The sequence below is a fragment of the Coloeus monedula genome (genome assembly GCF_965178545.1).
Source record: "Coloeus monedula genome assembly, chromosome: 4".
Classification (NCBI taxonomy): Eukaryota; Metazoa; Chordata; class Aves; order Passeriformes; family Corvidae; genus Coloeus; species Coloeus monedula.
This window is the reverse complement of record NC_138784.1, coordinates 20,678,607-20,822,785: the sequence shown is the minus strand read 5'-3', so window position 1 is coordinate 20,822,785 and position 144,179 is coordinate 20,678,607. Positions and strand designations below refer to the sequence as shown.

The 144,179-nt window shown below is 37.9% G+C and overlaps 1 protein-coding gene across 1 annotated transcript; it reads left to right on the top strand.

Annotated features, from left to right (window-relative positions):
- Positions 1-95,540: 95,540 nt before the first annotated feature.
- IGF1 (insulin like growth factor 1) lies at positions 95,541-142,029 on the top strand (the record flags this gene model as incomplete). The annotated part of the gene is made up of 4 exons (XM_082280487.1): positions 95,541-95,603; positions 99,867-100,023; positions 134,994-135,175; positions 141,970-142,029. The coding sequence occupies 4 exons, from the start codon at positions 95,541-95,543 to the stop codon at positions 142,027-142,029; spliced, it is 462 nt and encodes a 153-aa protein (XP_082136613.1).
- Between the last annotated feature and the right edge of the window lie 2,150 nt (positions 142,030-144,179).

The following is a 144,179-nucleotide window of genomic DNA, read 5'->3' as shown; positions in this document are numbered from 1 at the left end:
TTTCTCATCATTATAAAAGAGACTAGCAGAAGGAATGTTATTCACATAATGTGACTGCTAACATTAGCAAACTTTAAATTTAGTAAAGGTGGAAAGAGCATTTATTTTCTATGGAAATCTTGTTCTTGGTTCAGAGAAGGCTAAAGGCAGCATGGGGGCTGCTAAAAACACACAGAGTGTAAGGTGTTGTCTTATAGAGAAGTTACTTTTTATCTCTGTGTTATCTGCTTTTGTGTCTTATTCATGGACTAAATATGCTATCCTGATTCACATTTGTGATAAGAACATTGCTCAAATGCTATGAAGAGTAGTTTTTCTCAGCTCATAATGGATAACAGGCAGCATCAGAACCAGAGGTAACAAAACTTCTACCTGAGATCCTTCAATAATGTCTGTGCATACAACCTTTCAGTTAGAAAAGATTTAATGAATTCAAATTCTTTTTTTTTAATGCTTCATTCAAGTGTCATCATTAGTAGATTTTCCCAAGAAGAAAGGCTTTATTGAAATCACAGTGATTTTTTTTTCACCTTACTTAATTCCAAGCTAGTGACTATCTAGTTCAGCATTAAGCACAGTACTCAGATTCTATGAGGAAAGCAATGCAAATATTTGCAGTGAGATTTGAATCAGGACCGTTTTCTCTTAAGAGGTTTTTTCTTTTCCAGGCTTTTGCTCTATATAAGTGGCCAATATATCATTGTTTGCAGATCCTTATCTAACGCCGTGAAGTTTTAGCAAACACATTTTCAGTCCACAGGAAGGATTATTATCTCACATTTCACCATGACAAAAAGGCTCTCACATACTTCTGAAGATGACAACTATCTACTGCTGGAAGAACAAGCATTTGTGAGCTCTAGCTCTACCAAAACTACTGATTTACTGCATTCCTGTAGCCTTGTCGTTTTACAGGCACTGTAGGCTGATGGTGTATCATTAAGGAGAACTCTTGGATTGTATTTAGTTTAGACCTTAGCATTTTGTCTCCTTTGCTTGGGTGGACCTGTCTGAAATCAAAATTCTTGAGAGTAAAACTCCAAGGAACATGAGAAGCCATGAGTTTTCTGGGAGGATCAACATGAGTCCCTGAGGATTAAATGTAAATGTCAAAAAAAAAAAAAAAAAAAAAAAAAAAAAAAAAAAAAAAAAAAAAGCTAAAAAAGCTTAGCAAATGGTTTGGTGGAGAAGACTACAAATGTCTGGTAAGTATCTTGGTACTATACCATTTGAGGTAGCTACTGGATTTCTGCCAAGCTTTGAAAGCGAAATGAACCTAGAGTACAGCAGGTTTAAAATATTTTGAATCTGTGCCATCAATCTGGAACTTGAGCAGTATTACTCAATTTTCCATACTTTCTTTCTGAACCTGGCTGCACAGTAAGAAAATTTGAAGTGGTTTTCTATAAACCTGGGTGGCTTCATGTTTTTTTATATAGAAACCATCTGAAGTGTTGTTTTCCCTAGGTTTTGACCCCAAACCAGGCAAAAGTTGGTCATTTCAGCTGAATTTCCTTTTGAGGTTTTGGATTTCTTCCAACCTTAAGCTCTCATTCAGGCTGTAGAAGGTTCATATGTGCCTTCTTTGTGAACCTGCTGGGTTTACTCATCTCGCACAGTCAGAACTCAGAGGTTCTACTAAGAGATGAAGGGGAAAGATTTACAAGGAACAAACAGACCAAGCCTGTAGTCCCTCAACATAAACAGCTTCCATCAATTTTGTGGAGAGAACCATACATGGAGCAGATCTAATCACCCCACCCCTTTGTCAGGAAGGGCGATGTCACGGGATGAGGACTCAGAGTTCAATTCCGGTCTCTGATGCAGATTTCCCCTAAAGTTTTGCACAAATCAGCCAAGGTAGAAATCCAGGTCACATGGAAATGAATGACAAAACTCTTAGTGACATGAGGGCAGGATTTCATCTTAGTCTACTTGCATTGGAGCTCTTGATCTTCCACCTGAAGCCCTTTATTTCATCCTTTTCTTTTTGTCCCAGCCATTTGTGCTATAAACTAAGTATGAGTGTCTGCACAATATCTAGAATCGGCAGGAGCTGATCTCAGGTGGGGCCTCTCAGTATTCCTGTCATGCAGATGACAGACAGTAATAAATGAGAAGCACGTGCACTTGACCTGAATGGAAACAGATGGAGAATACGAGGCCAGAGGATTTCACTTGTCAAGATCACAGCACCGCGCTCCATTGTTAAACTCTCCAATGTCCTGCAAACATGCAGGATCTTCCTGTAGACTCTCCTTGCTAACAGAGCAAAGCGACACTTCTGGCACACCAGAAGATTGTATTCATTGTCAGGGTATTCACATTAAAAGCTGTTTGTAATCAGTAATTTCTTTTGGCTGACTGGATGGATCTAGGTACAAAGGCACAATTTACGCAAGCCATTAAAACAATACCATTTTTAAATACATTAATTATAACTTTATAAAGCATTTTTCATCAACATGTGGACTTTAACTAATGCTAGCAGGAAGTGAAGAATGACCTGAAAACTGTGTACATACTTCCAGATCTAGTTGTACCTAACATCCAAGTATCTCCATCCGCTCATCTGCCAGTTTGCAAGTTCAGCATTTTCACATATCCCACTAGATTCATGTTGCTTCTGGACTGCATGTTCTGCCTACAGCAGCATAATTCACTACATTTGCTTTCATGAGCACAGCCATTACAGAGGATGATAAACAAGTGACACTGTCCCCTCCCATGTCTGATACTCTGTCCTAGTGCTTGTAAGCACAGAAAAGACCTCACATGTACACCTTTACAAATACAGCACTGATATTTTCTTCAGGGTAGGCAATGGTTTCAGCATATCCAGATACAGCTCTAGCTTCAGTTTGGTTCCCCTCCCCACCCAAGATTTATACAGGCACTTCTAGTTTTGTAGTTTCCCATACTTCCATTGCCTGGAGATGCTTCTACTCTTTTGTGTGTATCTTGTCTCTTCCTTTTCACGTGTTTCTTCCAGAAGCTTTCTGACTCTTTACCTTTTCTATCTAAAGGAAGGTGACCTTGTTCTAAGCTAAGGAGCAACTGCATCCTCTCTTTTAAAGAGAGGAAACAATGCACTCTTTGGCTGCATCCATGCTAGTAAACTAAATGTACTAAGGAATGTTCCCTGGCCCACAGCAACATCTGGCACAGAACAGGCTGCCTCAATCCCATTCACGTCCTTTACCTGCCAAACTGGGGCGAGTGCATCCAAACTGCCTACTGGGAGCTGCCCTTGGCATGCAGTAACTCCTGAGCAATATTTGGGAATCATCTAGGACAGTGCTATCTGACTTGGGTCTGAGTGTTGCCAGCATCCATGCTAAAAATGTAGTGGCAAAAAGTGGTCTTCAGCTCTCAGGAACATTCCCTGGCATTGTTTAATTTGCTAGAGTCAGTCTAGCCTCGATTCCTGTGCTGTTAGCTAAGCACACACAATTGACACTATGCACAGTCATATCCTTCTAGTTTTTGCACACCAAATCCTCTAGTAATAGGGATGGCTATCACACCAGCAAAGCCAGAGATACAAGAGCATGGACAGGGAGAGAAAGATCACATTGTCTGCAGTGGAATAAACAAACAACAGAGAAAAAAAAAAGTGGGGAAAAAAAAAAAGAATTGTTTCTTTGTATGCCTTTCACCCCAAAATACTCCTCCTCACAATTCATTGTTATATTTCTCTGAGCTCCTGACACCTTTCACATCTCCATGTGTTTTCTGCAGCCCCTACCACTTCCTCTGTGAGCTTTTTTCTTCCCTTCACACCTACTCAAACTATTATTTCTGAATCAAATTTGACACACATTTCTCAAATCATTATTTTTCTTTCCAATGTTAAGTTTCTCTGCTTTAAATTCTCCTCTCCTACATATTTTTCCTCCTTCCTCAAAACTACCAAATGCTCTTCTGTTTGATTCAGTTACTCCTTTGAATTGTTTTCTTTCATACACTTGGTCCTATATTGTTTAAAATCTAGAATAATTCTTGGACTTCTTCCTAATCTCACAGTTACTCGTTGCCTTCTCTTGACATATTTTTCCTGCACCCATCCTTTAAAATTCAGGGTGCCACAACAAATCTTTCCTGTTTCTTTCATAATCATAACCCAGTTCCATTGTTTCTTGTCTCTGTGTCCCTTGACTCTTCTCCCAGGCTTTCTACTACCCATTCTCAAATAAAAACAACAGTAAGGGGGAACACCTAGGTTATTCACAGCCAAGGGGTGTGGAATAGAGTTCTTACACCAATGCCAGTGGGTTCCACCATGGTGGGAGCATAGTACTGGTTCTTGCAAACCAGCAGGATAGAAAACTTGGTAAACCTTGAGATTTTGCAGTGAGACCTCAGGGAGAGCCTGACACTTCCACAGCCTGACACCTATTTTCACCCAAGACCAGCAGTTATTTGCTGTCCTTCTTTGGGGGTCTGCTTCAGATGTTCAATTAGCATTCATGTTTCATTTGTGTTCAGTCTGTGGCTTATGCTGGTTGATTGTGCTCCCAGAAGCACTGACTTCTCTGACTGATATTTCACATTAACTGAGGTCCAGGGTCAGTAAAATATTTAAGCTTTCCTCTAAAGATATCTCTGTTCAGCAGTGAGAACAGCTGCGCAGAGAGACCTAAGGTGCCTCAGGCAGGAGTCCATCTGCAGCAGACTGAAGCTCAGCACAGACAAAATGTCTAAGCATCCACCTGGGTCCTTGTGCTTGTTTTGCAGCCTTGACTCCTGGTGTCAAACCCAGGCATTTCTAAGGAGCCCAGGCTTATCTAGATGGAAATTCAACCATTCCTATGAGTGCATTGTGAGTTTTGAAGAAAATACAGAGCAAGCCTATAGCTCTCCAGTCTTTGCTGCACGGTGGCAAAGTTATCAGTCAAGTTTCAAGTGGTAATTGACAGCATCTGCCAACCTTGGAAAGCTCACACACAAAATGGAGGTCCACAAGCAATCCCAGAAGTCCCACATTTGTTGCGCACAGTAACTAAGTTCTAGCAGGAATAACTGGTGCTATGCTATGGCCTGCAATCTACAGAAAACAGAATAATCTGATGGCCTGGAAAAAACATTTTGACATTGCTTGTTCATATGTGGCTTGAACGATGAAGCTTTCGTCAAATTTTAAATTAAATTTCAATTTTTGAGCCCATTCTTTTTCTTTGGACACCATTAATTTTATTCAGCAGAAAATCTAATCTGCGAATTTTCAAAGCTGTCTCTATTTGTTACATTAAAGTCTTTTCAAAGCTGAGAAATAAACAAACAAAACCCCCTATGAAACAAAGAAAGAAAATCTTAAAGAAAATTTCAGGAGTGAGTAGTCCCTCAACATTAGTCTTTACATCGCATTCAGAGGCAAAAGAAAGAAGGGTGCAGGGAGGAAGGAAAAAAAATATTAATAGAAGCACAAAATCCTTGTTTCCAATTAAAAAAAAAGAAAATTTAGAAGAAACTGAAAGCTTTTCCTGAAAGTTCTGGTTTTGGAAAAAAGCCATTTTATATTGAAATATTTTACTCCAAGTATTTTTTCCGTCAGCTCTAGATTAAACTGTTCAAGTTGAACTTTTGCTTCATTAGCTGTTTAGCAGTTTCAGGGCAAATCAACAAGACACAGACAAGTCTTAGTAAACTTCCCAAGTATTCTTTTGTGGTCTAAACAGCTTAACATTTTTTTCTTTGTAGGATTTTCCCCTCCTCTCAACTTTAAGAGCACTTCATAGATTTCATGTGATCTCTCTTGGTCTTTGGGCTCTCAGAAAAAAATTTGTTGAAACTATGTGATAGAAAATTGGGGATTTGGCAAGGGAAACAAACAAAACCAACAATTTTGCACAAGGATACTTGCTTTCTGTAGGGGATTTTTTGTGTTGTCTTTAAAAAAATATTTTAGAAATGCATCCAATTTTTCTGGCTGAGATCTTTAAAGGAAAAGAATTTCCAACAGAGCTACTTAAATTATTTCAATGGTGAGTTCTTCATAACCTTTATAAGTTAAAGAATGTGTATCGGCAATGACAATTCCTGCCATAAGACATGCTTTCTTATTCTTACAAGTCACAGAGTCCCCCAGAGATCTACTGAACACCCTTCATTTCAGCTTAACTGGGGGAGGGTTCTCAGTCGTGCTACAACTCCAGGCATGTACAGTTACAGCTGCTGGCTTAGCACAGACCATGGTTTCTTTGCAAAATAAATGACTTCTGTTGCTGGTAGTGATAAAAGCACACAATGCAGGGGTGAGCGATTCTGAGAGATCGTAACTGACTCGGAGCAAACCCACTCGAGATAAAGTGAAACACGACTTTCAGAATCATGCAGGTTATACAAACTATTGACTGCATACTCTGCCAGTCTTCTGTTACATTCACTTTGTCTTGCACTTGCTCTCTACTGTCATTAAAAATTGTGCCAAAGAGAATTTCCAAGGAACCTGGGGATCTGGGGACTGTGTGCATTCTGAGGAATTTCAGGGTGGAGATAAATAATTTACTTATCAGGGCCTACATAACTACCTTATGCTTGACTGGTTGTTCTTACAGAAGTGGTCCTCTACAAGGATGGAGGGGCCGGGGGGGAGGGGTAAACCTATTTCTCTATTTCCTCACTTTCTTCCCCCTCAGCCCCAACTCACTGTGATTTTGTGTTTATTTATTCTTCTCATACTAGGAAATTTTTGCCCAGAGTTGGATATCACTGTAATACCACTGTAAACTCAGTCTTTCTTCCCAGGTTTTAGACCAACCACAGCCAGGTACTAGTGAACAGACCAAAGCATGAGTCTTCTCCCTCAGAAAAAGTTACAAACCCCTGCTTTTTTTTCAGATACACAAAAGTTTAAAGAAGTGAGACTTATGTGCCTTTCTTACCTTATCTTCTCATTACAAACACCAAATGCTTATGATCTCTCCCACTTGCTTAAAGCTTCTTTGGGACCATAGCAACCCCGTGATATACTTCAGTACCCAACATGCAAAAGTCCTTGTGCCTGTGAGAGAGACTTTCTCTCAAAATTTGTATTCTCTCTTTTATCAGGGGCATGGAGTTGCTGAGTTCCATGTTTCTGACTTCTTTGCTTGTAGCTAGAAACCTTTTCTGGCTCCCTACCCAGCCAGCCAGCACTTATTCTCTCAACAGTAATAATCACATCCAAATTAGATTTGCTGTTAAACAACATTGCATTTCTTTCAGAAACAGGAAAAATGAAAACATGCATAGGAAAGCCTTTATTCTTATTCACAGCAACAGGATGTGGGGTTACTGTGTGTCATGCAAGCATACGGTGCAAAAGGTGAATATTTGTTGAGAACCTTTGCTGTTGAGATCAGACTGTAGAAACTGCATTTTATCCGTAAGAGTTTGAGCATTCCTACTGGTAATGACTATTTGCTTCAATTTACACAAAAATTTTATTTTGGGCTGACTACAAGTACTTATTTATTTTGGGTTCAACCACTGAACCTTCCCCCTCCAGGCCAAGTAACATTTAAGAAAAAAGGTAACAACTTCTATAATCCTGATCCAGAATGTACATCCTAGGTCAGAGTTTTGCTCTGCTTCATCCTACTAAATTAAGGAGTCCCTGATCCTTTCTTCCTTTTTATACCAAACCACTTTTGCCCTGAAAAACGCAGGCCTACCCAGTGAATCGGATAAGAGAATTTGGGTCAGTCTTTGCTGTAGACACTTCTGACAAAAGAGCTTCTGTTACTAAAGCAAGCTCTAGGCAGTGGAAGAAGAGAGGGATTCTGTACAATAACCTTTTCTAATGTACTTCTCTAAGTATCTACTCTCAAACCCAAACCAAAGAACATTACGAAGCCACCATGTGGTTCTGATGACTTCTTCTCAAAAATGCCCCAGCATAAACTAACCAAACCAAGAACTAGAAACAGTATAAAAAAAGATGACAAGAAGTATGAAAAGTGTGGCGTAGCCTATGTTTGAGGAGAAATCTAGACCTCTTCAGCCTTGAAAAAGACAAATGGGAGGTAAAGACATGCAAGAGCTTTTATAAAGTCACTGTTCTCACTGTTCATAATGAAAAAACAAGACGCCATCAAAAGAGTCTTAAGCAACTAATTGAAGTAAATTAAAAGTATTTTAATTAAGAAGGTGCAATTTAACTGTGAAACTGCTTCATCACTTCTATTTGCAAGCAGAAAATATCACCTGAACTTTTCTATTTTCTAGGAATATTATTACTGCCATTCTTCACTAGAATGTTGAGCTTACACTTTATTTAAAAGTAAAGGTTTTCATCAAGGGTGAATGTATGCACATAAAGAATGAGATTTCAGTGTTCTGCAGTAGACCATGAAGGCACATTTTAAAAAGGAAGTTTATTGGAAAAGACTGCAGCAGTCTCATTACATTAAAAATACTGATCAATAATCCAGAATAATCAGGAATGTTTGATATGAAATGATTTTGTCCTAATATATCTTGAAAAATATTTTAAAATATTTCTAGGCAAAGTTATTTGCACCTGAGAACTATCACAGACAAAACACCACTGAAGAGTTAAACCTGATTGGGTTTTTTTTTTCAGATAGGTACATTGCTTCATTGGAAAGGGATGTGATGTGCTAGAGGCATTACTAAGAGTTCATTCACACAAGTATTTATGGTTACATGACACCAGTAGTACCCTGTTAGTGGACACCAGTAGCACTGGGGCAATAATAGATTACCCATCAAAAAAGCCCTATTAGAGTTTGGAAAGTGGGCGAAGATTCTGAGCTGTAAAGTGGGCATCTCAGCCTTTACTGCAGTACATAAAATTACTGCTTGTATGACTTATCTGAGCAGCTGCTGAAGGATTGTTTAATTTAATGAAAGATAACATTCTTTCAGCATTTTAGACCTTGCAATGTAACACAAAGGAGTGCTGGTATTTCCTGGCATTAGCCATAGGATATGGGCTGGGTCATAAAAGACCCAGCTACTGGATTTAGTAGCTAAATTATATCCTCTTACACTCCAGATATTTCTTAATCTTGGAAAATTAGATAAGAAAAGCAAATGTTTCAACCCAAACTAACCACTACCACAGATGAATTCAAGCAATTAGTAAAGAATAAATCAATAACTATGGAAGAGAAGACATGGTAAACTCTCAGAATTCCCCACAGTCATAAGCAGATTCTACTGATGCCTTTGGGATCTCAGTTAGCAGTAAACCCCTCTATTCCTCATGGTTTACCATCACAGTGTCACCATGCACTCTGAAGCTCATGAGGCTTCCCAACCAACTCTGGAAGTGGGAGCACTTCTAGAAGTTTCTACCCTCTCTTCTGAGAGCTTTTACCATCATGAGTGCTTATAAGAAAGGGCATTGTTAAGATCATCAACTTATTCCCTCAGTGGAAGTCCCATGGATTTGCCTGAAATATGCTCTGAGACATTAATGGCAACTATTGTACATTCTTGGAGTTCGTTTTCTGCCCAATTCGTCATTCTTGATGTATAGTACTTCTGGCTAACCACAGTTAACCACCTTCAGTTCAAGAAACCCATTACATTCTGGCACTGAAACCTCTGTTCTTCTGCCCTGAAGTCTCTAACATCATCTCTGTGCAGCGAGATGTATGATGTTTTGCAACAGTGCTCAATGTGAATAAGTTTGTTAAACGCTCCAGAATATATTCTCATAACCAAAATATTTCTGCTAACCCATGCAAATATTCATAAAAGGCTGGCTGAAAAGAGTAGAAATTTATGGACTGCTGAACACAATTGGTTATTAATTCATCTGGAATCCTGTATGTGGGGGAAGGGAGATCATAATACAAATTCATAACTGGTTGCTTTCTGAGATGTAACAAACAGCAACTTAAACAAAACCCTTCTCATTAGAAAATAATGTAATCCAAAATGATGAATCAAATTCAGACAAAAGCAAGCAAGATCTTCCTATTGTTTCAGCTTCTTGTTTGTTTATCAGCATTCTGTTTCTTAGAAACCTGTTAATACTTAAACTCTGATAATATACTCAGGTCCTTGGAGCAAAGAAAGCTACACATTATGATACCTAAGGAGAAGAAAAGATTATTTAAAATTCCATTAGCACTTCTCCAACAGTCAGCACAGGGACATTTTGACACTACCTAGTGACACCCTCCCGATCTCAGCATGTTCCATTTCACTTCCAACACCTTTGCAAAAATCTATGCTTAGGCAAGGATCTCCCTGAAAAGAGCCCTCATAGACCACTTCATGCTTCCTCTCATAATCATGGATATTCTAATCATGTCCTTTTCAAATTGAAAGCTTTTTTTTAATCAATTTCATGATAAATGGACACTTTCTGAGGCTAAAAGGGTGATCTCTGAAGTAGTTTCTATCACATAGATTGCCGTGGTAATATGGTCTGTTTTTACCTCAAGTGATTTATAAACATATACATGAAACCACTCATAAGTCAATCCAATAACCAGCAGTTGCATTTCCCAATCTGAGTACACTTTTATCTCAGTCAAATCTATGTGTTGAAAGGATATGCCCACAGATCATCTTGTTCCCAAAGTGTAGTCTCAATCCACATAAACTTGCCTCATTTTGGACTCTTTTAATCGGAGAAAAATTAGTTTCAGCTCCTCTGTGGCTGTCTCCTGAGTCTTTCCCCTTGTAATCACAGGAGCATTCACTATCGTCCCCTAGCAATATGCTCAGTGGAATATTTATAATAAATCAGGGAATAGGTCTGCTTAGAAATAGTAATGAGGCTGTGAATCTCTGGGTGGCCTCTCTCTTTTGAAGTCTTTCCACTTGTCCAGTTACCTTACTCATGTTCAGTCAAATTCCTTTGTCACGACGCACGAATCATGGTAGGTTTCCTAAATAACCAGTCTTACTCATCCCAATTGGATATTAGTTCTCACTCAATTTAAGGCTTTTTTTTTTTTTTTTTTGCTTGGCATGCATTGCATAGATTTTTATAACACATAATAATTTCTGTCCCAAATAAGCCATCATCAATCATTAATTCCAGTCAAAGAGATTTTGGTACATCTTATGTGTCAGTGGAATCCTGCAGTGAAAGCACTTCAACTTATCTACCCAAGGAGAAGATTCTAAGTCAACACACCAAAACCAAAGGCCAGAGAAAAAAAGTCAAAGAATATAATAATTTAAGGAAATAATGTAGGTTTGGCCTTTCCAGCTTTTCTCACAGGCGGAGAGATTATTTGATATCTTTGCCTCCCTTATAAACGTATACAGTGGCCATACCATCAACTCACTGACTTCTGACTTCATTTAGCACATTCTAAGTCTGCTAGCCCTTTAACTTTCTTCCCCAGGGCACGGAAAGGTTCATTTCCGTTGTATGTATGTTTTGGCAGTAAACTAGAGTCTGCAATGTTGTGTTACATCCTTGATACATTTCTCACCGTTACATGATAATTATAACCTATACAGTTATAAGACTATCCATGCCCCTCCAGTAGATCTGCTTAACACCTTACAGTTATCAGAATGGCATTCAACTGTTTTAAAAGCTGAGAGCTGGTCATTCAGCTTTACTACATTAGTGTGATTTTTGTCACTCAGGTGCATGAAAATAATTTTACTGTTCTTATACTAAGTAACCACTGCCCTTTCTGTTAACTATTTGACATTTCAATTATATTGTTTTGAAATTGACTCTCCAAGCACTGCTGGTATCACAAAACTATTTTGAAGAAAGCAGATATACCACAACAGAGAATAATCACATCCCACAGCTGCTCCACACCCAAGCTCCCACCACTCTTAGAAACAGAATGTACAGAAATAAATTGCAACTCACCTCTCTTTCCCTCACAGGGACCTTCTCATCCTGGTTCTTGAAAACTTCATCTGGGAAAGCAATTTTCTCTTGTTCCTGGCTTGCCCCAAGAAAGCACATAAACCAGCTCAGCATCTCCTGCTGCCTCACGGAAATGTTCTTTAGTAGGACAGTTAAACAGTGGAGTCCTAGGAAGACTGGAGGTTTTCAAAACCAGACTAAATAAAGCTCTAAGCAACCTGGTCTGATCTCAGAGCTGGCCCTGCTCAAGAAGAAGAAAAAGAAGCCACCTCCATCCTGAATTCATCCATTATCCTACACTTAAAAATGTGATAAAATTATATCTCCTCCATTACTGACTTTGGAGAAAAATTATAAATTTAATCATGACAATCCTTCTAAAAACACTCCTAGAAGCCCCATCTTCCTTGAGGTAGTCAGCCTTAATTTTCCTTGAGACCTAGCATTGCAACCAGCTGTGGATATCAGCAATCTGGTCTTTGTTAAGGACGTGCCAACGAAGATGTTATTCACAGATGCATCCCCTTTACACAAGAACCTCAGTCCTCTTCCTCTGATTACTGACCGATTATTATGACCATTCAGACAGCAAATGAGATGGCTATTACTTCCCTTAAATGTTTTTGCATCTTGGTTTTAGAGCAGAAGTATGCCAGAAAGCAAGATCTGAAAGAAAACACAAGATTATAGGAAAGTTGTCTGAAAGTCCCTAAAGGACACTTAAAAATGTATATGTATTCCTTATGGTTTATATCATGGATATAAATTCGTATATCATGGATACCACTGCAAATCCTGACTCTGCTGATAACAATTGAAAGTCAATGAGAAAGTCAGGTTTCCCCTGCCCGGAGAACCTTAGCCTGATAATACTAACATACCTTAAAACTTTTTCAGATATGGTAAAAGTAAATCTGCATTGCTCATTTGCAAGATTAATCCCTAAGATCTAAAACATGCATTTATTTCTGGCCAGACAAAGTAATAAATTGGACCAGAATCTAAAATAAGGCCTAGATCTAATAATTCCATCCTGCAAATTCCTAAATATCTGTCCATATCTGAGCACACAGAACCTATTATATATGTGAGTAACTTTAACTTTTCTACTCCTTTTGGGAAGTTTGACTCCAAATATGCTACTCATTTAGGTTGATGGCTGTCCTAAACAAAATTGACCAAGTTGCATGCTGAAGTGTGGCAGAGCAGGGGTCTTACACACTGGAATACAGTTACTTATATGAGAAAAACCACTCACAGATATTGTAGTGTGAAATCAAGATTGTATTTTCCTACGTTCTGTTCAATGTCTAAAACTGTAAGCTTTCAACATGAAAAATACTACAATTACAGATCCATAATTTTTGTTTTCATTTAAACATGTTTTTATATTACATTTCTGCTTACAGAAAGGAATCATTTTCCATGTATGTTCACTAGTTCTATGTCACCTAAGTATGTTTGTGTTGGATTTCTTTGTTTTGTATATGGAATGTAAATCCCACAATGACAGGCAGATAACTCAAAAGGGAAACTAAGATAGAAGTTGAGCAAAATATTGTCCCAGAAAAGTCTCTTTTGCAAAGAAAAACTTCTAGACCTTAGCTTCCCAAAAAAAGCCAAGAATAATTCCCTCAAACACAGAACCTTGAGGTTAGAAAAGATAAGTCTAAACAGTAATTTCCTACATAAAACTCAAGTCTAGCCTGCCTTATCAGGCTGTGTACTTCTACGCTCTTGAACTATGAAATATTTCCTGAGCATAATTTTTATAATATGTCTTCTTCTATAATCTGTATGTATAAATTCTGATCATTCAGCTCCATCCTCCCTTCTAATTCTTATTTTCACAATCTTAACACCTTGGTCTGGCTCAGCTCATCATTTTAGACTACTGTTGGTGCTTCATTTTGAGCCACTCTCTTAATTCTTAGATGAATTTTATAACCCCTAATATCACTATATGCACTGGCAACAGCAGTGATTTACTGTGACCACCCTGCAAAGCAATAGCCTGTGGTGATTCTTAAAAGAATCATGCCTTGATTGCCTGTATCTCCTTTTTTGAGACTGCTGCCAGAATTAATCTCCCTCCACTCCATGCAAGCCCCTCTCTGCTGAATAATCACTCCAGGTGTTTATTTGGCCTTTACCTGACTACCTCGAATATGAGAAATAGCAGCTGGCCTTACAAACTCTAACCTGTTGTATTAGAGAACCAGCTCCACTGATTCCATTTTAATTTTTCTACTTTTAGAGTAAATCAGAAAATCCACAAGGATGAGCCAGTTCAAACTCTATTTTAAGACAGGACTTACAGGAAAGACTTCTTCAATGTGAATGGAAATTATTATTCCTCAGTGTTGATTTAGGGCATCATTTTAGAAGAGCCCATATCCTCCACTCTCACCCCACCATCCAAACCAGACTTTCAGAACACTTCGAGATTTGGGAGAATATTTGCTGAATATCTAGATCTAATTTCTCAAAAAAAAAAAAGTCGTCAAGAGATCCACATTTGCAGGAGAAAATTTTCAGGTTAAAACATAAATGCATTGTACCACCTTAGCAGATAAAATTATACCTTAGCAGATATAATTTTTAAACAAATGTGTTTGTCTTTTTATGGATATTTCTTCTTATCTTCACACAATTAAAAAAGGCTATGGGTCTTATTTTGAATATAGTTACTTAATATGCAACACTAGTATCTTTCTCCTAGACAAGCAGGGGACAAGGACAAATGGGTGCAGAGAGCAGAGAATAGTTGGTACTGATGTAGCACTAGGAAGGTAGCAGGTTGCTAAAGTCTTAATGGGACACAATATAAATCTACAATCATATTCAGGCAAATCTGGCAGCAGGGGTATGAGAGGTAACCACAGCTTCAAGCTCTCCCTTTTCCAGTCCATAGTGAGAGAAATTCAAGAATGATTTTTTGGTTCCTTTGCTGCCCAGGGCCAAGACCCCAGCCATGGCAGCTTGACTGTCTATTTGTCTGCAAGCATGGTGGATATGTGCACAGCCCAGCTCCCACTTATCTCCAGGGCTTGGTGACATGTGAGTCTTCAGTGTTCTTCTTGAATTCACAGCCACAGATCTTAAATTTTTCCAGTAGACAGTCCATTATTAACAGCTCACTGAACATAATAGGCTACCACTGTCACACTCATTCCACTGTGTAGTTTCATAATCAGATAATGTTATATTTCAATTTTATTTCCTGTACTCATTACAATTTTTTTTTTTTTGTCATATGCTAGACACTTTACATTATTTCTAACTTCTCCTTTTTTCGTCCCTTATGCATGAGCTAAGACAGCTGGATAAGGCAGCACAAGTATTTTGTCACAGTAGTATGGTGTTCCACTCCCAAAATCACTCTTTGGAAAGCAGTGGCATTCTGGCAGACCCCATAAATTACCGTTTGGTCACATCCACACCTCTCAAACAGTGTTTGCAAGCACTGCTCGTTATGGTATTTGGCTGAAATGCCCCATCTGTCCTCACAGTCCAGGCTTTTAGAATACCCTAAATTGAGCCAAATCTAGTCTGGTTTTGCTTACAGGTAGTCTTACTCCCAAAACTTTTGCTACTCAGTAGACAGTGCCTTTTTTTTTTTCTGGTATATTTGCACCTCACAATTCTAAAACCACCAACTCTGCCCTGTATCAAAAGTTTGACTCAACCCAGAAGGACCAGGATTCTTTAATCAAAGAAGTGTCTCTGGTGGATAAGGCAGGTTGGCCATCAAGGCTCATGCCACACTCTCTGAGGAAGAGAGGTATGTCTGTAAGCTCTGAGCCTGTAAACTTTGACAGGCTCCAAATGAAGACATTTCTTGAGCCCTTCCTTCATAATTTCTGACAAGCACCCTCCTTTCAAACAGTTCGGGACTTGGGTCAACAATGCTCTTAGTCTGGTCTTCTGCCAGATTGTGAATACATACCACTGGTGTCACCTAGTCCTACAGGGGTGACACGAAAATTAGTGGGTTTCTTTGTTTATCCCTGTTCATGGCAGGAAAACTTGCCCCTGCATCTCTTTATTTTGCCTTCCTTCTTCCCTGTGTCTTCTCTAAACCTTGCCAGCTGATTAACATCAGCCAAAATGAACTGTTTCTCCATAATTACGTGTAACACATACCCCAACCACGTGCTACCTTTGAGACCTTGGAGCCTTGATCTCTGCTGTGCTCTCTCCCAACCCCCTATCACACATCCGGGTCTCAACCAGCCTTTCCAGAGAGGCAACCAAGAGATTTGAAGCAGCAGAGTTTACCAGCATGAGGCACAGAGAGCCCAGGCTGAAAAAGGGAAAAATGGCACCAGACACTTAATATAGGAAAATTATTTGTCCCCACTTGTCTGAGAATTCTCTGGAACTAGTAAGGAGCTTAAAAATCAGGCTTGCTGGGTCCTCAGATAATTGTTCTGGAAAAAACCTAGAGAAAATAAAGAGAAGCTTCTTCAACTCTAACCCTTACTTGTGCTCTAACATGCAAAATAAATATAAAAACCAAACAGCAATTATGTCTAAAGTGGTCTTTCTGTCCTTTGGCCAGGCTCCTTTCATCAGCTCAGCAGGTACTTCTACCCTCACCCTTTGTACCTGTCAGGCATTCTGGATGGTGCCAGAGATGGCCTTGAAGGTGGTTCACAAAGGTCTGGGGACTGTAAAGAATTATTTGTACATCGCCTAAGAGTAAGGACATAGGATGTCTGCCAGCAATTTTTTGCCCTGACTGTTCCAGAAACCTGGCAGAAATCACGTGACCTCAATTTCTGCTCTGATCAATTGCATCTCGTATAACTTTATGTACTCACCTTCTCTGAGTATTCACTTAATATTTAATCAACCACCCTTTATGTTTCTCCCATGACTAAACAGGGTTTTGGCTCTTGAGTCAACAAATCTCATTCCTCTCATTCACTTTTTCCCTCTCTGTGGTCAACTTACCCTCCTGGCTTCCAAAGTGATGCTGTTCGCTATGCCCCATGCTTCTCTAAATTTCTGTGATCTTTGACTTTCCACAATTCTCTGACCTCCAAATCTGCCATTGCTGCATATTCCTGTTACCAATGTCTCCCTAATTTCTTCTTATTTGCACACAAACATACTTACCTTCATCACCTCCTGCAACGCATCACCATCACTTTGCCCCAGACTGGTGTTCCGTACAGAGTTGGAAAATTTTGTACTATTGACCAGAACACAGAATCTTAGCCTCCATCAAAGTACTGTCACTTATGAAAGCATTGCAAGGGTTCTCCAAACACCATTAATGTCCATTTTCCCCCAAACGACAAGATTTTTATTTAGAAGTGTTTAATCTAGAGAATTCTTCCAGAGATGAATCATAAGAGATCAATAGAAACATACTCCAGGAATAGAATAACTGAACTCCTTTGCATTTCAAAAGAATGCAGAAAGCCATCTTTTCCTTCCAGCTGAAAAACAATATGAAATAATTTTTTAATCCCACAGAATTAGTGCCATAATCTTTTTCATTTTGACTTCATTATGGTCCTGATGACATGTAAAAGAAAGTTTTTGTGATCCAAATTTAAAAGTAGGGCTTTATACTGAGGGACTTGATCAACCTATGAGATAGACTTTGAAACCACAGAATTAAAGTGCAGCAAATGGATTAAACACAGATCATTAACTCAACAGCAGTCAATCAAACTGATGAATCATGGGCTATAAATTCTTTTTTTTTTTCTTAAAATCATGCAAGTCCCTGGGGCTTGACCTTATTACAATTTTTTTGATGCAGGAACATAAACATGAACTTAAGTGACTTGTTAAATGGCAAACATATCTGGAGTGTAGCCTAAGATTTTATTTGCTTGTGAGTTCCTCATCCATATTCTTCCAAGAAAAAAACCCAAACAAATCAGTTAAAACACACAGCTTCAGGTACAAAGGCTTTAAAGGAAAAACAGGAATCGCACGGTAGCACAAGTGGAATGCACTTTTAAAGAATTAAGGTGTTGTGTCACTCACACTCACTTACAGATGCCTTAGGCAAAAAGGTTTAATTTTCTCTCTCTTGGAATGGACACATTCCATAAAATGTTCCTGGGCTTTCATTACCCCTTGAACATTGAAACCTATGAGGCGGAAAACGTCATGCATCATTCCTTTGTCTTGGAACAAGAAGAATGGAGGCGTGCACAAGTAAGACTTTCTAGGGATCAGCTAGAATGACTAATCAGGATGCACAGCAACACCAAGAGGGACTATCCTAGGACCAGAGCAGGGAAAGCAGTATTGGTGCTTCCCATCTCTCTATGAAAGGAAAACATGACTTTGTCCTTTTATGGAAAAAAAAGCCTTACTTTCATCTGTGTACACAGGTGCTGATCCAAAGCCACTGAAATCAACACAAATATTTGCATGGACTTCAGAGGACCCTGAATCAGACCTACAGCCATTTGATCTAGCTGGCATGTGGAGGTGGAGGCAGAGTCAGGTTCCTTGCATTCCTCATGGTTCTTTGCCCTCCTGTTCACCCTCACAGGTGAGGAGTCCCTACACCACCAGCACCCAGGCTGGGGCCACTACCCCAGTAGTAAAAGTGGTCAGGGAAAAACAAGGATGTCAGAGAGAGAAAGGGGGGGAGGGATGATGAACTGCTTGTTCTCCAGTTGTGCTGAGTAAGGATTGTGCTTACTTTTCCCATCTGATCACTACAAAATTATTTATAACTGTCCTTGTGGGAAAATACACAAGATAATAATGAATGCTATACAGCAAACAGCTGAATCACAGTGTCCCAACCTCACATTCTCCAGCCCTTGAGCTCAGCCATCTAGGAAGTGCCAGAAACCAGAATGCATTTTTATAAAAGAAAGTGCTCATATCTTTTAGGCAGCCAATGTTTGCCTGCCATTGGCTGCTGGAGTCATAGCTTTCATCTAAATTAAGAGTGGTCACAAATATTCTCATAAACTCAGTAGTCATCCAACTGTGTGGTGTGAACCGACAGCTGTGTGACACACAAGAGTCAGAACAGAACTGGCAGGTGAGCCAAGGAAGTTTTGGCCGTCTTTTGGAAAGGAAGACTTCTGCAACGTTATTTAAGCCTTCTCTGAAATCAACTGCACTGCAGTGACAAAAACAAACAAACAAAAAATGCCTACTTCATAACTCTTATGAGCCAGGAGGAAAACATCCTGGACTTTGCAAGTTCAAATGCCAGGTCTGTTTGTTAGCTAAGAGTTAAATTCAATTGTGCAATCAGAAAATATGGCTTAAAACCTGATTTCCAAATCAAACAGCCCTGTTCTCCTGTTTGTAAGTTCTGACAGCCTTTCCTATCTGACTGCCTGCATTTGTTGCCACCTCAGCTTTAATGCTCTGTGCTGCCACTTGGGTGTCCTCCCATTTTGTTACATGACCACCTCTAAAACTGTTTCCAAACAGAGCTGTTAACCAATAACATGGTTCCCATTTATCAGTTAAAAAAGCAACGTTTGGTTTAATATTAATAGATTGCCACATGTTTGTCCAGGGAGAAGGGACACAGAAGCACTGGAAGTGAGGTTTGTCATTAAAAACATTTCCCAGCTCATGATTCCTGAACTATTTATAATTAGTCCTGTAGGACAATTGTAAGGTACTGGTGAAGCAAGATCATCCTGTAGATTAGATGTGCCTTATCCTTGCCCAGAGAACACTTTACTGTGAACCCCATGATGCTTTTTAACCCTATCCTTCCTGCAAGGTAATTTTAGACTGCAGCCTCAAATATCCAGGGACAAACAGTTCCAGCAAGGCTAGCATCAGCAGTGATACATCCAGATACATCCAGAGCTATGCTGGACTGAGGAAGAGAAGAAGGATAGGACAAATGTCTGAGATGAAAGTGACAAACTGTGGTACCCAGAGGCATGTGGGAAAGAGAGGACATGAATGTCCAGCACTATCTGTGAAGAAAAGGGAATGTTCAGACCCTGATGGAACAGAAAAACTTTCCAGAAAGTGGTACTTAGTCTCAGTTTATCATCACAATGTTTGGGATGGGGTTTTTTACCATTTTTGCATTTATTTGATACTTAGTTACAATTACAAGCCAAAATTAATAGACCTACTTCTAAGCAATGCAGAGTCTGATCAAACAAACCATTCCGCAATCCAGGAAAAGGTTGCTTAGGGCAGCTCAGGAAGCTGGAAATCACAAAAGATAGATAGTGATGTTAAATAAGACTTAGTGCGAGTTAATCTTTCAGGCCTCTGCTAAGTCCGTAACTCTATGGGAGTTTCAAAGCACAAGGTATAGGTGTTATAAAATGTGCACATAGAATAAAAAGGCAATTAGAGAGCAAAAGGACAAAGCAAATATCCTCTCTTCTGTCTTTCAGGAACATCATGTTCTGAACATCATAGTTATCAGAATGCTGGTCAGAAAAAAAATTTATTTTGATTCAGAAAAAATGTAGTACGGAGATCTCAGCCCAAGAGCACAAACCTGTCTTCATGAAAGATGAAGTGCTTGGAACTCCACCTCATCCACAGCCTATAAATTGTGGGGTTGAGGTTCAAGGTGCCTATATATCTTTAGGTGTATCTATGACAGAGGGCAGGAGGCAGAGGCCCTGGATATCAAAAGTTAATGGAAGCCCTCCATGAGGGACTACTCAGTGCACTTTAGGGACTGGAGTTCAAAACTCCAAGTTATAGCAATACTTCCTTTAACCTTTGGTATGATGAGTCTGTCTCTTCTACCTCCTCAGATAAAATAGGACAATTGCCATCTTATTTCAAAGTGCTCTGATCGAGTATAACTGTTAATGAATACACAGAATTAAGTCAAGTTACTGACAGCAGTCTATTGTGAATAATATTTTCTGAAATTTATTACCTTGTTGTTGGTTTCCTACATTATTAAATAATAGGATTGTAGAAGAAATAGGATTTTACCCTTGTTAAATCTTTCTTGAAGTGTTTAGATTCAATAATTTAGGATCTACGCTTTTCATTTTTACAGCCAAGAGCTATCACTTCTTTGTCCTACTGTTCATGGTATGCGCTTGGAAAGCCACCTTCTCATGATTTCTTTTGCCCAAGCTCTGTTAGCAATACCTGGCACAGGAAATTTGGGGGTGGTCACATCTGGAGGCAGAGAAATGCAATTTGTCCTCCAAAGGACTCCGAAAGTGAAATGTACAGGAGAATGTTATAAAACTGACGATTTATTAAAAACCAAATCAAAATGACAAGGGGACTCAAGGCCAGTTTGGATGGGATTTTATGCAACCGGGTCCAGGCTGCTCCATGGCAGAGGGGGCTGGAGCCCAGGTGATCTTTTGGTCCTCTTCCAATGCAAACGATTCTATGGTTCTATGAATAAACTCATGACAGCTGTCAACTCACTCAAATCCAGATAGCTGCCAATCACTACAGGTTAGGTTTTTATTTTGTCTAAATCGTAATTAAAATTTGTAGTAAATCTCTAAGAAACTCTGCAGGGGCTGTGCAGCTTTCAATCCCTGCTGTTCTTGGCTGTTTACTTCTGCAAATTTCCATTGCAAGAGGAGTTGAAGTTCTTCACATTTTTCTGCCCTGCACAGATCAAGAGTGCTTTAAGATCAACTCTTCCTTGGACCATGAAGTAAGGAAGATATCTAATGTGGAAGCACATCTTCATCAGAGACATCTGAGATACCATCTTCTGGAAATGTGCAGTTTAAGCCCTCTTTCACACTACTCCATACTCTTTTGAAGGAGGATAGACAGAAAGGGCAACTAAAATACCATCCTCACAGAGAACATTATCACCTAGAGATTAGTTTAGGTGGCACTGAATTTTTCCATATTTTGAAAATAATAATTCCACTTGTTTTATTTTTTAGGTCTGCTAAAAGGCAAAAGAGCAACTGAGAAAACCAACCAACCAACCTCCTAAATTTTTATTTTGACAAATTAATTAAATTTATATAAACACTTATTTATATAAAAAAGAAAGCAAATATATGTTAAGCTTTAACTTTTGTCATTTAATCTAAACGAACAAAACCAAACTAAAGCAACCCCTGGCTGCTGCCATAGGACTTATGATAACAGGTTACATCTAAATCAGAGGCTTGGAGAAGCCCAGTTGAAACAGCCAAGATATTCCTAGTGTCACCTGTGAGTTTTTGGAGAAACCTTTCTGTAGCTGCCTGTACATAGCAACCATAAATGTCATTCAGCACTTGGAAAACTTTATGGGCAGCAGGAATAGTTGAACACTGGAATAGGCTGGCAACCCTATGGCATTTCTGGCAACAAAAATCATAACAAGAAGGCAAAACAGTATCTGTTCTGAATTACTTGCATCTCGCTAGGGTCAGAGGAAATTACCTGGATGGCCAATTTATGGCTGTTTTTTCAGCCTATTCTCAATGATTTTTTTTTTGTTTGAAAGGATAGATAATTGGGGCTTTTTTTGCAAATTTCAGCTTCATGCTGAAAGTTACTATGTTTGCAATGCCTCCTGCAATACCAATCACATAGAAAGGTCAGGAAATAGGACTGGATTTCCTGTAGCATGAGAATCCAGTTTCCTGAGATCACATGCTTTCTGTCATATGATCTTTCTTTCACAAGCCTGTTGAAAATCATCACTACACCAGTCAGTTTTCTTCTTCTACCCTTCCACTACCCTTTTAGATCCTAACAATACTGAGGTGGCTAAGGCAGCTTTCTAATACTTCAGTGCAGAACACAAGAGGAAGGAGTAACCTTCCAGCAGTAGTACTGAAAGGCCAGTTTTCTGAGTTTCCAGAGAAGAAGGATGTGTGGTAGTCTGGCCCCAAATGTGAGTGGAAATAGAATCATTTATCTGAAATGGATTATTTGGATTGTAGGTAAACTTATACTATAAGTCAGTTTTACAGGTACCCTTACTTTGAGAGCAGCACATCAAAACTGCAGCTATTCTTACAGGCTTAGCTCACAGGTAGGAGTAGTTTAATGGATGGGAAATGCTGTCAAAGCACTACATATATGTATGTATATATATATATATACGTATGTAAATTTGGGTGTTTATTCATTTTTTGCTAATACACACTGAGGTACAACGTTGTTGAACAATCTAATGAGAGAAGCTAGAGAAGGGAAGGGTTCACTAGGTTACAATTGTGGTTTAAAAATATATCCTGGGAAGATGGGATACTTTATAATTTTAGCCCAGGTGAGTTCTAGAGAAATTTCTCTGCATGTCTATAAAGAAACAAAGAATGTTAACGTTTCTGGAGGAATGTAGGACAGACTGGAAATGCAATAGAAAGTAATATTCCTGTTAGAGAGTCCTTTACATTCCTATGTGAGGTTATCATTCTCTATTAAATTCTGCAGAACTTTTCCATAAGAAGACAACATAAAAAGAAGTGATGGGTGCATACAGTGTTGTCCATATTAAAACAAGAATAAAAATGGGCAGGTTTTTTTGAAGACATATCCAAAGCAAATTCTCTGCTGATGTAAATCATCCCAAATCAACTGAACCTGATAAACAGAAAGTTTATCCAACTCAAAATTCACTCTCATTGGCTCAGAAAAGGTTAGCAATATTTATTTTTATCCCTATAGACTGAATTCATGTAAGTTGAATTTTTAAGGGCAATAGACAGAGTTGAAGTTGATATACTGTCTATTTAAGGGACAGGATTTGAGCAAATAAAGATTTTGTAATTAATTTTTTTTTTATCACAGAAGATGAGATTCAGTGGGTTAGGTCTAGCTACAGGGTCCTAAAACATAGCACACATTTCACAACCTCCTTGTGTCATGCCTTTGTTACATCTCCAAGTTAAATGGCGCTTGGAAAAGGTGTTCCTTTGATATCATAAGAACATTTGATTCTTGAAAAAGTTCCTGATCCTATAGGAGAAATAAAATGAAATAGCAGCAGCAACAATGTCCAGGTGAATTCACTGGGACAATTGAAAAATTGAGCAAAGACTATAAATTCAAAACAAAAAGACCAAAAGGGGGACAGGTCCTGTACCCAAACTCATGGGACTAATCCACCCTAATGGTCCAAGAGTTGCCAAGGGAAGGAAAAGATGAGGTGCTGGCAATGGTAGAGAATGATTTTGGAAGCACGAATACCAGTGTGTTAGATGAAAGAAAATTTAAAGGCAGTGGGAGTAAAGTATTGGATCACAAAGGGAAAAAAAATGGGCTGAGGAAGAAAGACACAGAGAAAACCATCTGCAAGCAGCATTAGTGACGGGGAGAAAAGAAGCAGGAGACACACACCCAGGTGCTCCATTAGGAGACACACACCCAGGTGCTCCATTGCCAAGCAGCCCAAAACAAAACCCAGCATCATTTGTGTGGGGATTTTTTCTCGCGCTCGCTCTTTAGATCAAAAGGAGAGCAGCAATGCAATCTGCTCTTTGCAAAGAGCACTTTCAGCCAAGACAAGGAGAGTGCATACACTGGAACATCTGTTCCAAGAAGCCACTTGAAAAATAATCTTATAATAGCATGGGGAAAACATCTGTGCAGCATGCACCAGACCACCAGTAGTGCAGCAGTAGAGGAGTAGAAGGGGGAAGGAAGACAGGAGGGAGTGAGGGAGACAAAGTAGAACAGGATTAGGTCAGGGGCAAGTACCCCAGTGAGGGGCATGACCCACATGTGAAGAAACTGCTCATTTGGTGTCTTTTCTCTTCTAATCCTCAGCAAGAGGCAGACAGATTTCTCACCCACTGAGCTGTGTTTATTGGCAGATATTACTCAACATGTGCAGCTTTGAAAAATCCCAAACTACAATCAAAGTGTTTGAGAGGCTGCACGAAAAGCTCCCTGCCCCTGGCCTCTCGTGTAACCCCCACCCCTTCTGCCTCAGCTTGCTTTATCTCTGCTGATAAATGTGCTTGATAAACAGTCACTGCTAGCTCAGGTGAGGACAACCAGGATGCCAAACCACTTTTACACAGTGGGAGTATTTGACCTATTGTGACCTCAGTAAAAGAGAGGTCCACTTGTTTTCACCTCCAGCCTCAAAGCAAACAAATTCAGAAAAAAACTACCCTAACCATCACACAAACATGCACACACATGTGCAGTGTGCACTATGTTCTTGGCTTCTCTGTTCTTCTGTTTTATTTCAAGAGAACTCAACCCTTAGAGCCGTCCTGCGCAGACTTCTGTAGCATGGCAACACTCAGGATATTTCCCCTGAGCACTGACACATTTTGCAGGAGATTTATAAGGAAAACAGTGTCAAATTGACTGAGCCAGTGTTTAATGCTAGGTTCTCTAAACAAGTAGAGCCTTCCCAAACACGTATCTTCTTGACAATGGGAAAAAGAAAGAATCAACAAGTCTTAAGCATAAAACCTCCATACAAACGTTTAGGTGAATGACTAGGTATATAAAATTGAGCTAGGAGCTACTAGAAGTTGAAGTCCTCCTTGTGTACACGTACAGATATCTGTAGCATTCTCTTTCAGCATAGAAGGAGAAAAAGGCCAGTCTCCCTATCACCCACATAATCAGATTTCACTGTGGGAAAGTGACAAGGAAATGAGGAAGTTTGAGTTATTTTAGAAGTTAGTTGTTAAGTTGAATTAAGTAAATGCAACTACTAACTAGGTAACTTTTGCCCACATCAGAAGTGGGCAGAAGAAGACATAGCAAAGGACATATTAGGACACAGCAAGGATCAGATGTACCTATCCACAGAGGTATGCACAGATGGGGTATTGGATAATTTGATTGCTACACTGGTACACAGTTACTGCTGGTAAAGTGCACCATGCAAAGTTCTTATGTATATCAGTCTACTCCTAGTGCTGCTCTAGATGCCCATCACCTCTATACCATGGCTACAAAAGGCAATAAGCAAAGAGACCAAAAAAATAGAAAAGACATGCTGGGAAATTAGGAAGAGGAGCTGGTAGCATGACGGAAAGGAAGGCACAGATTCCCTCCAGATTACAGACCAATAAAGATCTTAGTAAGTAGGCAAAGTGTGAGAAAGCAGGAAACACCAAGGATAACTTTCTTCTGTTTCACTCACAAGGAATCAATCTTCTTTTCATGCCCCACTGTTATGTTACTGGTGCAGGCCTTTCTCATTTCTAGAAATGCTCTGAGAGCTTTGTTTCAGTTGGAAGACAAGATATTTATTTATTCTTTTCAAATCTCAGAAGTGTAAAATGGAAGAAAATTGTTTTCTTGTCAACACTCATATTGGTGCTCAAAATGGTTTTATCAATTTAGCTTCTGCATGCCAATGCAAGCTAATGCATGTATCACAGGCTTATACGATAGTAAGAGGAATACCCCAAAAGAAATCTGCCCTTGTTTAATTATATTGACCTAAAATTATGTTAGGTTGATATAATTCTATTGAGGGGGTACAACTTGCTACAGAAACCAATTGATTAAAATCAAGATGATTTTAATCAACCAGCGCTGATTAAAAACAGTTTCACTTCTGTCTTTTCTTTTGTGGACCACAAATCCTGTGAACTGAGGACATTTCCAGATCAGAGATGTGGGAGTGGGAGTCAGAGGAAATGAAACTAAATATATAGGAGCACACAATAAGGGTGTTGTAGGTAAAGATGAGCGGCTTGAAGTTGACATGGCAAGTGACAGGAAATCAGTGGAGTGCTAATGTGTGGGAGGAAACTAGTATGACTTTAGCAGAGACATTTAGGACAGATGTGAGGGAGACAGCAGAGGAACCATGGGGCCAGACAGGAGAAGATTACAGTAACCAAAGCAAAAAACATCTGAGACACTGACAGCAACCTGTTTTGGGAGTTTCCTCTTTTCTCATTCAGAGACAAGTCAAAAGTTAGGTGAACTGTTAGGTGTTATGTGAGCTCTAAACCTCTAACAGCTCCAGGACTAACTTTTTCCTTACAATGTATTGTAATTGTGCCATGAGTTTCAAACAGAGAACATCATGCAAGGCTGTATCACCCCTATTCCCTGATCTCATTCATCTGCATGGTTATCAACCGGAGTATCATCCAAGACATCCATATTTTGAACACCCTACCCCTCATTTAATTAGTAGAAGTATCAGAAATCCCATTCTTCAATCCCTTGGCAGGGAAGCATTTGCTCAGGGCGAGTCACACAATATATTTCACAAGCATTAGTGCTATGTGTGTTTTTCTCTCACTCTGAAAAAGCCTTCCATTAGCCTAATGACCAGTATTCCGTGAAGTCTCCATTTGGCAAGCTCCCTGCACAATACCTCTAGTGCAGGCTGGGCTCTGGCATGCTAGGCATGATTACCTGCAGGAGGAAGCAAACATTTCTCCACCTTTGTATGCTAGAAGAACTCTTAGAAAAATGTGGATCCAGAACTAGATCCTTCAAATCTTGATAGAGATGTCTTATTTTCAGAGTAGTCATGGGTGAGATGCCTCATTTGCTGAAAATCTACAGAATGCTCTTCAAACTGGCATCTCTTATGTTGAAAGTGAACCTTCTCCCCTTCTGAGGCAGCATGTTCTTCCATAGCTCCCTCAGACTGATGTGCCACAAAACCACATCGTAAGGGTGTTACCTGTTACTTGTGTACCACATTTAACACAAAGCAGAGTAAAGAAACTGGGAAAGGTAAAGCCCCCAGTGGCACACAACTTTGTTCCACAGGCAGCACCGTCTCCCTGATAGCATGGCAAATTTTGCTTGTTCAGGGCTGCCTTCCTCAGAATTCATCAAAGCTTTGTCCCCACAAACAGGGCAAGTGATTTGTCTGCTGGTGTATATTTAGAATTGTCTCACCTAAACATGAAAAGTATTGTAATGTTCAAGAACCAAAGTCTTTTTTGCATGACTTAAGAACTCCTTTAACTACTTTTTTTCTCCAACCAGGCAAAATCTAGGTTGTAACCCTAAAGACATGGGGCATATCAACTAAAGTAGTATATTACTGGGGGTTTTGTCTCTTGAAATTGAGTCAGAGGACAGAAGTTGAGCAGAATGGTTTTACCATTAACTTACTGTAACATACATAAAATTGCCACTGAAGAAATAAAACTTGGTTGATTAACAGAGAGAAAAAGTATGCTCTAACTCCAGCAAATCTATCAAACTTTCATTCCATACATATCTTTTTCTTTTCAAAATGTTAAGGCAGAGGGGACTGAAAATTATGCAGTTCTGAGGTATGCAGTAGCATACTAAAGAAATTTTTGAGTAAATTCACTCAGACTATCATCACTCCATTTTTAGAACCTTTTCATCCCGCTAAGGTTTTATTAATGGATTAAAGAGGTGTAAATTTTCACAGACTGTAGACTGTTTGACTGTAAAAATCAGACTGAGTATAAAAGACAATAAAACCTTTCATTCCTCTACTATGGTCACAAAAGCCTGGGCCACTTTGTTATCTTTTGGAACCACTTTAAATTATCTCCTAAGTGTCAGGAGAGACTGCAGACTCATCTAGAGGAGATGAAGATAGTAGATTCAGGGCACTGTAGTTCATCAGGTGGCACTTTTCTTTAAATAAACTTTAACTCCAGCTTCATTTGGGCTGAAAAAGATGGGTAACAGGTTGCAAGGCTCTGTTCACAACCTATGTCCCTGACAGGTAGCACTGAGTTTCCCTGATTGTGGAAAAGATTAGGCTAATAAAATCTGTAGGCACATGTAAGAGTAGATTCTGACCTCGGGGGACAGGGGGTGATGAGTTTGTTTCTTCTGAGAACCTCAAATGAAAAAAGCACCTTTTATCAGTTCTGAGGGCCTGAGGAATCAGGTTTAATTATGTAGTTGTGAGCACCATAAGACTTGTTTCTCATTTAGGGAGTGTGTTCAAGGAGAAGTATAAAACAGGCGGCAAAATGGTAGTAAGGGAGGTCCCAGTGCTAATGAAGACAGGCAGTGTGTAGGGACAACAGCCTAAAAGTGAGAGGAGAGGAGAGGAGAGGAGAGGAGAGGAGAGGAGAGGAGAGGAGAGGAGAGGAGAGGAGAGGAGAGGAGAGGAGAGGAGAGGAGAGGAGAGGAGAGGAGAGGAGAGGAGAGGAGAGGAGAGGAGAGGAGAGGAGAGGAGAGGAGAGGAGAGGAGAGGAGAGGAGAGGAGAGGAGAGGAGAGGAGAGGAGAGGAGAGGAGAGGAGAGGAGAGGAGAGGAGAAGAGAAGAGAAGAGAAGAGGAGAGGAGAGGAGAGGAGAGGAGAGGAGAGGAGAGGAGAGGAGAGGAGAGGAGAGGAGAGGAGAGGAGAGGAGAGGAGAGGAGAGGAGAGGAGAGGAGAGGAGAGGAGAGGAGAGGAGAGGAGAGGAGAGAAAAGAGAAGAGAAGAGGAGAGAAAAGAGAAGAGAAGAGAAGAGGAGAGGAGAGGAGAGAGAAGAGAAGAGAAGAGAAGAGAAGAGAAGAGAAGAGAAGAGAAGAGAAGAGAAGAGAAGAGAAGAGAAGAGAAGAGAAGAGAAGAGAAGAGAAGAGAAGAGAAGAGGAGAATGAAATTAGTTTCTATCAAAAGAAAAAGGTTTTCTGATCCTGTAAAAGGAGTATGTGTTACTAGAAGAATAATTTCCAGTGGGCAGAACTGTGTAGAGACCTTTCTCTGAATGGCAACAGGTTCCTGTGCTGTCCTGGAGTGACGAAAAGGGTCTATACAGTTGGATCAACAGTTCTCAGAAGATACAATTTTTACTCCAGTAGGTGAATACCAAAGGCTTCCTGCTGTTCCTGATGATTTTGAGTCATCACAGTGATGCCTTTTCTTGGTCTTAAAATCAAGAGTCACACACGGTTAGAAGGGGAAAAGGGATTTTACCTTGGTATTTATTTTAAGGATCCTTAGGTGCACATGTCCAGGTCATGTGCATCGAGATGCACCCCACCGAGTCTATCTCTCTGTCTCTGTGTCTCTCCCCCCCCTCCCCCCAACATTGGGTATAACATTATAGGTTTTACTAATTAGCATATCTATCAAAGATTCCCCAATGAGAGGCTCAAGTGAGCCCCCCTCCCCAAGGAACCTTCCCCTGGATGGTTCTATCTTAGTTTACAGAATATGTTCTGGAGAGGACCTTGGGGTCTGGGGCACACTGATCCCGAGCTACGAAGCTTCTAAAATGTTTAGTCTCTCAGCTTGACAAACAAGTCCAAGAATGTAGGCAAAAAGCACTAGGAATACAGAAGTTGTAAAAAGGTATAACAGGGGTATAAAAGAAAAGGCAAAAATCTTCATGGCAGCAACAGGAGCTCCGCACTGAGTTATTCTTACAAACATTAATCTGAACCTCTTCAGGACCAATATAGCTACAGCTGCACAAGCAAATGAAACATCCCATGGTCCATTTTCTGTCTTTTAGAAGGAATGACATGCTCTTGAGAGCCAACTTGTGCCCTCATAGCCATGCACTATAGCTACCCCAAACCAAGTGGTTTTATCCATATTGTTTTCTACAAACACCCCCTGGCCCTTACTATAACCTCAGCTGTAACTGAGTGCTACTTTGGAGGATGTTAGTTGTCATGCAAACTGTGCAAAAGTGTGTGCTATCAGCTAGACACTGTGGATTATAAGAGAATGGTAGCCAAGTTCTAAATCATGGCCTTTTACAGTATAATTCTACAGATGTAGCCTGTGGGACCACTAAGTCATGAAAGTTAAAAAGCAAGGAAGAAACAAGAGACATTTATTTGAAGACTTTGGATTAAATTATCTTCCTTGAACTCCCCATGCACTCTATTGCACCAAAGGAAAACTACTCAGACATTAATGAGAAAAAAAGGTCTTCCAAACACGGAGTCCTTGCCCTCTGAATTGCCCTGCTGGTGTCTGAAGAAACCCTCATAGGTTTCCAATTAAGTTCAAGAGATGGTACTGAAGATCTTTTCTTTTATCTGAGCAAGTGAAAGACCTGGAGATAGCAGAATCTCCAGAATAAAGAATTCTTTCTGAAACAATTATCGTCCCGACAATAAGGATTCTTCCTAACACATGCCCTCAACACATGTGATGGGAAGTGCGAGCAAGAAGACCTTGTCACAAAAAAAGTCATGTGGGATAGGGGACTAAACTGTTCTGAGGCAGGGAACTAAAAGGCTATTGGAAGCCACATGGCTTAACTCAAACTGAAAATCTCCTCTTTTCCCTGTTTGCCAAGAGGAAATTTCTTGGCAACAAAAAAAGTCTAGGAAAACAAAGAAAATTGCTAAGTAACCAAATGAACAAACTAACAAGCAAAATGACAGAAAAATGATCACAAGGCCAAAAACATTGCAGCCTGTGATGAGAGCAGAACTACATCTGAAGCCAAAGGCAGTTGAAGCAAACCAAGGAAGAAGAGGCTCGCACCACTCTTCGCAATCTCTGTGCAGAGCACAAATAGAAATAGTGCTGTTCAGGCACTCCAAAGGCAGATAGTACTTTGGTTTGACAGCAGAAGGCACTTCGTCATCTCCCCAGTAGATACACACATGGACCAACACTGGAAGGAGCAAGATGGTGTTTTAATATAATAAAAAAGACTGAGTTCTCCCTGTCAGTGTAAAACAGAATGCAACCTTAAATATGGCCTCACAGTGGCTCCACCATAATTGCTTGTTCCCTGCTGTGTTCCCCATACAACAGACCTAGTACTGACATCTGGTACTAATTTAGGGTTCATCTGTTCTACAAAAACAAACATATTGTGGGGCCTCCTTACAGCATGCTTGCCCCTCAACTTGGTTAAACCACGTTCCATCTTGTAAAGTCGATGTGACATAACTGTTTGCATTTTGGCCCTGAACCATGCTACAGATGTTGCAACGCTCAAGAGCCTGAAGTGGCTTAAACTGCAATGCTTGGGATCTTGTAGGAAGCAGCAGCAATTCCATCTCCTTAAAGAGAGTGGCATTAACCCTTTCACTCCACTCCGTAAGAATACTTCTATCTCGTTAAATGTACTTATCTGCACAAATCTAACACAAGGCAGCTTAATTTTGACCATGTTTTAAGATGTGTTTATTTGATATCAGGTCAGAAAATACTGTGGGAAGTTTGTTTGACCCTGCACATAAACACATTCATCACTTATGTGTGAAAGGCTGTACACAGAACTCTCAGGGAGATAAACAAATTCATTTGGATTTAAACATGAGAGAAATGAGTTTTGGGGCCAAATGAGGGGCTGTGTGAGACACACAAAACTTCATGGAAAGTACCTGAGGGGCATCCACCTCCCTTAGCAAAGGATTTATCCCAAATGCCTTTTTGATTACCTGAATATTAACTAAGATTTCATTCTTGAACATTCCAGTGTGTACATCCCCACTTACTGCTCCGGGGACTGCATGCTGACAAGGCTACTCCAGTTCCAGTTATTGCAGAAACTTCTCACGCTCTGCATGCTGTTCATTCTCATGTGGCATTCTCTTTCACTTTTTTTGCTCCAGCTACTGTTTCTCTTGCCAATAAAGATTAGCATAACCTTCAAGAAAATCTGGCAGAAGGTCACGGTCATTTCAGGGAGAAGTAAACAGAGTGAGAAAAGCATAGAATGGAATTACTAGAAGAGTGTAAGGCCTCTTTGCCCACTATGCATAGGCCATGCTGTCAAGCAAAAATATATTGGTATTTAAATCAGTTAAAACTTATGCAAACTCTGCTAGATATCTGAGGAGTTCCATGCGTCTGGAATTCAGGACTGCATTAGACCTTAAAAATATTCAAAACCTACAGTCTCTTACTCAATACAGATTGTTTTTCCATTAGTTGGGGTGTAAGCAGCAGAAGAAATAATTTGCAAATATTTGGAATGTTTCTATTTGCCATTTTTAAATCAGTACATATATCTTGCTATTATCCATAGGATTTTTCTCTGCCTCTTATGTAACTGATAAAGCAGATTTTTATTTTTCCTCTAAAAAAAAGAGAAGTTGATCATATCAGTCCAGGACTTTTTCCAAAAAACCTGGAGGCAGTGAGGTTTCCATACACCAGGGCCAAAATACAGATGTTTGGCCTAAAATTGGTTTTATTATTTTTATTTTGGATTTTGGAAAAACAAGCACACAAGTCTCCACAAAAGAACACAAGTCTCCACAAAATCGCACAAGTACATGTGTTCTCTCTATTACTCTGGAAGAAAATGTAGCAACCAAAAAGAACAAAAGGAGCGGGCCTGCTTTCTCTAAGCAGTACTTTCAGACATGGAAAAACCAAGCAGGCAGAAAACAAGTGTAATGAAGGGACTCTGACCCCACAAGAATGCCCATTTTTTCCAAATGAACCGAACAGTCTAATAAAGGATATTACCTTCCCTATAAATCTTTCTCCTCAGAAAACAAAGGCGTAATGGTTTCAAAATGCTTCTACAACAAGGAGTAGAACCAAGCCCTAGAGCAGCCAGGGTGACAAACAGGGAGAGACCAAAGGTGGAGTTCAAGCAGTATATCATCATGAGAGGAAAGAGTGGAATATATGGCCGAGTAAAAGCCTCCTGGTCTGGAAGTTTCACGAACAATTACAGGACTGTATCACTGATTTTCACACACACCACCTGAGGTGTGTGCTCTTCATCGGGTGTTTGAACTTTGCTGACAATTCTTGACACAGGATGGGATTGACTTGAACAATGCATAAAAGCTAGCTAATACAGACACTGTGAAATATAAATAGAGGAGTTAGCAGCAGAGTTTCCATCAGAATTTGCAGAACAGTGTTTATAAATTTTGCTGTATACATGTAGTTTTGCTATAGCAACAAAGATGAATAGTCATCATTTTCTGTGACCAACACCAAATCTAGTATTATCTATATCCTTCCTTGTGAATAGAAATGATTTCACCTCTACATGAGGTTCACTCTGATAACCAAAATGGGGAAGAAATCCATGATACTGAAGTTCATATATTGTCCATATGTGGGATTCCCCAGTGGATCAGCTCAGTTGGTATGACAGGAGACTTCCAGTTCCCCAATGTCAAGTGAGAAACTACAAATACTAATCTGTTTTCACTCTACATTTTGAGAGTCTCTCAAGTCTATTACTCCCAGCTGAAAGTATCAAATCACACCTGATAGTGTGTGAGGCATCAGAAAGAACAGCTGGTAAAAATGACCTACTAATTTAGCAGAGGAAAATGCAGAGAGCTGATGTTCGGCTCAAACCAGAGTACACAAAAGTGCCCCAGCAATATCTTGGGCATGTGCCTAAGATGTATTCCACAATACACAACAGACAACAGGAAACACTAAGGGCAACTAAAAAGGTTTGAAGCCAGGATTATTTATTTATTTCAGCTGATTTTCAGCCAATAAAAACATTAATCAATCAGCCAGCTGAGAAAAGGAGAAAGAAGCTACCCCAGCTGATACATTAAAAACCTTAAACTCTTTTTTCACAAGCAAAATTAAAAAGCAGGCAGAAAATGATGGAGTTCAATAGTAGGGGTGGTAGGTGAAGTAAGAGAAGGTTTTGGTTCAATAAAACAGCAAGGTAACTCCTATAGAAAGAAAAGATCACATGGTATTATGGCTTTAATTTCAGCCAAATATGTACCAGTCTTCTGGTTGACAGATGAAGTAGTCAGGAAGACTTAATCTACTCAAACTACATGAAAGGAGAGAATCATGATGACAGAACAAGACATACATATCCAAGCACATAGGCCAAATAAAAGCATCATTTTTTATGACAAAACAAAAGGCAAGTAAGTATGCTGAGAGGTAACATGAGTACTATCGTGTGGAGCTTGGAGAGTCAATAAGGGTAGTTGGAAATGGTCATGTAGGAGAAAAGAAATTATGTGATTAATAATAGAGAAACCTGATGGGGTAAGTCCAATGGGTTTTGGAGGATTGTATTTCATGTCTAATGTGTTCCATAAAAGCTACAGTGGAAAATCAGATCAGGTGGTGGTGATATTTTGCATCCAATATCCTGCTATATGATTAGAAGGTCATAGATGACTGAGTGGGCTCTACAGCATTTGTGATTAAAGTACTAATTAGCCAAACAAACAAAATCAAACTAGAAAGTCTCTTCAACAGACTACCACATTTCACAAAATTATAGGAGCTTCCCCTCAAAAACTCTGGTTGTAAGAGCAGAAAGGAAAATTCTGTTACCCAAAGTGACTTTCATCCTACAGATCATTTTCTCAGTCTACACAATCAGTAATATAACTTCAGAAATTTCTAGAAGCAATGGATTTTTTCTTAGCACAGAAATCCTGCATGGGATATCAAGTAACCCAGTAATGTCCATTATCAATTACTCACCATAATGGACCTCATTATGATAAATAAGGAACAGTTAATGGCTTTTACAAAAATTGAAAAATTGAAAAATTGCCCAATGAAATGAGGCTTGATTTATTTAATGCAAACAGGATATGTCACCAACCTGAAATATCTCTTGTTGGACCTTTTAAAACCAGCAGGTTTTTGAAACTGAGAGGAACAGTTGAGATTAGAGTTGAGAAAATACATTTAAATGAAGAAGTGCTAAAACAACTGGGAATTTTTCAAGAGCATCTTGCTGGATGCCCAAGAAGCCAAGATCCCTCAGATTCAAAAAAGTATACTTGACTGAAGAAGATCTTCTTGGTGAAAGCAATCACATAAATTTTGTATTTACACCTATATACATACACAAGCATATAGCATGTATACATGGAGACGGAATTAAAAAACCAATGAGATTACAATAAAATACAAATAGAAGCAAATGGGTAATGAGGTGAGTAACTCAAATGAATGAATGAGTTTCCGTAAATCATCAAATTTTAAATAATAAGGCATTTAAAAGTATTCCAGAAGCAATAAACTCGGTGAATTAATTATAAGTCAATAGCTAGATTCAGACAGTGGGATAGTGCAGTGGGATGAAGGAAAAGCAGAAATGTCCAGTAGATTTTTCAGTGGAATTTGGAAGGAATCAAGATGTGTAGCTACTTCTGAATGTATTACTGATAGATCAAATAGTTAGCCATGCATAACCAAGGAGGATATGAGGTAGTCTCTGTGACAACTAAACATTTACAAACTCAGATATCTTAGATTCAAGAGTCTTCAGCTATCTGAGGAAACCTCTAAATCATTAGTATGATTTTCTGGCAAACAACCAAGAGTAATTAAATAGAAAAATTAAAAAAGATTGGAAAACCATCAACATTGTCATTGAGAGAATCTTGTAGTTAGTCTTCATTGTTCTGGACTAAAAAAGGGAAATTTACTAAGGCAAATACTGACTATTTTAAAGGTTATCTCAGATGCAAAGTGCGAACTGCAGATACCTGAATAGTGACACTTAAAGAATTAATAACTTGACCTAAGGAGATAAAATCAAATGAAAAATAAAATTACCAGAAAGAATCTCATTAAGTGTTACAATGATAAGCAAAATAGACATATAACCCTTACAAAGGTGCTGATGAAAACAGCTTCATTAAAATAAATGTCTGAAATCACATCTTAGTATTATATAGTAGTCAAAGACAGCTAGCTTGAATTTGAAACAATAAACTGACACCCAGAACAAAGTGCCAACTCCAATAATTACATAATATAAGCACAGATTTTTTTCATTAACAATCCAATAAGGTGTTCTGTTTCTTTCCACCCTTGCCTCTTAGCAAAGTTTCAATAATCTAAGCAACATCCTCCTGAAAAAGCAGATATAAACTGGTAGTAAAACGGATCAGCCAACAGGCCTAGTGGACAGACAATCTGTATGCATCTAAATCAGAGTTCTGTTGTGGCATTTAAAGCAAATACCTGTAGCGGGTTGGGTTTGTAACCAGGCAGAAACACTAATTTAGTGTAGTGGTTTGGTACAAGATACTCATTACTGTTTATCTTCTGTGGGATAAGAATTAGGAGGAATGCAAAGCAGGCACCAAACTTGAAAGAATATAAAGAAGTTTATTAACAGACCTAAAAGAAAGAAAAAAAAAATCATACCGCACCTTCAAAACTCTTCTCCCCCACCTTCCTCCCTTCTCCCACTGACAATGTAAAAAGACAACCCTTGAGATGTTCAGTCTGTTTACCACTGCCATAATCTTGTTCAGTCCATTTAGGAAGAGGAGTCTCTCTTGCCCATGCTATGAAAACATCATCACAACGAGACAGCCGCCCACTCCAAATATTGTTCAGTCCATTTAGGAAGAGGAGTCTCTCTGCTCACATGTGAGTCCCTTCACCCAACTTGCAGCTTTCCCACAACTGCTTTCGAGGGTCCACTCTTGAAGTTTTTTGGGGTACAATTTTAAGGTTGAGCTGTTCAGAAACAAAAGTTCTCTTCACTCATCTCTGGGAGCATTTCATCTCTAAGAAATCTCTGGGAGCATCTCTAGGAACTGAGGTTTTCTTCTTTCACATTTGGAGCAAAAGTCCTCATCGTTTCCATCTCTCCCTGTCCAAACTTCTCATGAAATTACAGCTGCGTCAGCATCTGCCTATCTCAGCGCAGGTGCTTTTGCTTACGAGTTGAACACTCCACCCCCCATATCTTCATGAAATGACAACGGGATACTCTGATACATCATAGCTTCACAACAGAATTTCAGCTTTAAGCATCTCCTCTTTCTCTTCCCTCGGGTTTTCAGCTCTTCACAGCACTAAAAGGGTTAATCTCACCTCGGCCTTGCAGCTGGAATGTTTCTTATCGAAGTGGGGGAAGCGGGGGGGGGAGCCGAGCTGCTCCAGCTGCTCCCAGCAGGGCTGTGGGGGGGTTCCACGGGTGGAACAGGGCCCATCAGCTCCAGGATGGCCATGGCCTGGCCCGAGCAGGGCTTGGGCCATGCCCGCTGGCCCCCCCACGGAGCCCGCAGCCACCTGTCCCAGCACCGGGAACGAGACAGAGAGGCTCTGCCTCGGGGTTTACTATTCTTAAGTGTGGATCACAGAGGCAGTCACAACTTTAAGTGGCTCAAAGAATTGTCCATATTCAAACTGGCCAGCTGATAGGTTCTGTCAGGTCACAGAGGAAGCTGTAAGCACCCCTTTGCAAGATCATCACTTCAGGGACTATGCTAGCTAACCCATGACAATACCCCTTATCCTTGCTTACCAGGTATCAGTTCAGATTTGAAGCCAATGTTCCAGTGCAGAACAGCTGCTGATGAGGTGACTGCCTTATTGCAAAGTCTTCCAGGTTGTATCAACCACACATACAATAACACAATGCCCTGGTACTGTTGATATCTAAAACCCTGAATCAATTCTCATATAATATAAAATGACAAAATTTGTCCACGCCTCTGTGTGGCTACTGTACACTAGCTCCCAAGGCTGTGCAACTGGACTTCTTCATCTATCCAACCTTTTGGCTGCTGCGGCATCCCTTCATTTTTACCTGACCTTGATATTTTTTTTCCTGTACTCAGACTCTTTTTATTATCCTCTCTGTTCTCCCATCACATTTTCAAATTCTTTTTCCCCAGTGTCAAGGGGAAGCTTCTCAGATGAACCTTCAAGATGTTCCCTAAGTCTCTGAAGACATAATACCTGTCAGCCTCCACTGGGAGAGGTCCAAACATTCCTCCAGCAGCAGGATTCCCCGGTAGAATTGTCATGGCTGACTGTACAACAGCTACTGGGTTTGAGAGAATTGGTGATTCCTTGAGAGCAGGAAGGGCTGGAGAAATTGTGTAAACAGTAGCCTCTATAACACTTTTGGTCCTCCTCCAAAATCCTGCTCCCTTGGCTATGATGTGTTGGCCAGCTGCAGGAGACACCAGAGAAGAAAGGTCAGCTGAATCCTGATATGGGATCAAATCATAGAATGTTAAGGGGTTGGAATGGACTTTAAAGATCATCTAGCCCCGAGCTCTGCTGCCATGGGCAGGGACATTTCCCACTAGACCAGGTTGTCAATGACCCATCCAACCTGGCCTTGAATACTGCCAGGGTTGGGGAATCCACAATCTCCCTGGGCAACCTGTTCCAGTGACTAACCATCCTCATACTAAAGAATTTCTTCCAAATAGCTAACTTAAATTTCCCCTCTTTCAGTTTGTACCCATTACTTCTTGTCCTATCACTACAGTTCCTGATAAAGAGTCCCTCTATGACTTCCCATAGTCCAACTTAAGATACTGGAATATTGCTGTGGGGTCTCCATGCAACCTTCTCTTCTCCAGTCTGAACAGCCCCAATTTTCTCAGCCTGTCTTAGAAGGGAAAATGCTCCAGTCCTCTTATCAACTTCATGGCCCTCCTCTGGAATTGCTCCAACAGTTCCATGTCCTTCTTTTGTTGGGAAGACCTGAACAGTGCACAGTACTCCAGGTGGGGTCTCACCCTATCCTCAGTACTCACAAACACCCCTTATGCTTCCAAATTGGCCCAGGGAAGCAAAGCATGTCAGCAGGATTTACTCAGCAGGGCATCTACTGCGGCCTTTCTAGTCTTCTCAACAATCCTGATGCGTAAGAACTGCTACACTGGCATCTTGAGGGTTTTAGTCCTTAGTGGGCCAAGCTACCTTACTAAGGAATTTCTGAGTGGTGGGCATATTAACTACACTGATCCCTTTTCTATTTCCTATTCACTCACACCTCCCTCCAAATCTCCCTCCCTCTTCATCTTCTGGCAACTTATGGGTCATGTTTGCCCTCCCAGGGATTAAAAATTTGTAGTTTGAACACTTTTGCTGACACATTCCTGTTCAGCTGCAGGTGTTCCTCCCACTCAGATTTTTGGCCGTTGCTTAAAGCTACATGCCTGGTCCATGGGTTGTTGAATAGTGGTCCCTTTCTGACTTTGCAGGGGAATAGGCATGCAGAGAGCTTGGCTCCTGAATGCATTGTGAGTGGGAGGATGGAGGTAGTTGTTGGGACTGAGGAGGTCCAGCTGTGAGGACCTTCAAGGCAGGGTATGCAAGCCATGGGGTGTTAATGGCCCATCATTAGGCTGGAAGGGCGTAGCTGCTTTAGGAATAGGTGCTTCAGCCAAAAGCATAAACACAGGATGGATTAATCATTTCACTAAAGTAGCAAAAAAAAGAAGGAACAGAAGGAGTGAAGCTCTTGTTTCAGTAGGGGTAAAAGGCTTCCTTTTTGAGGGTACCTTTCTGACCCACATGGAATAATCAGATGGGTCGTTGCAGTTGTCTTAGACAAAGTCATGCAAAACCAATATTAGCTTTATCCAGCTTCCCTTCCCTCACACCCCTTTAACCCTTGCCATCTGCTAATGAAATGAAGAGCAAACAATGCCCCTCCCCTCCTCTCTTGTTTCCTCACTTGCTGCTTTCTGTCACTTTTAATCCATCTTGTCCAGCAGTCAAAATATCCAGCATTTGTCTTACCATTCATTAACAGCTTTGCCTCATCAGTGGAGCAAAGAAAAGTATTTAGCGTTCAAAAACACAGTTAAAAGTACCATTGTAATGTATTCACACAGCTCTGCTGGAAAAAGAACAAGTATCTTTAATTTTGGCACAGTTTTGAAGTATTTGACTTTTCAACTACAACACCCGTGCAGTATTTTTAGTGTAATTTCCTGAAATTTATCTTGTAAACTAGAAGTCTGACCCAAAGTTATTGGTCCTCATCTGAATCACAACTTTTAGAATCGCAACACAGCCGTTTACAACCTGAACTAATGCAATAAATGGCAGGAGAAGAAGCTGAGAAAGTGAGAGTTGGAAATGACCTTTAAAAATCACCTAGTTCATTCCCCCTAGGGACATCTTTCACTATCAATTTGCTCGAAGCCTCCTTCAACCTGACCTTCAATGCTTCCAATGATGGGCCACACACAACTCTTCTGGGCAACCTGTTCCAGTGTCCCATTACTGTAATTGTAAAAAATTCCTTATGTCCAAGTTAAATCTTTCACTTTAAAACCACTGCCCCTTGTACTGTCTCTACACACCTCGGTAAAAAGTCTGATTTGCTAAAGGGAATTGCTTAAAGCTCCGTTTGTCAGGACGGATCAGCCTTAGCCTCTACTCTCTTTCTTGTACACCCTTCCTCCCCTCTACCTTCTCCATGACATTTTGGGAGCAAGAGCGAGATTATGGAGAGTACAGGTAGGCAGTGGATGTAATTACAGCAGGTGAGGGAAGAAAGTGCAGATATCTAAATCATCTAGTTAAGCCAGGATCAGAAGCAAGTGAGGGTCACCCCTGTGTAGAGGCAAAAATAACTGCACTTGCTCTGTGCAATGCAGATACAGCTGGTCATCCCAAGCCAGCATGGAAAACACTAAAATTTTGCATGGTGTGGATGTTCTTCATGCAGTGTCCTGAAAACAATGAAAACAGATATTTCCTCAATGAGATTGAAGATGTTTCAAACAGTGTAAATTGCCCATTGGCTCTCTGAGCATACTAAGGATGCCTAAAGCATAGGGAATATTCATTAAATGTGTGCAAAAATTTGTTAACAAAACTCTACTGAGGATGTATAAATTAAGACTATTCAAACAATTATAAGTTAGCCAAAACTGAACAAATTTTCAAGGGCAAGTAAGTGATCCATCCCTAAAACTCAAAGCATTCTTCTCTCACGTATCAGGTCCCTGCTCCAAAGTCTATACTCACGATCATCATTGTCATGGTAACAAGTGTAATATCATGTGTAAAACTTATGTTCTGTGAAACTGAAACTTAAATGAACAAAACCAGCTCCGGTCAGACAAGGAAATTTTGACTTCAACAGTTTAATTCTAGCAAAGTTGAAAGCAATTTTTAAAAAAAGCACCTTATAATGGAAAACGTCAGAATTTTCTTGCATACGATGCCACTAATATGTCAAAAGAGCTTCAGCTGTCTGTATAAATTTCTGTAGCACACAACTAAGCCACAACAATTTCTTTCATGATGTACAAAACACTAATCATTTTCCTTCCACATTTCCAATCACAGAGCAGAATTGAATATTATACTACTTGATATTTATTGCATCTTATTGTTTGTAGCACCTTGGGTACAAATTTGGGTCAAAGAGAATCACTGGCTCCAAAAGCTTAGATGGTGTTTGCAGATTGTGTGATGGAAAAGAGTAATAGAGGTGAAAGGCTAGGTGAAATCAGAATGGAAAGAAAGAAAAATAAATTTGAATTAGAATGAATTTGTATTCCTCAAAGACATCGCAGCAGATGAAAATATGAGAGATAAGAAGGGAAGATAACTTAGTCTAGAGTATTTACAATTTCTTTTGTACTTAACAAATGACTTCATAATAAAAAAAAAAAAAAAGGTGGATTAGTTTATATTACCACTTTTACATCCAGGATTATTTTCATCCATTTGAATCTGTTCAGAGACATGTTTAAAACAGCCAAGGATCTCACCATACGCTCTCAAGTCCTACATGTAATTGCATTCTCCTACTCCAAACGTGTATTTATCTGAGTCAAAGGTGTCTTCCAGCACATAAATGATTATGTTGAAAAGTTTTTCTTTTAAAAAAAATACAAAGCCCAGAAAAAATTACACAGAGGAATTCGCATCTGAATCACCCCACTTGAACAAGTCTAAATTAACAGGAACCAAAAAGAACTCATAAAATTGTGAAAATAAGGCTAATACTCAACTTATAGAAAGGTAGTTGTGCCTTCTTAATTTTCTATGCATTGAATTAACCTTCAGGAGATACAGAGTAAATCTTTGGCCTTTATTTTTTAACTGACTGAAGAGCTTTCTTCTAGAGAGAGAAGTTACACAGCAATTTTCCCTTGGGATATGTTAGCTTGAAAACGGATATAATTCCTATATTAAATAGAAGGGGAAAGGGGGAGAGTTCTTTTGCCACTAATTTCCTTGACAGTTTTGTCTTTGTGAGCTTAGAGATCAATTTATTTATGAAGTGGCATTCTATTATTACCAAATTAAACAATTAATAAATGAAAAGTACTCCTTTTTAGGGTACCCATCTAACCTGTCAGCTCAGAATGAGAATTAGCATCCTAAATAATCACAAATAAGTCCCATAAATCAAATAAGCTTCTAATGGCATTTCAGGAAATAAAGCCATGTCACACTCATAAATACCAGCATGAGAAGCTTCACAGCCAAAGCCCACCATAGCAAACATACCCGAGCATAGAGGCCTTGAGTCATTAATTGAGATTCCAGAGAGTGCATGACAATTATTTCGATACCTGAAACAATACAATAATAGATTGCTAATCTGAAGTCTGATTTCATACTTTCCCTTTAGTGTCTTAAAGACAGGTATTACCTTAAATAAAGTGAAACTCAGTTGATTTGCATTATATATACAAGTGTTTAGAGCTTAAGAAATGATCAGTCATCACCAAAAAAAAAGAATAACAGATATATAGTGCAAGGGGAAAAAAACCCTAAATTCTATGTCAAAGATCAAGTAGGATTTTTTAAAATTCTTATTTCCAATATCAGTCACTAAATAATTAATTTGAAGACAGGAATCAACTTATTAAATATAAAATATATCTAAACTAGAAATACTCTCTTTGAAGTGCAGAACCTGGCTATAATTCATAGGCATAAAACACATGTAGAAAGTAGTCAAAGCTGGCTTGAACCTCATGTGGTAATGGTATTGTCAGGTAACTATTATTTCAGTTCAGAATTTTCAGTTAATATTCTAGCATTCATTTGAAGGTTTTCAAGTCAAAAAACCACGATAATATCCAGTCTTGGCCGTGTATCCAGACACAGATAAAAATGGGCATTTTCAAAATGAGCTTGAGTAAAACTAGGTTTTAGCAACATAATATGCACGATCTAATATTAAGTGTTGGGAAAAGGGAAACAAAGGGATGAACCTATGTCTTAAGCAGTACCTTTCAAGCTATATAATGGCTCTGTAGCAACAGAAAATACTGGCAGAAATCTTTTTCAAAGAGTCTCTGCAAATCTCACTAGTGCTGAGTGAAATGTGAAATAGATAAAAGTACTGGCAGTGAAACTAATCATACACACTCGTTCTCATATCAGTGATACGACCAGCACTAATACCACAGCTAAACTGCAACATATTCTCAAGGGCTTTAGGAGATAAAAGGTAGCTTAATGTCTGTTGCTTGAGAGAACGATTGCAACCTGTTCATTTAGCTGTCTCTACAATCTACTGTGTAAGTAATTTTGCAAAAGATGCTACAGAGACAGGATTGAAAAATCAGTGTAGTGCATTGGTGTGCTGGTTTTGCCTGGGGTAGAGTTGTTTTTCTCAACAGGGGTTGGTATGGGGCTGTATTTTGGATTTGTGCTGAACACTGGTTTGATAATACAGAGACATTTTTGGTATTGCTGAGCAGGGCTTACACAGAGCCAAGGCCTTTTCTGCTTTTTTGTACTGCCAGGATGGTGAGGAAGTCAGGGGTGCCTGGGTGGCTGGGAGGAGACACAGATGGAACAGTTGATCCAAACTGACCAAAGGGATACTCCAGACCATGTGATATCATGCTCTCTATATAAAGTAGAGGGAAGAAGGAGGAAGTGGGGATGTTTGGGGTGATGGAGTTTGTCTTCCCAAGATAGATCCACATCATTGGATGTAATGGGTCCCTGCTCTCCTGGACATGGCTCAAAACCTGCCTGCCCATGGGATGAGATGACTTAATTCCTTGTTTTGCTTTGCTTGTGTGCACAGCTTTTGCTTTCCCTTTAAACTGTCTTTATCTCAACCCAGGAGTTTTCCAGCTTTTACCCTTCCAATTCTCTCCCTGATCCCACTGGTGAGGGAATGAGAGAGGGACTGCATGGGGCTTGGTGGCTGGCTGGGGTTTAACCACAACAATAGGGAATGATTCCAGGTTGATTTTTATGGAACCTAAGGGCAAAATGTTAATCTCCCTGACATCAGCAGTAAAATGTATATTTAGTTCCAAAGAACCTTCACATTTAGCTAAAGACTTCATCCTCCACAGCATGACTACAATAATGAGCAGTAAAAAAGGACATCTCACTCCCATCTATATCAAACATGAGACACCAAAACAGTGCAGATAAAATTGTATTTCAGGCTAAAGGATAAATTTCTCCTTGATTTCTAGTGAACTTGTCAATTCACGTTGACTCTAATGACTCTTTGTACTGCCCTCAAGTTGTGGGCAAAGTTCTCACACGGTAAACAAAACTTCTGATTTCTTTAAGTTGTTCTCCAGGTAATAAAGCATTTTTGTTGCTACAGACAATTCAGCAGCAACTCAAAGCTGAGAGACTCATTATACAGTAATGAAACTCATGAGATGATTATTTAAAAAGTTCTAATATCCCGACTCTTGGAAATCTAGGAAACAGCAAACCAAGTGCAGGTTTGACACTTGCTTGTGTATGGCTTTTAAGTCACAGATTAGATTCAAGAGCTCTAAAAAGGCATTATTAAATTTCAAATCTATAAAGTGTATGATTTACCTTAAAATGTCATTTGAAATGTTCTGCTAAAATGTACTACAGTATTATGACTCTACTGAATTATGGAACTAATGTTATTCCACACGTTTATGGTATTTTCTTTTTCAAATACAAAAAAAACCTCAAACCCAAGAGACCCTAAAAACAAACCAAAAACATCATAGTTTCAGGTTTTTGAGGTAGAGGTAATTTCTGAAGAATTTGCCAAGATATTCTGCAGGTTTTTTGCTGGTGCTGCACTTTAGCAACTGAAGCAAAAATGATTCTTCAACAGTTTAGTGGAAAATCAATTATAAATTATGTGAGGTACCTCCAAAATTTTCCACAGGAATGGGAACATATCCATTCATTTTCTGTAAAACAAAATGGAAAAGTTTCCTGCAAATTTCTTCCAGTTTTTCACCTCAATTTTTAACTAGACTCAATTATATTCTTACTTCATTTGGGCTTAAGACATCTTTTAACAAGACAGTTTTGTTTGGTTTTCGTGTGATGCTTTCCCCTTTCACTTAGGTGGCAATTTTACTTAAGTAATGCCCATGAAATCTATTATTAGGCTCCCTGAAATTGGGTTATCCTTAGCAGTGAATACCACATAGAGATTTTGGATACCTGAACAACACAGCTTGTTTGAATAGTCATTCGAAAAGGAAAAAAAAAATAGATTTAATGTAGCGTTGGGCTTTTTATCCCAGTGTGATGAAAGGGGCAGATGAGACTTTGTATTTCAAATTGCCAGAGAAGTAGAAAAAACCTGGAAACATGGACTAAATATGTGTCTTGTCTGCCTGCAGAAATGGTACTCATTCAGGTAATCTAAATATCTATCTTAAGAACATTCATAGCCCTCTTTAAATGAATAAAAATCCATTTTGGTTGTAGTTGGAGTCCACATAAGCAAACCAAGAAAATAACCCCCATCTGCAAACCAACACCACATATGCATAGCCCTGATGTTGAAGAAATGGAAATCAGAGGTAGAACCACCTCTGCTTGTATTGATGGGGTAATTTTAGAGCAGAAATAGTTGTATTTGAGAAGGAATCACAACACCCAGCCACAAGGAAGATGTACATACACTAAATATATCAGCTGTATGAAGGCAAACTAGATATATTCCTTGTACAGGGGCATTTCAGCAATGCCTCCATAAGGGACATGGCAACCATATTTTCAGTTTGGTAAGTGCACCACTAAGGCTAGGATGCTTACCATCTTTGTTGTTTTTGTTTAATTTTTGAGAAGACAGACAAATCCCCCAACATTTAAATAAAAATAAAAGAAGGAAGCTACCTGAAGATCTTCAGGAAACCATAGCTGATCTTGGCATCAAGTTTCGAAGAAATGACAGAATAATTAAATTGATTACTTCCTGCTTAAAAATAAGCTTTCATTTTTATAAATTACAAAAAAAAAAAAAAAAAAAGCAACCAACCCAAATAAAGAAACAAACAAGGAAAAACTTATTATTAAAAGCCCTGCTTTTTTCGCTCACGAATATAAGAGAACATTTAATATACAAAACAGGAGTAAATTAGAGGCCTTTCTCCCCCTCCATTTATCAAACACAGATTTAGACTTTGTATGTCATAGACATGAAACAAGCAAAAATCCGTGCAGTTTATACGCCAGATGACTTCTTAGAAAATTAAGCATTTGCATTGACAGATCATTCACTTCAAGTGTCAAGAAAAGGAAGGAATTGCCCTGGTGCTTAACATATTTGATTGATTCAAAAGCAATTCTCCAAATCATAGGAAAATCAGCCTGCATTCTAGGCCATGAAGCCAGCATAATCTTCCCAGGTGGTAGCCTACTCTCACAGCTTCAAGTCTTCAGGGACTGAAGAGAATATAAACTGTCCCAATCAGCCCATTGCCTCTACTAGCAAAAGTTCACAGAATCCTTTGGCTGAGGTTTCATTTACTGCTCCTATTCCTTGCCTGGTGTAAACACTGTGCTTTTCAATGCCATCTTCAAAGCTCATTGGTTTTTGAATACTTACACTTTGGGTGACTTCAGTAATATTCTTCCAACACATGTATCTTAATTCTTGTTTTGAAGAGAACAAAAGTCAGGGATTTGCCTTTCTTCGGAATTAAAAAAAAAAAAAAAAAAAGAAGAAAGAAGCAGCTCTTATTAATTCCAGACAGAATAAAAACAACCTTTGTGCCTAGACGTCTCAAAATGGTGCTATGCCTTCAAGTTCCTTCTCCAGATCATCTTTCATATTCCACCTTTTCTATTCTTACTTGTTGCTAAATCCTTCATCCAGGCCCACATCATCTCATCTAGGGATTCGCTTTATCCAACTGTGGCCTGCTAAAAATTTATCTAACCTAAACTACTTGCTTTTGCTGTCCATATATAGTTAGGGTATATAAACTGACATGTTCAGAGACAGATTTATCCCAGCCCAGAACAGAGGTCTCAGATGGCAAAGACACATGCAGAGCCTGGATGTGAAGATCTGGAATAAAGCCCAACCCAAAGGCTATGCCTGGTTTCTGGGGCTGAGTAAACAGATTAGCATTATTCATACTGATTAGAAAGAAGGCAAAAGGGATTAATAGGGAAAAGATTAAGTCTTCATTCATACATATCAGATTTGAGGTAACATCTGGAAATAGGTAGAGAGAGACAGTAATTAAAGTCAGTAAAGTGAAGCACATTTTAAAAGATCTACTTGGAGTGTGACCTTGACATTATTAAATCTGGCACTATTTTTTTCAAACTCAATGTTTATTTTCATATAAAAATAATTTGGAGATATGATAATAATTGTCATCCAAAGAACAACTACTACAAACCAGCTCTCTCCTCCAGTTCTTTTCTATTGATGTCCAATGCCCTTTTTAACACCCGGAAAATAAATTCATGTGGCTTTCAAGAAAACAATGTTTTGGTTCTCTGCTAGGCAACAATATACAAGGTTTCTCTTAATGGGTTTCTTTTTTTAATTTAATCACTGTAACTGGCATGTCTCCTGTGTCCTACCACTGAAACTGTATCATTAAGCTGGAAAAGGTCAACCACAAAGTAAAATTTTAAATTGAGTTAAGCACAGTTCAGTTATATTATTCTATAAAAAAATGTGAGAGACATTCAGCACACTGAAGACCTGTCTAACCTTTCTTTTATCTTCCCTCTTCACAAAACTCTCACAGATTGGTGTGTCCCAGAGGGTGTCTGGTACGGTTTCTGTGGTTATTGCACCTCTAATCCATTGTGTCTCTTTCAGTGGTCCTAGTTAAGTTTTAAAACCTTGAAATGATACAATATTTTGATAATGAAACATTTATTTTCCCTCCACCCAGGGGGAGATTGAGCCAGTGGCTCTTCGAGCTGATCTCTGCAAGACTGACTTCATGGAGGAACTTTTACCCATCTCCTCACTGGGACAACATCAGGACTAGTAATGCAAGCACCTCTAAGTGTGTTAGTTATCATCTACACAGAACAATAAAAGCTTCAGAGACAACAATTCATGAAGCAATGAAGATCTTCTATGGAGATCTGGTTTATCAGGCAGGTAATCATCTTCTACATGAGGAACCCAAAAAGAAGTATTGGAGAGGCTTTTTAAATTCAGACCTTTCCACCTGTATCTTTGTTTAATACAGAACCTCGTTCTATATTGGAATATACAATATTTCATCCACAAGTGTTGGTACAGACAGTTGTAAGAACATGATCTGCTGCACCCTCTTTAATCTAATCAGATCAGTATGAGTTATTTCTCAGAGATAAAATACTATGGATCAACCTTAGCACCTGAGGTTAATCACCCCGAAAACCTCCCTGAGTCCATGAACTTTCCCCAGTAACCTTAGTACCAGTAGACAATGTTCCTTTACCACCTTTTTTACGTAGGAAGATGGTTCCTGGAAATCTCAGAAATATTTGCTAAACTTTACAGAATTAGTATGATGCTCTTCAAAAGTCATGCCTTCAAATAACTGCAAAGCATGTTTTTGGCTTCATTCTTCAGCAAATAAAGCTCCATGAACTACAAGACAAAGCATAACTCTAGAATAGCTTCATAACTAGAAGAATTTTACTAAAATTACCTCATCAGTATACTAAATTACAGTAGTATTGATGATTTATTATAATATACACTGAAGTTTTTTCCCAGAAAAATATTAATTTGGAATGCTGTGTAGGGTGTTAATTTATGACATAGACTCTGTATCAGACATACTTACCTCTGCCTGAATTTATCCCCAGAAAAGCAAATGGGAAGTCTGAAGGCTTCAGATTCATTCACTCTGTTACACGGCGCATCTCCCCTGAAATCAAGAGAGCTTTGTACAAGCACTGAGTTATTTATTTATTACTTAAACTCAAGAATATATTTCTTTTGTTTTCAAGTGGAAGGCATAGAACAGATAACTTTTGACCATTCTCCACGAAGCTAACACTATTTCAGCTTCTCAGTTTCTTGAAGTGAGAGAAAATCCAACTCTCCATTTATGTGACAGTGATGATTATTGCTTAATTATCCAATTTATAAAACAATAATTGCAGATAGCCTTAAAAGAGACAGATTCTAACACATCCCCAAATTATATACTCAGTGTAATGCTCATCATCACAAATTATATCCTATCAATTTTTGCATGAAATGGAAACCAAATCCAATGGTATTCTCCTGGCAAAATAGGTAGGCAGAGATGCTTCCAAGTAATTTTTTTTCACCATCACAACTTGCATTTTCTTTTAATTCTTCCATCAGTTAGTTACAAGGACCAAGCTGAAAATGGTTTTGTTCTAAATCAGGTACCAGAATCAGAAGTAGTTCCCAAGCTAAATCTGCCTCGTGTTCCTACTGCTCCTTCACCCATGGACTGGACTATTGCAGCTCCTTTCTCTCTCTCTGATCCTGTCACCTCAGACTTGTTACCTGAAAGCCTCTATTTCCTCCATGTAAGGAAAGGCCCAGTCTTCACCCCCACATCCCCATCTCTTCTGACACCACTCAAAATTGTTTTGATGGCAACTTTGATAAAAATTAGTTCACAAATTTCATATAACAAATCATTCAGCTGTTTATTTCTGGCATAGCCAGAAAAAAAAACCAAAAAAACCAAACAAAAACATGGTGGGGGAAAGGAAGGATATTAGGTGAATTCTCTAAAAAGACTTAAAAATATCACAGCTCCAAAGCAACCACTAATTGTCTTTAAACAGCTTCCAAGAAGCATTATAGAACACTTCTAGCCATTAAGCACGTCTATTCCTAGATACAAGAACCACCATCCTAACAGAGCCTGAAAAAATATGAAATGAGACTTCTCCATAAAATATTTAATTAACCCTACAAAAGTAGAATAGCTGATAATAGACTGTCTCTGAAAATCTGTGAAAGAAGGATTTAGTCATTAGATTTCATTGCTTCTTGGCTTCCAAAACAGATTACCCAAACAACGTGGCCTATTTTTTTTATTAATTTGCAAAAATAATTATTTCCATGACCACTGAGATGAAGAGCTTTCAGTTCTCATTGAAACTCCTGAAAGGTCTATGTGGATAAAGAATTACTCTAGTTATAAGTACCTATACAGCATTTAAATATTGCCTCTGTTACTTATACATTCATCTTTCATGAATTATTATATGTAAAAATCTCTCCCATATAAGGTAGATATTGAAAAAAATCATTCTCTATATAGACACACTCTCTAAGGCAACTTCTGCTTATTTTATTCATCCCAAAGAAAGAAATGTAATAAAAATTCCAGCATTCTACATAATGACACTTGCATAAATCAGGCTGGATTTTACCCTAAAGTTAAAATGAAATAAGTCCCAGAAGGAAAAAGAAAAATAATATAATATAGAATACATCCATCAATCAATAGTGAAAAATCTCCTTAGTTTCCAAAGTCTACCTTAGAAGCTATAGATATTAATTGTTTTCTCCTCATAAAGCTAGATATTTCTTTTAAATTCAATAAGAACTGTGAATTTCCTAAAAATACTTATATAATGTACAAGAAATGGTTGAGGAAAAAGTAAAATCCCTGTGAGCTGAAATTTAATAGATTGCAGTTGGTTGCTCCAAACTGTTTGCGGTCAAAAGCATTTTAAAAGCCCAGTGTTATTACACGATGAGTAAGTCAGGTTTTCTTTCCTTTCTTGTTTTTTTCATTTTGATTCATGGGGGGTTTTTTGTTGGTTTTAAAATCTCCAGTGCAATTTTTTACCAGGAATTGTCACCTTTAGCAAGTCTTACATTAATCCGAATGCCAGATGTTAATTTCCCTAAACTGTTTTTCTGTGACTGGTTTCCAGAAGCACTATGGCAGCCATAAGCCCAGTTTCAGGGGCACTGAGCACCCAAAGCTCCAGTTAAATCAGAGGTGGCTGTGGATACTGGGTGGCCTTTAAAAACAAGTTATAAGGCAATGCTGCTGGCATAGAGAAAGCAGCCCTGGAAGCTCCTAGCTCAAAGAACACCCATTGACTCATCTGGTATTTCCATACATGAAAGATTGGAAAACTGCTTTCTATTCTCAAATCTTACAAGGTTCCTGGACTACATTCATATTATGAATTTTCTTAGTTTCCATCTCCCAAATACACTTACGCATTTTAAAGTAAATTAGAACTAACCTCTGTGGTTTTGTGCACTTATGTGTGTCCATACATAGACACACACATTCCTCTGTTCTGTACTGTATTTTGAGGGAGCAAACAAGCTCCTTTTGCTACTTAGAGACCAGCCCAAAAGAATGGAAACAAGACGAACAAGAGATGATCTGCTGCCTGCAGCAAGACAATGACCTTACAACTATACACCTGCCACAATATCACCACTATCATTTTGGTGAGATTTTTTTAACTTTGAAAATCTGGGCAGGTGTGCCCTTTACCAAAACATTACCATATTTTTGACAAATTCAGAGTCTTGTGAACTTTCGCTCTTTCTGCAAAACAATACAGATGAAAAACTTAAGTTTAACGGCGCTTACACCGCTTACTAGGAAAATAGTTTTTCAGTCTGGGATTTCAAGAGCCCTGTGCACACTTCTGCTAGCCACCAAAAAGAGAGGAAGGTGGAAGAAATAGATCATGTGGCTCACCGTGACAATCTCCAAATGTATTTGAAATGCCCCCATGCAAAAAAACCAAAACAGCTCAACTTCTTTGCATTGTCAGAAAAGTACAAGTGATACAAGGGGTAAGTGTGTGGACCTCAGAACAGGTGAGAAAAACTGGGGGCCAATAAGGTGACTGAAAAATTAACACTCAATCTACCAAATACCAAAATTTCACAACTGACTTTCTGAAGTAAAAAGGTATTATTTCTCCTCCTTATTACAGATGTTCTTCAAAGTGAAAGCTACATCAGACAACAAAGGAAGAGAGTTTATACAGGTTTAGTTTAATGGAGGAAATGCTTAAGGCAGCTGCAAAAATTGAGCTTTCTTAAGTGCTCTTTAATGAAATTAGATATTATTGAAGAGTATTACAGATCTGTGTAAAAGGGATTTCTCCTGCAAATATAGACCTTATACAGTCTTCCGAGAAATACCTTTTAGACAGTGGCTGCCACAGAGGTAATGTCTTCTAAAATTTAATTTTGACCATTTTCCATATGGCTAACACTGTTTCAGCTTCTCAGCTTCTTGAAGTGAGAGAAAATCTAGCCTTCCATTTATATGACAGTGATGATTCTTTCTTAATTATTCAATTTATAAAATTAAAAAATAATTGCAGGTAGCCTTAAAAGAGACAGATTCTAACACATCCCCAAATTATATACTCATCACAATGCCCACCATTGAAAATTACATCCTATCAATTTTTACATGAAGTTGAAAACAATTCTAACAGTATTCTCCTGGAAAAACAGAGATAAGCCCTGAAAATCAAACCAGTGTGAGAGAATCAATTTTAGAACCTGTGAAATGCTGAATTACACCTTTATGAAAATATAAGGAACCAAGCAAATTGCAAACAACAGTTATCTGTCCAAAAATAAGCCAGTGTCTACTGACTTTCTGGATATACAACAAAAGCTTTTGAATTACAAAAGTGACCTCAGCAAAGTCTTTTTGATCAGACAGGGAGCAGATCAGCTGCTCAAGGTTTTTTCTGACCTCTGTCTCTGGAATACTTCCTCTTATCCAGCTTCTCTCCGAGGCTGTATGAATGAACGGTGCGTGAATGAGAATGATACAGCCCATTCAGTGGTAAAGAAAAATGACAGCATTCTGCAGGAAGGCAGTGCTACACAGAATTGGTGTGACAAGGATTTTAGCTTAATTAATGCTTGTGTACATATGTGGGAGGAAGAGCATCCTGATGGAAGTGATTTGACCTCCAGCAATACACTTCAGTACTGTGTCCTGAGAAGTCATTAGGAGGCAGGACTTGACATCAACAACTTCACATGAACTCATTTTTTAATGTGATGTAACATTGCTCAGACAAGCAAGGACTATGGCTTTAATATGAAGACATTAAACAGTACTTATTGGTGAGATACGCAGATTTTTGTCAATGTGAATGCAGTCTGTAGCATTAAAATATTTTACCATAGAATAGAGTAACTACAGAATCAACCAAGGAAAATCAAATTGAAATACAGGAAAATAATTTCTAGTGAAAAAACACCAATTTTTTTCACTAAGTCAGGGGGTCTTTTCATATGAATAAATATGAATAAAATAGAAAGCCGAAAAGTACAAAGAGATTTTGTTCATTTGTTCACCTTTAGCATTCAGGAGGACAAAGAGTCTACAAGTTGGATGTGGTATTGACATAAGAGGTATCATTCTAATGAAAATGGAACACTGAACTTTTATTGGAGAACAAGAGTGATGAGTGCCGAATGGTGACTTTCTGTTTAAAATATTTGGAAGACAGGCTCACACTATGACCTGCTTCCAGTTTCCAGTGGTATTAGGGATGAAGCCAGTATAAATCCAGTTGTCACAAAAGAAAAAGTTATAGTATATATTAAACCACAAAAAAAATACTTTCAAATAACATTAAGGGTATGACTTAAGCCCACAAAAGCCAGGAAATTTAGAGTTAGGGCTGCAACTCTGTCCTCAACTCACCCCATTTTGTTTAGGTATTATAGCAGATATGAAGAGAGTTACCTGAAGCATGATGGTATTGGTTTACAAGGGATGGCTCTGAATGTGGTATTTATGTGTGCTGGGTAGGGTTTGCTTGTTACGCTAGAGCTGACAAAGCCTTCTCATGGAGGGGAAGATTATATGGCAAATAAACCTCTTCATTAAATGTTTATAATATACATCCCTTTACCTGATTAACTTTGTGATCCATGTTCCTGGACTTCAGACTGGTGATTTCTTTTGGAGATGTCTGCTGGGATTTATATGAGTAGTGGACAAACCTGTGTCACATACACAGCTCCGGACTGAGTGATCACAGTGCCTGGTATCTGAATATGCTGAAGAAAGAAGCAAAAACACCAATGAAGCAAGGTAGATTGATAATTAGCAATGAATCTCTAGTGGAAAATATGTGTTCATCTGATCAAAGTGATGAGATTCAACAAAAGCAAACTTAAGAAATAACAATAGGTTAAGAGACGAGCTCAAGAAGCAACTTGAAGTAGAAAGTTAACTACAAAAGTGACTTGAAGGAGACTTTTGTCTGATACCCGAGAAAAATATGACTTGTATCAGTTTGAGTTGAAGGTGTAAAGAAAGAGAAACAGAGAAATACATGTTTTATTTAGCTTTATCTGTGTCTTATGCTTGCTAAAGTGAAGAGTGACTGCTTTCTGGAACACCCAAAGATTTTGCATGTTTCCTATCACAAGTTTAAAAATATTCAGGGTTTTCATCAGTGGGATTTTGGCCAACCTTTAAATCATCCTAGTAAATATTGTGAGTAATTCCTGCATCCCTGCAAATATGCCATACTTCATTACTTTGTCTTTGAGATGTATTATATTCTGAGGTGCAGTTACATGAAAAAATGCGCCTTTTTGCTGACTTAAGGGCACCTACACAAGGGTTTTCCTAGGTACTGTTAACTCAGGTGACTTATAATTTTCCCACACTCTTAATAATGTAACCAAAAAAATTTACACAGGACTTTGTTTTCATGTTCTACATTATTTTTAAGGAAGTCAATAACAACTGGTTTGGGTCCAGTAGATACTCTGGCACTGTAAATCCCTTCAACCCCTCCACTGCATTGCAGAGATGCACATCAGTGACTTCCTCACAGCAGAATCATGTGGTGTCTGGTCCCCAAAGTTTACTCAGGTATTGATTCATGCTTTCCTAAAATTCAAACCATGAGTTACCCTAAGGTTTCCCAGGCATTTCAAAGAGCTGGAATGGGTCTAGAATTTGCAATGATTTTCAAAACTTGCTGAGTTTTAATTCCATGTTTCCTCATGTGAGAAATACAGCAACCTGTGATTCTGTGCCTTTTGTGCAGCAGTCATGCCTAATAGCTCCATACTTCTTGCGTTTTACTTTGTATCCTAATTTCAAGACATAGCATAAAGATTTAATAAATGAAATACACGTTTTTAAATCTCTCAGTGCTAATCTGAAATTGTGGTAATTACTATCATCTCAAAGCACATGCCTAAGGTTTGATTTCCTCACTCCTTGAACAGACTGGATTCTTATAAACATGCTGCCATCTATTTACAAAAATAACATAAATGAACTGACAACTTCATTTTAGCTGGTGTTCTCTCACCCATGCTCAGAGTGAAAATGATGTAAGTACAAAGTTGTTATCATTCTCCCATTCACATTCAGAGATAAAGTATGGAACCTACTCTTCCCATAAATCCAGATTAATTCAGCTTTCAGAGCTAGACTGAACAGTTGCTAAAGAATAGGGTTTTTTTTCATTTAAGCCTATAGGTTTGTATCAGATCAAAAGCAAAAAAAAGCTGAAATAGGCAGACTTTACACAGTTCCCCTCCAAAGAAAAGTTTGCTCCATATTTGCTGGAAATCCAGCCTATTTTGCCAAAAAGTCTTGTAGTCCTTGTTAAAATCCATGAGTTGGAGTCCATTTACCAGCAGTTTCATAATATTAAACACATACCACAAGAGATATACTTTTTAAAAGCAATCTGCATTACTGTTATACATTACATCATATAGACAACCATGTTACCATATAACTAATGGAAATTCTATGACATTTTATGTTTGTCTTGTTAGCTACTCTCCTTCGTGTACAAGGCAATATAACCTTTCTCCTACTTTTTTCTTGAGACTTAAGCTAGGTTTTATTAATTTATGACCGACTGTCTGAGAGGACACATAGATTCAGCTACCAAGACTTAAAAAAGCTTCTGTAATTCAACCATGTGCCTGAACATTCTTGTTGGATGACCTTATATTTGCTTTGAGCTGAGGACATCCTCCATGCTGTAACTGTTGCTCTGCTGGTGCATGATGCCTTGTTAAACTAATGTGACTTTTCTGTGAGCCCTCAGCCTAACCATGCTGAGCCCAGTTTGTACAAGGCACTGTTTTCACGAAATCACAAGCACAGGTGTTACTGGAAAACAGACCTGAGTTTAATTCCTTATGGAGAGAGTTTCATATTCAGTAAACTTAATTTAAATTCAATGTGACGCTTGGCTTCTGAACACAAAAATATTTTAACTTCAATCACTAACTCACTGGAAGAAAATGAGCAGGAGTTATCTCACGACAGCATGTTCTGAAACATTAAAAAGCAAAGTCATTTAACTCAGGACAATGTTCTCACCTGCCACCTAAAACCGTTAAATTCAGAGTTCTTTACAAGCCCTAAGTATAACCAATGTTCCTTGAAAGGGCTGCAAATATTTTAAACAAGCCATGACCCAGTTTTCTGCACAGTTGAGCCAAACTATTTTTGCTGTTTAAATAAAAATAACAAAAATGCACATTTTTGCATAGTTTCAGCACAAAATTCAGGGGGCAGAAAGGGAAGAACTGTGGGCTGAGATGAGTTTCACTTTACAGTTTTGGAACAACCAAAACTCAAAGCTAAATGGGCATGGTGAGTGCATAGAACCACAGGAACCAAAACCAAAGAAAAGGTTGGGATGGAATGTTATTACAGCTTTTATATCTATCGTGGTAGCTAGGTACTATCTGGCCCCTGTGGCAATAGGAGTTAAATAATGCATTTTGTAGTGATTTTCACATGTGATTCTCACCAGTGAGGCCACTACTAGAATAGTGTGTGTAGTTCTTGATGTCCAGACTTAAAACAAAGATGTTAAAAAATTGTGCAGGGCTCAGGAAAGCAAAGTAAGAATGAATCATAGTGTGGAAAATTAGTCATAGAATGACAGAACAGAACAGCTCAGTCTAGTCAATTTGTCCAAGGATAACTAGATGACCTGATAATAGTGATTAAATAAGAATACTTTTGGTAGTAGTTTTGTTGGGGTTTTTTTAATTAAAGAAGATAAATATCAAGAACCAATAACTGGAAGTTGAAGCTTGACAAATTGAGAACAAAAATAAGGTGCATGTTTTGGATTATCAAGATAATAACAAATAACTTAGAAGTGTTATGGTGAAATCATTCACCACTTTAAGTCATTGAATGAAAAACAAATGTCTTAAACTGTTTTTCCTAAATCAATCAAAAGGGGCTTAAGACTAAGGTTATTAAGACAAGATTTAGAATAAGAATGTGATAACATCGGTCACAAGACATGAAAAACAGAATGGAAATATTCCCATAAATGTCAGAATGTGAGACCAACAAATGACAATAGAAGCTGAAGTTTTCTATTTCTCTGCAATTTCAAATGATTTTTTTTTTCATTATGATCTAAATTCCATCAAATGTAATGCTATTTTTGCTTCTGAAAATGCATGGTGTAAAGTAAATTTGAGGACTTCTGAAAGTCTTACCCTTACTGTCACAAAAGCTGACAACTGTCAAGGAGCTGGCTAGTTTTCTCCTTTACATTCTTTTCATAGTAAATTCTTTAAGCAATAAAAATGTTAGTAATAGTTCTCACATAAGGTGCTTTTGCTTTGAGAACAAAGCAACCATGCATGCAGCCAGACTAGAAGCCTTTAAAAACAGTCTTTTAAGCCACATTTCTTGCAGCACTATTTCTTTCTTCCAGAAATATTACAGAACATATTGCTGACTGTCATAAACAGAACAGGAGGGAGGACCCCCTGTTTTATCCATCTGTGAAATGCAACCATCCTTGAGTGCAACACAACAAAGTTTCCCAGTGGCTTGCTCATCTGAAATTACAGTGAATTTGAGGCAGTTAGCTGCATTAGTAAAAGCAATCATCTTGCAAGAACAAGCAAGTAATTTCCAAATAGATTTTTTTTACTGAAAAACAGTCCAAAATTTTACTCTTGCTCTCCCAGGATGCAGCAGTATAACTCAAAACCAAAGCTTTGGCTAGTGTGGAAGAGGTACCCTGCATCACCAGCAGCTGAGTATATTAAATCAAAGTGAAGCTAGAACATAGCAACTGTTTTAGAAGAGGGTTTTCAGTGACACATTTTTAGATTCAGCTCCTAGGGATTAAGATGTTTTCCCTGTGCATCTTGCAATGAGACTAACTAAGATACCAGAGGTTAACATGGGACAATGATTTAAGTTATGCAGTCAATTGAACAAAAGTTCTTCTCAAATTAGTGGGAGTTCTGCTCAGTTGAGGGACTCAGAATTTTGCCCAGTAATTAAGTTATTCATTTTTAGCCCTGAGCATTCCTCTTCCTCAGCTGAGTGTGCCAAGAAAACTAAAAAACTGAACAGCACAGAAGTAGTATTAAACTTTAACAATGCTTTGCACTGACACAGGGGGGATATCAGAGCTATTTAGAAACAATGGCATGATCACCAACTGGAGCCAGAGAATTCACAGGATATGAAATGCACATATGTGCTTTTCATTGGGATGATCCCCCATTCTCACATGCTGAAGCTCTTCTCACGCCTCATGCTCTCATGCATAGCACTTAATCTGACTACTTAAATTGCTCTGAAGCTACTGTTAGTTACCTGCCAAAGGCTGTAAATGCCCAGCTGGAAAGTGAGCTGTTTATTTCTTACATATTACTCAATTTAAATTAACATGTATCTACTGTTTATATTTAAAATATAATTTAATTGAATGGTATGTTAACTTTACTTGCTTTGGCCTCAATTTGACAAATACTTAAAATCTGTCTAATTTTCATTGTGTAGCTAGATCTCTGATTCATAACACCAAAGCAATCATGACAATACTACTGTACACAGTGCCATTCATCAGATTTAGTTTCAAAACAAACAAAAATATTTACAAAGGTTTTAGAAAATGAGTTATATTTTGCAAGCAAAATTTAATCCTAAAGTTTTATTTTTTTTAATATCATCCTTGAAATTCAGGGAAATATGCTAACCTTGAACAGGAACAGTGTAAATTCCCATCTGAGATCTTTCACAGAAAATGTAGCATAGATGATGATCCTTTAGGGATGAACTTAGTGGTGATTCTCACTGTCCAGTGCTTGACTTTGAATCAATACCTATATTCTTAAAACAAAGAAGTAGAGAAATGGCAACATCCATCACATTGCACTATTCTGGTATGCACAAGGCATGAATGGGGCTGATACACTCTGCTGTACGGCACAGACTACTACGGTTTAGAAGAAGTGAGTTGGTAGTTGATTGTTCTTACTGGTTGTTCTGCGTTCAGCCCCATTTATTCCCAGCTGCATCATGAATTTGCCAAACAATTCCAGCTGCTCCGGCCAAATCTCACAGAATCACAGAATTCTTTGGGTTGGAAGGGATCTTAAAGATGATCTAGTTCCAAACTTCTGTCACAGGCAGGGACACCTTCCACTAGATCACTCCAACTTGACCTTGAACGCTTCCAGGGATGGGGCACCCACAGCTCCTCTAAGCAATGTGTTGCAGTGTTCCAATACACTCCTAGTGAAGAATTTATTCTTTATATCTAATTACCCTCAACCGGGACACTACACCTACAAGTAAGCCAGAAGATCTGAAGGGTACAGCAGCGTTGCACTGGTAAGACTCAGATGATGGGCACAAATGCTAGCATGGATACTCCCATAAGGAAGCCTTATCTTTTCGTTCTCCTTGCCTAACCAGTCCTTGGGTTTACCAGGTTAGGCTTTTTGATTGGCTTCATTTCATGTAACCATGTATATGTTGTCATGTGACTACTCATCTGCAGAGAATTAATTTTTTTATTTACTCAATAGAGCAAGGTAAGCATTTCTAGAGTATGATTAATCCTAATGACAGATTACTGAAAGAGGTCCCAATAACATTTCATTGATGATTAAAGGGAGCCTAGGTGGTCAGGTCAGTTTCAAATTTTACATTACAGACATTTAAAGTAAAATGAATTCCATCCTCCACAGCCAAATTAAATGTGCAACTCAGGTGGTCTGTAACACAGTAAAGGAAGCACAGGCATAAAACAAAATCCCTACATATATCCCTAATAATTTTTAAGTAGCAGATAAGTATCTCCAGTAGCATATTCAAAAGTTGTTGACATTTACCAACCATGACTCATTAACTAATCTCTATACTGCCAGAGTGCTGCCTGAATTTAAAGATTGTATACCATCAACAGATAGGTGAGGAGGATGACTGCTAGTACTAAATAAAGACAATTCCAGCTGCTGCCTGTATGAGCTAGCATTTCCTGTCCCTGCCAGAGGTAAGCAATCTTACCCCTACTTCTGTGCTACCATCTTCATGGATAGCGTTAGGAAACTAATTCAGCTGAAAATTAGTAGTCCTCATCTGGGTTAGTTCTCTCAAAGTCAAGAAGCAGGAATATGCCACCATTGTCTGGGGATAGGTGAGGTCACCACTTTTGGCAGAAGCATCTACTTAGATCATCTTCAAGTGATTGTGAAAGAACAACCTTAGCTGCACGCAGAGTTAATTCTCATTATCTTCTGCATTGCCACAGCATGTAACCACTCATTTTCAGATTCCTGCTAAAATGCAATGTAAAACTCAACACTGAGTGTCACTTTTTAGTGTCTGAGAAGTCATCTGACAATGGGGAAAGGACCAAAAGAGCACTGAAGAGGCAAAAACCTTGGTGTTCAAGAGCAAACAGAATCAGACCAGTGGAAAACTTCATTTTTAAGTGGGAAAAGTTGAGAGAAGAAAAATTGCTTCCAGAACATCTCAGAATATCCTGAAAACTTTGTTCGAAACAGAAAGAAAGCAGACATCTAAGATAAAGATCCCCTTTTGACAAATTTTATATTCCTGTTACTAAACACAAGGATTCAGATCTCACTAAAATAGTTGCATTTTTTCTTCTCACTTTCTTAGAAATTTTCTCAAAAAAATCCTATCTGAGGTGGATACATATAAATGAAAAGTTTCCTTACATAGTTAAAGTTTAGCTACTGAAAACAAGACCTTTTAATGAGATACATCTGAAATCTGTAATAGTAGGCACTTTTTCCAGTACCAATAATAGTACTTCTATTGTAGAAACATGTGTGAGAAAATTCTGGTGTGGAAGTGAAAACCAAGCTGTGCAGCAAATATTGATTTTTTGAGTGTTCTTTCTGTAGGTGCTACATGAGCATCTATAAAAATACATACACTGAGTTCTATGCAGTAATAATAACAACATTAAGTACCTCCCATGTACTACTCATCCTTGCCAATGTGTATGGCATGCAGAACAACTGGTATTTTGTTTAGCCCGGCACATTAAGCATATAGAATTTTCATGGTGCAGTTTCTTATGAACAAGTGAAGCTACCCCTCAGAAACAACTTCTAACTTTAGCTCTCCTGTCCAGTAAATAAATATATATTATTATTTATACATATCACAATACTTTTCAGAGTGTCCAATAAGGCACTGTATGGACACATTGAAAACATAGCCCCTGTCTTTAAGAGCTTATAGGATTAAGTCTGACCTATTTAACATAAAGATGCTGATCCATATATTCATAGGGATTTGCTTGAAGAAGTGTTTTAATTGCAGGTTTCTCAAGAATACGTATCACTTCAGGATCTTGTCGGTAACATACTGGTAAAAGGAAATTTACCACACACACCCCTCTAAGCCTGATGAGGGCCCAAGAGCTAATCAAAAACACTACAGGCCTTTTAGCAACAAATCTGAATTAATCAAATCATCCCTGCTGGTTTTTGTTAATGTTTGGACAATCTAGCTTTTCTGCAGTATGCTCTCGCCGTCTGAGGAGAGGACAGGGAGCCAGAAACTCCTTAAGTTTTAATCCTGGCTCTGACACTGATTCTCTCTGCGGCTTTGGGCAAGGAGTCATTGTTCTATAGTAAAATGCTTGTATTGGCAAGATGATGAACTACTACTGTAGATGATCTAATAAAATTTTTCCATCTTTAATTTCTATGATTCTGTAATACTAACAACATAAGTTTCAGCCTCTCATCTGAATAGAAGAGATAAATTCTTACCCAGTTTTCCTGCATGCAAAGAAGAATTAAAGCTACAGGATAGAAAACTTCACAGAAAAGAAGCTACAATGCTTGATTAGCATCTTGTTTAGTACCTTGATAATAAATAACGCCTATAGGGACTGTGTAAAACAAGGCCAGATTGAATATCCTTCTTTCCACTCTACTAATGATTGTCTGAGCTGGGGTTTGCTGGAAAATACTGTCTCCAGCTAATTGTGTACCCCTATTTTGTTTTAGGCATTGCTTCGCTGAAATGATTCAGGAAAGTAAAGCAGCCACTAAATGAACTTTTTTTTTCTGCGAAAGGTAAGGGAAGAGGGTAAGCACAACAAGGCAAAGTTCCAAGAGTGATGCTTATGCCAGTGCACACAATGACATGGTCATTGTGGGAATGCCTGCATTTCCCAGCTGCTACAACCCACTCAGTTGCACCTACTGGTTGCTGACTTTAGATGAAGATTCTTATGGGTGACTCTAATTTGACCTAGGGAATGGACGGAAGAACAGGAGAGCCAAGATAAAATTGTACTTCCAAAAGTACAGTTATAACAATATGCTTCTGAAAAATGTTATTTAAAATTTCTAGGCTTAGAAAGAATACATAGAATTATAGAATCATGGAACTATAGAATGGTTTGGGTTGGAAGCCCAACCAACAAGATAAATGATCTAGTTCCAAACCCCTGCCGTGGGCAGGGACAATTTTCACTAGACCAGGTTGCTCACAGCTCCATCCAGCCTGGCCTTGAACACTGCCAGGGATGGGACAGTAAATTAATTGTCTTGCACCTGTAAATATACTTCATTCACTATGCAAAGAACACAAACCATAGTAACCATTGTAGTCTACAGGTATGGACCCCATCTGCCATTTCAATGCATGTGCAAAAAACACAAAGGTGTGACTGCTGCTGATAATACATAATAAATCTTGTTCTTCAGCTGTACAACACTGATGTATCAGATAGAAGCAGAGAAGAGTAACCAGAATATGTTTCAGTGAAGGACAGTTACAAGCAGACCTACCTTAGGACTTTTTCATTTTCCTAAGACACTGAAATCTGGCTTGCTCACATTAGACAATGCACAGAGGCAACTTCTTACAGAGCTGGTTGCTAGTGAGTTATGTCAACATTTGGCAGGGATTTCCCTCTCATTGTTTTAGCAGGATATATTGTTTCCACAACTGAATTTTTTGTATTAACTTATTTCCTTTGATAAAGGATGACACCTTGGCCCTTGACTCCATTGTTACACATCGTAGCAAGGTAGATAAAGAAGGAAGAGTGATTCTTGCTTGAACTGTGGCCAGCAAGTAGTTGGACTTGCTTTATTCCACACACAGTAGAGAGGGGACAGCAGTATAGGGAACGTAGAGATGCACAGGGATAGATTGTTGTCATTCAAGGAGGATATGGTGATCTGCAAGATGAATGTTGCCAGACAGCAATCTATCAGTCTGGCAGGGGTAAAGAGGGAGACAAAGATGATCACTGTCTCTCTCCAAGTTACATTGCATTTTAAGGTTCTCAACAATATGCCAACAGCCAGAGAGCTACCCTTTGCAGCCCTGTGACTATCTTGAAATGAAAATATTAGCAATGATGATACATTGGTCTTATAAACTGAAATTCTGCCAAACTAATTTTCAGTCCGCAAGATATGTCTTTCCCATACTATTTTAGTACATTAACATGACTTCTGTCAATAGACATTTGCTACCTTAAATTCTTTTGTATTAATAAGACATTATTATGAAAAATACATATAATTACCATTATTTACAGAAAATATTGGTGGATTTGTTAGGTTAAGCAATCAGGACAACTACAGAGGAATGATTGGTTAACCAATTATCACATTTTCTTAGAAATGAGTGCATAAACCTCAAGACATACCACAGTTCAAAGCTATTTCAGCCACTGGAAAACAACTGAAAGACATCTCGAAACCTCTGAAAAAGAATACCCTTCCCCCCAGAAAAAAAATTTACTTCATGCAAGTCACAAGAAAGTTATTATCCGAGCTAGGTCGCTGACAAGAGATGTTATTAATGATCCCATTGAAATTATTAATGCATTTAACAATCACTTTGCAAACTATAATATTATATCCTGGGAGAATACTGAATCATGCTGGTTACTTGGATGAAGATCAAACAAGCTTAGGATGAAAAGATCAGGCTCTGAGAAAGTTTAGAGTACTTTGTGATTAATAAAAATTAAATGCCAGAACTACTTGATTTGCATTTAAGTCCACAAAGGTGTTGACTGGATTTTGCCACATGATTTGGAATTATACAATGAAGCACACCTCTGCACACACAAAATATTAACATGGATACAATACAAGGATGAATCTACTGCTATATTTATATGCAAATATGCTAGAGGAATATTGTGTGCGGGTGATGCGTAACTGAAACTTCTCTCCAGTTCACAAAATGGACCTCACTGCAACACTTTAGTAATTGTAAAACCTCTCTCAATGGTTTTTGAGAGGTCTTGGGAATCCAAAGAGGTCCCAGCTCACTGGAAGTCGGCAAATGTTGTCCCAGTTTTCAAGGAGGCCAAGAAGGCAGACCTTGGAAACTACAGGCCTGTCAGTCTCACTTCAAGAGATTTTAAAACCCAACAAAATAAGTTTTCAAGTTGACCATATCTATGAAAGCAGCAGTGGGAGCAGAGTAGTGTTCAAAGGGAGAGCCCGTTGCAAGGAGAAGTGCTATTCAGCAGTTAGTGGAACATACAGTTAAATGTACTGTTGAAGACAGGTACTACTTAACTACATACTAATTTTCCCTGCTGAAATGAGCACTGAATTGAAAATGCAAACCCCTCTAAAACTCACATACAAAAGAGCTAAGGTACAGCCTCAATGCTACAGGTATTTCCCTCCTTCATGCCTACATTTTCTATTCTTTATCCATTCTTAAATTGTAATGAATATCCAGAGATAATTATCACATTTCTGTGATGACAGAGAACCTGCACATGTTAAGATAGTGGCATAATTTGATATTTATGAAATGCTTCTTTATTTATGAAGCATCTGTCTTGAAATTTAATTACCACCACCACAGTGTTTCATTACAATTCTAACACAGATTAATAATGAACAAGATTCCTACCCAGGCTATTAAAATTTGAAAAACGAATACCCTTTGATGAATTCAAACCACCACCTCATTCAGCTACTGTGTGAAAGTCTTAGTACTTTCGTTTATTTTTCTGTTTCCTGTGTCAGTCAGAGAGGTTAAAATAGGAAAGCCAAAAGCTGGAAAAGAAACAAAATGAAAGCAGGACAAGGGAATGGGTGTGTGAAAAGTTAGGGAGGTTTAGAGCAAAGGGTTCAGATTACAGCGCATAAAGAGGCCAGAGAAATATTAGAAAAAAATTATGAATTTTATAATATTGGACACAGAATTACAAAAAAAAAGCCTAGAGAAACAGCATAAGAATAGATGGACGACAGCTGTGGGTGGAGAAGAGAGAAAAAAATAGGAAAGGCCAGATCTTGTTCTCATGGAAGTCAATGGCAAAGCACTCGTTGACTACAGTGGGAACTGGAGAGACCCACAGTGAATGAAAATTCATTCCCATGAGGGTGGGAAAGGGTGGACAACTGGCATTAATAGAAGAATGAACAGGCATAGGGAAATTAAAAGCTGAGAGCAGTAACTGAGGCCCAAGCTGACACAGTCAGAAGAGCATCCATATATAAGGCTGTTGGGAAGCCAGGGGCCCTTGGCACATCACAGGACTGAGGGCCTGACTGAGACCCAAACGCAAAAGCTCTCCCAACTTCAGAAACCAAAGATCCAAGAACTGGGATCTTCACGTCACTATTTTGGATTTTGGAAAGATCTCTGACTAAATGTCAGGTCATGTCACCTTTGCTTCTCAGTAACTGGATGTAGAAACAGCTGGGATGGTTTGTCAGGTCAGGTGCTATTGACTGTGGTGAATGAACTGAGGGAGCTTTGAGCCATTGTGAGTAGCACAGGAACTGCTGTCTATGGTGCAGGCAGCTGAGGGTTTTTGAACTGACAACTCAGCTTTCAGTCACCAAAAAATTATCTTTTTCAACTATCCATACACTTTTACTGTGCATCTTGCAATACATGGTGTTCTCCTTAAAGTCCTACTTTTTCATTTTTTTCCCCCTCTCAGTCAAAGAAAAAAAGTTTGACCTAAGCATTTCCAAAAGCTCACAGAAACACAGACAGATAAAAGGAGACAAGGCATCATTCTTGGGGTGTGTTTCTATTTTCAGACTATGACTTTCTTAATCCTTGCCTTAGGACCAGTTAACCTACTACCCCCAAGTCTCATAATTTGTTCATGGGCTAGCAAAGATTTGTTAACTCACCAGCAAAGTATGTGTATCCATTCCCCCCTAGTGGAAGATAAAAGTCTTCTGCTACTACAAATTACTTTGTCAGCTCAAGTGCTAAACAGCCGTGTTACAAATCAGGAGCCCAGACCCACTGATGACCCACATGAGGATACACCATACATCGCAGGATTGAATGGTCCGTGTTCCTTCGGTCTGATTTTTGTTCCTGTGTTACTGCCCTGCAAACTGCTTTAGGAAGCTGTGATGTGCCTCCCTCGTGCATACATAGATACAATCAGAGTCCATGGTGATGTAGTTCTTCTAAATGAAGCCAGGCCTTATTCAGTGCATGGTACTCAAGGCTGTCTGTTGAATGAGGAGAGCTGCCTGAGTTTTGCCATAAAACCTAACACTGAGACTGAAACATGCAGGAGGCAGAAGGATGTCCTCAAGGCTAGAGTAGTTAAAGCTTCCCTAGGGTAAATTGATTCTGTCTCAGCTCCTATTGTAGCTCTTAGTCCTGCTGGGAAAGTCAAAGGATCTGAAATTTTCTGAAGTGGACAACATGGCTGCTCCTAGTTTCTTGTGCAGAAAGTGCACTGAGCTCTTACTCCTGTAACTGAGATCACTGAGACCAAAGAGGCCTCAGGATGAGCTCTACTCTTCACTCACACTGTTCTTATAATGTCAACTAAACTGTCAGCCTGGCCACTTTATGCTCTTTCACTGTTTTATCTATAGTCTGTCATAGTTCTGTGATAAAAATAGTCCCTACTGGACAGGACTGTCACTAAGATAAAAACATTCTGAGCTCCTCTAACACCCATGTCTGTTTCAACCCAGTCTTGGAATTACCTCATCTCTGTAAGAGTCTCAATAACCTCACATTTTAACATGTGCCTAAAATTCTACTTCTCATTCTCTGAGAGGTATGTCACTGTAAATAGGGCCTATTTCAATCTAATATGCTTTCCTCGGCCTGATTTGGCTCTAAAAACTCCCATCTATATCTATTAAGAAGCTTACTCCCACTGATTTCTGTTAAAATCTAACTGACCAAGAAGGTGGTGCCTCCTGTTAGGCAAGAGTCTAGTCAATATGGCAATTCTCGGGGATGTAGGAGGTGCAGTCTCAATTTCCCCTTTCTTCTGAGGTGAGTCATACTCAAAGCTTCCACACAATAGGCTTTGGGGAATGCAAGGAAGGGAGGGTAGAACACTGGTTGCTTTTGAAACTCTGCCACAACATGAAAGGATGATGTTCATAAACTTTCTGGACAAGCTTTAGGCTCCAGGCAACAGCAGGACTGGATCAGAAAGCCCTGCACTCCATTGTAGGTTTTCATATTTTTTTAAGGACTCCATATTAGGAAAAAGCAGCAAAATAGATATTCCCTATTTTGGGTAGCAGATGCTCACTCCTTTCTTCCTTCATTCTCAAGTGCATGCTCTAGCCATTAAACTAAGAAATATTGGTACACCTGGTCTTCCTTCTTGCCTTATTGAGTGGAACTTGCTTTAGTGCACAGTGCAATGGCTGTTGAGCACACTTTGTATTCCTCTATCAGACTGAGACAGAAAATAATGAAACTTGGATTTCTAAAATGTCAAGCAAATGCTTAACCAGTAAACTGTTGCACAACCAATATCACAGTAAGAGTACCCTCAAATCCTTTGCTGCCTCCTCCTCTAGTCAAATTCTGAAATAATAATGCTTCCTGCTCTTTATTGAAAGCAGGAACTTAAATACTTCACCAAGGATGAGGGATAGATTTCTGTCCGAAGTGCAAGACTTAAGTTTTCACAGTGGAAAGACTTTAAGAGCATTTTTCCTTCTCAGACACCCTCTATGTGTCATCCCTGGACAGCAGTCTATTCAACCTGAGAGTTAATCCACATAGCCCTGTGAAATATCTTTGCTCTCCCTTTACATCACACGTGGAGCTTGGGCACATAGCTCTAGGGTTCTGAAATCCTGTCTGCAGTAACATTTTCTTTTTGAACTAATCCATTGGCACTAATGCAAGGGCTCAGTAGAAACATTTCTGTACACAGTAAAATTTCTATATTGAGGACATGGTTTAGATGGCACATGATAAATAATTTATATGGTAATATATTGAAAAATGAGACTATGAAGAACTGCCAAATAAAGACCAATCTACAATGAGCACCATTTGTCATAGTCATTAATGAGGCTGGAATTCTGTAAAAAAGTGGGCTACCTAATTAAAAGTGCTATGTAATATAAACAGGTATCACATCACATCTATATACAGAGAGCAAATTTATGTTGAAACAGCAGCTTCACTGTTTGCATTTCCTATTTTCCTCACATCCTTTAGTAAGTTTTTTTTTAGATGTCAGTTTAGACAAAGAAAGAAAATTGTTGAAAGTTGATATAGGGTTGACATGCAGACATAGAACATCTCCATATGTCTACTGAGTAAGAAACAGACAACACTGTACTGCCTGCAGGTGTTTAGAAGCTGTCTTGGATTTCTTTTTTCTTTTTCTTCCAATGGATCAAAAAATATATGGGATGAGCCATTCATTATAATTCTTATACCGCAATAGGGTGTTGCACTACAATGATAATTTCACTAACTTTACAGAACTTTCATAAAGCTAAAGGAATTTATTGTCCTGGTATTGCTTTATTTATGCTCTTTCAAGACTGATTTTTATATAAGTGGAACTTACGGATAGTGCAAAAAACACACACAACTGTCTAAGACATGAAACAGGTCTTGAAATCTTCCAATAAAAATATTTTGAGAAATACACTCTGACACTGCATACACTGTGATTTTAGTTTAAACCTCAGTACAGTACTCTTGCTGCCATTTCTTATGCATTTTGCCCCAGTCCTGTCACTCCCCAGGCTATCATTTTCAAATTGAGTGTCAATGATTCCCAGTGGTCTTTCTTAATTCTTTTTTTTTTTTTTTGAAAGACCAAAGATTAAAGCTGAATCCATGAGCTATTATCAGATGGGAAATATTAATTTACTAAAGCATCTGAACATTTGGAATAAATTTGAAAACAGAACCATCTGTTATATAAACTAATCCAATAGACTCCACACTTTGTATAGCCAGCTGCTGTCAAGTAACAGATTATGAAACCAAGTAATAAATCTTAATTCACAAAATGTTTCTCCATTTGAAAGGTTTGAAAATTTATTTTTCCTTTCTTGTTTTAATGTAAACTTGATGCAAGTTGGCAGAATTCTCTGACCTGTTGGGGGTCTAGTAGTCACTCGGATCCCTATGGGAGGCTGCGGATGCAGTCTCACAGAGGTCAGTTGAAAGGCAAGTCTTAGGATACCAGCCTCTTTTGTGCATCAGTCACTCATATCATGACAAAAGCTGCTCAGCCTGGTTTTGAGATGGGTACCCCAAAGTGACAAAACTCAAACCAAGGATTGTATCAGCCTTTTCTAGACTAGTCAAAATAAGGAAAATAATCTTTCCTGCAGCCAAGATTTAAATGAATAGTTCAGAATTCTATTCATCCTGGGTTGCAATCCCTGCTAAAAACAAAGACCCTTTGTAACAGTCAGCATTCAAATGGAATCCAGACAGTTTCCCTCTTTCTGATATGATGATTATGGGTCCATGTACCAGCCACCAGCAGATGATTCAGACCAGATGCCAGAAACCACTCTGTTCATGGCAGCTGGTTCAACACATGGAACCCAACAATTCCTGCATCTAATATGTCTAAGTCTGTCCTTTCCTCCCCTCAGTGACATGGCAGAGAACCCATATCCTTCTAGTTTTTGGGAATGGTTTGCCCTCTCTACCCACATCACAACGACCTAAAAGAATTTGTGCAACCCATCCGCCTTCTTTTTTTCAGACTAATTTATGCATGCGTGTGTCACTGTTAACACTCAACAAGGAAAAGAACCTTATGTATACATATTTATGTATGTTTTTACTGAACTGAACAGATTTAGACCCTCAGGATCCCAGACAAGGTGTGTTTTCTAAGTACAAGAAGTGTTTAATATTTGTTTCTTAATATCCTAGTCCAAAATAAAACAAATGTCACATCATAGTAGAAGAAAAGTAGTATTTTTGGTAGTTGCTGTGAAAACATTTTGTATTCCTTATTTTTGTCTTCACAGATCAGCTATAGGTTTGCCAACAGGTACAAACACATTCTTATATACTTAACTAATTATGAAACCTGTGACAAAATGTGGGCATTAGTAGATGAGACATTGCAAATTCAATGGGGTTTAGCTTGCTTTGGTTTAGCTCAGTTTGCCGCTCAGTGTTGTAAAGACAACAATCAGATTAAACAAGGAAGGAAACTTTTCAAAGCATTGTGCTGATATATAGTGGAAAAAAAAAAGCAAAATATTGAAAGAAGCTTTTAAACTCCTTACCTATTCTTTATGTGAAGAACAGTACGTGACTTTTCAAGGCCTTCTGCTGCCTTCAGGTATCCCACCTGAAAAGTGACATACTAATTCTTATGAGCAAAGGAAGCAGACTCTTTTCCTAATGTGTCACATCTGATTGTATAATTGGACAAATTCTGTGAAACTTCATATACTTAAATGGAAGAACTATACCATTAACAGAACTCATGTCTTTTTTTCATAACTTCTTTACTTCTTGGAACACCATAATCAAGGACTGATTAATCTGTTCCAGCATTCACCAAATCCATTAATCACCCAGACTGCTTAATTCACTGTCCAAGATACTCTTTGGAATACAGTGTACAACTGTTTTTCACGCAGGGGAGCACTTTCTGGTAGAATAACAACATTGACAATCTAACCATGTTAGTGATTAAGTGATTCAGGGTTATATCATCTAGCCGTTTGTCAGCCCTCTGTATTTCACAATTAAGTACAAATTTCTGAGTTTCTAGCCTGCATGAATTAGGCACATTCTATGCAAACTTTTCCAAAAGTTCACATATTCTTAAAAATTCTAAATAGCAAGAAAAAATTGCCAATGGAAAACTACTCAGAGACATCTGTTCTCCCATCGATATATGCAACAATCTCCCATTAGCATGTACACTAAAGGGAGAATAGGCTCTGCAGAATGCAAAAAAAATGCATTTCACTAACTAAATAAATTCCTTTATATATTGTGGCAATACAAATAAATAAACCCGGAGATTTACAGACAGCCACCTTGGCTGACATTTCAGAGAGCTGGAGCCTTTAGCAATATTTTTTGCTTAACTCCATCCTAACAAAGCCCTATCTCTTCTCCCAAAACCTCATTTCTCAATTCTCCCCTGCTCTCCTCTTTCAGGCCCACTTCCCAGTTTCTTTCTCTTTTTCCTTCCAAGGTGTGATTGCTCTCTTTGCTCCCCAAAGTCTCCTTCCTGATTGTTTTGCTCTGCTTTAATGAGTCCAAGGCTTCGCTCTACTCCAGAAATTGCATTTACCCTTTTTGTTCCCAAGCACATCTGTCTCCTCCAAGCTTTCTCTCCTGTTCTGACCTTCCTGCACTTCAAGACTTTTTTTGCCAAGTTTATTTCCCCTCTGTCTCTCTAGCCTCTTTCTACTTCTCTACTTTTTTTTCTACTCTTAGTGCACCAAAACGACGCCACCATTTCTTCTTTTATTTTCCCTTTAGCAGTGACAAACTAAAACTTGAGATCTCAGATTAGTAAGAGCAATAAAATTGAAGTCATTGTCCTGGTTTTTTTCAGCCTAATATGTAGAGCAAAGAAGGAGACTTTCAAAAACTGATCCAATCTGGACATGGCTAAAAGCAATAGCAACTTTCAAACTTCATTTGTGGTATCTTATGCATAGTCAAAAATTCATATGGAAATGCCATTTGGTATTAAACTTTCATTTTCTAATCCAATAATGAAATGTTCAATGCTAGTAATGTAGTAATATCTATTTATATAATTCAGATTTGATAATGTGATATTATCTGAATGCTAATTCTTAAAATTTCTTGTCTTATAGGTTTGCCATTTCTTTCATGTCTACTCTGACATATGATAAAAATTTAAATTTCTACTGACTCTAAAATGAACAGCATTTCTACCTTGTCCTTCACTGATGGACATTACAAAAAAAGTCTGTTAAAGATTTTACTATTTTGATCAAAATTAACATTTTATAGACTATTTGCAGATTACTTTAAATTTTACTTTTCATCTAACAAATAAATTAATTGGTACCAGAGGAGAGGGGGTCCTTCCTTGTTCTCAGTGATGCTAATAAACATTTAGCTAGTTAACTCACTAGAGACCGGATTAGAATGTAGGCCAACACAACAGATATTTAGTATTTAAATTCATTATTTTCCTAGTGCTCTATGCTACATTCCGTAGCCAAGCAAAACTCCTACTGACTTCCTGTATTAGGTCCATCTTTATTATTTAGCAGATTGGCAGAACCAGAGTGGTACCATCTATTACTACTGGCAAATAACATTTGAATTCATCTTCCTCTTATTCACAGGGTGACTCATTCTGTGTCGTACACACTTCATTTTTGATTTATGTAAGACATACATTTTAACATCCTTTCTGAGACTCAATTATTTAATCTATTCTTGTCATTCTATTCATTTGCTTATTCAAGCCATTTTGCATTAATAATCAGTCTCCATTCTTCTTCATTATTTAGTATTATTTGGTGTAATGGAGTGTGTGCCAACTATGACTTTTGGATAAAGCTTCTGGATGAGTGACACATTTACTGATGAAAGTTAAAATATATAAAACTTCAGACAGCAAAAAAAAGCAAGATATTTGTAGAAGTACTGTCTAGTTTTGAACATCATAATTGTGACTTGAGCCAAATTAGTAATAATAGTATGCTTTACCCAGCTATTTGTCTCCATACAAGAAAAAAATATGTTATCCCAAATAAGTTAATACTGAGAACTAGAAATGCAGCTCTTCTTAATTTCTGAGATACACTGTAAGTATTTCACAGAGAATGGGAGTTGTTACTTTAGCAGAAGTCTTATTTATTAAGAGACAAAATATTCTCCAACTTATTAATAAGTCAATATACGTGATCTACTTTTTCTGTAGGAATGTAGTCTCATGAAAACTGAAGAATGGTCAACAGTTTCAGACTTTTGCTTTGCATGTCCTGCATATTGTTTCCTGTAAACAACTAAATGCCAAGACAACTGTCAAAACTTTCTCACAGGCTAGAAGTGGAAACTAAATGGGCTTCTTCCAAAGAACTGCCCTGACCATACTTCTCTGCTACCTGTGTACACAACCAATTTGTCACAACCTCAGGAAAAAGTTCGAGGTTAAATTCTTGTGCAGTGTGGTTCACAAAACAACATTTTGCCTAATCAGATAGATTTTCTGACTGTCATGTAAGTCTTGACAGTTTTTACGCCAACATTCTAGATTTCACAGTTTGTAAACCGTGCATGGAAAGTGTAGTTCTTGAAAGTCATTCCAGTCCCAATGATTCCATCTTAAATGATGGTTTATCAATCCCCTAAAAGTATCAGCTGTTCTCCCCTTATGCACCCCCCCTTTTTGGTTTGAGTAGGGTCAACTAAAGCTCCTTGTTAGGTACTATGTCCATGTGGGGTTTGAATGTCTCTGAGAACAGAGACTGCAATCTCTGTAGGCAACTTCTTCCAGCCTTTGAACACACTCACTCTGACAACCTTTCTCTTATGTTTTATCTAAATATATTGTGTTTCAGTTTGTTTCCATTGCTTCCTATCTTTTAATAGGATATCAGTGAGAAGAATACAACTTCTTTCTTGCTCCTTCTCCCTCTTTCCACTTTGACAAGATCCCTCTAAAACTTCTCTAGGTTTAACAAGTCTAGATCTCTGTCTCTCATCCACATGTCAGATGCTCCAGTCCCTAAATCATCTTCATGCCCTTTAATGGCATCACTCCAGTACAACAATATCCTTTTTGAATATAGGGTAGTCCAGGAATGGAGTGCAAAAAGGGAAAGGGTCACATCCCTCCATCCTCTGGCAATTATTTGGCTAATACAGCCCAGATCTTGGCAGGCTTTCTTTGCCACAAGGTCACAATCTTAGCCCATGGTCCACTTGTCCACCAGAATCCTCAGGGTACAAAAGCCTTTCCTGGAAAGCTGATTTCCAGCTGGTTGGTCTCCAGCCTGTGTTGGCAAAGGGGGTTATTCCTTTGTTCTGGTTCTGGCCAGGACAGGGTTGAATTTTTGCAGTGACAAAAAGGACATGTCAAAGCATGACAGAGGGAGCTATGGGGGTAGGCGTGTTAGAGCCAGAGGGAGTGGTGGGGGGAGCATGGCAGCAGGAGCCATCTGGAATTGTCTATGGTGATGTCGCAGTGAGCAATAACATTCTCTTTTCTTCTCCCCTCTGCCATTAGCATTGTTGCTGTTACTCTTTGTTTACTAAAGCCATTGCTGCTTACAGTAAATTGTTCTTACCTCAACCCGTGATCTTTACCTTTTGTGCCTAGAATTCTCCTCTCCAGCCCACTGCCAGGAGCAAACGAGAGGTACGTATCTTGGAGTGGTTTCAGTGGGAAGAATTAAGTTGGAGAATACCATTTCTAAACCATGAAGCTTCACAGGTACAGGACTTTACATTTCCCTTTGTTAGAAATCATGAGATTTCTGTTGACTCATGTCTCCAGCCTGTCAAGGTCTCTCTAAAAGGCAGCACAACCATTTAGTGTGCTAATCATACTAATTTTGCATCATCCACACACTTGCTGTGTGTACACTCCACCCCTGTATCTAGATCATACGCAAAGATGCTAAACAGTAATCAGCTCCACAATCCCAGTCTTGGAGCCCACTCTCCAGTACAACTTCATGCTGCTTGCCTTTGATCCCAGCAGTTCAGCCAGTCTTCAATCCACCTCACTATGTCATCCAAACTTCATCAGTTTGCCTATGCAGATATTATAGGAGAGTGTTGAAAGCCTTGTAAAAGTAAAAATAAACAATATCAGCTCCTTTTTTTTTTTCATGCTTCTTGAAAACAGGAGTGTCTTTGCTGTCTGTCAGTCCTTGAGAATTTTGCCCAACTGCCATGACTTTTCAAAGATTTTTTTAGAGCAGCCTTGCAATGACATTGGATGACTGCCTCAGCACTCTTAAATGATTATTTCCTCAGCAGTGTTTCACCACATTTAGAAAACAGTATCAAAGCAATCTTGTAGCTAATTTATATGTTTATGTGGGAAAAAACCCTTGAATTGTCTGTCAGCTCTGTTTTCTGATTTATGTTGCACAGGTACAGAATTTAAATCTACTTCAGGTGATTTTTGCACTAGCTCTTCTTAGCAAATCCGGTAATTGCTTCTTCTTCCTATTCTTCCCAAGATGATAAGAGCATCACCTGAGTTAAAACAAATCATGAAACAAAAGTGGAATGAAGTTTATTTCAGTGAATAGTTGTTATTTATCCTAAATTGTCCATGGTGGGAAAGAATAAGTTATGTAAACAGTCAATGAGAAGAGACCTACTTGGCTGCTAAAAGTTAAATTTTAAAAAGGAAGGGAAATAATTGAATATCATGTTAGCAGATTCTCACTTCTCTTACAAAAGGTATATTTGGAAGGAATAGTTACTCAAATCTGTGATGCTCATTATGACAGTGCTGGCCATTACTGGAGATTTCTGTTTGGCATCAAAAAGATACACTCATACACTCTAAATTATCTGTAACAAGGTGCCAAATTCCAGCTAAGAGAATATCTTTATTCTGACACAAGCATGTATGAATTAGCCACCTAATATAGTACCTAATCCTTCATCATTAGCTTAATACATACATCTCAAAGGTATATGTACTGTGAGCAAACCCAAATATTTTTTCTAAGAGATTAACAGTAACATTTTCAGTATAACTGATTTCCAATTTGTGTATGTATAGCCCATGCCACTGTTTCACATACTTCTATATCCATTCATTTTCTGGCTGCTTCTGCAACTGGAGTTCAAAAACTAGTAACCACTCTGGTCACACCAAAGAAATCAACCAATGATACTCACAGTCTTTTAGGGAGATACATGTTATTCTCCCTGTTTTAATTCTGTTATTCCAGCAATCCAATAAATTGCCCCACTATTAAGAAAATGGGCCTGCTTTAGCTAATTATTGCATCTGCATATAAATCAGCTTGCTCTGTAAGTTTTACCAGGCATACTTCTTTTACAATATCTCAGATAGCTCTCAATAAAGACTCAGACACACCATTAAGTTGCTTGACAAATTATTGTACAACACATGATCTTTGTTTGCCAGTTCACTCTGCCAGAAACAACGGGAAATTACTGTGACTTAGATCAGTCTGCAACGAAAACAACTAAAACTGAGACTCATTTCTGCTCATGCTACAGGCTAAGAAGACCCACTTAGATTTGCAATAGTTCAGCTAATAGAACACAGCATGGTAACACACCATAACCTGACTTGAAATCCACGTTAATAGCATAGTATTAACTATAGCTGACCTTCAGCTGTGCACTGAACATATAGGTCTTACATGTCTCTCTGAAAACCCTGCCTATTTTTGTGTCTTCTGGAATATTTTGTGAGGGAGAAGATTTCATCTAAGGTCTTAAGCTAAAAGTCAGGAGCTAGACTAGAAACCTGGCATGTCTTCTGAAGCACAGAAGAGTAAGATTGAGAGTGACAATATTAATCATATATGTAGACACATATATATCATTAGAAATGTACAGCAGCTATTTATTGATTGGAACTCCTGAAAACATTCGCTGTCTTTCTCCCAGTTCCTTTTTCTCCAGATATTCAATACAACAGGTCTTTATGTCAATAAATTTTGACTTGACAGTGGGTTAATGTTTGGACTCGATCTTAAAAATCTTTTCCAACCTAAAAGATTCTATGGTTATTGGATTATACTATCCCTGGGATCTTTCTGGATAATAGTATATGTAAAGGGTTCCCTACAATTAAGCATATTCCATACATGATCGAGATGTTACTAACACAATGTAAGCTAACACTTAAAAATGTATTAAGATGTTCTAAAGTGAGAAATTGTCTTAAGTTTCAAGATCTCTGTTTCCAGTTCAATTAATTTTGAATATTCTTTTACTAATTTGAGGGGATTCTAAAAGTATTAAAGCTCTTAAGTTCTGTTTGGCTAAAATTTCATAGAGTGGTAGGTTAAACCTTTTCAATGATCTCAGGATTAGCCTTAGCTTTCAAAGCTCATACAAAGGAAAGTTCTATAGTCCTTTCATCTGAGATGTTATTTTCTTTAGGATTATGAGATAATGCATCTGGAACAACACTCATTCATCCAGGTTTGTGGTTTAGCTGAAAGTCAGTCCAAATTCCTGTAATCGCAAGTGACATCTGGCTAAACATGCACTTGGGTCAAGTTTAGACCTCAGCCACTATAAAGGGCTGTGGTTAAGACAGCATGCTCAACTTGACACCTCCCAAACAGTGGAATACATGCTCAGTCCACACCAACATAACAAGCTAAAGTTACATATTTTTATTTTTTTGTTCTCTGTAGCTCAATATTTTCTTTTAACAGCCTTCAAGATTTTTTTGTCAAAAGATTTTCTGGTGTTTGTATGGTGCTTCTTCAAGAACTTAGGCTAAAAAATGCTCAAAACCTACGAACAGCGTACCTGATGTCTCCTAGTGTCAATCAAATTATAAACCAGAATTTCAGAGCATTAACCAGTAGGTCCAAAGGCAAGAAGCAAGTCACAAAATCTGAACAGGCAATTTATGAAATGGAAAAAAAAAATGACTAGTTTGAAGGTAGAACACATAGCAGAAAATCTATCATTCAAAATCAACCAAAATTCAGCTGTACTTTAATTAAGTTGTAACAAAACTAGGGAGCTACAGATCTGCTTGCACCAGGTGTTTCAGATGAGACTTAGTGACAGGACTTAGCCTCTTTGATTCTCATTACCCATTTTTTGTATGAATGCATATTGACCTTCTCTCATAATTATTTTCCTTGGCTCTGAATGAGAGACTGAGTTTCATCTCATAGTTCCTCCAGGGCCTGGAACTGGTCAGTCTTGCTTACATTTTTAAGGGTTCAGAAAGAAAAATCACTCTTTCTGGATCAACGCTGATAAATCTCTTTCCGCATCTTACATCACTGCAGAACTGACAATTCCAGTTCTCTCAACTATCTAGCAGTACTGAATTTAACACTGTTCTGTTGAGTAAAGGCCAGGATAAATGTCAAGTAGATGACTGTACCTGTCAACAATGTTAGACTTCCAGTGAATATGTATTCATGCTATATGGCAGAAGTTACCATCCATGGCATTCAATGACTGGACATCCCTCATAGCAAAAAAAAAAAAATTGTTTAATGAGAAGCAAAGCTTTCTTAAGAAAAGTCTCTTGTATGCCTCATTCCACCTAAATTTCATTGTCCCAAATCCTCAATACGGTAAAGTTAGTAAATAGCAGTGGAAAGGAGAATTAATGCTAAAGGAGGCAGACAATCCAAGAAAATGCACATTAATAAAAGTGAAGAGTAGCACGTAACACAGGGGAATCACAAAACTTGTGGTGCACTGCAAAATATACAGAAGGAGAAAAAAGAAAACTATAGGACAACAGATAAAAAAAGTGTCCCAAACCCACTCTAGGAAGAGTTGAAGAAAAATTAGATACATATTTTATTTAGGTTTTGGGGGGTGGGGGGGAGGCATGTAACATCTGATTTAGCTTTTCTTTGGACAACTCCTAAGCTATTTCTGCACTTTTCTGCTTCTAAAACTCTGTTTTTCTTTTTAACATGTATATTTTTTATTCCTTGTATGCTCTGTACTGCTACTACTATTTTTTAAGGTGGCCCCTCTTTGTTATTGTATTTACAGCTCCATCCTACTCCTCCCCAGGGCACTTTTTAACTGCCTCCTTTTCCCTTTGGCTCTGAACTGAAAGTAACACCTACACTGTTGATGGCTTGGTCACGGTCTCGTAATTACCCCCAGCTGTTTGTCCAGGAGGCTTTTTTTCTGGAATTATAACTTGTTTGTACATTTTTCTATTGGTCAGATGTGGAAAAGCCTGTAATCTGAAATAACTGCATAGTAGTTCATGTATTAACCAGATCACCTTCTGTTTACATATGATTTCCACTTAGCATTTTCTTACTTTTTCAAAGATAAGCCTTAAGTTCAACACTTTTTTTCATTAAGCATTTCCTAAAGGTTTTTCTGGGAGTTGGTCCAGCACCCATTTATAACAGCTTTCAGTATGTTAATATTTGGTAGTATTGCAAATAGAGTTTCACGTGGAATAAAGACTGCCCAGGCAGTGTCATTGAGAACCACAACTTTTTTTCCCCCTAAACTTCTGCTCGAGTTCCTTGTTTTGCTGGATGCAAACCAAACAGGTTTGTGAATGAAGCATTTCCAGAATTTTATCTAATAGTCTTTGGAGTGATCCAGTCTACCACATGGAATAAATGTATAGAGTGATATGGGGTAGAATACTTTAAACTGAGATGATACAGAAGTACATAACTCTGGTGAGTTAAAACTCTTCCCGGTAAAAATCAGTAGTTTACACAGTTAAATACCAACCATCCAACATTAAGGCTATGAACACATTCTTTAGCTCAAATTCTCTATCTTTTCTTGTCAGTATGATTATAGGCTCAGATTCAATGTAACTGATGTCTAAGGAACTTTAATTTTCCTTTGATAAACTGACAAAAAGTAATTTCTTTAATCTTAATCCAAAGGGCACAGTGTTACAATGGACTCCTTGTGAGTTTCACCAAAACATGTGAAAATCTGTTCTTATCTCCAGAGCCCTTTACTAGAAGCCACTACAATACCCTGCCAGATACAGGGGTGCAGGCAGTGGATTAGTCTGGAGCAATTAGCTATCAACACTTGGTAGTTGTTGGTGTGGTGGGAGAGAGGTATATGTATAATTTCCCATAAAGGAGACAGTAAAAATAATAATTGGTTCAGAATCAATCTAGGTAGAACAGAGAGAATATGACAGTAAGTAGGAGAGCCCAAGGCCCTGCACATTAAAGATGAGTTCTCCTAACTGGTGCTAGGGGAGTGTGAGAGAGCAGAGGAAGTGTTTGAATTTTGGGTTCTACTAATTGCACTGTTTTGCCTCAAAGTCCTGTTTACAATTGTCTGGACAGACACACAGTCTTAAAATATTTTGTGCAGAGGAGGGCTGTACTGCTGCAACCATTATAAGAGACTTACAGGATCTAAAGTCTATAGCAGAAGTGAAAAATGGAGTTTATAATGTGTCAGTGCTATAATGTAGAACCACTTTTTTAGCCCTATTCTCTTTCTTCTCCATAAATGCATACATGCTCCTGAAATGTTCATACCCACATTTTCTGTAGATATGTACATGGCACATACAACATTTATCTGTATTTTAATTTGTTGCCTCTTATATTTTGTGCATTGCTCCATTTAAGAAGAAATATAACATGACAGAAGTTGGGCTCAAAGGAATTTGTCGTGTCTGTACTGTCAGTGGAATGAAATGTCTCTTTCTCCTATCCCTTGTTCCCATTTTCATTCAAATTGGACGGAAGAAACAGTCCTAGCAGATTCAGCTTGTCAGCTATATTACTGGTAAAAATCTGTTTGGAAACCAGATTCCTCCACATGAAAATGTGTGTGTTAATTAGCCCCTTTTGTGTCAGCCTGTTTCTGAGCCAAGTCTGAAGAGTCATTTGAGGGCACCGAATGTCTGTTCTGAAGAGAGGCTTACGCGATTGAGAGTGTCATGACCACTTGAAAAACTTTCTTCAAGGATGAGAACTTTTCTGTTGGCAACATGTTATCAGGAACATCTAGTCCAGCACCATCAAGGATTTTTCTGTTTATTTTAAAAACATGCAGACACTACAACTCCCTTTGGTTGTAGTGATACAGGGAATTGAGGGCAGAAGAAAAAAATGCTCAGAGAGATTGATTTAATGAACTAAATACAATTTATCATTAATAAGTGCCTGGCTTTAAGTGCCACAAGTTTACCTATCCACTCCGGCTCCATCTGCAATGATTTTAAGCACAGATCAAAGCCAAGAAATACAGCTATGACTTAGGAATTTCAGTCCCTATTAAGAAAACTGGCAAGGGTAAACTGAGGGGTGTTGGTCAATCTACTACCAGCAGAAAGAGTAAAGTGCAATGGTATCTGCATGATGTGTGCCCATTTTTATTAAAAGGTTGTACTTATACACATTCTCTTTTTGGCTTTTGTGGCAAACAAGGACCAAACCCTCCTGATTTCACTGGCTGATAGAGGGTCCCAATCCTCCAGACTGAGCTGGAGCAAACAAGGCAAAACTAACCAATTTCCTAACAAACCCAGCAAGTTTCTTCATTCCCTTCCCCCACACTAAGTCCATGTACTCACTTTATCTTTCCCACAACTCTTGTCTCAAAGAAGCACAAGGGTTATTTTTTCTCATAACCACCCTAAGCTGCATTTCTGAGAGGACACTACTTCCTTCCATTCTCAGCAATTTCAGAGGCTGCCAGAGGCTGCCCCTCTTCCCAGAAGTCACTCACAAAGTCAACAAGCAGTTTACCCTCTAACTGTTTTGATGTTGGCCTGCCTTCCAGCAATTCTCAGCTGGCACATAGTCTCCTGCAGACTATAATCAGCTTGGCACATGTTAAAACATCCATGCCAGGGCTATGGCCAGAACAAGTCAAGTCAACTGCTGTGCTGCAGTTACAGTTTGCCTTGTTACAGTTTCAGCAACACACTCAAGACCAGATTCTCTGACTGCCCACATTGTCTAGCACTTCACATCTCCTTTATGCGAAACTGAGAGCATTGCAGTTTTAATGTCAAGAAATAAACCTTAAGAGAGTTTTCCTCCAGCATGCTCTGAATTCCTTACACAGCTTAGATGATCCGGATTCCTGCCAGCCCACCCCAGTATTCCAAAACATCATGCCTAACACAGCACAGCCCATCCTGCCCCAATCTTGTATCAGACTTCTTAACCCCTGTAGCTCTACGTAAGGCATGTCCTTTCCAAAACCCTGCTGAACAGACCAAACTCATTGGCAAGCATTTTTTTCCTTTGGAGACAAGGTGTGACCATGATATCTGGGACAAGCAAGAGGAAGTGGAGTACATCATTCCCTGAGAGGGCAAATTCAGTGAAGCAGATACGCAGGGCTACAGTCATGAGGGCACAGTGGAATATCTCTCCTGTCTACATGGCCACAGAACATTCTGTTCACAGTCACATGCAGAAAATGTGATAACAGACATTTTTTATTGAACACTCAGTGGAGAATTCAACAGTCTGCATGGCAGAGAAGGTTAATGGCACTCACTCTTTGCCCATTGTTCTTTCACAAACATATGGCTGTTAGGGGATGCTTTTTTATAAATAATTCGGAAAAAAAACACCTCGTCACTGCATGACTGGTACTTAAATTTTCTGGTTTTCCCTGAACTGAAAAATTTTCTAACACTATAAAAACATCAAAATAAGGCAGCCCATCAAGGGCATAAACATATTATAGTGCTTCTAAAAAAAGTCAGTGCTTATTCTGACTGTGATTAATATGGGTAGCCTTTTTGTATAGATTCTGTCTGTATTGGCAAAAATAATTTTGTGCCTTTTGGGGAAGAGTGTTTGTGTTTAACAATTGAGAAAAAAAGGCCTGTCTTTCAGATTTTACTACATTTTACAACTCTTTTCCCCACGTAAGGTAATAAAAATCATCTTAAATTGTAAAACAGAAGTGAAACTGCGAAACAGAAGTGACTTTTGCACTTGACCAAAAGAAATGGTTTTGCTGTTTGCAAAGAGACTATTATTTTGGCCTAATGCCCAATATATGTTGATACAGATGGTATATTTCCCTTACCTTGCAAGAGCAGCATCCACCAAGGTCAAGGTCTTCACTGTATTCATATAAACAGTGACAATCCATGCTCTCCCCATAGGCATTTTGAAGAGCTTTAGAGTCCTGAGTGATCACTATAGCACTCTCCACACTGCCAGTCCACCTGCTTCATAGGCAGTGCCTTTGTGCTTTGACTAAATTAGAGGAAATCTCAGCAGGTAGGTGGCACCTGGATAGCTAAATTCCTTTTAGTCACCTCATTGGGTAGGGATACTGACAAAGCATGCCCAGAATGACTAGTGTCAGGGCAGAATAATCCTGCTTTCCTTCTGGGCAGCAGGGTCAGCTCTTTCCTTGGAGCCTCCTGCTTCCTTCCTCACTCTTCTTCAACGTTGTTAGTCACGAGCAGTAACACACAGTCACAGAAAGGCCAACAGCAATGCTGAAGGGCAGCAGTGAGAAGGTTCATTTATGAAAAGCAGAGTGATGGGTCACAGAGTGTTCATGGCATAGAGCAAAGAAAAGAGAAAGTATCCTTACAAGAGGTGACTGTATGCCAAGGACATCCTGTGAACGTGAATGACACGGCTGGAAGTCATGTGGTCATCTCATGTGGTCATCTCATGTGGTCTTGTATATGTCCTCTGCCAGAGATATCTTTACAGGGGAGATCCTCTGGAGCAATGCAGAGAAGTGCATAAGTGTAGGAATCTAGAACCCATAATTAACTTCCTTCCTTTCTTTGTCCTAGTGCAGGAGAGTTTCTGGGCCGTCATACCTATTCCTATTTTATGCAGGAATGAAAAGTCCTAGAAAAGGTATTTCTTCCAGTCCACTGTAATGACTGAGGATATTTTCCAGCTACAACTGCAGCACAGATTTACATGCATAATGTTTCCCTACCTCCAAAGTTCCAGAGTCTTTTCTTTCCTGAAGATATATTCTTAAAGATCAATCTTTATTTAACATTAGTAACAAGCCTGGAAATGTCCATTCATGATAAGTCTAGTAAAATGTACCCTTCTTATCGATGAGGCATTAAATGCCAAGTTTGTCTTGGATGACCCTTCGAAATGTAAGCAACTAGTAAGTAAATGCTTCTTTTTTTGTTAATATAGGTCACTTAATAGTACAGTTTATCAAAATTCAGTCATTTAATGGTATACTTGAATCTGTGTGTGGTTTGCTTTCTTTTTTCTTTTTTGATACTTCTGGTATTAGCTCAATTTCAGAGTTCCTACAAATTTACTGTAAAAGATCTGTTTGACAATGAAAGAAGTAGTTGCCAGCCATGCCAATTATAGTGATTTTGTGGTGTGGGACTTTAGGCCACTGGGAACTAAAGAACCATGCCAGAAAAAAAAAAAAAAAAAGCTTTTCTAGGCATCTATGTTTCTTTCACAATTGTATTCACATATCCAATTCAAGCTATGGCTCAGTAGTATGTTATCTAAAGAAAGAGATTAAGTTCACATTAGGACTTTTCTGACTACTTGATATTAAGCAGGGACATGGAAGAAAATTTTTTTTTCTTTTTTTTTTGCCTGGAAAAGTAACATCTGGAACAAATAGAATCTTTAACTGATTATCATTAACACAATTGTGTTGTGTTCTCAAAAAGCTATTAAAAAGTGTTAACATGGTTACATCATGAACTTCAGCTGGTTCTTATAACACACAATCAACTCAAGCCAGACATATACACATAATGCATATTTAAAATACTGTATTGTAAGACATGATTCCGAAAATATTTTCATTAGTATTAAGATTACTTACCAGTCCAAGCAGTTGTTTTGAGGACAGATTTCACTACCCATGTAACACTGAACAGTATTTAAGTTGACATGTAAACATGTTAACAGTTCTGTAGGTAGTAAGGAAGCCAGCAACCACTTTGGATGGAGGAGAAAATTTTTTTCTTTTTGTCAAACCATTCTGTCTCACCTGTTATTCAAACAATGTCTCTTAAAAAGAGGCACACATGATCAAAAAAATCAAATAGAGACTTCATTAGATTTGATTATGTCAGAATGGTAAAAATATCTCCCTGCATAAAGCCCAAGCGGAACAAAACAGGCCCTTTTTCACTATGCACAGGATGACGTACCAGTGCAAGACAGGAAGGAAACTAAAAAACAACCATCTGCAACTACAAGGATAATGGGGACCTAGTACCTGTCATTAACACCTGCTTTTGGCATCAGTGTATGTCTTCACACCTTTAGGGAGAATAAAAGTGTTGGTTAAGCCATTTTTTTTTAGCAGACAAATCCCTTTGACAGAGCTTCCCAGCTAGATAATGAGAACACCCTGGTTAATTTGTCATATATAGTAGTGAGATGGCCAAAGGCCATGTGCTTGCTGAGCTATGAAAGCATTTCATGTGTTTGGAATGAAGATTGCTCTAGACTTCTCAGCTCACCTGACAGCCAAGAAAACCCAGCAGTAGTTACCAAATACAAGTAATTAGTACACAATGCCTCTGGATCACATCAGATTTTTTTGATGTGCAAGGTCATGAAATGGTTGCCTCCAGGAAGACTGAGACACATAAAAATTATAGGAGGCTGTTTCCCAGGCAATCTTTAGCCAGTGATGCTCCTGTGACTACATATGGACAGCAAAACTGAGACGGACTTCTGAGTTCCCCAGCTGAGATGCACATCTTGAGCCTCGAGTCAAGACCTGAGCACATTGAGACACCTTCTCAGCTGTGATTTCCAAAGAAAGGTGGTGCCTGGGTTGTCTGCCCAGTGAAGTGTAGGCACAGCCCCAAAAAACATTGCTGGTAAGTATGGCACGGAACACAACAATACAGGATGGTTTTCCAGTCTTTGGGCATGACATGCCATGTGCATCCACAGAGAAGCAATAACAATTTTACTAAATAGACATGAGATACCACTTTTGTGGCAAGAGGAGTAAAGTGTGAAGAAAAGAGTGAGTTCCATGCTCAAAGCCCAAGAAAGGATATGCTTGCTATTCAGATGGGTGTTTTGCAAGCCTGGAAAGTGGTCTTGGAGATGCCAAATATGTGCTCACTCAGGTAGCCCTGAGTCCATCCTTTTATTAATCTGTAGTTACATAGCCATAGAATATTTCCCAAAATATACTCAATTTTCATTCAGGAAAGAAACCGAATGCACAGTGGGGGCTGATGAAAGGGTTTAGGTGCAACTGTATCTTATTCTTTTCGTATCCTGTGCTTGATTTTTTACCATAAAACCCCATTATTTAATTTAAAGAGATGCTATTTTTATGCAATAGCAGTATTTTGGATTCTTATGATGGAAGAAATACTGGCAAAATAGACAAATGTTTTTCCAGTAATGAACTGAACAATAAGTTTACGTGTATTTCAATATGAACAGAATCATATATATCTATCACAACAAAAAGTAGACAGAAAAGCACCTGGCATATTTTTTGATTCCATGTAAAAAAATGTTTCTAGAATAAGAGCAGAAGAAAATGATAAAAATTATCAGTAAATACTAGAATAAAGGAAGTTAATGCACTTATTGGATTACTGTAATCTTCTATACAGAGAATCAAAGATAATTTTAGAATTTTAAAACACCAACTGATTCTAAGCCAATATGTTCCAATATTGCTAGAGTCCACGGTTCAATTATTAGTACTGAATTTTAGGGCTTCTGATATTAGATAAAAATATTCCAAGTGTACATGACACAAAGCTTCAAACAAAACTCAGCGTGCCTGTTGAAATTTGCTGGAGTTTTGACAGGTTAATTCTGTACCTGCAGTCTTTATGCCAGCTCACATAACAATTGCTTTCACCCCTATAACGTTATGAAAAATGAAATTCCATGCCTCCTTCTGCAACCAGCACAAAACCACATCAACGCTGAATTCTGCTCTGCCTTATTAGCGGAAACGTGATCTTGTGTTCACAGCTGATCTGGCTCAGACTTGTGTTTCTGAATGACCTCTTCCCATACATGTCCACTACAGTGACTATAGGCACATGAAAAAAGTTATGCTAAAATATGAATCATTCACCAAAAGACAGAAGAGTATAAAAAAAAAAATCCCAAATAAATCCAGCATTGCAAAATATAGGTAGATACTGTGCTAGTATGTACTCTTTCCTTTGTGTCAAAAGGAAAAAGAATGGAAATAGAAAGTTATAAAGAATGAGAAACCTTTAAAATCAAATACTAAGCAAAGATTTTTGCTCCAGTGGTAAAATTTGCTACACAACCTGCTATGCTTTTCAAATCTTAGAGTGTTTTGAAACATTGATGATGTGTGATGATCTCAAAACTGCCCCAGTATTCTGTTCTTTACAATAATGCTGATCCTGTTGCCCATAAAAAAGAAAGCTTTCAAATAGAAACATTCTTTTAAAGAAGCAGTAATACTCTTTGATGTAGGAAATATCCTATGTAACAAAAAAAAGCAAGAAAAATAAAGATTTAGGAAACTGAAAATGATAGCTGTAAAGTAGACATAGAAACAGGAAAGTCCTGTTTAAACAGATAACAGAGAACATGAAGTAAATATGTTCTCCTTCTCAATCTCTTGCTAAAATTCCAAACAATAAAACAAAATAGCTAAAGATTTATTTCTCTTCATCATTTAAACTTCTGGCCCATGATACTTGCCCCTCTTTAAAGAAGTTAAAACACCTTTTCTTACTTTCTTACTTCTTTCTTTTTCATATAACAAAACCTTTCATATTAATTATTTCTTACTTTGTTGTTTTGTTTGGTTTTTTTTTAATTTAAAATTTCACATAGCACTGAAGGAAAAGAGGTTGAACTATCACAGAAAGCATACATAGGATTCAAAATGAGCTTGCCAATCTTAAGGGGTAGTTACCACCTATTAGCACCAAAAGAAGTCCAGTCAGCACTGCAGGTGCTCATTATCACTGAAAACCACCCCAGCCAGTAACCTCCTTGCCAGAAAGGGGCTTTTTTCTGGACAGGGGCATGGCTCAATTCATAGGCAGGTTCAAAGACTGGAAAAAATGTCATGCTAATGAGTCTGCAGAATCGGGACCTTATTCTATTAACCAGACATGTGTCCCTATTTAGAATAAGGACTAAGTTATTAAATTGTTCCCTTACATCTCAACTAATACATCAGCTAGGCATTGGTGTCTGCCACTTCATAGTTCCCTTTCCAGTTACATCTGACTGTTTTTAGAGATGTTACTCCTCACTTACCCAAGTTTAAATAACAGCCTTGCTTTTTTTAAGCAGCAAAGTGACGAAGCATAGACTTTTATCGTACCTGATTGTACTTGTATCGTACAACAATCATTCCAGAAAAAGTTTTGTGAAGTAGGTCTTTGACAAGAACACTTGTGAATGGTGTAATAGAAAAAAAATAAGAAAACAAGTAAAAGGAAGCATCTGTTTGGGAATTAAATGTGCTTAACACATTTGGAAGATGACAGAGACATAATATGTGCAGGGCTAGCATAGTAGCTTGTCACTTCCTATAAATATACAGAGGTGTTCTTTCAGCCATGATAACATTTTCCAAAAAATACATAATATGGCTTGCTCTGCTTTCTCTCTGTGAGTCTCAAAGTACCTAAAGTAAGTATTATTCCTTCCTCACAGACAGGAAAACATGGAACTGTTTGGAGAAATTACTCAAGTGGCTCAAGAAATTCAAAGGTAGAAACTATAATAAGAGCCAAGTTCAATGAAACCATATTTAAGATCTGTTAGAGACCAAAGGTGCATTTTTGTTTGTTTTAATTCATTCACATACAGGATGCCCTGAAACCCAGAACCACAGGTTTGCAAAATCAGTCTCAATGGCCTAAGCTGCCACCACCTTCCAGAAAAACCTAAAACCACATCCAATGGCAAAATAACATTATCAAAGCAAAGCAGATAAAAATAAAGGGTGTAAAATACATCAAGCTTACTAAGCAGATATTGCTCAGAACCACAAAATCCATACATAAGTTAAGAAAATTCTCCTATAGTTCAACATACTTCATATTTTAAGACAGAAATAGGGAAAGGAAATCAGAATTGGTCATTTGATCAGACAATTCTGTTCAAAGCGACACTTGAGGAGATGGTTCCTATATCCTACTGCTACAGTATAGATTGAAGTCTGAGCTTAAAATGACACAGTGAAGTCTGTAATCAGAGAAAAACCTCACGAATTAGAATCAATATAGCTTTTTTTTTGGAACAACTTTTGCATTCTGTGGGTTCCTTTTAGTACTTAAATTATTCAGCAGTTTCTTAATGAAAGCATAGTTGACCATAGTTGAGGTTGTTTATGGCTTTAGGTTAATTTTTTTTTCCATTAGCTTTTGATGTTTTGTTCAAAATAAACCAGAGTATCATCGTATCAATGAGCCAAACTAGAGGGGATTGATTTATCTGTAACTTCTATTTGAAGAAATAATACAGAAAAATGTCAGTGAGGGAGGTTAGCATCTGAAGGTGCAGAGCATATTGGCTTCAGTCCACAGAACACTGTATAAATTTAATGGGATAAGCCCCTTCTGAGTAGTAAATCCTGAGAGTGAAGAGAAATGAACCCAGAAGAAATTGTCCAAAGACATACAGTAAGAACCAGAGTAATTGTAAATTAAATAAACTAAAAATGGATGAAGCAGATGTTCTGGTTTTTTTTAGAGACATCTTATTTCATCTCCAAAGAGAGTTTGCTTATAAGTACAATAAGGAGTAGTTTCTGAAGCCTCTAACTTATGCAAATACCCTTCAGGCCAAGATAAAAGAGATAGGTATTTTTTCCACGTACTTACATTGTTTGCTTTGTACGGACATACACAACCTGCTTGTCATAAAATTTACAGCATTCAGTTCTCGTTATGGTTTTTCCTAAGTCAGCAAATAAAAAAAATTAAAAAAAAAAAAAAAATCACACGTGGGCATTGGCATTCCAGTGTCTAACTTACAGAAAAAGCAAAATACCATTAAACGTATGTGCTAGACCTTTTTTTGTAAAAATCTGTGAGCACAGATTTAGCCTTGACGCTAATGATGACTCAGGAAAAAAATTAATATGGCTCTACATTTCACATAAATATGGAAGAAACAGTCTAGGAAATTAAGGGAATATCTAAGGTCATGCATTTTTCTTCCTGTGATAGAGGCACTTAAATGACTCAAGGAAATCATCCTTCATACACATGTATGTTAGCAGTTGCCCATCCCAATTCCCACTTATTCTACTTTCTTTCTGTGCCTGCAAGGATAGAGTTTATGCAGTCATAGCTCCTAAATTTCTTTCTTTACTAATTCTGACTTTGTGCTGCTTTTAGGAATAAGAAAGTAAGCAACTTTTTTGAGCAAAGATGACCTATTCAGGGCTTAATATTGGGAAAGTGAGAGCAAGACTACAAACAGCTAAAACTGGGAATTTCCAGTTTAATGGAAAATGCTGGTATTTTGATTATTCTGAATCAGAACAAACTATTTCAAAATTTCCCACAAAGCAGAAATAAAAAAAAAAAACCCTAAAAAAATGCTTTCAAAAATGTTGAAACACATTTTGTTTGAACTTTTCAGTTTTGTTTATATTACTTGTCATATGTTGTATTTTTGTTTTAGTCATAGCTATAGCTCATCTCATGTCACTTAATTAATGTGCAATTTCCTTAATATATTATAATTTTAAAAAAATGAATTGTTCAAATTGTGAACAATTATATCCAATAGTTGATGCATATTTCACTTGTGTAGGAACATAAGATCAATATCTGGCTTTGTATTATCACACATTTTGTATCTCAGCACATTTGTTTCTAAAACCAGGGAAAACCCCACATTAATGTAAAGATATTCAAAACAGTAGCTACTTTAATTTATGCTACACATTAAAGTGATGAAATAATTTTATTTTTTTCATCACAGCATTCTCACCATACACCTTCAGTTTACAAGTCCATGGATTACTTTTGAGCTGTTACTAACACTGATTTTTCTACCACTACCACCTATAAGTCATAATTGTGGACTGAGTTTCTCACACATCCAACCTGCTTTGAAACACTCATTCTTTTCTTGATCAGCAAATACAAAGGATTTCAGTTTATGTGATCCTCTCTAAAACTTAATCATGAAGCTTGCACTCTCCCTGTTTTGCCCAAATGAAAAACTGTTTTTCATGGCACTGCTCTCTCCATGGTGTCTCTTCAATACTGACAGTGTAATGACAGCTCAGATTTCATGCCCTCATGCTTCCCATCAAATTTTTTATTTTCATTTCATCTAGTGATGATGCTTCTTAGGTCACCATTACAAAAGGTATTTGAGGGGGTTTTTTTAAAAACGTTCTTTAGCGCAAATCAATTAGCAAATTTCTTTTTCTTGACTTCCCAACTTTTAACTTGATGAAAAGAATTTTCCACCATATACTTGACTAATCACTAACTTCAACACAGAATTCCATATTAATAAAATACTCCCCTTCATCTTTTCCTCCAAAGACAAACTTGTCTCTGCTATTTTATATAATGAAGAACAGCTGTTTGCCAGCTACTGTGTTTATTGTCTTCTTCCATGCTCTCCTAAACCTTGCTGTCTGCCTTATCACCCTCTCGGTGATATCTATTACAGTGGTTCTATCTTCGTTTTCTATCAGAAAACTTGTAATCTCAGGGTAAAAATTCTAAACAGCTACAAATAATTGCATATAGGTAAGAGTGATCTAACACAGAGGAATGTAAGACAAAAGCAAGTTGGTTCAGGCTTTTTCAGGCATTGTGGCAATGTTCCTACCTTTTAAGAAAGGATTTAAGTAGGGACAATATATTAATTAGGATAATTGCTTATTTGTATTTTTTTTTATCGTCTATAAAACAGTTATCCCTGGAAAAACTGATACATGAGCTCTATAGCATTAGAGCATGTTAGTGAAATCATGGGAGAATTAAAGTAAAAAAGATGAGGATCAGGACACATAAATTCCTAAATACCTGATTACATCTCTCACACATTTCATGTATCTTTGTGGCTACTATAGTACTGAAGGATATACTTAAGAAGCCAAAGAAGGATATATATGCTATTGCTTTTTAATATACAATAGCTATACACATACCAGTTAGATAACTTTTTCTGACCTGGACAACTTTTTCAGTACTCTGAAGAATACCATAAACTCTGGAGTTTACAGGTGTATTTTATTCAAGGGAATGTATGCAACTGCATAAGTGTGCAGTCATACAGTACTTTATTTTCAGTAGTTTAAAAAGTTATTATATTTAACAGGGGAGAAATGAACCAATCCCCAGTAGTTAACTGACTGCTATACTGACTAGAATATTACCACCAGCGTAGAAGCTATATTTCAGGAAAGTAGTGATCCCCAGATCAGGGATCTGATGATCTGAGGATGACCAGAGTGATTTTCAATTTTCTGTTAAAAAAAAATGGAATAACTTCTTAGTAAAGATAAGCACTGCAATAAGCCTAAAAATCACTAATGGAAACCTTTCTTGAATCTCTTGTTTTCCTGCCTTTTCACAACACCACTTTAAAACAAGAACCAGAAGAGAGAAATGAAGTGCAACAGAATCTTAGGCTGGTCAGGTGCATTGAGGAAAGGTGTTGAGAGTGGCTCTGTGGAAAGAACCAGAATTACCAGTTGTTTAGAGACCCTATGATTCTCTGATTAACCTGACAGCCCAAAGTGGAATCTTTTGCTCAGTGCTGCCCTCATGAACAAGAGAGGCCTGGTGAAACCGAGGAGAAAGCAAGCAGTGAGGAGTGAGAAGAGCGTTTGACGCTCAGGCAGCAGGGCTGTTATGAATGAGTGTATTCCTTCTCTTATTTAGGAAGAAAAAAGGCAGAAGTATGTGCACCCATCTGGAGTACTGTAAAAGCAAAAAAAAAAAAAAAAAGATAAAGATTATCAGAGCTTTGCTAATTTGTCTTCCCACATTCTTCTCTAAGGCTAGTGGAATAAGTGATGCATGTGCTACGAGTGGCAGCAGGCTTCATCAAGCCATGCGCAGAATGGTGCCACCATTCCGTGACCTCTGAAATGCAGAGGGGAGAATAAACCAGACCAGAATATTAAAATACAGCACCTGCAGTACAAATGTGTATTAGAATACTTGAAATATTAGTATTACCTGTACTAAGCAAACTTACCTCAAAGCCCTCTGTGCTTCTGCCGTTGTGTTACATTAGAAGAAATCCCTTCCAAAGTCTAATCAGCTTAGCTAACCATACACTGTTTAAAATTGCACAAAGCAGAGTATTAGCCATTCATAGAGGATGCAAATAACTAAATGTGTCCTTTCTGCCTGGCAAGCACCCTATAGTTCAAGATGGATCTGAAAACTGAGAACAGATCTGGGCCAACATGATCTCAATTGTTATTTTCAATAATAAAGTACAGCTAGCACCTCAGCATGCAACTCTCACTTAGTGGAAGTGGACAGGGACAAAATGCAATGTTCTCAAACAGCTTTTATGGAAATCATACACTGTTTGTGATATGTGTTTGGTCTCTGGAGCTGCAGTCTTGTTTAGTCCTCCACTTTTGAATGCCATCTTCCAAACCCAAAGGGTAACAAGTATAAACTGTATCTATAAAACAATATTACAACTTTATTCTCAATAGCTAAGTATTGAAATGCAAGCATACATTATAAATAGAAAAACAGCTGGCTTGGAGCACATTGCAAGCCACTAACACAGTTGAGGGATTTGAATGACATCATAACCCGTGAGAGCATGTTGCTGGCCAGCTGGTGTTATTTATAATATACTCATAATTGAGGAAAAATAAAAAGGCAGAAGTTAGGTATTGCAGAACTAATAAGTTGAATTCTCTCTTTCCCAGTGTCATTTAAATTGTTATCAAGAGAAATTTTAAGATTACTACTAAAAAGGGGGGGGGGGGGGGGGGGAAGGAAGAGGGGGTAATCACTTTATAATTACAGCAGCAGATTTAAGATAAATGTCATGGAAGCCCCCCCAAACTGAGCTACTAGTGTTACTGTATTCATAGTACTGTAAGTTCTAGGAAATTACATGATTTCTCCTGTGTGGTTGTTCAAAGATCACAAAGCTATTTTGCCCTATTTACAAGCAGTTCTCAACAATTCTGGGGTTTTTAGCAAATTACAAACTGCTATTTTAGGGTTAATTGCACAGAGAGTTGGAGGTTTTAATTGTTACTCAGCATATAGGCGTGCCAAGTTTAATAACGTAAAGACACATTAAGAGAAAAGTAGATAACTGCCTGCCTGCCTTTCTGTACTATATAAATAAAATACCTATGTTTCTATGCATAAATAAAATCTGCATGTACAAAGGTATGCACATGTACAAATATTGCCCATACGTAAGTTTTTATATATTTGAAAGGCAGACGCACACACATAAATACAAATGCACACATAGCTACCTGAAAGTTAACCAGAATACATTTTCTTATTTTTCATGGCAGCACAAGCTCTTTTTGTCTGCTAACCCCGCAGTCACTAATTCACATTCTTTTAAAGGGAAAAAAATATGCTTCTGTGCTCTAGTTTTAAAATGCAAAGGTATGATGTTATTTGTCACCATGCCCAAAAAAGTCCTTACTCGGTAACTTTGCCAGAAGAGGGAGAGAGAGAGAGGCAAATGCTCCCCCAGCTGTTTCCTGTCTACAGTGTCTGTGTAATGTAGATAAATGTGAGGATTTTCTCTAAATCCCTCTTCTGTTTGCTAAATCTCACTGTCACTGCTAAAATCAGAGCAGATAGAGCCTGCGCAATGGAATAAAGTCCTCAATATTGAAATGTGACATTGCTCTCAACATCTCACATCTCTCTGGATTTCTTTTTTCTCATCATTACTGCTAACAAATTCATTTCCAGACTTTGCACTTTTAAGAAGCAATGGAAAAAATCAACAGTCTTTCAACACAATTAGTTAAGTGCTGCTTGTGTGATTTCTTGAAGGTAAACCTTTATTACTATTTCAAATAATTTTTTAGTTTTATTTTGCTGTGTATTGTCTGCTTCTGGCTTGAAGAGTATTGTGCACTTTTTAATAACATTATTTTAGAACTGAGAATTATTTATAAATTGCTGAACATGCAATTTTATGTGATCTGGAAAATGGCTGTATGTAATAGTTGCAATTACATAGATAACTGTAAGGGTAAACTATTGCAAATACATGTCTTAAATTTCACTTCTATTCAGAGAACTTTGTAATATTTCAGTTATGTCATTATTAAAAGGTCCAATTACATCATTGTCTATATTGTTAATGAATGCTTCTGAAAACAAGAACTTTTAGCTATTTTCTGCAGGTGCAGGGTTTTATAGGAAAAAAGGTAATATTCACATGTTAAGTTTCTGCAGTTTTATTATACACAATTATAGAGAAAATGTTCATGCTTTCTCAAGGAAACTTTTAAGGGATGTTGTCACTGCAGCAATTTTCTGGCAGCATCGTAGCATTTACTTGGTTTTTGCTTTCATAAATTAAAAGTAAATGAGAAGTTCAGTTTGTTTTCTACATTAGAAACCAGCTGCGACTCTTGCTGACCTTGCATATTTGTACAGCTTAAGCAATTGTACATAAAGAAAATGGAAATTCCCTTACATGTTCATCTCCAAGTTTTCCCTTCTAGGGAGGGCTGTTTCAGGAAAGTTTGAATGTGAAGTTTGATGTTATGACCCTATAATTTCTGCACAGTAATATAAACTGTCTTAAGGTAAATTTGACTTCAGTAGGTGCATTGACCTCTGTTTCTGTCAATTGGCTCCAGTCCAACTTTCCATTATCTGCAAATTTATATTCTTCAAGAACTTCTTTTCTTTAATATTTTGCAAGGACATTTATGTCATTGAAAGAATTATCCTATTTTAATTGTTTAGGGCCTAATTATTTTTTTTAGAGGGTCTTACACTTAAAACACAGTTATCTCATTCCTTAATGACCTAATTACAGGTCTGTAATTGCAAGGGATGAAATCATTCCCTTAATGTATAAATGGGCATCCTTTCTAATATACTTGAAAGATGAAGGTTTGTTTTTTTAAAGTATTGAGCAAGGCACTAAGAGACATAAAAGTAATGTGCTAGTTCCTCAGCTGTGCATCCTGCCAAGCTTCCTTGGAATCAATGGAACATATTGATTTAGGTTAGCATGTAGCCCAGATTCTTTACTCAAAGTTAACAGTATTTAAACCTTGATCCGCTCTGGAGTATATATGCTTTATTTATATAATAATTACTAGTGAATACTGATATTTCATAATAATTACACATTTCTACTATGGCTTGATAACCAGGCCCAACCCCTCTGGAATAAAATGTAATTTTGAATATACAGCTCTTGATTTCTTGCTGTAGCATATACTCTCCAAAAAAATGTTGCCCCCTTCAAGATACTTATAATTATTGCAGATGTTCTTACATGTTACAAAAACGACCAAGCATCTGAAGAATTCTTATGCACAACTTGTGTCAAGTGATTGTTAAATGAAGGGGACTTACATAGAAGAATTAAGAAATAAATGAGATGCAGTGTGTTCATATATAACATTCTTTTGTGGTGCTACTCTTCTGGACTACTAAAAGAGGAATGTAGCAAAAGCTGGCTAGTTTACTAAAAAAAGAGGAAATTCCAGCTGTGAAAATATGGTCAGTCATTCTATGCAACTAAAAGAAGTGCTTAACCAGGCTCATCTTGAACCTGTATTCAATTTCCTAATGTAATTAGATGCTTCGATAAACCCCACCCACATGCCAATGCGTTTTCTTTTAAGCTCTCAACTTTCCAGTCAAATTGAGGATAATGTAAGTACTCTGTTTGATTGTACAGAACCTGAAGCAATATTGGATTACAACTCTGTATTTTCTTAAGAATAGTCCCCTCAGATATAATGGGGTACTTTGATTTTATCACAAGCATATTGAATCAATTAATGTTGTGTTTAATTAAAATGATGAAGTAAAGTTAAAGTTTTAAACTATGTTTTGGAATTTGCTTTCATGAAACAGTACTTAATTTATCAAGTAATTGGTTGAACCCTAGAACCATGTGAGCCTGTTTTCTTTTCTGCAAAGTTTTTACTTGTTTGAAAGTTCTTGTCTGTTGTTAAATTTGGAGATAAAGTTAGAAATTCTCTGTGGTTTATACTGTGTAGCCTTTTTTGGCTTCCACTGAAGGAAAAACAGTAGATAATCTGTTTTGTCGTAGTTCAGTGCTGATATTTATCTGAAAATGCAAGCCAGCTGAGAAGTCTTGAAAAATAAAAAATTGTTAAATGTCTAAAATTTATGTTTATTTCTGGACCAAATGTTATACGAGAACAAATTGTTAAATACATAATGTTCTTGTATTTGTAATGTCTTTCAGCTTTCTGAGGCAGTGTGCTAAACAGCTTTCTGCTTTACCTCCTCAGAACTGGGAACCATCTTAAACTGCAGGTGCATTACATTTATCTTATAAATTCAAAAATATGGCAAAGGGAAAAAGAAATTGTTGTTAAGATAGGGAATCATTACAGGAAGTAGTTCCTCATGTTATCATCATTCATTCATAATCTGATCTTTTTCCACCTGCCATTAAAGTCATGTCCATGCGTTCAATCTTGTTGGGTTTTGCATGGCAAAGTTGGTTAAAGACACTTGTGAATGGGAAAATAATTATTCTTTCTTTCTTGATGATATATCATGGGATTTAAAATTATTCATTATTTTCACAGTGGAAATAAGGGGCTCATCCAGCAAGGCACTAAGATCTCTTGCCAAGAAAATGAGAATTCTTAAAAATTATTGACTAAAAAAGGCTCAATACCCCACTGGATCAGATCCCAATTGATCAGAAAATAAATAATTTCATCTCTTTTTCAAAAGTTCAGTGAAGAAATATTAAAGATTTAATGGTCCCTGAAACCCTGAAATAAACTTTAGGGAAGATTAATTATTTTACTCCAATTACTTTGCACTAGACTGCTAACACACAGCAGTTTTAAGCCAAGTTTAACTGTATGTGGAAGACAGATTTGTAACTTCTTATCTGACTGCAATGCTAATGTTAACCTTGAAAGAGAATGGAATGAAAGTAAATGCAGATTTACACCTTACAAAACTATCCTTTTTGGCAAGTGATCGAAATAAGTTCAGAATATGCATTAAGCACATCACTCAGTGTCCTGCTACTGTACATACATAGCTTTTCCTAGTATTAAAAGAAAAAGGTATCTCCTTTGCATGTTGGGTAAGAAATTAGGAGGATGTAAAGTGATAGAAAAGAAGTGGATAAATGGATTGGTGCAATTTTACACCCATTGAGAACTGGCCTTTCTTCAATCATAAGTACAAGAAAAAGATAGTTTGCAACCAAATGTAAATGAGAGAAGAATTATCACCTCTGTGTACGGCCACAGCTGCCTAAGAGCGTACAATGAAGATCAGTGAAGTATAGCTGCTTGCAGCAAGTAAAACTTCAAATCTTTAATGGTCCCACTCATGCCACTGTTAATTTCTCAAATGTTTCCAAATGTTTGTCTGCTAGTAACAGGGGACTGTAAGAGTCACTGAATGTGATCCTCTGCTACAGCTGCTACAGAAGATCCCACATCAACTTTTGTAACTTTGGCGAATTGAACCTTGCAACATTTTTGGGTTGTCCTGGTATTTTCCTTTTTAAAGCAGTTGGAGAACTGCGGAGTACTAATTATGAGCTCTTTTCCTATTGGACCAAATTTCCTCCCAGCAAGTTTAGAGCTGTTTATTCTTGTGACAATGTTGGTTTTAGTTTAAATAGCTCTTCTCCATCATATGCCACTCCCATTTCCCACAGTACATTTGCAGGCACCTGGCATATTCCCTCTTAGCTTATCTGGTCTGAGAAAAACCAATTCAAGGTTGTGTTCCTTATTCCTATTATTCCAGGTTTCCCTTTGTCTGTCTATTCCACTCTTCCACATCCCCCTTTTGCAAAAGCAAATACAAGCCATAGTTACTACAGGGTTCCCTAACTAGATGTGATTGTGACTATGCACCAGAATAAATTATCAGCTTGCAAAATGCATGGACTAGAGGGTGTAGGCAGTTGCAAAATCATGGTGAGACATTTCCTGATACCATGTTATTTGTCCAAGAAATCACAGTACATATTCATTTTCATTCACAAGGGTTCAGGAGTCATTTTCTTTAAGACTCTTTGGGGAAATTCTGACACTGCTTTTGCTTCCTTGGCAGGTGAAGATGCACACTGTGTCCTACATCCATTTCTTCTACCTTGGCCTGTGTTTGCTTACCTTAACCAGTTCTGTTGCTGCTGGCCCGGAAACACTCTGTGGTGCTGAGCTGGTTGATGCTCTTCAGTTCGTGTGTGGAGACAGAGGCTTTTACTTCAGTAAGTCATCCCTTTCTTTCATTTAACTGCTAAAAGCTTTCATGTAATCCATTGGAGTCTGCGACTGCTCTAAAGGAGCTTAGCTATAATCATCGAGGCTGCCAACTAGGACTGGTATCCTGTACCTGGAAGATGCTCAAGCCTTCAGTCACCATGAAGCCTCAGTAAAGAATAAAGTTGTGCCTGTGTTCAACCTCTCTGAGTTTCTGAAAAATTTTCGTTCTCAGGCTTGTTATTGTTTTTCACCACTTTCCAGCTGCTGCTATTCCACCTGCTTTGTTACTGCTTTCCACTGACCTGTCACTGAAATTAAATTAATGAAAGCACACACTAAACCCAAGACATTCATGAGGCAGAACTACATGTACCTGTTATGTCAGACTACTAGTAAGCACTTTAAGTACACACTGTATCATATTAAAAACACACTAAGCTTCAACATCTGGTTTGAAAAAAAAGAAGGGCTGGAAGGCAGCAAGCAGAAAGTTACCATATCCAAGTATCCACATGCTTCATCAGTTAAATACAGGTGGAGGAAAATTCATGCATGGTGAGATAATAAAGACTAACACCAGTACAGGCAACAGATAAAATTAACTCTGCAATAGTGAGGATCAAGAAATACTCAGCTTTTAAGTAATAGAAATCTATTTCTGATTTCCAGCTATTTGCTATTTAAACAACAAAGTTAATGAAACTTTTAGCTAGGAATATATTCATTCTGAATACATTCATTATTATAATTTTTCAAAACATGATAGAATTTGTGCTCTCATAGCCTCTGAAGCTAGCATTTACTTTTACTAAAAATATGTGTTTCTCTGATATTCTCAATATTCCTTTGTGGCTGAAGAGTCTTCTCTTCTAAGCTAGCATTTTTGGTTTTCTGATCATACCCACCCTATTCCTATTTATTTCTATTCATGAAGTCACTGTTTTCAATATTTTCTCCTTGCTTGCAATAAAAACAGAAATTCATATTCTTGCACTTCTAAATTACAGAAAATCCTAATTTCCTCAGTGTATAAATTGTAGAGGTTTTCACTATCTTCTTGGCACATTCTGTTGAAGTTCACTTCTGAAACCTTAGTTTCATATATGTAAAGTAATCCACTATTCAGAGAAGAACCCTTCTTTTCTGTATTAAACACCTCAGCTATTGTTGATAAGCACTTACTCCAGGGTGCTGTTTAGCTTAGTATTCTGGTGCTAAACACAATACTAAAACTACTGGAATCTCTCATACAGGTATTTACATTTTTCTACCAGCTCATCAGGTGTTCATTTGTACACCAAAGTCTGTTGCATTTATTAGCAGTGGAGTTAGGGGCTATTTGAGTTTCCTACAAATATTTTATTGCTGGAGTGAATTGAAAGACTATCATCTCCCCCTCCTGTTTCTGCACCAGAGAAAGATGAGACAATACATCCTTAGAACAGCAGAGCAATTTTTTTTTACTGTGTATGTATCTCAGGTGTTTCTCTCCCAGCAAAATGTTTGCTGCTGGTTCAGAGACCTCTCGTGCTTGCTTTCCACGAGAATAGCTGTTACTGCCGAGCAGTCAGACCTACTGCGATGTGTACTTTGTGATCCTCAAGGTAAGAGGTCATGTGAAATGCTAATCATTAGCAATAACTCTCTTTGGTTTCAATCTCAGTTATTCTAAGGTTACACAATCTGTTTTAAATCTCTACCCTAAGATAGGTCATCCTTAATTTAAAATACCAGGATGGGCTTCCAACATTTCAAAGGAGATCATTACATTTTACTTTTGCAATCTTGACTTCTATCTGCTGTCAGTTTTAGACTTTCTCTCTAGTCTTTGTTGTTTTCTGACATTCTGAGTTTTCACTTGAAATAATGTAACGACACCATAAATGTCGACCTTGTTTTATATGGAAAAGGTTTTATTCATGAATGACCACCCTGTTTTAGGGAAGTCTTGCACAGTTGTAATCAATAGACTACAGTTGCATCATTCAATAGGAATTTTATGAAGCTGATATGTCTGTGGCCCCTTGGACGCTAAGTAATGCCTGTACTCTACCTACCTCTTATTTGTGAGGAAGAAATTTAATCCGTTTTAACCTTCTCCCTCTTATTTGCTCGAGTTCAATCTAAAACACAAAATCAGGGAAAAGTAAGCCCAGTAACACTGGGAAAACGAATTGAGATCCCCATATCAAACGTAGTACAGAATGTAGCATACTATTAGAAGTTAAAAATGTTGCTCGATTTCTTGGGACTTTTTAAGAATGCCACATCATTTGCAGAGGTAAAAAACCCAGTGAAATTTTTCTTTTGTTGTAAAGAGTATGTCAATAAAAGTAGTATTTTAAGCCTTCTATTCTCATACTATGGTTCCTTTAAATAAAGTATAAATGGTAGTGTTTGCCTTTAACTTGCACAGGAAATAGCTGTGAATTTTTTTTTTTTTTCTTCCATCATTCTGTATTTCACTAGAGACTCCAAATATAAAGAATACCTTTTGGCTGAGGTGGAATTCCTGGTTCAGAGTCAAGGTCAAAGCTTCTGACTATTCCTTGGGAGTTGTGGGTGGAAGTGAAGATAGAAATAATTGTGTTACTTTCTGTTGAAACTCTGTGCTTCCCAACCATAAGGCTATATCTATGGCTAGGACTGGAAGACAAAAATCTCCTTTATATAGTCTACTCTGCCCAGCTTTCTAGCTATAAAAGGAAACTCTTTACAGCTTCTGAGGAGATGCCCCAGCTGCTTATTACCACACACAAAGTTTTGACTTCAAGAGGAAGTCAAATGTGGTTTCTACCACTCTCTTTTGTCTTAAGATAGACTGAAAAGGAGCATTTTTCTAAGTTTTTTAGGGGAAAACACAGCACAAATCCCCAAACTGAGCATCTACGTTTCTCCTTGGTCACATTTAAATCCAACCAGCACTGGCTACTCCTCAGACAGCTTTTTGTCTCCCGTGATTTACCGGAGAAAAGCAGATTGTTGTGACCTTTTTTGTAGGGACACCCTCTAGGAGAACTTCTACCCCTCATGTGTGCTAGGTTTTATTAGGAGAAGGTGACAGAGAACCTGGCCACAGCTACACAAGCACCTACACTTAAACACAGCTTTTCTTAATATTTCTTCACTCTCAAAACAAAGTGGGATGGCTTCAACTTTCACTCGAATTTTAATGTCTAGAGAGGTCTACCATGGTACACTTATTACCAAACAATGCTGAGAGCAGAGAACATTGGAAAAACTGAAAGGAGAAATTACAGAAAACTTACAGAAGTGATAGCCAAAGAGGGGGGAAATTTTCCTTGAAATAGTCTAGTCTTATCACAGGAATTTATTTTGTAGATTAGTAAAAAAAAAAAGATTTTTTTTCATAAATTTTTACTTTGCTGGAAAATCATTCATTCTTGCTCATGCTGTTTTCTGAGGACTACTACTACCATGAGAAAGGAAAGATCAGGTAGCTTGTTCTAAGGAGAAAATGCTGTATACTTTTTTATCTAGTTTCTTCTTTGAAAAGATGCCTTTTCCTTTTACAATAAATACAAAAGGAAAGATCAGGTAGCTTGTTCTAAGGAGAAAATGCTGTATTCTTTTTTATCTAGTTTCTTCTCCTTTGAAAACATGCCTTTTCCTTTTACAATAAATACATAGCAGTCTGGATAACAATACATGAGTGTCAATAAAGAAACAGATTTCTTATTTCCTTAGACATTTTCAGTCTTCTAATTTCTAAAGCCAAAGTTAGATGGCAATACTTATTTGAAATCATGGCAATCAACTTCATGAATTAAAACTCCAACTTTTTTCCTGATATAAACACTGCTTTTGTCTCATGTGAATCTTCTGAACCATCACATGCATAAAAAAGAAAGAGCTGAATTTAGGTACCTGAGACACTGGAGTTCCTCTGATATTTTTCAGAGAATGGAGAATGATCTAGCACATGCTTCCATGTGTAAAGCAGTGAATCCATAAAAGATGGGCTTTTCTGATACCCAGCTTAATGTTCCCTGTGTCAACTGCTTTGTGGAGAGTTACTGCAGATTTTTACTACATTTTTTTGTCCACTAAGACAATCAAAATTGTGTGTTGTTCTTGGGAAAATCCCCAGCTGTGCACAATGTAAGACTATTAGTTTATAATCATCAGAAAATCAGGATAAGCCCCTGAACATAATTCTGGGTAATGAGAGCTGTCATGAGATCTCATTGCTTTGTAGAACTAAGGTATATGTGGAGGAATTGCTGCCTTAGAAAAGAGGAAACAAGCAGCATAGCAATAGGCAATTACGTTTTGCTTCTTCCATTTCCCTCTAGTTAAGAGCTTCTTGTTTACTTCAGGAAGTCTGCTTTTAAGATGTTATTAAAGTTTCTAGGCCTGTCAAACCTATCAGCATAATTACAAGAGATGGCATGGCACTCAGTTCTTTAAGTACTCCATACCTGTAGGAGCTATGAGTCATTAGCTCCTCTCTGCATCCCTGATTGAAAGGAATGTTAATGTTAGAAGCCCAGCAGAGGCATGCTGAAAAGCTGCCACGGACACACACAGACTCTGGTGTCACTGACAGTCTTACAAATCTTTGCAAACAAAACGCTGGTCACCTTGGCCGTGTTCACACAGCAAGATCTGAGAGTGTTTTTAAGTTCCCTGGTCTGGCTATGTGCCCCATTCATGTCCAAATACTGTATCTATGGAAGATTTGAGTGTATTCCTCTGTCTGTCCCTAGGTTCCTTCTTACAGGAAAGCTAACCTGGAAAGGAGCTCCGATGTGCTTTAGCCAGGTCTGCAGGGTCAGTGCTCAGGGAACCAAAACTATAGGCACAGCTACTGATGTATCCCTGTAAGAAAGAGAACAGCTCTGACTTCTGGAATGATATCACTGTCCAGTCAAACAGCTGACACAAGTTAGATGTGTGCTTTGTTGCCCCTGGTAGTAAACATTGAGGAAGTTCTCTGAAAATAAGCCAGTCTTTGAAAGAATTTTCTCATTTTTTACCACATTAAGAAAGGGTAAGGAGTGTTCATAAAGGCTAACCTTAGTTTAGTGAGGCTAATCATCTTAATAACAGAAAGAGAGAGGTTCTTTCTCCATGGATTGCAGAGTGAGTCTAGGAGGATTTAGACTCTGATATATACTAAATTTAGTCCCTGCAAACAGGTCTCCTCTACAGCTAGTTTCTCAGGTCACCAAGGATTTTATAATTGTTCAACCTTTTCCTTAAGAAGGACTGCAGTAGTGATGATAATTTTAATGAAGTGACTGGAAACAAATCATTGATCAAAATTTCTACAAGAAACATCTTTGAAAAAAGTGCCTACTACCAAAACCAAATAAGTACATATTCTCCAGAAGTTCAATTTATATACGTCCTTGTTAGCTGGTAGATATTAGAGATGTTAATGCTTTTTATGATGTTTACTTTTTTTTATGCACTAGACCAAGCTTCAAATTTGGTCTCAAATAACAGAAAGCTGTTACTTGACATTTGATTCCCTAACTGCTATATGTGTATTTAATACATTGTTTAGTCTCATGTTGGATAAAGTCACTCAAAGAAGCGCTTGGCAAGATCAACATTAATTCTTGGCATAGCTGCCCCTTTTACTTTTCCACTGAATCTTAAATACCAAGAAAAACCCTTCACTGACTTCAGCTCTGGCACATGCTTTATGCAATTGGCCAAAACCTTTGCATATGGACCTCTTGGTTTGTTCTGGTATCAATAAAGCGCTTGCAATTCTTGATCAACAGCGGCAGGAGCCACAAAGCAAATGATTCAGTCTGCAGAACCACACGCTCTGCTAATGAAAACCTTTTGTATTTACTACCTGTGCATGAAGGGCATTCTGTACAGAGTGCTCATTCAAAGGCAGAAGTTCATAGAGCTGTTTCTCTAGGGCTTATTCAGCACTCCAGCACTTATGCATATTTCAAACCCTTTCACAACACTGAAAATAAAATAAAGACTTAAAGCCATTTTCATCTCAGAGCATTGTTAAAAAAGGATGGATCTGGACTTGTTTATTAAACCATACCCTAATGTCAGTATTTCCCTGTGACACAAGCTTAATTGTTCAAAAATATGACAACAAATGCAAGGGATAACCAACAGTTAAGTAATTTCTCTGTCTAGAAAGCAAGACAAAAGAAATACCACAAATGTATACTTATTGAAGAATTTATGCTAAATTTATCTCTGGTAATAACCACAGGAACTTCAACGTCAAGAGGAAGAAAAAGCCATTAATTCATAGTTTCTATGTGGTGCATTTAGTGCAAAACCATTATGAAAGATAAAGCCCAAGTACTGGGTCTAACTTTTAAGAAATGACAGGCATATTTCATGTTTGCCTCAGTAAATGAGGTTCTGCAAACAAGAATTTTAACACATCCAGAGTCTTTGGAGGGGCATACCAGTGGATGACTCCAGCTTGTGGAAAGTTACTTAAATTCCTACAAACTCCAACTCAAGTCTGAGATACTTGCTCTGTTTTCTGATTGAATCCCATCTGCAGAGATATTTTATGTTTTCAGTGTCGTTAGTCTTACAAGGCAGAGCAGAATGCATTTGTTTACCTCATGTTAAATCCTTCACTAGTGAAAACTAGAATAGCTTCCTTTTATCAAAGACACTTTCTAGGGCCCTTTTTTTTCCCCTGAGAGTATATTTAAATATTTCCCATCTTATTTTGAAATTCAGCTGTGATCCCAGTCTTCCATTTATGTAATATAACTCTTCTAGAGTAAGAGGATGCATCCAGACAGCAGGCCCTTCTGCTTCCTTATGTGCCCATGAAAGTATGGAAGTAGGGAAAGACTGTCCTATTAAAGCACTTCCTTTGGGAAATTATGACTCACACAAACCTGAAATTATATGATGTTCTTTAAACAGAGCTATTTGTTTATATTGTTTGTTTCTTTGTGTGTTGGGTAGAAATTTGCACAAGGCTGACTATGCAGAAAAAGGAAGGGGCTGGCTCAGACCATTCTGATTCAATCCAGCTCAGTGAAGTGTTTTCTTTCTGAAAATAAATATTCTAGGAATACTATTTCTATCTCCAAAAAAGTAAACACTTAATACCCCCAAATCCTATAAACAGCAGATTCTAAGTAAAACAAATACTACTGAAAATTGGTTTGACTTCAAAAGAAGGTTCATTAACAGCCATATCTTTCTAAGGCAATGGATAAAATCTTAAATTATGCACAGAAACTCTGTATTTCACAAGTCTGTATTCTAAAGAAAGTTTTAAACTGTATGGTTTATGCAAAGGTATAAAAAGGCTAAGTGGTGTGGGGAATATCATAGGGAAGATGTCATTCTGCTTGTGGATCTGAAAAAATTAGTACGTTCCTAATTATGTTTGATGGCTGTTCCAGACCATGTATAATAAGTCCAATTTACAAGAGGGATACTTTTTTCAGACTTGCATTAACTATCCTGAAGGTTTCTTTTAACTCAGCCCCATCAAAATTACTGGATATGAGCTTCTACTCTTATCATGAAAGTCTTACAGCTTCTTATTGTAAGTCTTCATTGATTACTTCAGATTACATGAAAGCTAATGAGTCTATCTATTTTAGGTTAACATAGCAGGTTTAACTTGAATACATTTCTTACCTTGAAACTTCTGTGAACAAATAATAATATTGTTGTAACAATTTGTTTCTACATCCCCTGAATTCCTGAATTACTAGTCAACAGGTCTTCCATTAAAAAAACTTATTTTTTCCTACATATTCCAAGTTTTATGTTTCTTTCCATTAAAGTTTCCAGCCTTTCACAGACATATTTAGTTTGGCAGGAAGAATCTGGTGACTCATAGACTGTAGAAATTTGAGAGCAAGCTACTGAAAATGTATCTAATTTCTTCTTGTGTAATTTGGGACCAAGCTACTGATAGTACGTCTAATTTCCCTAGTTTAATCAAATGTATTATTGGCAAATACATGTCCTGAATAAAAGCCATGTTTATTTCTGAAATATATAGCTAAGATTAAATGCAAAAATCCCATATATATTTGCTTTTAGAACACTTCTGTGTTTTTTTCTAATTGTTTTGGCATTTTACTCTAAATTAATGGGTGCTGAATGAAAACAGAGGCACTAGTTGAAACAATTTGCATTACAATCCTACTTATATTTTGCAATTCAGTAATATGAAAGTGTTACTTATGGTTTTTTTGGTTGTGGTTTTTTGGGTTTTTTTTCAAGAGAGGATAGAGGTATAGGAAGCGCAGTTGATGTTATTATACCTCCACAATTCATATAGAGGAAGGATAGATGTATTCAAGAGGCTCTCATTTGTATTTTATGTTATTGACTGTATTGTTCCCTTCATGTCTTTTCAGACAAAAGACTTTTAAATTCAGACCTTTCTAGATATACATCATTTTCATTTATCCACATACAGAATTAACTTGCTGAATGATAAACACTGAAGAGAGTGTGGCCTGAACTAAGGAGATTCTGGTTCAGATTCAGTGCATCTACTTTTGGGCACTTAAATGAGGATTCTGAGTTAGGAGTCTACTCAAGCTCATCCTGCAGTCAGTGAGAATACTAAAAAACTTTCAGAGTTCTCATTAATTTATAAATTTTCCCTAGGACATACTTTTCCTTCTCCATTAAATTAAGCAAGGAAGCTGTGGCAATTGTATCCTTATGCTTGTTAAGTCAGTTGAGTAAGGACCCTCCATTAAAAGCCTAAATTTTGGTGGAATGAATCTGTTTAAAACCACACTATGAACTTCCATGTAGAGGTAAGGATGCACTCATACAGATCACATTTTAGATCAAAGTAAATCCAAACTTATTTTAGCTGCTATGGTATGATACAGTTAAGCAAAGACCCAGAAAGTACCTTATGCAGGTAACACCAGTTTGAGCTTCTCCTTTGGCTCTTAAAAACTCCCAGGCTTTAGTCTAAGTGTGAATCCTGTTGGAGAAAGCACTGCAGTTTGACACAGTAAAAGTACAAGGGAAAAGCTTATCTATCTTTTCTTTCTTGATATAATAGATAGAATATACTCTTACATGCCATAACAAGTGAAACTCCATATTTTATTCCTGCGAAATAAGGTGCATAAGTAATGAAGCAGTTTTTTACACTGCTGTTCACACAAGATCATTTCTGTTTCTATGAATATTCATCTCCCAGCAGTTTTCTAAGAAATTGAGACAATAACAATACTTATAACCTATAGTGACAGCTAAATATCAGATGTCATTAAAGAAGGATTTTCTCTGTCAGAGTGCTGTGCCTTCTGTAATGGTATCATCATGAAGAAAGGACACAGAATGACACTCAAGCACAGTTTTGAGATACTCAGGCAATAAAACTTTCCAAGTCAGACTGGAATCTGATCTAGTTGAAGATGTTCTTGCTCATTGAAGGGAGTTGGATTAGGTGGTCTTTAAAGGTCTCCTTCAACCCAAACTATTCTATGAATTGAAAGATTTAAAAAATAGCTACTGCTGACCTAATGAGCTCACCTATAAAAGCAGTAATCTGAGTTAAGAAAGAATCCCACCTGAGGCTGTAAACCATTCAGTGAGTTGAAACAACACCACAAAGCATCTGTACCTTCCTCACTTCAGTACCCCTCTTCATCCAAGGCATATAGAAAAGCACAGAACCACTTCAAAGACATTTGTATTTCATGATCTTCTCTAAAGTGATCCCTTCGCCGGGAACAGTAATCACAGCAGTTAAAATTTCCAAACCATCTATGGCAATAGGAACTGTCCTTTAGGTAGTTCAGACATTGATAATCCTTTTTCAGTAGCTATATTGTTTTGAAGCAGAGTAAAAACCACCACTAAAACCAATAAAGAATTATTTATATTTTCTATGAATAAATATTTATATAATTTAGCTTACTTCAAGGTGCTCTTAGTCTTGTGCACTGTACTATTCCCAGTTGATTTGGCTTGAGGAAAATGGGGTAGAAAAGAGGCTCTCACTTCACAGTTGTATATTTGCTTCTGCATTTAAAAGACATAAAGGATCTCATATGAGACACAAAAATTATTTTCATACACTTAAGGAGTTTCACCACTATTTCAGGAATTATATACAGTAGATTTAATATAGCTATTCCAAGATACAAACATTTTAAAAAGTGGAATGGCCAAGAAAATCTGTTCTTTAAAAAAAAAAAAAAAAAAAAAAAAAAAAAAAGAAGATATTTTGCAGAATTTCGCCCTTGTCTTTATTTTTGCAAAAAACAGAATGAAATTCTACAACTGCAGCTCTACTGGCATTAAGTCAACTACCTTAATCTTTCTTTCCTACTCATTTTCTTTTAGTTTTTGAAAGCAGTAGGACTTGATGCAATAAAATACAACTATTTCCTGTTATCACTAAGATGAAGACTAATAAAATGAGCAGAATTCATAAGTGGTGATACTCTTACTCTCTGCTGTTCTTTTCAAATAGAAATTAATACCCTGATATGAAACAGATGAAATTCAGATCTGTGAAAAAAGAACAAAACTTTTTTAATAAATAAGACTTTCCCTGCCCCATGAAGGATCAAAAAACCTGCAACAGATTTTGAATGCAAAATTATTATATTTGAATTAAGAAACAGGTGGAAGTGCCTTGTTTATTTTTTATTTTAGGATGTAATATTTTTAAGGTGTATCTCTACATTTTCATGTGGCAAAGAGAAAATGTTAAGGAAAATCTGATATGTAGTATAATAAAGAAGGGACAAAGCTGATGCCAGAGAAGGAGAAAACAGTAATGTTAATAATCCAGGCTGGCCCTGTCCAAGAGTTTCTTCATAATCCATAATTATGAGTTCACGGATACTCACTCAGGGTTATCTGTTAACTTCAAATGGCTTTAGCTCAGTTCATTGAGGATAGCGGGAGCTAGTCTGAGGAATTCTATTTCATGAGTTCTCTGTGCTATGGTCACTAAAGAAAACATCGATCATTGATTTTCCTAGGTCTTTTGGCCATAAGTATCATTACACCACAAATATTTTCCCTTGACTGGATTCCCATTGCTTTCTTACTAGTCACCTGTTTTTCCTAAGAACTACCAGCTGAACTTCTGATATTTTTCTTTCTGTGTATAAATACAGCAAATAAAGGCTCTTTTGAGCAATCAATAGATACTATTTGTTCCTGATTTGAAAAGGGTACAAGCACATCAAAAAACTCCTCATTTTTAACAATATTCAAACCAACCTGAAAGGTTTGGAGTGTCATTTTAAAGTTCATTTACCATTCAGTTCTTCATAGAATCATAGACCATGCCGAGCTGGAACAAACCCACTAGGATTATGGAATCCAACTCCTGATGCTGCAGAGGACACTCCAAGAATTACACCATGTGCCTGAGAGCATTGTCCAAATACTTCTTGAACTCTGTCAGGCTTGGTGCTGTGACCACTTCTCTGGGGAGATGGTTCCAGTGCCCAGTCACGCACTGGGTGAAGAACCTTTCCCTAATATCCAACCTAAACCTCCCCTTACTCAGCTTCATGTTGTTTCCTCAAGTCTTGTCACCACAGAGATGAGGATCTGCTCCTCCTCTTCCCCTCACAAGCTGTAGGCTGGTATGAGGTCTCCTCTCAGTCTCCCCTCCTCCATGCTAAACAAACCAAGTGCTCTCAGCTGCTCCTCACACAGCTTCCCCTCAAGGTCCTTCACCATCCCTGTAGCCTCCTCTGGACACTCTCTAACAGCTTAATATCTGTTTTATATGGTGGCACCCAAAACTGCCCCCAGCACTGGAGGTGAGGCTGCCCCAGTGCAGAGCACAGCAGGACAATCCCCTCCCTTGCCCGGCTGGTGATGCTGTGCCTGATGCCCTGCAGGGCACGCTTGGCCCTCCTGGCTGCCAGGGCACTGCTGGCTCATGTTCAACTTGCCACTGACCAGGACCCCCAGGGCCCTTTCTGCTCTCCAGCCCGTTGTTCCCCAGTCTGTACACATGACCAGGGCTGCCCCACCCCAGGTACAAAGTCCAGCACTTACCCTTGCTAAACTTCGTGCAGTTGGGGGTTGCTCCTCTCTCTAATTTGTTGAAGTTCATACTTCAGCTGTTTGTTAAAGTATCTAAATTATTCTTGATTTTGTGGCAAGTAGATGGCTACATCTAAAAGATTGAAAACTAACTTATGAAAAGTGTTACTCTATTCTCAAAAATCAGCACGAGTCTCATGAATACCTAGTGGGACCTTTGAAGCTCCTAAAGGCATATGAGTCAGATTTTCAATGGTTTTTAGGCATTAAAGAGGTAGATGGACACTCGAGAGATTTTTCAAAAGCAGTCATGTATCTAATTTCTGCTAAAATCAATGATAGGTGATCCTAAGCAGGTTGTTTTGTTTTGGTTTGTTTTTCTAATCCTTCTAGGCATATGCCTGTGTTTTCAGTTGTCTCAGCATCTTTGGAAATACAAGTCAGGGTCCTTAGCTACTTGTCTAAATTTTGCTTATGGACCTTATTGACTACTTGTCAAAAAGATATCACTATTAAAAGCTCTTCAAAATAAGAATTGGCATAATGACTTGGCTTCCTCTCTGACGTTAAACACACTAATACGCTTAGTATGAAATCTTCTTATTTCTAGCATAAGTATGTGAGGCATCAGATGAAAGCTAATAATTTCCCAAGCGAGCTAAAAATAATGATGGCTGAATTTGAATAAATATTCTAAGAGGCATTCGGGAACAGACAGTGGTTAATAAGTACAGTAAATGCTACCTTTCTACTAACCTCACTTGCAAGACGCCAAAGTCTAAACATGCACCACAAACAATACTGGATGAAAATCAAACATAAGAAAAATTATAATCACTGCAGAAGGTTGGAGACAATGCATATCTTATCATTTTCTTTGTCTTCTAACCAGGAAAGTTTAATTTAAATTCTCATAAACTTCTTTAGGATGTCTTATTTAGGAGTTTCACATACTTGTGACTTAGACCTTGTCTCCCCCGCAATGAGACTATCTGACAGCACCTACATTTACTGCAATCATTCAAAATACATTGTAATATAAGGAATACGTTTTATTAGAAAGTATTATTTGTGTAACAGTGACTAATACAGGAATATGTAAATTAAACCCACTTTTAAGCATGCTGCAATGCAAACAGAAGAGTTTAATGAAAGAACCAGTGACTGAAGATGTGTCTTTAGGAATTCCTTAAAATCAGGGAATACTAGCCTTAATTTTGGTCACAGGCCAATGAATTTTATGTTGTGATACACAGTCCATCACTAAATGACTAAACTGTATCCATAGTTATGCAGAATACACACTTCCTAGGAGAAGGAGAAAAACCAGTGTCTTCATTATGTAATGGGTGGTCTCATGCCTTATTGACTTCCAAGATCCAAACACTGCAGACAATAAGAATTAATATTTTCTTCATGAACTCCTCTAAAGTGCTCATCATAGAAGTATTCAATTGCAGCCTTAAGACAAATACATTATACGCTACAATATCCCAGGAAATCATCTATTCCTCTGCACATTTGTGAGTTTTTTTGCCCTAGTGATTGCATATCCAACTGGAGGTGGCAAGAACTTTTACTTCCCAAAATAATTTTTATATTTCTGCTAGAACTTCGCATGTTCAAAATAGAATACAAATGTCAATGAATTTAACCTAGTGATACAGTGATGCAGTACCTTCCTTTTATGCAGGGAACAATGAAGGATAAAGATAAAACCATCTCCAAAGCATGCAGCTGCAAGTGTCCCCCTTCCTCAAAAGCAGCTTCAGCATATACCCTCTCTACCTGAACTAACAAAGCACTTTTGCCAAAAGAGCTGGAAACAAAAGCAATTTAATCCTCCTCCGTTTTTATTCAAATCTAAACACCTTTCCAAGGGATCATTAGCTTCTTTCTACTTTCATGGGAGTGATAGAAATTGCCTCATTCATGTGAGCTGCAGAAATTCCAGAGCACCTCCTGGGCAGGACAGCAGCAAAGCTCTGACCGAGAACAATGTTTGCTGCCAAGTGGCTGGTGATAAATCGAATTCAGTGCAAAAACAATTAAAGTTTTAAATTATTGAAATGTCTTGGTCAAGAGATCTAATTTTAGATGAACATGTTAGAAACCATTAAGAGAGAACATAAAATAATTAATTTCCTTTTCAGCTAATGAAGGACCCCACGAAAGGCGGTACAGAAAACCCCTAAATCTGTTCACTAAAGGTTCATCAAGTACTGTAGTTGCATTAACACTTCTCAGAGTTCACAGAACCACAGAATTGTTAGGGTTGGAAGGGACCTCTGGAAATCATGTAGTCCAAGCCCCCTGCCAAGTCAAGGTCGCCTAGAGCAGGTGACACAGGAACGAGTCCAGGTGGGTTTGGAACATCTCCAAAGAGGGAGATTCCACGACCTGCTCCAGTGCTCTGACAACCTCAATGGAAAAAAGTTCCTCCTCATGTTGAGGTGAAACTTCTGGTGTTTCAGTTTATGGCCTTTGCATCTCATCCTGTCACCGGGTACACCAAAAGGAGTCTGGCACCATTCTCTTGGCACCCACCTCTGAGGTATTTATAAATGAGATCCCCTCTCAGTCGTCTCTAGACTAAACAGACCCAGCTCCCACAGTCTCTCATAAGAGAGGCGCTCCAGACCCTGCATCATCTTTGTCACCTTCCACTGCACCCTCTCCAGCAGCTCCTTGTCTCTCTTGTGCTGAGGGGCCCAGAACTGGACACAGCACTTCAGATGTGCCTCCCCAGGGCTGAGTAGAGGGGGAGGATCTGCTCCCTCACCTGCTGGCCACACTCCTCCCAAGGCACTCCAGGATACCATTGGCCCTCCTGGCTGCAAGGGCACAGTGCCACCTCAGAGCTGCCTTCTAAACCTTCAGCAATTTCCTGTCCTCCGTAGTGACATGAATTAGGCTTATCCACATGGGTAGTCAGTTGAACCTACTAACTGGATGAAAATGCATTCAAGTGATTTTATGATGTGAGTGTTTAGCAGAGACCACCAGTGCATATCTCAACAGTCACCATAAAAATTCAGTGTTTTTCACACACCAAACCTTGTTTGCAATAAAAAGCCACTTTGTATGTCACCTGGTTTCCTTCCTCCTTTTTCCATTCTGCATCACTATGTTGTACACAACACTTGGAAAACTGGTGGTTCTGAGTAACCTAAACAGATAAACATGATTTTTTTGGTCAGGACTGTCTTAACTGGCCTCAGTTTGTCTTTTTTTTTTCCAAAGGAATTGATAAGTTATCATTGAAAAAATGCCAGTATAGATTGATAATATCTTGCGAAAGTTTTCATTTTGGTGTTTCCCTATAGTCTCAGGAGATGGAGAGATGGCTTAGAAAACTAAAACTAAATTTGTATCAAAAGTAGATTGTTTTCTTGCTGAAACAACTACAATCACAGAAAACTGAAGCATGCAGCTGAAATCTGGAAGTCCCAGCATTTCTTATTTTGAGCCAATACTAAAAATCCACCTTTCCTTTGAACTGCCTCCACCTCTTTAGTTTATATTATATCTTCATGCTAAGTTAAAAGCACAGTCACAATGCTGTTTTAAAGGACTGCTTTGAATTCTTTTTAGACACGTTCAAGCTATAGTAATTTAGCTGATGGCTGCTTGATTTCAGTGCAGCCAGTGAGAAAGCAAACAATCCAATGACCCCAAGTTCACTGAGATTGCTGGAAAATGAAAACAAGGGTTTTGGAAGGCCAGTGCTTCAACACATAAAGAAATATATTGAATACTTCAAAAGATATAAAATTCTTAGAACTGTTGGACAGGCTTCTGTGTGTGAACTTTCCTGTCCAAGTGGCATTGCTAAATACCATGGCACCAATCAGAGGGCTGACATCATATTGTTGTGTAACTCATAACCATAGCAATGTCACTTCTTAAAATGCATTATATGTGCATTCAGCTGCTTAAAATCTCAGCTGTGTCAGCTGTTAAATAAAGTACAGTTCAGGAGATTTATTTTGAAATATGAGCTCTTTGTATTTTTTTTTTTTTTTATAAAGGAAACAGAAAATGTAAAGCTTGTTAAGCCAGTGTTAACACTGGAAGTTTGGATTCAGACAACAGGCACAATAAGAACAGGTTTCATTACCAATCTAACTCACAATGCTATAGTCTAGTAAGAGAGCTAATTGTGATCATTTTAATGGACAGCAATACACTTGCTTGGGCTTTTACATTACAAACAGACTAAAATGTGCCAAAATATATGCAGTTAATAAAAAAAAAACCCATAGCACACCCGAATTGCTGAGTAAACGATGCAGCTATCAACCCAAGTGAACTTAATATAGGTTCAGCCCAAAAACTACAAGCAGTGGTGAATAACATGTAACAGAAACTGGGAATGTAATCCTCCTCTCCTTTTTTTCAACCCTGCGTGCCCTTCCAGAGAATCATTAGCCTATTCCTCCTTTCACTAGAACAACAGAAATTGCCTCGTTCTTGTGAGCTGCAGAAATTCCAGAGTATCTGCTCTGCAGGACACCAGCAAAGCCTTAACCAAGAATAGTTCTTGTTGCCAAGTGGCTGGTGATAAACAGAGCTCAGCATTGCCAGGTACTAGTGAAGGGAATGACACGCACCCTTTGCCTCAGGTGACATGTGGTGTGGAATAGGTAGTGTTATCTATTATCTGTCCTTTTGGAATATCAGCAGGTTGGAGCTGTAAGCCAGAGGAACTAATGTCAGTCTGATTGTGTCTTTCTGTGACCACAGTCAGCAGCAGTGGTGTAATGTAGCCTTTGCCCTCCTGATAATCCATCAAGGAGAACACTAGCACTGTCTTTACGATGCATAAAAATATGAAATAAAAGCTCACTGTGGCCCTTAGGCTGCCCTGTGTTCAGTGAGTTTTGAGGCTATGCTTTCAGAAGATAAGGGATGATGTGCTCCATGCAACATCATCCTCTAGGGTAGACAGTATTACAGCTTCTTTGGCAAAGGTAAAAATACCTGAATTTCTCTGGTAACAAGTAACAAGACCATCATCTTGCCCCTCAGGACCAGGCAATTATAAATGTTACCTAAAGTGCACAAGACTTCTGGACACAGATTACCCACAGTCACTTGGTTGATATGCTGCATAAGATGATATTGTTGCTAGCCAATTTCTCATACCTACAGAACATTTAATTATAAATTTTGGAACCATGAAAAAAATTATGAGATGTTGAAATGTAGGGGCCCAGCAGTATGCAATTAGGACTAGTGCAGTCCCTTTCTGTGCTTTCCAAGAATCCAGAAATTAGACTTTCTAATATGAGAAGCCTAATTGGTGTAAACCACCTCCCATCTTCTGTATTTCAGAGGAAAGACAAAGTGTTTCTTTAGATAGACAGCAGGTAAAGAGTAAGCAGATGGGAGGGCTAGGACTATTTCTGGCTATGGGACTAACTGGTTTACATAACCTTGAACCAACTAATTTTATCTGTATTTGTCTTACTTTCACCATGTGTGAAAATGAGGCAATGATGTTTATTCACCTTTTAAAACTGCTTTTGAAATCCTCTGATTCAGATAGCAATTCAGATCCAACAAAATACTAGTTTTTAGAAGCTCATCCACATATAACCCAAATACTGCAAGGGTTAAAGTTTTAAGCAAAGTGTCACATTGCAGTACTGCTGATAAATTATAGGTAATAGTCTATCAAACTTAGGAAGACAGTTCAGTAAATACAAAAAAATAGATCTGTTTACATAAGGGATACAAATTGGCTACTACTTTCAGTCTAGAAGTTAATATATGCCATATTACTGCAGAGAATCCTGCAAACTGTTTTTAAACAATGTTATAACAGTTTACATAAAACTTAATGGCAAGTTAAGTAGATCACCCCAGCAGGCCCTCTGCTTACTGCAGGAATACGGCACAGAGTTCATAGGTTACTTGAGACTCATTCTCCCAGCCAAACAAGTCAAACAATAACACTTTTAGGCAATGAAACACTTTTCCTTGGTTTTCAGCAGAAGCAGATGTAGGGCCGACTGCACAATGAACAAAAAGAATACTTTGAAAATAAAATTACAGCAAAAACATAAGCTCAATTTGCAGTTTATCTGTAATCATCCTTGCCTTTCACCTTGACACTACCTTTCTAATATTACCCTCTTCATCTGAAGATCAGTGCAAAGCCTGAATTACTTTAAGGAAGCTCATTTTTTCATGTTTGCATCAGATTTCTCTGCTAAACAAATTGATGCAGTGTTTCAATCTTCATTTTACTTTGGGGTATAAGTTCTGAGTCATCATCATTTAATTTTCTCCAAGCCTCCAGCTCGTGTTTTCTGTTTTTCTTCCTGGATGTGTCATAACAACTGAATTATACCACCCCAGTAAAATGGTGAAGCCTAGCACACATCTGCCAGCAACAAAATACTGTGCTCTCACTCTAATTCCCCACACATTCCACTTTTCACACTTCCTTTGCATCCTCTCAATAAAGTGGTAGAGCCTAGTAAGCAATTTCTTTTATTTTCCACAACATTCTGCCAATAAATCAAAAGAACTACCTCAGAGAAGAGCACACTTGCCTTGCATGCTCTTTTCCTAGTCTCATTTCTATCAATATTCCCATGAGGTTAATTTTCCAAAGTCAGTGACTTCCCTGTAGTTAGGATATCTGTCAGTTCTGGGTCAATACTGTGCTGATGAGCTGTGAAGGCATTATTTTTCAGAATTGTTAAGTACTTTTGACTTGGAAAAGTCAGTTGAGAAAAGTTTTACTCTTTCAAATTTAATAGAAACTCTGGTCAAAAGTTTCCAGTATTCTTAATGCAGAAACAATAGAAAAAAAAGGTCTTAGTCTGAGCTTTGAGATATCCATCATGAATTTAAAAGAGTCAATACTCTAGTATACTTCTTTTAAAAGCATTCATTATACAGCAGAACTGCATCAAGGAGCGAAGAAGGTGAGAATTAGCAGTAACAGAAAGGTGTTACAAGAAAGGCAGAAAAACCTCATCTAGAGAGAGGTGAAAACGATGAATCAGAAGAAAATATAATTTAAGACAGAGGAGCCTTTAAAAGTTGCTAACAAAGTTCTGTGTTTGGCAGCTACCTTACCTGAACTAGGACTTTGACTCCTTTGAGGGTGAATCATGTTTGAACCAGGTTTCAAGGACAGTTCTCTCACAAACGCTCAGCACATGCAACCTTGTCACATTTTTCTTAATCAGATCTGGGTTGGGCAGTGACTGCCCTGCATAGTAGCCATTACATGTCAGTGGACAGGTACATAAATATCGATTTTGCAGTCCTGGTTAGTGCAGACTCTGAAGCATCTCTACAGAAACACCCACTCCAACCCACCTGACCACAAAGCAGCCACACCTTGTTTAACTTCAATATCAGCAAATTCCAAGAACAAATGTTTTTAAGAGAAACCTCATGTCAATGTTCAGATGGGGAAATGTCAATATCAGACAGCAGGTTCACCTATGGCAGCAGTAACAAATGACAGGAGCCACTCTAAACAGCAGGAAAGTTGCTAGATGACAACTCCTTGAAATTATCATGAGGGAGTATAACAAGAAAAGGTATCTGAACCAAAATAATCTCCAGCAGGGTTGGAACAAGATGATCTTTAAGGTCCCTTCCAACCCAAACCATGATTCCTTTTTGCCTCTTCCCCGAATTCCACCTTCACGTGATGGAAGCACAAAGGTTATTCAGTAAAACAGGCTAACACTTCAGGGAAGAAGGGTACATTTTAACAGGGGCAAAAACATAGAGCTTCCAATCTTGCTGTCAGAAATGACTCAATGGTTTTAGTTGAACCTTTTTCTTTGCAACTCCTCTACAAGAAGAGAACAAAACACCTCCAGAACCTATAGAATACACACAATCCACAAAACCTGAAACCCAGACAATCAATGTTTGGTTAAGTTATAACGGTGTTAAGGCAAAGATTAATATTAGGAAATGTCAGGCAATATGAAGATTAGGTGTCTTTACCTGCTCCAACAATTAGTGACAATACTACCATGCCAAATAATCAGAGTTTATATGTATGATTACCAAAACTTTGTGTTCTGTTGTGTATCAGTTGATCATAGTGTTGCAGGATATTTAGTTTGGTTTTGCAGAAGCATTTAAATCTCAAACACTTATATGCACTTTGTGCCATAAGTCAGGATGAATTGTTCTTTAGGAATTGGGCTGCCCCCCACTGATTCCAGTTTGAGCTATAGCAGATGCCACATAGCCCATCCAGAAGAGCTGCTCTTCATCTTTCTTCTTCTACATCCACTAAATACAACTTAATATAATTGTGCCAGGGCAATGAGACAATAATGAATTAATTGTCCATGAAGAACTCTAGAGAGTTTTCAGTAATTTCTGTGAGGAAATGAGTCAAAATGAATCTGAGCAAGATGCAGGATATGGTACAATAATATCTGTTTTCTTCTGATAAGGAAAGAACAAGTGTCCTGTCACTGATACTTTCTCTTGATCCAGTATGGTGTCTAATGTGAAAGTTTAAAATGTGAAATAATAAATTTAAAATATCTGCTCTATTAGGAAAAAAATCAAGTACTCAATAACTACTACCAACTTCAACACTAAAAACTTAACAATATTTTGAATTTTTAAAGACTGCTTTTTTAGCAATTTTACAGCATATCACTTTGAAAAGACCTTGTGGATACTTTCCAGATGTGATACAGTGGTAGAGGAACTCTACAGCAGAAAGCTTATTTATCCTTAGATCACCCCACTCTTTTCCTCTCAAACCAGAGAAATGATTTCTGAATTTCCTAATGATCTTGCAAGATCAACACTGAAAATTAGGAGAGCTAGAAATTACTATATTAAAAGGAGCATTATATTCTTTAAATCTAGTGCTAAGAACATAAACCTTTTCTAAGTCCTTCTTATCAGTGCAGTGACGTCATCCTGGAGTAGGAGAAAGATAATCTTCCTTGTTGCTGCATTATTGAAGAGTGGCAAGGAGTCCTGACAAATACGCTGCCCATCGTGCATGGACGTTTAAATGCAACCAGCCCTGAACAGGCTTTTACATAGGATGGAACACGTTGTGCATATTAAAAGCCATGCACTTGTTTCTTTATTTCTGGCGTCCTTTCTCCCTACAACACAGGAATGTGTTCCAAGCATTTTTTTCAGTGCTTTGTCTCCACTCTTTGCCTTTTTCAGTGCTTCTTCTCTGCTCTTTGCCTTCACTCCACCAGCTGTCACTCCAGTGACATTTCCCAAGCATGAAGCTGACAAAGAGCAGGGTAGAGCTTAAGTGCCGAAGCTGTGGAAAGCAGTAGCAATGTTTTAAAATATCAACATAACTCAGTGTTTTGGGAACAGTTTCCAATATTGTTACTTGAGTGGACGCTGTTTACTACGCAGCCTCTCACACTGAAGAGAATTCAGTTATTTTAGAAAATTAAAAGGTTACTGAACTATAGCACACAGCTACTTTGTCAGTAAATTTCAGGGGTTTCTGCCATAATACTTCATTTAAATTAGACATTAAGAAAGCCCAATCTGATTAATACTAAGAAATTTCTGTATAGACAATTAAGAAAAGTATTAATATTGTGAAAAAGAGGACATAACAGATAACAACACAGATATTTGAGAAGTGTTTTGCTTCCTGATTTACACATCTTCTCTACCAACTTAGTTTTCAAATTTCAGAGCTGTATTTACAAGCCAAAATTATCTGAAATTCTAGTCTAGAAAAAGGTCAAGAGTAGTTATCACATGGGGGTGCCTTGTTCCAACAGTTAATCTTTCTTCTAATTTTCTAGTTATTTTCCATTATCTGAGCTACTGTAGTCCAAGACACAAGTACTGGCAGGAAAGACTACTGCAACATTCAGTTAGCATAAGCATTTTCTTCAACTTGTAAAAACACTGGTCCTCACTACTGAAATTAGATCATCTCAGCCACTTCTGCCACAAAGGCAGAAAGACAAGTCCACATGATTTTCAATAATCTTCAACAATCTTACCTAATTTTAAGAAACATTCAAGGTAAGATTTCCAGTTTATCAGCTGGCTTGATTATGACATACATTATTCTCATGAGTACCTTTAAGGTGAACAGGGAGAAAATCTTCTCTTTGTTCAGAAATAGTCCCGTAGCGTTTCTGTTCTTCCCACGTAATGTGGTAAGAAGGAGAGAAAATTATCACAGGCCATTCTGACACCGCTCATGAGGTGACAGTGTTACAATATGCAGAAGCAATTTCTGTGAAGGGAGGACGCAGGACCCTATTATGTCCTGAAATGCAGGCAAAGCATTGCACTACAGCATGTTTCCACTGTTCTAACTTGTAGGTGCTGCCACATTGCTAAGCAAGTGTGAAGGAGCCCTCTAGTGTGAATAAGAAATGGACATACAGCCCATAATTTGCACACAAATAACACAGGAAAACAATGACTGCAAACAATGTCCCTGTCAGTTTCCAGGCATTTCAACAGCGTACACTGCCCAGGAGATTCAACAACTACAAAGCCCCCTGGGTCTCAACCCTGAGCTCAAACAAACAAACAAATATGCATGTCATAATGTGATTTCAGGGCTAGTGTATGACTGACCATAAAGACAGTCTTAATTGAAAAAAAGATCCAAAACTCTGAGAATATGGTAGAAATAAACTGCAGCCCTTGTCAAATGAATATTTTGTTTAAATTTTTCAATAGACCGTGACCTTAAGAACAATTGATACGAACCGTTTAAAGGACAGAAAGCCTTTTTTTAAACCATATGTACACTAGGACAAAATTTATCAGTTATCACAGAATCATTCCAATCTTCCAGAGACACAGCCAGTTTGCATTATAATAAAACCATACCCAGGAAATTCCAGTGCTCAGATCTGCTTGCAAGTGGTAGTATGGCAAAAGATCCCAGCCATGCAAGTAGAGAGAGACAGACAAATCAAGAAACATATTCAATCCCACACAGGTCCATAACACACAGCTATTTCTGCATAAAAACCTTTTAGTTTATGCTTTGTATCACTAAGATTAGAAAACAAAATAGCAAGGATGTTGTTTATTTTATTGTCACCAATTCTAAATGAGACATACATTAAATTTATCTGGTTTAAAGCAATACTGTTCTGAAGCTGCATAGAGAAAACCATACACAATAGTTTATTTTTTGTGGGTTTTGTCTTTAGAGTGATCACAGTTGATTGCATAGCAGTTTTATGATGCTGAATGGAAAGTCAAAACAACTATGAAGTTTAAATTGGTAGCAATGTATTTGATGCCCTGCTGTCTAACTGCTAGAGGGATAAACAAAGAACACCTAGAATGCTGGAATGAGTTTAGGAAATTCATTAGAAAAGTTATGAAGTGGTATCGGAAGAAGTCAAGAAGGAACACATGAGAGGCATAAGCAACTAACAGATGATGAGAAATTGCAAATAATTAAGCCAAATCACAAGAGATGCAGTTTAGGTAGTCATTTAGAAAAAAAGAAGTGAAAACTCAGACCTGTTTTAGACAAGAAGAGTTGTGAAAGTGACTTCATTGTACTTTCATTTAGGATTTTATCCTGGATGCAGACATGAAACTTTTCTAAATTTCACTAATGGGGAAAATGAGTGAACAGCCACTCTCACTAAACTTACTGAACTTCTCACTTCTGGAGAGGCTGCACAGCCTCCTTGGGTTATTTTGGCACCTCCTTTTCTGGCAAGCAATGAGGAGTTTAGAGGAATTTAAAAGAAAAAACAAGGGAAAAAATTAATCCAACTTTCCCAAACCACAAAAAATTCAATTTAATTTGGGATACATTTTGCCCAAAGTTTCAGTGAGAGAAATGGTCATATTTTATCCAAAAAATCACTCTCAATGGAAAGAACTCTAGAAGGTTTTGCTACAAAAGACCTAAGAGAAAGAAATATTGTACTGCTGGCATCTACATCCACACTAAAACTGTATAAATACTAATAGTGCAGGCAGTTGCAAGTATTCTTTTTTTAATTTTCTCAATGACATTTGAGTGGATAACAAAGTTAATTTGGATATGTTATTAAACAAAAAACTCTTCAGCTGCACATCTAAAATATCTGAAAATTATTTAGCCCTACCTGGACATTCGCCCACTCCTTTAGCTGTATCAAATCAGAAGAAGTGAAGATGAAAACTTACAAGGATTTTGGTGCTCAGGTGGTTTTGTTGTGTGGAAGTGTTATTTTCTATCCTATTTGATTCAGTTTACATACAACAGTACTAGATCCAATTGTAGGATTAACTACAATTAACTACTTAAGGATAGTTATTTAAAAATATTTATGATCTTATTAAGTCAAATTCTGGGTACCAACAGGGTATGCCTGAATGTAATTTTCCTTTGTACACCTTGACCCTTAATTTGAATACTGGATTCTAAATTTCAAATACAGCTAACTTGTAACTACAGAACTAAGTATCTAAAGACTCACAACAAAGATATTCATACTGATGCCTATGTCCAACACAAAACTCAGAATCTAGGCTTTCAGATGATCAAAAGATTTATTCAAAGTCCTCCAGGCTTTGAGATTTATTAGCATGTAAAGGAATAAAAAATGAATTATAGGTGTTGAAGACCTGAGAATTCAAAAAGGCTGTGATCTTTAATAACCAACAAGGGAATAAAAGAGATTCTTTAGAAATGCATTTCATAGGAATTACTTGGTTCTATTTTCGCATTTGTTCTGATACCGTGTAAGCCCTCCACTGGCCAGTGATGCCTAAGACAAGTATTTTTTCCACAATACTTCTTTCTCTCTTTTTTTTTTTTTTTTTTTTATAACCACCATAGATCCTGAGCAGGGGTAGGCTCAGGCTGATGAAGTGGATGACATGATGTGAAAAACACTGGTCCAGCACTGGGAAGAATGATTTTGCAGACAAAGTGCATCCAGCAGTTAGGTTTTACAGAGTCACCATTAAGCTTACACATTATGGCACCTATAAGAAAAATAAAAACTCTACACCATTGTAAGAATACTTACTCATCCTACTGCTTTTCTGCTGAACTGGATTCACTTGCTTATATAACTGTGGGTGTGGTGGCTCAAAAAAAGTCAGTGAGTACCTAAAATGTAAAGGCCAGGTCAACCTCCACATTGCCACAGCCTTTTTAAAGTTTATAGTATTCCCATATAACCCAGAGAAGAAGCGTAGTGAAATAAAAGGATAGCAGGATTGCAAAATAGGAGAAGCCATTGAAAAACATCTTTAACTGATGCAAAAGTTTTGATCATTAATCAAACTTGAACAAGTTGGAAAATAAATAATAAAAGAAAGGAATAATTCTGGTTACTTAGAAAAACTTCTCTTTTAACAGACATGAACTTTAAAAATCTTTCAACTTCCCTGAAAAGGCCACTGAAACTTAGCAAGTGAGAACTGAAAAAAAATCTTTTCAGAAACTACATTCCCTTTTAAACACCGTGACTGCAGAGGGCATTGTCAGCCCCATAAAAGATGGACTGTGTCCTCCTTGTTTCATAAAACAGCTTTACTGCCCACAAGCACTTCCACTTTCAAGCATCCTACAGAAACTCTAGTTTTGGCATTTAAAGTGTTATAGTGGAACTAATTTCTCCCTGCACTATAACAGTGTTCCCTTATAATCCCCCTGCATTTCTTCAGCAATAACAAGGTGAGCTGGAAGGACAAGGAGAGCAAGTGTAGATTCATTTGTTATTCAGCACTGACTTCTTTATGTTCCTGCCACTAGAATTGATTCTCCTAGCTCCTACTGCAAAATTAAATCGCTAAAGGATGGAGCTACAACTGGTAGAAAATCATTGCGAGCAAAAGATGAATCAAACACCACTATATTTTAGCTAGGTTTAGTTCTGGTCTTGTTTCCAGCCACAATGCACTGTCCCTTTCTCATCCCAATGACCTCATCCTCACTCCCTAATGACGATGCACTCCTCTGGAAAGTTTCACTTTTCTTTTATCACCTTTGACAAATTTATCCAGGAGCATCATGACCTCAAATGAATGCTTCATTTCAAGATTATATTTTTGCATGCCCTACTGACTCCAAAGTAAGGTTAAAGAAAGACAGGTGTATAGTTAAAGCGTTGGCCTGGTGCTTATGTTGATGTAGGTTCAGTTCCCGGCACTGACACAGCCTTCTCCTGTGCAAATAATTGATAGTTACATTCCATAAATATTACTTAAATTAAGTTCTTATCTTTCCCTGCAGAGACCTCTTGTAATTTAGGATACAGTACTGTTTAGCATCAGAGCAGATAAAAGAATCTGTCTCTTAACCTTTCTGCCTTAATTTCTGTTCTGAATGTAGTGGTTAATTTGTACTTTATAATCAGGAATCTTGCAAGTCAATCTTGCAATCTACTTCCACAAGTAAAAGCATCCCAATATGGCAAAAGTAGCAGACAATAAAAAACATTTTTTCTGGGAAATGATTCACATTCAAAGTGTTGGCTGTAAGAAAACTACATGCTGGACTGTCACCAAAAGCATTAAGTCATCTTACCATGCTTAAGTAACTTTTGAAGTAACTAATGTCATTCTGACTTGTACAGAAAAGTTCAATAACTGGAAGTCTAAAGAAGATTCAAGACTTCATAGGTACAAAACTGAATACTGAATATTGTTTATTCCTGATGCCCTATAGCTGCATCAATGTACGAGGTTGGATGCCTTTCCCTGGCAGAGCCCTTGGCAATGATGTGAGATCTTACTAGACAGAGCTTAGAGCACATTAGAGCAAATCCACTAAAGCTAATGGTGTCAGTGAGGAGTGAGCCAGGCTCTGACCGGCCTTGCCTTCTTTCCCCCTCCTACTTGTTCTTTTATTGCCACACTTATAGAATCATTAAGGTTGAAAAAGACCTCCAAGATCATCGAGTTCAGCCTTTGACTGAATACCACCTTGCCCACTAAACCATATCACAAAGTGCCTACATGTTTTTTGAACACTTCCAGGGGTGGTGACTCCACTGTTCCCCCGACCAGCCTGTTCCAATGCTTAACCACCCTTTTAGTGAAGAAATTTTTCCTGCTGTTCAGCCTGAACCTCCCTTGGCACTTGAGGCTGTTTCCCCTTTTCCAACCACTTGGAAGAAGTAAAAATCAACCAACCCTTATCTCACCACAACCTCATTTCAGGTGGTTGTAGAGAATCATAAGGTCTCCTCTGAGCCTCCTTTTCTCCAGGCTAAATATTCCCAGCTCCCTCAGCTCCTCCAGACCCTTCATCAGCTCCGTTGCCCTTCTCTGGACACACTCCAGCCCCTCAATGTCTTTCTTGTAGTGAGCAGCCCTGAACTGAACACAGCACTCAAAGTGTGATGACCTCACTAGAACCAAGAACAGAGGGACCATCACTGCCCTGCTCCTGCTGGCCACACTACTTCTGATACAAGCCAGGATGCCACTGGCCTTCTCGGCCACCTGGGCCCACTGCTGGCCCATGTTCAGCTGCTGTCAAACCAGCACTTGTTTCTAATAAGTGAATGAAAATTGTCTACTTCTCTGTTAGGTGACATTGGCCTGTGCCCACCTATTTATTCTCCTGTAAAGAGGATATATATATTCTGTATAAATAAAAATTAAAATCCTAATGTATGCACTCCTGGACAATGGAAAAGGTATTAGATGAGCCTTGGAACAGCCATTCCCACCTTCTGCCTCTAATCAGATGATGATGCCAAAATGCAAGAGCACCATGCTTGTCATTTGCTATTTGCTTTCATGTCTCAGAGAACAGCTAAGAGTAACTTTTCTAAAGCTAAAAATTCTGATTACAAAGTACAAAGCAATGCACTACTTGTTATGTGGTCAGTGGCACTAATCACATATCGGTCATTCTGCTTCACACTGTACATCAGTATCCTCTTCTTCTCACCTCCTTCAAGGAATCTCATCACACCCATTCCCTGCAATCTCTTTAGATGCCACTAAGACAGTGTTTACTTATTGAACAGCAAGGTTGGAAGAAAAAGCAAGTGTTCAATACCAGCATGTTGAAAAGCCTACTAAGGACAGTGGAAATCTTTCCATTGATTTTAGTAGACCTTGGATCAGGTTATATATAACTTCTGGCATCTGATTCATCAAGACAATCCTGACTGCACTAAAAGATTTACCAGTGACTTCAGCGATGTTACAATTTCACCCAGTTATAGGGTTTCATTGTTATCAATTTGGTAATCCAAATAAAATGCAGTTTTACATCTGCTTGGGATAAGAAGGATATGAAAGTTTCTATCAGACTGTTCCTACTTCCACCACACGCAAGGTTAAGCAGTAATTATTTCCTGTGAGAGCATATGCAGGAAGGGGAGAGAATGTATTTTCATTGTGGTTGTACATCTGTGTTATCATTGCCCTCCTCAATGCACTACAAGGGGCAGTATTCAAATGTAACAATGACCTACTGGCTTCTAATTATCTTGTCCTAAACCCTGATCAACCTGGTTATTCTTGCAATAGTGAATTTCTCTTCAGCAAAGCATTTCCCTTGCCAAAGTATATATATTTTTGGCAGCATCTGGCACTTTCCAGCCCTGGAATCTGATGCAGGCTTGTAAATTGTGCTAGGTCGGCAAGGTTTTCAGCCTCCAGAGCACTGAATTGGTGTAAAATAAGACATTATATTGTTTCCCATTCTTTTTCCATTTTTTTTTCCCCTCAAAAGTATCTAAACTCTGAAATTCCTGCTTCATATCCCAGTACAACACTCAAAACTACACCTCCTTCTCCTCACACATTGCAAATGACTTGGGAATCACTGTGTGAAGCATAATGGCTCTATCGTATTCTTAGCACATTAGATGGCCTCCAAAGCAGCTATTCCATAACAAGGGCAGAGAACAGCACTCCTGTATGTGAGAGGAAATTGTTACAAGTGCTGTACTTTGGAAATAAATTTAGGAGAAGAGAAGAATTTCATCCCAATTCTATACACAATGAAGGAAAAAAAAGTTTCTGAAGGGATATTTCTAGAAGAAAAAAAAAAAAATTTAACTATGTGACAGACTTAGTAAACATAGACATACAAATTACAAATTAACACATCTGGAATAAAGCTACACTTGTCTCACTGACTAGAGAAGTGAAATAGTTATTTTACTCTGCATTTGAAACATCAAGGAGTTATAATTTTTTTCAAAAGGTGAAATTTATAAATCTCACTTATTCAGGCAAAACACTCTGAAGTTATGACAGATTTCTCTTCTAGATCAATACTGAGTGTCCATGTTTCCCAGTCTTACTTGCCTAGGATTTCAGAGCAAAGAGCAAACATCATCTCTCTTTGGACTCAGTAGTTAATACAATCTAGTATTCCACAAAGCAGTAGCTGTAGTGCAATAGCACAATATTAACAAATGCATATGCTTTCATAAAGATTTTACTTGGGCATACTGATAAAGCTTATCCTCTACTCTCATGCATATTAAATTAGATTTCAGAGCTAGGGCATCCATTCATTGAGCATTTATAAATGCTAATATATGCTCATTTTGATGAATACAAACAAAAATCAGTCTAAGCATAATAATTTTTCTTGCATTAACAAAACATTGAAGGAAAATGGAAACTAAACATTAAATATTGTCACTTCAAATTCATGCAACTTATTTACATGAAAATCAGATTGCCTACTTTGCACATTTAAACCTTGAGGTATTTCTGGTAAGGGACTTTACAACAATCCCCAAGATTTGTTATTTGCTTGTTTGTTTATTTGCTTGTTTGTTTGTTTTAACACTTCATAGAAATATCAAAACCCAGGCATTTCCTGCTGATTGAACATTGACTCATAATTTTTCAAATACAGATGAGAAATTCCAGAGCACCCTCAAGAAGTATTACCGATATAACACTAATCCATTTGTTCAAGATTACAAGAAGATGAAAAGTGATATCAACAGTCTCTTATTTTGCATATACAGGCATTGATGATGCAAATATAGACAGAAATACTAGACTAACATACAGAATGTAGTCAAAGAGGCACAGAGATACATAATTAAACAGTACACTGTTCTTTAGAAAAATTTATCATTATATTTAATTGTTAAATTGGAAGTGAAAGAGATTAGCTTTTACTCCACCAGTTGCATAAATTCTGTGATTTAGGACAAATAATTTTTAATTTAATTCATTTTCCTTGAGTTCCATCTCCTAGAAGAAGCTCTGCATATATGCTAAGACCAGATCAATTAGCTTTATCTGTAGTCGATGAAAGACCATTTCTTTCAGAGGACAAGGATAAATTTAATTTTAAGCAAAGCATTCAATACAGGAATAATTCACTCTCCATACACACCTACCTGTTCACTTCACTATCTTAAACCAGATCCCTAATTTTCAGAGACCAGGGATGAGCAAGATGAATCTCAAACTCAGCACCCCTAGCCTTCTGTGCCACCATAAGGCGGACAGCACATGCAACTGAAAACCTCCCCAACCAGCAGTTCCCAGTCTGGATCTAGCACACAGGACGTGCTTGTTCAAGTACTGTGTTGTGATGCAGCACCACAAACTCTCAGCCTGTTGTTCAGGCCACAGGAAAATCCTGTCTGACTGACCTGCTGCCTTACAGGATGCTCCAATACATCCCAATACTGTAAGATGCTATCAATGCTTCCAAATTGTACCTTACCCCGATGTTTTGATGGAAACATTTGGGGTTTCTCACTACAAGACTATAGCACTCTAATAAGTCAATGGCCTTCCACCATACTTTAAAAGCTGCAGTTGCACCTGAAGATTGACTCTAATTCCAGATTAGGATTAAATCCGCTGTTTTTCAGATTTATGATGTATTTCTGAATTACAGTCTACATGGCACTCTCGAGTTCTACTGCTTGGTTAAAAGAGACACAAGAGCAAATACAAATAGTCACAAAGAAGTTCCAGGACACATAACCCCAGTTCTTTCCTAGAGTCTTAGAGTAGATAAACTTTGCATTTATCCTCGGCTAGTTCTCATGTAATTTCTAATTTTACTACTACAACAGTAGATTATGATTCTACCCAGAATGCCTAGATAACTTGACATTTAAAACTTTTGTAGTCCACCTACACCCAGTGCTTCTCACATTGAAACCACTGGTAGAGCAGAAGCAGTGGCAGCAACAGTAGGGTATTTTGGAGGGATGAGGAAGAACAGAGAACGTAAGTGTAAACAAGTCCTGCTGCATTGCTCCACTGACTTCCCATCATTTAAAGGGAAGTGCTGTTAGTGCAGAAGCCAGCTGTTTAACTATTGGAATCCTATACCTTGGCCTGCTTTCAGAGCACTTCAGAACAGTGTGACTAGACTTTGTAGCTGCTTGTCGCACACCGAAAGAAACATGCTCAGATTTGATAAAGTAGATTAAATAAGAGCCAAATATTCTATTAAGTAAACTTTGACCTACATGATATGAAATTCTTTTGAGCTAGCAACTGACAAAAAAGGAAAGAAACCTCCAAGGAAATCAGTGTATATCAGCAAAAAGGAACACCTAGGACTGTTGCATGTCCACAGGCAGCACTTTGATGGTTGAGTAAATAAAAGGAACTTCTGATAACAGCAGGAAGGCAGCACTCAAATTATGTCAGAAAGATGAGAAAGAATTATCTGTGTCCCCAGTATAGTGACACAGAAGGTGTAGTCCATACTGAAGGCAATAATATTTTTTTTTAAATTAAGAAGGAGAAATTATATTAAAAATGCAGAACCAGCAGCCATTTATTTACCAATATGGATTTTTGTCCAGAAATTAACTTAAGTGCTTAGTTATATCAGTTCCTATGTAGGAAAGCACTCAGGCATGTGCTCACTGTTTAATATGCAATTTAGTCCAACACACCACAGAGGAGCTTGAACATTTGCCTAGATCTAAGTGCATACTTTGGTAACTTGATGAACTGGGACCATCTGATCCTGCAGTCCTGCCAGAACAGATGGGCCAAATAGTGATTAACATCTGTAGAAGTGGTGCTATCTCCTTGTAATTCTTTATCTCATCTTTCTCTGTGATAGCATATTTGTACACTGCAGCACTTCAGAGGTCAGAAGCAACTTAAAATCCATTGCTTTAAAATTACTTTAGTCATCAGATACTTCTCAATCACGACTGTGGATCATGATTACTGAAAAGGAATATTTTTTCCTGTTAATTTGCTCTCTCTGTTGTACAGCACTTTAGGCAATATCATTTTCTACATCACACAAATCTTAAGTATACTTGATTGCTTAGCTCTTTCAAAAGCCTTGGGAAAACATTTCTTGAAAAAAAAATTCTGACTTCTCAATACTAATGTTATTTTTATATAAAGGATGAGCATTTACTATGCCATGTAATGCACGAATATTTAGGCCTACAAATAAGTTAATGTCACACTTCATAGCTGATACCATTACTGATGTGATAGAGATTCCATTCCCATCTTGTTACATGTACCATACAGGCCTTTTGAAGAGCTATTAGACATTATGTAATCCTTCATAAAATTATTATTTTGTCAGAAAGAAAAATAAAACATAGATGTCTTTTGTCTGGCTACACTAAAAATGATTTTGGAGTACTCTGAGATTTTCACCAGAAAGATTCCAGGATTCAGGATTTGTATTAACTATTTATGCACATGATAGTGAGGAAGAATGTTGCTACTGATGACTAAATAAAGCAGGCAGCAGACATAGGTTAGTAAAGGTATTTTATCAACTTTATAAATGGTTAAATTTGGACACTGTAGGGTAAAATAACTCGAACAGAAGCTTTTAGGGTATGCTTGCTTATGAAAAATTGACAGATTGGTAAAAGAAAGGGAAGCTTAACTCATCAAGTCTTGTACCTATAGTTTGGATGCATCTTTTAGGAAGGGTTACACCTGCATATCCAGGAACACAATTTGCCTTTCAGTGCTTTAAATGGTAGCGAGACAAAATGTGGCACAGCTGTGGGTATACTGCAAAGTAATGACACTCCACACTTTATCATGGGGGCTAAATTTTAAAAGTTTAGGCTAAAGCAACCAGATTAACAGATTTCAGGAAAAATCTCCAGGGAAAAGCTTGTATTTCAGATTATAACTTAGTGAGATAAAATAGTCTGGGAGAAAAAAAAACCAAGCCAACTCCACATCTTAGTATTTAGAATACTTTTCAGTGATACACATAAAACAACACACAGAGACAAATCAAAATATTACTGTAATCTACTCCTGGCTTGCTGTTCTGTTTAGTCTTATGAAACAAATAATTTAGCAGGCAGTGCACAATGTAGAGGCCTCCAGTGGATTGCAATATACTAAGTAAGCATGTTTTTCTTTTTGTTTAATTTATAGTCCCTGGGGGGGGGGAAAGACGACATTTTAAAAACCTGCTTTCTGGGTTTACAAAGCTCATAGGGAGAGTTAGTTCTTAGCTGGCTGAATTGCTGGCTAAAATGTGAGATGTACTGTACCACTAGAGGTCTTTTCATTTACTGATGTTCTAAGGCCTCAAGGGCTCTTCATCAGTGGATACATATTTTAATCACAGGGAACAGTAAAATGTAATGCTGTCTTTTCAAATTGACCACTGCAGGAAAAACATATGGATATCAATCTAGACTTTGCTGTATAAGCATTGGGGGCATTAATTTTCTAAAGAGAAACTGAATATTCCTCTTTTTTTGATATCCTTATCCTTTATCTAACTTGAGTAATTCTTAAAACATAAACTCCTGCCAAACTCTGTGAATAACAGATTTTTGGTCTCAGTGATACAACTGAGAAGGAGAAAAAAAAATGCAAGAAAAGAAATTGGTAGAGATGACTGAATTGAGTTACTTCATTTTTTGGCTCTTGGCACACTTGTCTTTTTTTTCCATATTTTTCAGTTCTTAACCAACGTGGATCATTCTGTAAATGGAAACATTTAATGCTGAAATTGTCAAAACAAAACACTTAATCTTTTCAGAATTTTACTGTCTGAAATCAAATTCTACCAGAATTTTAAAGTAGATATATTAAGTAAGCAACTACTTATTTTTTGTGAATTTACCATTCCTTCATTTCTTGTTAGTCATAACAGGGCAACTGCACATCTGACTGGGTTGTGTACAAAAAATCCCAGGAAATAATGGGCCTTTAATCTCTGCGTAGGATAGCAGAGAATTCAGCAGTTACTAAGGAAATCATAAACCACGGGGGAAAAAGACAAAAATGTAAGTGTGTAAGAGCTGTATGAATGAAAATGTTGGCCTCTACTGGAGCTGAGTGAAAAATGCAAAATATTTGCCAGTTAAGTAGTAGCCACAGATGGCTGGTGCAAATGCAAAGCACAGGAAAGCCATGCTGTGTCAGTCCCATTTCTTATCTTCTGCAAATCTATGGAATATAAAAATCTTCTGCTTTTATCTCTTCCATCAACCTTCATATTTCATTGGTTACTTTGTTATCTTGATTCCTGCTTCCCACTTTTGAGCTTGCAGAACTTACAGCCTGTGCAGTGGTACACAGTATTTATTTCCCCTTTGGAGCACACTCTGACTTCACACAGTACCTCGGTGTAGCCTTTTTTCTTAGGAAATACTTATCTACAACACAGTCATGATCTATGGTCTTTACACACTAGCTACCTCAGGTGCCTCAACAATCAGTTTTCATACAAAAGCTAAATGACAAACTTCCTTTGTAAGGTTTCTGAATGTCAGATTTCAGCTTCCTCCCTCTCCATTTTCGAGGCTCAGGCAGTTCAAGAAAATACTTTAATAATACTTTTCTAAGAAGGCATAGATTTGCTCAAATGCTTAAATAGCAACCACCCAGAGGCAGAGATCAAAGCTGTCCATTTCCAGGAATATCTTTCAAAGGTGTATCTGAGAACAGGGTCTTAGAATAGATACACACAGGCAGGCTCTACAACGGTCAGTGGTGATTCGCTTAACATAATACAGCTTCATAATATGACCTGAGATCTTTGCATTTTCTTTCTAACATAAAACCTTTCCCTTTGTGTTTTGAATAGGTAAGCCCACAGGGTATGGATCCAGCAGCAGACGCTTACACCACAAGGGAATAGTGGATGAATGCTGCTTCCAGAGTTGTGACCTAAGGAGGCTGGAGATGTATTGTGCTCCAATAAAGCCACCTAAATCCGCACGGTCCGTACGTGCTCAGCGCCACACCGACATGCCAAAAGCACAAAAGGTAGGCCAGGCTGGGAAAAATTCACAGCGGCCAACAAACAACCAAACCAAACCAACAAAAACAAAACCCAACCAAAAAACCCCAACGTATTTTAGGGGAGGAAAATTCTATCAAGGCTGGCAACATAGAAAACTATTGATGTTTTCTGCCTACTAGATCTAGTGGAACTTTGGAAATTAGTTTCTAAGGTGGAAAATAAGTAGGAAGTGGTATGTTCCGTTTCATTTCTTAGAACACTGAATAAAACATGGAATTGCTAAGCTAGTAGTTACGAGGTTTTATCCCTTCACAGGGTAGTAAGTGACAAGTACCCGCATCATCCAATCATAAGTATCACCTAAGACTTCTTTCAAAAGAGAAACTAAACACTGAATGATTAACAACTCATTTATCCAGAATCTCTTCACTCATCCTCCACTTTTAGGGAGAGGTAGAGTGAGTGCTCAAAAGGGAAATCAGCCATTCTGCTATTCATTTTACACTTAAATGAGCAAATCTTTTTTTCCTTCATTATGTTTGCCTTTTTTTTTATTTATCAAAACTAAATTAAATGGATAGTCGCTGCAATCATTGCATACTCCATTTTTACTATTTGAAGTTTAATATGTAGGTTCTCCAAGCACTTCCAACGTTGATTGGTATTATTTACATAGTTGCAGAGTTCTGAGTATCCAGATTTTTGCTCCTCTGATACCAGATATACTGTACATATATGTATCAACAGAGCCTATAGTTCAGAAAACCCATCTTAGACTAGGCTACAATTAAGCTCATGTCCAACTGTCCCTCTTGTTTGAGGTCTGAACATCTGTTTTACATATTATCTGTCTTCTGCTGTAAGTCTCCTGTGATTTATTTTATTGCTGTTGACCCTGTCTGTCCTATACATATTGGCACCACTCCTGCAGTTATCTGAAAATTTTTGCTTACAAGACCTGGAACCTAAGATTTCATAGGAAGTCAGGAAACCAGTGCCGTATATTAAAATCCTTAATATCAACTTTATGAAAAGAACTATTGTAATCATTCCAGCATCCATTCTTTACCGTAAGTCAATCCACAGAATGGAATCCTTTCCCCTCTTCCTCAAGAGTTTTCCAAAAATCAGTGTCTGCATGATCCTTCCTGGGAAGTACCGCCTCGGCCCTTTAGCTCAAAGGGCACACAGGGCAGCAAGTGAAGACTTCTTCAGGTAGAGCTCAACTGTAGGCAAGAAACTCTTGTTAAACCTTAGGTTTATTCCTATCTGGGCACACATAAACCTAAGGCTTGCTGGAAAACAAGAAAAGAGCTTGGCCAGGAATCTGTGTGCTCCTTCCCATGCTTGTTGCTAAGGCAATGGATAAAACATTCGAGTAAAGGAGACAAGATACCTGCCAGGTCTTTGATGGATCTCCACATCACTCTCCTTGGAGGACTAAGGAATGATGTCATCTTTAGGCAGCCGTCCTTTTCCCAGTTCTAAACATAGGCAGGAGAGCACTGTTTTTTACAGACAGGAAAGACCTTGTATCTTTCTGCAGCATCAGGGGAGGTAGCACTCAGGAGGGGTACTGGAAAAAAGATAAAATAGATGGAGTATGTAATTGAGTAATTGAGAGAGCCTAGCTGCTGAAGAAATCATCCCAGAAATTAAAAAGGGGAAGAATCAGGAGGTGAAAGGGGCAGTAAAGGGACAATGAAGAGCACTAGGGAAAAAAAAAAAAAAAAAAAAAAAGAGGACGACTTAGATCAAGAGGTTGGGAAGATATAAAATATTGTAAAATTGAAGGGACCAATGTGCATCACAAATAAAGGATGGAATTTTGAGAAAATGAAATTAGAGAAATTATTATGAAAGAAAAAAACACCTTCAAAGAAACTGTACGCAAAAAGGAGCATGTTGAACAAAAGAAACCATAAATTCTTCTCGATAGGAGCTTGGCAATAAAATAACAAATCTGATGGGAAATACAAACAAATTTTCTTTTTTATCTGCAGATGGAGAAAATTAGAATGAGGAAACAAAAAGAGAGAAGGGGTAGGAGAAATTATTATTCAGATATATGATAGATAAAAGGAAAATACTGTGGAGGGAACAGAAGGTGAATTCATTAGGAAAAACTGGTACATATTCTCATTTAATTTCTTTTCTCTTTCCTTTTGCAGTCAGTTGTACATGCCACCATTAAGGAAGGCAACTGTGTTCAAACTTTTTTGGACAGACTCTCCCAAAATAAATGTATTTAGCTAGTTCATACTGTTGATATGCCCCTGATTTTAGCTAAAAAAATAGATATGCTTAATTTAAATAAATTCAGTTAAACAATTTGTTTCTCTCTCAATATCATATGTTATATATGAGACCTATATCTTATTCATAGAAAATGAATATATATATGACCTCTTCAAAATTTTCTTATTTGGCTCTAAGATGTAAGGTAGGATATATAGGTACAATATATAAGATGTTGTACAGTTCCTCTCAGATTTCATAGAGAATCAGCTTCTTATTCATTTCATACATCTGATAGAGCCTTTGTTTAGTATCTCCCTGTAACCTTTTTAAATTTTAAATTACACATCCAGTATTTGGGGTTTTGTTTGTTTTTAGAGAGTTTCTAGTGCTTAAGTGGTCTATTTCCTCAGTTCCTTGGGCAGATTGTTCCTGCTAGGCACAATTTGGTAGATCTTAGTCCAAAGGAGTAGGGATCTTCTCTTCTTTACTGTTTCAGTATTTCTGCTGGAAAGCAAAGCAATAGTTTCTCCTAGTTTTAGACTATATTTAGAGTTTTAAAGTGCAAAACAAGAGCAAAAAGGGGAGTTAAAGTCTTGTCTTCATTGTCACGGTACCATCTAGCTTTTCTTTCATTTGTTTCTTCCTCTTCTCAAAAATGCTAAAAGTTTAGTCAATTACCCTGAAGTGAACTAAACTTAAACAGCAATTTGGAAAACTACTGAGTAGCACCTTTGAAAAGCACTGCCCTACCAAAGGAAACAACTGAGCAATTTCCACAACTGTACACATGAGAGAAGACTGTGACCTTTTCAAATGAAGCAGTGTCACAGAAATAATGTCAAAATTCTTATCGGTTTTCAAGGTACCTTGAAAATTACTACTGAATGTGAAGGCTGGTAAGGCTGATTTTAAAATCCAGTAAAAAAAGAATCATACAACCATTTAGGCTGAAAAAGAACTCCGAGAATATTGAGTTCAGCCATTAACTCAGCGCTGCCAAGTCCACTACTAAACCCTGTCCATAACTGCCACATCTACATATATTTTACATAACTCCAAGGGTAAGGACTCCACAGCTTCCTTAGGCAGCCTGTTTCAGCGCTTGGCAATGTTTTCTGTGAAAAAAGTTTTCCTGCCATCCAATCTAAACTTGCTCATGAACATAGTGCCATCCCCTTGCAACCTGAGCAAAATGGCAAAAGAGGTGCATATCTAGCTATAATTTTGATCTTCCTCAGATTTTCAGTCCTTATTCTTCTTTAGGCCTCATATGTGAAAAATACGCATAAATACATATACCAACAAAGTATGATTAGGAAGTGGATTCTCTCAAAAATACTTTCCAGATTTTTCTAATTTTCAAAATTTAAATAACACTGAGTGGGACTAAGAGAGAAAGGGAAAAGATATCAGTATTTTTAGTTTAAGAAAATGCCATTAAGAAAACAGAAAAAGTATTGCATTATTTCTCATTAATTTTTCTAAGACTTTTGTAATTGGCTCAGTATCAACTCACAGATACATTTACAGGCCAAAATATGCACTATGGCACCACTCTTAATTTCTCTTGAAGCCCTGCCACATTACCAAGCCAATGAATAAACTTTTAGGTGTAACAGATAGAAGGACTTGGCCTTTTCAGAGAATTTTCTCCCACTGCTTACTTTGCAGCCCTGTTTTTATGTTAGTGATCACACTGCCCACAGAACTAGAAAGCTTTCAAAGAGACCCCAGAGAGTTCATAGCAAAGGTATCATGCCTGTTACTACAAACATTAGAATTTCCATTTATTACCAGTAAATTAAGGGAACTTTTAATGCCAATACGAGGTTTGAATGTCTGCCCTAACAGGATGAGAATGCTGCTGCATGCTTCCCAATGCCTTTCCAGCTCAGCCAAATGACCATTACCATCACCAAGGCAGTTGTTATCCTATTGTTAATGATGCCTTATCTCCATAGATCCATGCTGAAGGTGATGGGCTACAAGTCTGCTTCCCTCTTCTTGAGCTGACATTTTGCATCTCTCATCTTAAAATTATGATTGTCTTTGTCTGGGTCTGAATATCAGCTCAGAGCAATTTTATTTCTAGTTACCTTCTTCTCAAAGACTTAAGAAATAAACCAAACTTTTCTATACAAGTACAAATGCAGGTCTGAGGACCTAATTCAGGCACTCACACCTGGTTTTTGGTTTTAGGGTTTTTTCTCCCAGTGGTCTCAGCAATGCATACTTGAAAAAAATGTGTTATGGGGGTCAAAGCATTTTCTGGCATGCATGCTACTACCAGTACACTTACTGGTAGTTATTCATCAAAATGCTGATTCTGGAGAAGGAAGTGTTCTAAAAGCAACCTGCCATCTTCTCTCAATTTCAAAGCTAGTCTGTAGCATGACAGCTCTTTTTCCACCTTCATGTCAGTATTAAAAGCTGTAAGCCAAACCATCCTGCATCTTAGTATCTGCTTTATTTGGGTGATAAATCCTTTTTAAAGTCAGCCAACAGCAGTAGTGGAGAGAATTTATATTTTGATTTGGGAAACACACAGTTAATTTTCAATCTAAATATACTTTGAAAGTCACTGCAATGCAAAATGTCTGTTGTTTCATTATAAGGCTCTCACTGTCCATTTTATGGATCAAGAGTTTGTAGTCCTTAAGAATATATGACTTTTGGCAGATGAAATGTAGCATATAGCTTTTCCTATATGCTGGTAAACTCTCTTCAAGGAAGAGCACCTAGGGTCAGCACTGAAGAGAATATTTTGTTTTGTTGCTGTGTAGAAAGAAAAAACTGGGCAGATGAGTAAAGAAATTCCTGTTTTCTTAGCTCACTGTAACCAATATAAGCATTTGTAGAATAAGGCAGGATCCTTAGTGTTGGCAGACTCCTGTGAAATGCTGCAATGATGATTTTAATGAAAATCGGTGACAGTTTAGGGGGTTTACCCAGGATGAGCTCCTCAGGGTGAAAACCAAGGTATAACTTAGGAAGAAGTAAAGACAGCAGAGGTAGTTTTGGAAAAGCTGGAAGAGAAACAGGCGATGAAAAGCAAAATACATATTTTAATTTAAGGATAAGCAGAATTCTGTTGACATTTCTGATTCTGTATTTGATTGATGCTATACTACAGCAATATTAGCAAAACTGAAGGAGGAGAAGCCAGTATCCTTCTGAACTGTTCACAGGAATAGTGACTAGATGTTTAATCTAGTCTATAATGGCAGATTCCTAACAAAAACTTTTCTTCATTATGACTATTTTGCTGTTGACAACTTTGGCTTGTCAATGATGATAAATCCTAGTTTGGCTCAATGTTTTATACTTGGTGGTGGTATAATTAGTTTAACAATTACGAGTACTGCCTAATTTTTGTTGTATATACTTAGAATAGTTACTCCACTCATATACATCAGAAACCAGTTCAAATCCAGTGAAAATTAATAAGCTCTATGTGAGCTATAGTTTTGTGATCCTTTGAAAGCTTCTGATTTATTTTATATTTAATAGATACTGAAGGGAAATTGAAAGGTTTTATATAGAATAGTATTTTCTATGGGAAATCACTAAAAACCCCCAGAAAACTAATGCATCAAACTAGCTTCCATTTTATTTCTCTACATTAGAAAAGCAAGAAAATGTTACTACTTTTAAATTTTAGGGCTTAAATAACAACTAGTGCAGTGGTAGAGCTGTATACACATGGCTTCATCTGTCACAGAGATTTTCTTTTTTATTATTTTTGGCTTTTCTTGAAAAAAACCCTTATAATTTCACTTAACTAAGAATTTGACTTCCAATAAGGATTATAAATATGGAGGATTATAAATACAATTCTGCCTTTAGTCTGATACAGAATATGCAAAGTCTTGGGCCTGGCTAATATTTACTAGTGCGATAAACAAGGAACTGAAATGTATATACCACCCCCATCACTGCTGCTGAAGACTGGCCTGTGCATGGAATGACAGGGAACTGAGGGCATTATTCATTCCAAAGTTCTCTTGATTTGCCTAGCATATCACCTTGTCTGCTTTGAGAAAAAAAATTATATGGCTGCAGCTCCTACAGAGAACCCACAATTTTTTTCCTCCTCAAGGCCTTATCCAACAAAATCCAACACATCCAATATGCCATTTATGCAATACATAGTTAGCAGAGCCATTTTGAAAACACCTGGTACCAAAGCCCAAGAGATTCCACAAATCCTGCAGTTACAACTCTAAACTTCCCTGGCCCCTATACATCCTGCTTTTGTAAATGTCTTTGGGAAAGAAAGGAAATCTTTGGTACCTACCGTATCCTTAAGCCCATCTAGGTTCCAGTGTGCAGATGTCTCCTCTGCCAAGATCAAGAACGACAACAGTTGAAGTGTTTACATCTAGGAGAACAGTGAACTTCGGATACAGAAGTTCTGCATAGTTAACTTCTCTGTAGATAACAGAATTACTGATTAAAATACAATTGTCTAACAGTTCCAGCACTCTGGACAACTGTTTTCCCACTCTTATAAGTTTTGTGAGCATATAACCTATTTAAACCTATCTGTAATAAATTTTTCTTTCTAAACTTTCAGGAAGTGCATTTGAAGAATACAAGTAGAGGGAACACAGGAAACAGAAACTACAGAATGTAAGAACATGCCATCCACAAGAATGAAGGATGAATGTGCCATCTGCAGGATACTTTGCTGTAAATAAATTATTTGTTAAACATTGGAAGACTTAAAAAAAACCTTTGTTTTAAAAAGCTTGATGCAATTTCAACCAATGGGCATTCTCCCAGTGAACAACACAACTAAACATTCCAATATTAAGTCTTTAGAGAACAGAACATTTTAAGCAGCCCAGAGATAAAAAAATCTGTGGTTGATATATGCTGTTTGTTAACCTATTTTAAATGTCCTGCGCAAAAACTCTTAAAGTCCTGTGCCCCTCAAAAGCCTACAAATTTATGGGCCTTTGATGGATCCAATTGCACTAAATTAACCTATGAACACTGGCTGCTGGAGTCATTCATCAGCCTTGTCTAAGTGGTGGTTTTTTTATTTGCACTTCTTTACAAGCAACAGGCTGTTTGTTTTACAGTGTCTGAAAACATTGTTTGTCTACCCCTTCATATTTGCACAGTTTGACATTCCCAGTAACAGCAGCAGTAAGGTAACATATACAGTTTTAAACATCCATTAATTCCACCTGTGGCATTTCGACAAAATATGGGTTATAGATGCATTTGTTTTAAGACAGTTTTATTCTTCCTTCTCTTGCAAACATGCATATTTTTTTTGCAATTTGTGAGACAAAAGATTTTTAAAAGCAGTTAAAGCATACATAGGCTCTCGAACCAGTAATGATTCTTCCAGGTAATTATTTTGCAACAGTATAGGTAACTTCTTTCTTCCTCCATATAATGCCGTATGTAAAATTTAGCATATCAATAATACACATATATCAAACAGTATGTAAAAATCTGTTTTATAGTACAACGGTGCTATTTTATAGTTTGTTACATGAAAGGGTCTGGCCAAACAGTAATAGGTAAAAGCAAATATGGAAAGACCAAGCCAAAGATTAAATAACAAAATACTTTCAAAAATATTCAGCTTAAATCAACTAAAATGGCTTCAGATTTCAACATAAAAATAACTTTACCATCTTCAAAAGAAAATTCACATACTTGTTTCCTTTTAGATATTTGAAGGGTGGTGTTTAGACATCTGATTATGTGGTACACAAACTCATAGATATCTAGGGCCAGTGAAGACAATCTGAAAAACAGCCCTCAAGTGGCTTCAAAGGGTAGTCCACCAGGACTGAAATCCTCCCGAAATATCAGCATTCTCTTCAATCATAAAGGGGTGCTCAATTCCCCTCCATTTCAATTCTTCCCACAATCAGATGTAGCTTACCTGACTGTTAGTTGGGCTGCTGCATCTCTCTGTAAATCAGAAAAGCTAACCTAATCACCAAGTTACTAGTGTAGAATAAGTCCTTGAGGAGAGATTAGCTTCCTTATTCCCTTACTTACAGCTGCCATTCATGTGTTCTTGTGGGAGACAGAGATTCCCAGATAACCTCTGCTACACAACTTTGACAGGCCCTGCACTGGTTCTACCTTGAATGGCACTGTGTCCTCTGCTGAATTTTTGTAAATCAGCTCAGTGTATGTTGGCCATGCAGCAAAGGGGGATAAGCAGCCAGCAGTGTCCCAAGGTGAGCATTAAACTTGTCTGTGAGAGAAGGGAAGGCAAAGGAGAATGCACTGTTCCACCCCGTCCAAGAACTCCAACATCATCCCATTCAAATTTTTGCCCTCACTATTCTGCATGGGGTAGGCTCAGGCAAGGCATGAAGCACATCTTGGTCAGCTCCAAAGGGGGATTGGAGAATAGTGTATGAAGGGAGCAGTTAGGGAGGTGGTAGATTAGATATATAAAGAAAGTATCTCCTTTTAAGAGCAGCTCAAATCTGCCTTACTTTCTACTGCAACCAAGGGAGTCGATAACTATTGGCTTAAACACAAGAGAAAGTTCTCTCCAGACTGCCTATGTACAGCTCCTCAATAGTCCCTTGTGAAATAAGAAGGAAAGGTCATAAAAGTCTAACAAATTATTGTAGTTCCTTTCTTATTCCCATAGAAAATTTGCGGTTTGTATTTTTAACAAGTGCAATGTATTCCTATGCAACTCTTTAAACCCTCTGCTTTCTGTGAGATGGATGTCTATATGCACGATAAGCTGCCATAGCAATGTAAAAGTAGAACAGTAAATGAATAAAAAGAATATGT